Source organism: Phragmites australis, chromosome 8, assembly GCF_958298935.1.
Source record: "Phragmites australis chromosome 8, lpPhrAust1.1, whole genome shotgun sequence".
In the NCBI taxonomy this organism is placed as follows: domain Eukaryota; kingdom Viridiplantae; phylum Streptophyta; class Magnoliopsida; order Poales; family Poaceae; genus Phragmites; species Phragmites australis.
Window position 1 is genome coordinate 1643138 of NC_084928.1, and position 141362 is coordinate 1784499.

Below are 141362 nucleotides of genomic sequence, written 5' to 3' on the forward strand. Positions count from 1 at the left end.
TTGCAGCTAACACTTAATATAACTTAATGTGCTGTCCTTCAAGCATAACTTGTCACATTTGTTTACACAATCCATCCTTTGATGTAATAATTTTTTATTCAAATTGAATTAAAAAGATAATTTGGCATGAAATGATAAAAAAAAATATAAATGAAGCATTACAAAGGCTTAATATTAATATGAGAACCAAAATTTTGTGCATGTTGTATTATTTTTATTCAAATTGAATTAAAAAGAGAATATCACATGAAATGATAAAAATGCATATAAACGAAGCATTACAAAGGAACTCACTTTTTCACCAAATAACATAGGGATGAAATATTTTTATAAATTAGTATATCACATTATAACAATATTAGTGAATTTTTCTAGATTTTTAGAAATTATTTGAAGCATTAAATATTGCTAGAATTTATAAAAGTTGATTTATTTGGAGAATTTTAATTAAATATTGGCTCAGGCTTTTTGGACTAAACTAATTAAAATGGGTTGCTGGTGATCTCTAGTTTGATCATGAAAACATTTAGAATTTTTGGACTATTTTTGTATTTTCAAAAAACATCGTGAATTAAATAAAAAACATGCACTTTTATACCCTTTTGATTGCTAGCTTCTTCCGGGCGCCGGAGCATGCAGAGGCCGTATTCGGCAACTCAGTTGCCGAATACGGCACTGTTTACAGTGTTTTCGGCAACTGAGTTGCCGAATACGGTGAACAGTGCCGTATTCGGCAACTGAATTGCCGAAAATTATGGGGCCGGGCTGTTTTCGGATTCTGAGTTACCGAAAGTCAGTTTTTGGTGTTTGAGGTTCCGAATACGGATGCTAAATTTGTAAATACGTCAATATGTTATCTATTTTCGCAAATACGACGGTGTCTGTTGTCTAAAATCCCAAAATATCCACAAGAAACAAGGCAACACCAAGAACTAAAAAAGTTGGGCGTCCAACGAACCCAAGCCAAGAACAGTCTCCACACTCTCACTCTCCCTCTCACTCCTTGTTCAGCTCCATTCCCCCCTTTCTTCCTATAAAGCATCCGAACCCAAGAACCACCACCACTTCATTCACGCTCCCCCTCCCCCCCCCCCCCCCCAAACCTGGCCACAATGCAGCACCTCGGCGTCCTCTTCGTGGTTCTCCTCGTCGCGCCGCCGCTCGCCGTCGCGTGGCGCCCGTGGCCGAGAAGCAACGGGACGGGCGAGGACGTCGCGGGGCTCGGCGCCTCCAAGAAGTTCGAGGGCTCGTCGGAGTTCGTGAAGCTGGATTACCACATGGGCCCCGTCCTCGCCGCCGCCATCACCGTGCACCCCATCTGGTACGGCCCGTGGCCCGTCGCGCAGAAGCGCACCATCCGCGCCTTCCTCCGCTCCCTCTCGCCGTCACCCTCCGAGGAGAAGGCCATCCTGTCTCCGTCCGTGGCCGCGTGGTGGCGCACGGTGCGTCTGTACACCGACCAGACCTCGGCGAACGTGTCGGCTGTGGTGACGCTCGGGCAGGAGAAGGCCGACGCGCGCATGTCCCGCGGCGCGAGGCTGTCGCGGATGGACATCCAGTCCGTGGTCCGGGACGCAGTGACCGCGCGTACGCGGCCGCTCCCCGTGGACTCCGGCGGCGTGTACCTGGTGCTCACCTCTCCGGAGGTGCTGGTGGAGAACTTCTGCGGCACCGTGTGCGGCTTCCATTACTTCACCTTCCCGTCCGTGGTGGGGTACACGCTCCCCTACGCGTGGGTCGGCAACTCGGCGCGGCGGTGCCCGGAGGTGTGCGCGTACCCGTTCGCCATCCCGTCCTACGTGCCCGGGCGGAAGCCGGAGTCCCCGCCCAACGGCGACGTGGGCGTGGACGGCATGGTGAGCGTCATCGCGCACGAGCTCGCGGAGATGGCGTCGAACCCGCTCGCCAACGCTTGGTACGCCGGCGGGGACCCGTCGTTCCCGACGGAGATTGCGGACCTGTGCGAGGGGATCTACGGGACCGGCGGCGGCGGGGCGTACACCGGGCAGCTGCTGACCGACGGGCGGTCCGGCGCGTCGTACAACGTGAACGGCGCCGGCGGGCGCAAGTTCCTGGTGCAGTGGGTGTGGAACCCCATCGTCAGCTACTGCTCCGGCCCCAACGCGCTCGATCAGTAGCAGGCTAGCAGCGCCGCGCTCACTGCGCTGATAGTTATCCACCGTCTAGTAGTGTTCCTCCATGGATTGGATTTCCCGGGAAATCCATGAACGTTTTTTGTATAGAATTAATCGAGTGAAGGAAGGTGGCGAGCAGAGCAGGGGTTGTCGGATGAACTATGTTTGAGGAGACTTTGGATTTTGAGATTATTTTGCTCAAATTTTTTGGCCTGGGTTCGTTTGAATTTGGATTGATTTTTCTAGTGACCAGGGCCAAGACGGTCAGAGTATGTATGACCAATGTCCGAAAAGGCTATTGCTAATTTGATGTAGCTTTTTGCCCTCTATGCTCTGGAATGATTAGTAGGGGTTGATTAGTTGTCCGACTGACTCGCTGATGCAAATGTATGCTGTAGTGTGGACTAGATCCGTAGCGACTACTGTCACGGTCACAAAATTACTATCATACAAATAATTAATCATAATATTAACTTTTACATCTACCTATATGATCTTATATTTAGTTAACTAAATAAATTTTTTAACTTAATAGGATATAACCAACTAAATATTTTAGGTATACGGTTTACGCGGATAAAAAACTCGTATGAACAACTCATCGCACCCTTAATGTATTGCAGTACACTGAATACAGCCCAAACAATGATAACACTGCAGAGAAGGCTGTGTCAGTACATGCAAGCTTGTAGTGCTAACGATAGGCAATGTTCACTAATCGCGGGACCAATCGGCGCTGGGCACGAGACACGATCGCGCCGCTAGGGCAACAAAAATGTGACAAAAACTGATGCATATGATATTATAAAATCATCTATAACTATTGTAAAAACAATTAATATAGGAGTCTATAGCATAAGCTACCTATATATATATATAGGTAGATAGGCCATAAAAAATAAAATATTATTATTCTCTCTTCTATTATGTATTTTCTTTTCTGATTTTTTATATAAAGTACATCTCATCTTATTTACTATTCTAAATATAAACATTGTATTTTTTTTACCTTAACTGCTACTACTCCGTTTTTTACTTGTCACTAATTTTTTACTGTAGTAATTTTGACTTTACGTTTTTTCTAAAAAAATTATAAATAATTAAAACTTTTGTATCATTAGATTTATCGTGAAATATACTTTAAGTATTCGTAAATTTTTCATAGAAAAACCGTAAAATTAAAATTGCTACAGTGACAAAAGTTAGTAACAAGTAAACGAAAGTAGTACCATCTATAACGAATCTTACTCCTATGAATTTTCTACTATGACTACTACTATCTGTAGTGAATCTCACTCATATGATCACTTGGTCCAGATACAAGCAGCGCAATGCAATGATTCATCGGCAGAGTGATTTGTTGTGTAGTGCGTGTAGTAGGCTTTCAGCTAGGCGTCCTTCCTTCGCTGTGTTGTGCCGGGCATGCATTATTGGTCTTGAAATTCATAGCTGCCCGTGCCCGTGCTGGTCTTGATGCAGTGCCCACTACTCCACTGTTCACAGTACTGACAGAATCATGAAAAACTTGATCGCTTCTTCTTCCTCCTCCGTCCTTTTTCACTGTGCGCTTCACCGACGTTTTAATTGGGCCGTAATAGACGCAGGTACATGCATTGACGGAAACAAGATCAGGAGGGCTGATGATTATTGAGCCGTAAATCTCAGTCGTCAATGTAAAATAGCTCTGAAGCTAAGCACTCGGTTATGCTGTATGTGTCGATGTGAATACGTACTCTGAATCAGCCAAAATGTTGCATGCGACTTTGATTCTAGACAAAGAAGTTATTTCTTTTTTTATCTACTGTTAATACATATTTTGGATCATGCTGTTCCCTCCGTATCTCTGTCTCGGCAGCAAACTGATAGTTCTGTTTAGAGTTTTTCTCTCTAAATTGGTACATCTCTTCATACATTGCATTCATCCAATTTGGATCGTTAAGTTGCGGGCGAAGTTGCTTCTTCATGCATTCCAATTCTTATACATTATTGTGGGTGAAGTTGTTAAACTCTTACTGCATTGCATTCACTCAATTCGGATCGTTAACTGATTCTTCTGTATGGTTAGATTCAATAGAAGATATAAAAGAATAATATTCACAAAACAAAGTAATACGAGAACGAGTTTGAACACCATTACTAATATCACCAATATTTTGATCAACGGGGTGATCCTTGGCAATGGAATAGTGAATTTTTGGATGGTTAATCAGCTCTTGTAATGTAGTTGATGAAGTGTTAGCTTGTTGTCCTTGATCTTCCTGGTCTTTCACATCATGTGCTTGAACTTGATCAATTGTGATGGAAGTAGATGGAATAACCCGAACTGATATAAATGGATTATCTTCTTATTCACCTTCATCTTTTGGTTTGATGCCACATATTGACATATTCTGAGAAGAATAACCAAGTAAGAAACATTCATCATATTTTCTTTGAAATTTTGATAAATAAGTAACTTTTTTTGAATGTAGCATTTGTATCTAAATACAAAAAATATGCGATGTTTGGTTTTCTTCTAGTAAGGAGCTCATATAGAGTCTTCTTCAATAACAAGTAATAATACAATTTATTTGATGAGTGGTAGATGGTATTAATAGCTTCGGTCCAAAAATTATCTAAAATATTATATTCCGAAAGCATTGATCTTGCCATATCAATAGTCCAATTCTTTCTTTTAACTACTTTATTTTGCCCTGTAGTATATTTGGCCGAGAATCCATGTTTGATTCCTTTTTCTTCACAAAATCCTCAACCTTTATGTTCTTGAATTTGAAGTCATTGTCATTTATCACTTTCTTGACCTTTAACTTAAATTCATTTCTGGCCCTCTTGGCAAAACTTTTAAAAGTGTTAAATATAATAGACTTATCATGTGAAAAAATACCTAAGTATATCTAGAGAAATTATCAACAATAATAAGTCAATAGCTATTACTTTCAATATTTACATATGTGGTTGGGCCAAATATATTCATATGTAATAATTCCAATGGCCTTGAGGTTGTTATGAAGCTTTTGTATGGATATGAATTTCTAACTTGCATTTTGGCTTGATAAGCGCTACATTGCTTGTTCTTCTTAAATTTCATATCCTTCAACTCTACTACTAGATCATGCTTTAATAAATGATTTAGTTGATTCATTCCAACATGACTAAGACTTCTATGGCAAAGTCAATATTTTGATGACTTCATAAACAAACATGTACTTATACTTGTATCATTATAAGAGAAATCAACTAAATAAAGATTATCATATTTAAAATATTTAAAAACTACATTATTATCCTTTATGCTAGAAATGATCATATCAATTGGAGAGAACGTGCATGAAAGATCAAGATCACATAATTGAGCAATAAATAGTAAATTAAAATTTAGAGATTCAATCAGCAAGATATTTGAAATAGAAAAACTATTTGAGATAGCAATTTTACCTAAACCTTTTACCTTTCCTTTGCTATTATCTCCAAAAGTGATTTTGTCATACTCCGATCCATTATTCCTCATAGATGTGAACATCTTTTGATTTCTAGTCATGTATTGAATGTATCCACTATCTAGCATATAATATCTTTCATAGGATTTGTATTTCACATACAAAACAAAGTTAAGTTGTTTTAGTACCTAAACTTGATTGGATCCTTAGATGTTAGTTACTGAGGCTTTAGTCACCTAAATGATATTTTTTTTAGCAACAGTTATAGGAGTGCCAATAAATCTAGCTTTAACACTACCATTATAATATCTCTTAAGAACATAGCTTGAATCAAAAGGTGCATATGAATTATCCTTAATATTTTTGCAATCTTTTTTAACATGTCCGGTTTTATTGCATCTCATGCAATAACCACTACCCTTCACAAAAGTATTTTTTGATGGATGAATGCTTTCTTACCCTTCTTAAGAATATCCCTAAGGCCTTCTTTCTTGATGGAGAATCTTTGACTATCCAAGACTTGTCTAATTTTGGATTCTCCAACATAATGTCTTGGAAGATCAATGGTTAGTTTGTCAACCTTTTCTTTTAGCTTGTTATTCTCATTAATAATCAAGTTACCATTGCAAGATATAGCATTAGGCAAAGTAAGCAAATCATCATGCAAGATAGATGTATTTATAAAAGATGAAGTAGATATATCATCTAGGATATTGCAAGATATACTCATATTTGCATTGGTTTTGTTGGTTTCATCAGCAATAAGAGAGTCATGAACTTTCTTAAGCAACTTATGAGTTCCTTTTAAACCCTCGTAAGCCGTCTTTAGCTCCTCACAGGATTCTTAAAGAGAAGTTTGTTTTCTCTTCAATTCCTTAAACTTTCTTCTTTCTTTGCTCATGAAGTCATCAAAACCATTGATTAGCTCAATTAGATCGTCATATGAATATTCATCTTTATCACATAGTACATTTGAGTCACCTTTTGTCATGAGACAAAAATGTGTGTCGAAGAGTGAAGGTGCTTCCTTGATAGCTACACTAGCAAGACCCTTTTGAGATGGCTTCTCTTCATCGGAATCAAAGCTTGAGCTTGCATCTGAATCCCACTCAACATAGCATGTTTGGCCATCTTTCTTCTTATTGTAGTATATCTTGATACCTTCTTGCCATCACTCTCCTTCTTCTTGGTATATTTTTCTTTGTTGTTCTTGTAATTTGTGGCAAGATGTCCCTTTTCACTATATTCAAAAGATCTTCTTTCTTTGAAGGGATTTTCTTTGGAAGATTGTCCCTTTTTACTACATCCACTTTGATATCTTTTATTCTTCATGAATTTATTGAATCTTCTTACAAAGATAGTTATTTCTTCATCATCTTCATCATCATCGTCACTCTCTTCATGATCATTTTTGTCTCTTGATGCTTGAGCCTTGAATGCAACATTCTTTTTCTTGGTATCGGTAGCATCATCATGAAAATCTTCTTATGACTTCTTGAAAATATCATGAATAAGAATTTCACTCAAGATTTGCATTGGAGTTGTATCCTTCAAATTAGATCTCACAAGCAAAGTCACAATAGTATCATATTTATTAGGCAAAGCTCTAAGAAATTTATGAGAAAAATCAACATCGGATACATCCATACCAAGCCCCTTGAGCTCATTTATTATATTGTTCAAATGATTGAACATTTCGGTAATGCTTTCTTTTGGCAACATAGTAAATTTCTCAAGTTGACATTTGTAAACAAAGAGTTTTGCATTATTAACCATGGTTGTCCCATCATGAATTTCTTTTAGCCTTTTCCAAGTTTTATGAGCCATCTCAAGTTTGCAAATGCGATTAAATTCATTAAGATCTAAAGCACCATAAAAAATATTCATAGATTAAGCATTTGCAATCCCTATCTTCAACGATAAGATTAGTGGGATCAAGAATAGTAAAATCTTATCCACTGTATCCCATAGCTACCGCCTATAGCCTTAAGATAGACGATCATTCTAACCTTCCAATAGGTATAGTTTGACCTTTTAAAGAACGGTGACTTCTCCACATTGACATGAGCGTCACTAGCCATAATCCTATTCCGGGATGGTTAAATCCGCTATAAAAAGAAGTCATATGCCCTGATACAACTTCTAAGATCAAGGATACCAACTAGAGGAGGGTGAATAGACGGTTTTAAAATAATTGATAAACGATAAAATAAACTTACGAAAATAAACTAAATATCACTAAAGCAATATGAAACAACTAAAAGCTATGTCAAAGTTTGCAATCCTAAGATGACATGCAACAATTTATATTCTAGGAAGGTAAATTGCATGAGGTAATTTTCATGAAAGTAAATAGCTCAAGAGATGACACCCGAAGTTTATCCCGTGGTATCGATGATTTGCCGATCATCCTTAATCCACATTGAGGTGAGTTTAAGCTTCTAACCGCTTTTCTATCAAGTATCCAATTCCCACACCGAGAAAGGGCTCACACTGAGCAACTTGATCTTAAACTGGAATAGAACAATGAACTACTCAGTACCTCGATTTTACTAGAGTAGCACTTTATCGCTTCGGCAAGACGTGCTCAAAGCCTTTCACGATTGCCACCGTGGCTCCTTCACAAGCTTCTTTGAAGGGCTTAATGACGCATCCACCTCCAAGCCGTCTAGGAGGCAGCAACCTCCAAGAGTAATAAGTCGATGACGCTTGCTTAAAGGATCGCTAGTGTCTCAACGCTCAATCTCTTCAAAGTTACGCACTAGATGCTCTCTCACTCTCAAATATGAAACCACTAAGCCAAGAGAGGGAGAGAAGGAGGGCAAGTGCTCAAATGTATTGCAGTGAAGTGCTAGAGAGCCCCATTGAACCAGCCAAACATCTATTTATAGCCTCTCATGCAAAATGTGGTTGTTACCCATGATTTGATAGCTCTGCGCTTCTAGCTATCAGACCACAGTTCATTTGGCAGTTAGACCACCGACAGTACAATGGCTATAAAAGTGTAATGATGGCTCTATCATCAATCTTGCAGTCAGATCGCCACAAGTCACGGTCAGATCGTGAGCCTAGAACAGAACACCAAAACACTCTGTTTTCGGACAATCAGACCGGCCAAGCCCTGCGGTCAGACCGCTAGCAAGACCAAAGGATCCAAACCCCTTTGTTCCTTAGAGGTCAGATCGAGACGCCACCCGATCAGATCGAGACTTAAGAACTGGAAAACCTCGACCTTGTTTTATACAACAATCGGATCGGTCATGTCGGTGGTCAGACCGCCACTCTTAAAATTTAAGCTAAAATGTCTTGTCTATACAGCGGTGAGATCGGTCACTATTGGCGGTCAGACCACAACAACACAGAACTCCTAAAAGTATATTTCTTTGGTTCTTCTCAAACTAAATATCTCATACTATATGAAATACAAGTTTGAGCAATTGTGACACTTTTGATATCTCAAATAGACGCACATCAAACCTCTCTTAATAGTACGACACTTATCCTATCAATCCGGTCAATTTTTTTCTTATCACCTTTGATCGGTAAAATAAAATACCCTACATTTTATATCTTTGCCTTGAGCTAGTCATTTGTATATCTTTTAAATATGCTTCTTCTAGCTTCGCAATATCTTTGTGACTAACTTTTCATAACTCAAATAAACATGTTATTCCACAAATTTCATATTATCATTAATGACCAAAACACGAATTAGGAGCCTAGATGCTTCATGGAGGACTTAGCTGCATCTATATGTAGACCAATTCTTTCTTCCTTGTGGGTGGATTTGGAAATCCCCTCCATCTTCTTGCTTTCTCACTGGTTTTCTCTATCGGTTTTGGGGATCACCTCTGGAGTGGACCCGAGTGGAGTTCGGGCGTTAGCTTGGTGATTCGGAGCTGTAAGAGATTGGGTGGAGGAGCTCTTTTGTTGGTGCTCATCGGAGATGTGATTGCCGAGGCTCGCTCGCATGCGCCGACGTGGTGCAGTGAGACTCTGTATCTCCATCTTTCTCGTCGGCAGCAACGACAGCGAATAGGATTTCTGGGACAATGGCTTCTTTGTCGTGTCTTGCCTCAATTGATTTTGCTTTTCAGTGAATCTCTCTATGAGTATTTGCTTCTTTTTCTCTATTTTGGATAGCACCAATTCATGTACATATTTGCTCAATGATGAGTTGATACATTGAGATTGGGCATGTTTATGAGTACAATAGTCTAAACATGTGATCTCTCTAGTTGTTTGATACATCTAGTAGCCCTTGGAGATTTTAGTTGATGGTATTCTCTGGTATGTCTTTGTATGCTGAGATTCATCTAATGTGTTGAAACTCCAGTGGGTTATCTGTTGTATTTTGATATCGGGAAGATGTGATACTATAAGTTTAGAGATTGCTTACCATATTTGATTCTAGACAAAAAAAAGTTATTTCTTTTTTTTTATCTACTGTCAATACATATTTTAGGTCATATTGTTCTCTCTATATCTCTGTCTCGGCAGCAAACTGATAGTTCTGTTTAGAGTTTATGCTCTCTGAATTGGTACAACATTACTGTCTATGATATTGTTCGTTCTTGAGGGTTTTGTCTAGGTTTTAGTGACTAGTTGAGAACTTTATAAACTGTCCAATCAATAATATACTCAATAGAATAATTAAGGGGTAGAACTTTGATTGTCCTAGGCCAATTGTTATTCATATTCTGAAAGTAATTTTTTTTATATCTTCCTACCGTTCAATACTTTATTTTTACATGATAGACGGTGTTCTTTCTTTTGAACTGTTGGCACTGTATACTTTTGTTTATAGAATATTGGTATCATGCTCTTATTATCACATTATATACCACACTAGTATAGTATTGTATAGTATAGCGGCTCATGATAGTACTAGCAGATAGCACTCGATGCACTTGCATTGTAAGGCGTACACGATCGAGTCATCAATCTCCATCGTCCTGCCACACGTTTGGAGCTGCATCTACTCTTAGACACTAGCGCCTTGCAGTTGCAAGAGAGCGCATGAATGCCGGTCCTGCTCCTGCAACTTTTCTTTTGCAGTTTTCATCCTTCCTCTGCAGCTAGCCGCACGATGGGGGTGAGCCTATCTCTGGAGACGCTCCAATATTATTGCGCTCATTCAGCGCGTTGGTCCAGGGTTGGAGGACAAGCTATCGCTCAAGGGCATTAACCGGCGAGTTCACAACTGAACACTCGTACGAATTGAACGACCATCATCTGAGTTCGAATGAACGACTTCATTTGGCAAAGACCTGCGCTTGCATAACGGTTCAGCATCGATCACCTGCAACTGCAACAAGGCAGAGGAAGACTCGAACCCATTTCTCAGGCGGAGCACCACTGGAAATTAACCACGTTCGACTCGAGAGCATGAAGATGTGCACCACCATTCTGACCAACACGACGCCTCACGCAGGCGCAGGCGCAGGCGCAGCACATGAGAGATGCTTCACCACGACGCCTGCTGCCTTGGCTGTGGGCACCGCGCGCGGCACAAACGAGAGCACTTGGGACAGCAGCTCTGCGATTCCTTGCCATGTCACCGAGTCATCATCGTTTTCGTGGGCAGCGGCTCCCCGGTGGTCTGGCCAGACTGACCTTGTTTGGTGCAAGAGAAACCCTTGTCGAATGTATATTTGTATAATTGTGAATGTAGTATTTGTGAACGTGCCAGTATAAAGTATATCAAACATGGAAGGACGATGCAACGGAAATTGTAAACTTTATTCATTAACGTCGAATTCATAAAGTACATTTCTCTATTTACAAAATGCTACTCCACAACGCATACGCTATCTGACTATCTCATATGATCTGATGATTGCTTTGTCTTGGTTCCGGGGTTTCGTAAAGGGACTTCAATTAATTACGCCTGTCTTTGGGCAAGCTCTGATTAAACTACGCTGGTGGTCGTCATATCGAGATTGTCTCTAAGTTTGCAATTCTGTAGTTACACGCAACAAAGGCCAAGCTAAGTAAGCGTTAGATATGAAAGCAATAAAGACCGTGATAACAGTCTAGCATAAGCTTTTTAGACTGTTTATGCATACCGGGTCATCGGCCACTTATGGCCTCATAATCGTGTATGTATATATGAAGAGGTGGGCAAAGAGCACGGCACGACGCGTAGCTTCTATCGAAAACGGCAGCATGACCACAACCAGGAGTTCCGACGCCGCATGGCCACAACCAAGAGTTCTGACGCCGTTTTTGACTCACTAACTCCCTCTTCGGGGCCTCGGACGTATTCTCATCGGCCAACCGAAGGTAACGTGCCACGAAGGCGAAATCCACACAGGCGTAGCCATAAAGGCGAGGGTTATCACGGTTGGACCACGAAGGCTCCTACCACAACGGCACTATATTTTCTACAATAATCATCGGACAGCCACACAGGCGAATGCCACGAAGACGAAAGGGGATCACTTGTGACTGGCTCCTACCGCAATAGCACATTTTTTTTTCATAAACATCATCGGACAACTGCATAAAGCCACCAATGTGTATCAAGATTGACAGCAGCAGGGAGGGAAAAATATAATGCAATTCTTGACATTAAAGTGAAAGGGGCAGCACATATGGATTAAGAAGCTACCCACAGGTGCATCAAAACAGCTAGGCCTAATAGGGCAAGCAAGCTACAAGCCACAACAGTAACATCACAACATCTAGCTCAATACCAAAGTGATCACAACCATCGAGGGAAGTAGAGGCTCGGCTGACCATCGGCATCGTACTGTCAGCGACGGTGTGAGGGTGGAGAAGACCGACAAACTCGAGAGCAGCGGCGGTACAAGACTTGAGCAGAAGTGGCGATGTGATGGCGTAGTAGGGCTTCACCGAGGCTCCAAAAGATTCCTCCTTGGTGCCCCTCGGACCCCTCTGCTATATATAGGCCCGATTAGGGATAAAGATGAAGCAAAGAGATAGAGACCCAATACTTCATGAATCCAACAAAATCCAAAACAAATAAGCTTTATCGGGAGATATATGTGGGAATCCGTTGAGACCCCCATCCAGTTTGAGGGCGGATCAGGTCAGGCTTAGAGATAGAGAAGGGAGGTAGCGCTGATTGAATCGTGAGAGGGGATTAGCCATGGCGGCTCGGGTGGAGAAGACAGAGGGGAGCACGAGCGCAGGTTGGCTCGAGCTGGTAGGGAGGAAGAAAAAGAAATGGGTGGGCTGCCTGGGCCAACAAGAGAAGGGAGCTGGGCCAACTTGTCTCAACTGAGAGAAGAGAGAGAGGGGGAGCTGGGTCGGCTTGGCTCAGCCCAGAAGATGCCCCTTCGCCTTGTTTTCTTCTTCTTATTTTTCCTTCTCTTTTTTATACATACATATATATATATTAGCATACATATTCGTATGCGTGTTGCGAATCTCACGATAAAATACCATCGTACAGACCTGTTAGATTTAGTCCGCATCAAAAATTCATAATAGAGGACTACGATTTAAAAGGATGGGAGATTTCTCACTTACCAGGTTAGTCTTTTGGTTTGAGTTAGTTTAGAATTTTGGTGTGGCTCCGGTTAGACCTGTGCGTATAGTAGGTCTATTGAGACCTGCGCTGGAGTGTCGGCTCGTGAGTATAGCAAGCTAGGTTATGCTGCTGTAAATCCTAACAAGTGGTATCAGAGCCTAATGTCAGTAAATTTGAAATGTTTTCAGGGTCGCACAGTTGCGGGTGAGTTCAAAACATCTCTAGGGTCACACGGGTTGTATGTGACAGAGGACATTGTTGAGAACCGATATGTGATGATAGAGATTGTTAGATTTAGTCCTATAATTAAAATTAATGATGTGAGGATTACAGCTTAAAAAGTTAAGGATTTCAATCTATCATACTAAATGTCGGCTTATAGGTATACTGTTGGGCACACTAACATGACCAAGACGTCATGTCATCATCACAACATCGCGCACGATCTCGCCTCCAATCCCGTCGTTCCTGATCCTGGTCGCGGAGCTTTGCCATGCATCCTAATCTATACGGCACCGGTCGCGCCACCGGCGCAAGGCTTACATCGGGCAGGTGCTCAATGATAGGGCTTATTCTGGTGACGTATATACGACGCGAATGGCGTCAGGGGCGGCCGCAAGTTTATGGTGCAGTGGGCACTACTGAGCAGCATCATGGTTCTTGACTGAATGAGCATTTTCTCTCTCTCTCTCTCTACTATATGCTGATGAATGAATCAACTGATGACAGCCTCTGATGTCTCACGATTACACATGTTGTGGACTCGTGGCCAGACTTTCACTACGTGATAAAGGGCAAATCCCTAAAGCTGACAAGCCGATCCGGTCTTCATATTATGTGTGGCAATATGGCCCTCGTCCGTCCCTTTAAACTGCCCGTGTCTCCACTCCAAGTTTGCTGCAGCAACAAGCACCCACCCAACCATGATCTGCGATTGCAAGCAAAGCTTTCGACCACATGCGACGTCTGTTTTTTTTTTCCCAAGCATGCACGCATAGTTTGTTCCTTCTTGTGCGTATACGTACTGGAAAGTTCGGATTGGGAGGCATTCGGGTTCTAGTCGCTACATTAAAGGATCATGTCCGAACTTGGTAGCTGGGTGTCGGAACTGATGGAAGCGACGGCGGCGGGAGCCGACCGCGTCAACTTGGGGGCTCTCATGACCACGAGCAGATTAATGGTATTCAAGCTCCTGTGTAGCTTGTATTTTTTCTTTTCAGTTTTCACCCGAGACGAAGAAAACATGAACTGAAATCTATCAGACATTCGCATCCGATATGTTACTTTTGTTAGTGATAGGTACAAGATCGGCAGTTCGCATCCTCTGACATCAGAAAGCAATGTCACCGAAATGAACAGTACACAGCATTTTCTACTGCAACATTAATTTACTGTAGTAAATTTGATAGAAAGTTAATGTCACTATTACTGTTTACCGATGATATTGATTTAGAAATATCAGAGGATGCGAGTCGTGTTTCAATACTCGATCAACCGCAAGAATGCGGCATACGCCACGAACCAAATTCTAGGAGCACTACAGAATCGTAACCAAGAAAACATAACGACGTATTCCATTTGTTATCAAATCTATCTATTATATTACTCCCTCCGGCCAGTAATAGATGTCGCTGGGGGATTTGGGTGAAGTACAAAAATACATGTCGTTGAACCAAAAAGGTGGAGCAAATGCCTCCTATACCCCTAAGTAATACACTGCAGACTCAATGACAAGTATTTGACTGATTAGTACTAGCATGCAGGGTAGCTAGCAGTGTGCACGATTAGTACTAGTGCTACTTGCAATCCAAGCTATAGCCCAGGTGCCCGGCAGCGCCCAGTAACCCTCGTTGGGAAGACAGGAGCAGAATTCAGGATGTTCAACCATTTTGATAAAATCTTTCTCACCAAAATGCATTGGTTTCCAAATTCTAAGCAACCATCTACTCTGAAAAACTGGACCCAAGAGTGGAGTATGAACAATCTGTTGGAGGCACTCTTGAACAATACTAACGCGACCACTTGGAACTCTAGCCGGAGCAGAGACTCAATCACCCAACAAGAGACTGTTTTGTGCTGCTCTGAACAACTTGCAACACACTTTGACATAAAAAAGAAAAACAGACTGAAAGACAACAGACTACTCCGTTGAACATCTGAAAGACAACTACTAACTGACCTGAAACATCTGCTGATCTGAAAGACAAAAAACAGGAGTAATTGCGCATGGTCGTTGCTCAGGATTATTCAGTTAAGAGACTAACAGACTGAAAGACAACAACTAACTGATCTGAAACATCTGATGGTCTGAACATCTGCTGATCAACTAAACAAGAAACCAAGATCTAATTTGCGCCATAGCCTCATGTATTCGCTCGATCTACTGAGCACAATTATTCGCCCATAGCCTCATGCATCAACAAGGCATCGCAGCTAATCTGCAAAGGAAGTCGCCCTTGTCTTTCTAGCATCCCTTTCTTTATTTATGTGCGGAATATCATATCCATTGCCACCTCCATCTTTCATTGCTTTCTTCATAACATGATGAAATATCAAGAAAATTATGTTCAACTGACGCGCCAAATATTCCTGGAAAGCCTGATTCATAACAAGATGAAGTATCAAAATGTCAGCTCATATTAAAATGGAAACATCATAGTGGTAAAAAAAAGTCGCACATTACCTTATCAACAGCAGCTACAAGTTCAGATGTTGTTTTTGCTGTTGCCTTGTACTGAATTGATTGAATAGAATTAAAGAAACCCAAATCTAAAATGTTAAAATCAGGCGAATTTGCAGGTTGACAGATCAGCTGAATATCAAACCCATCTTGCTTGGCAGCATCACAAAAATATTTGGTATTATGCGCAATATAGGGTCGAGCATTGTCTTGTTGTATATATATGGGCTTATTGGCATCTTCCCACAGCCATTTAGCATGAATCACAGGTAAGGTCTTTTCAATCAGAAAAGTTCGAGTGACCTCCTTCGTAATAGAGTCAATCGGCTTCATCTCAATGTCCCCATAGGACGATTGACACTTGATCTCTTAGCTGGTTCAAATGTCACGAGGGAAGCACCCAATTTTTCTATCAAATGTGTAATTTCCATCAGAGTGAACTCTTGGTCGAGCAAGAGCGGTCAAAATTATGATCTTAGGAATGAAGTTCTTGTTTTTACATGTCCGTATGGGCTCATCTTCTCCTGGAACCGTATAATATCTCTAAGTTTTTCTTGTAATATTAAACCATTTCTCATCAATAAAAACAAAATTGAATATCCCTTTAAACATTGGGTCATTGGGTATGCTCATTGGGTCAAGCATAGATGTACACCACTTCAGCCTATCCTTCTTGTTCTTCTCTGTCAAGTATGGATTTATGTTGTTTGAGACTCGTTTTATGATACCTTCCCATTTCATAGCTAGCAGCTTACCTTTACTCACATGTAAGTGGGCACACAAATCATCTAGCGTAGTTCGACTTGACAATGGAAGATAACAAATCCCAGATACATCCACTTCAATTCTCTTACGGCCAGACTTGCACTTCCCACTAGAAACATCAACCAAAATACCTTGATCAAGACAACTTTTACCTCGTTTCTAAATGCGTTGTACCATCCAAATATGTACTCCGAATGATGCAGAAACTTCTGCTGTCACATGGTGCTTCAGACTTCCATTGCTGGCTTTTGCTAGCAAAGATTCAAATATTCTTCTTCATATATCATTAAACACTTCATTCTTGTGTACATTCTCTTCAGCATACAAAGCACTTCTAGCATCTTCATTAGCATCTGGAGCCCCAAAACCATCATCAAAACCTATATAATCAGATTTAGAAATTGTTCTTTCATCAGTAAAGAAGATGAAGGAATCCAAAACTTGGTTTTGAGTAAGAAACTTGGTAAGGAATCACACTAGCACAACAAAATAAAGAAAAAAAAAGGTAAAGAATCACACCAGCACAAGTTTTCTTCCCAAACATTCACTGCATATCTTATCATTCATGATTTTGGGAATGCCTATTATCAATGACAGATTTTTGTTGTGCTGGTGTCATTCATGGTTTTGGGTTGGTACGAGCTCAAGATTGGTTGGATGTTTGCAGGTTTTCAAGAACAAGTTGTTAACAGGGGTTAAAGCGGAGATTAAGATGAAATTTTAGTGGACCACATTTGACTTTCTTGCGCTTTGAGGTAGGGTATTCTTTGCTACAGCCTACAGATTCCTAGATCAACCCAAAGTCCAAATTTTTTATATTTAAAACCATAACGAAAACTCAGAACTCCATTGTACAGGGATATTATGCCTTGGTCAATTTTTTGAATAGAAACCTCTCTTAGCTGTGAATGTGAATTAATCTGATACACTCTTTTGAGTAACTCAAATTCAATGGAATTCACAATTCAGATCATTTTTGGTGTGTAGAGGAAAGGGACCAAGGTATCACATGCTATCATGCATATGAAAATGCCAAAAAAACATTTCAATCAAGTTGTGTTTAAAATATATTGTTAAAACATGAGCTCATGTTGTGTTTAAACGAAATCCAAATGCAGGAATGAGATGCATATCCATGCTCTGCTACTCTCTTGACAGTGTTCCAAAATCTAGCCATTGTTTTAATCCTCTCTCTATATTTCATTTCTCTCTCTAGTTACCAGTTGCATTAAAACAAAGCAAGAAAAAGAATGGAAATGGAAAGAACACTTGGTTTTGAGTAAGAAACGGAAAAAACACTTGGTTTAACAGATTTACCAGCACAACTAAAGAAAATGAAGTTTAAAAGAAACTTGTTTTGAGTAAGAAACTTGGTAAGGAATCACACCAGCACAACAAAAATAAAGAAAAAAATGTAAGGAATCTCAAAGGGGAAGGAAAATGAGAAAGCTTACCTACCAGCAATTCAGCATTTACTTCTTCTAGCTCCACATTCAAATCAATCTCTCCTAGTGTTCTTTGACCTCTAGAACTTGGTGCCACATTCAAATCAATCTCTCCTAGTGTTCTTCGACCTCCGGAATTTGTGCCACGTTCAAATCAATCTCTCCTAGTGTTCTTCGACCTCCAGAACTTTGTGACATGCTTTCTCTACAAAAGGTTCAAAAATAGATGAAAAACAAAGAGAAAGGACTCATGTTGTAAATTCAAAACAAGAAGAAACTCAAGGTTGCTAGCATATGATTACAATTGCAGAAGAAACAAGAACTAATAATGATGAATCTATGGTTAAGTGTGGTACAATTGCAGAAGATAATTCAAGCAATAGGTTAACAAGACGGAGGAATGTGTCTAGATGAACAGTTTGTAGCATCCATTTTGCAGCACTGCTCTTGAGTGGGTGATGGACTTGGCTGCAATTGTTGAACTCCGATAAGGTTGGGCACTAGTTCAACACTGCTCTGCAAGTGGGTGAGGCATTGATGATCACTGATTTTTTTTCCTAGTCTTACGATCACACAGACTTTTATTTTAGCATAATGCAAAATCAAGGAGGCCAGCAGATTGATGTGCTACTAAAAGAGCCCAATCCTGACAAGCTGTATGAAGCTCACCACTATCAGAGATAAGACAAATGAACACGAAAGCACTAGTTCATGGAGAAGGCATTGATCCTCGGAGACAATCCTCTGAACACTTGGTGGGCGATGATGACAACAGTATCCGACACAAATAGAACAAGCTGATTGGTGAATGGGGTTGGCGACGGCATTGTTGGGCATGGCGGTGGTTGAGGATAGACTTAGTGCTAGCGCTTGCAGATAGCGATGGTGTGGGGGGGGGGGAGAGGACGGCCATGGTGGGAGGCGAAGGAGGATCTCAGGGAGGAGATCCTAGTCTTCTAGTGGGGTTGCCAGTGAGGTGGGACGGCGGCGGCAGCTGGTCATCACTCGATTGGGGACTGGATTGAGCAAGGGAGCAGGTGAGGAGATTGAGTACCTTCCTCGCTGGCGTCACTGGAGGAAGTTGAGGAGTCCCTTCTCCCTGATGCCCCTCAGCACGAGCTGCACCACTGCTACAACCATGGACGGCGACGATGCATTCGCCAACGGTAGAAGCGGCTGTTGGGGAACGACGGAGGCATGCAGAGCGAAGGAGTAGTGATTGTAGACCACGACAGCGCACGGTGGTGGTTGAATGGAGGCGGTGCATGAGAGAGATCGTTCTCGCATGGTGGCTGAGGTGGCAGCGGTGGTGCATCAGGCGGTGGTGGGTGGATGGAGGCAGCGGCGGTGGATTGTTGCGTGACGACCGTGAGACACGAGCGTGCGAGGCGCCATTGAGGACAGTAAAATGGGAGGGTAAAAGAGTCAAAAAAGATGTTACCTTACTCTAATCGAGTTCACAGAAACATATGTAAACTTGATCGGAGGGAGTATTATTTAAGTGTTAAAAGAAGCTACCAAGCTAATTCTTACGGTCACGAAATTGCCATATTAATGAAAAAATGGTCTAGATCACTTATTGCTGTGAACATCTAACAGTTTAGATTAAACTAAAAAATACATATTGAATATGATTAATAAATAGCTAAATTCAGAAACCAAAGAGTCCATATCAAATACGATTGGTAAATAAATAATTTTGGAATTAAAAATTATCAAAAAATTAGCAGTTCGATTATCATACGGTTTAGAAAGCAAAATATTTAAATAAAAAGTCCAAATAAAATAAATAAATAATAACTAAAATCGGGGTTAGAATAGAAAAAAAGATTCATATCAAATATAGTCTTAGAAAAAAATCTAATAATTATAAAATCAAATATCTAAATAAAGAGTCCATGTAAATACAATTAATCAATAACTAAAATTCATAATAAAAAATCAAAATGCTTACTAAGATAATAGATTAAGAAGCATCTTGTAGCTCAAGATCATCTCATTAAACAAGCATCACGCAAAACACAACACATATACAAGGCAAAAACTAAAAAAACTCATTTTTAATCAAAGGTTATTGTGAGAAAATATTTCAGTGAGGCTAGCCACGCTATTAGTATGTGTCACGTTGCTAGTTATATTATTATTTGAGTGTTAAAAGAAGTCATCATATTCACTCTTAAGATCATGAAATTACCGCGTGAATAAAAAAAAAGGAAATGATCTAGACCACTCATTATTATGAACATATAGCAGCCTAGATTAAACCAAGGAGTTCATATCAAATATGATTAATAAATAATTAAATTCTGAATTAAAAATTATAAAATTAGTAGTTTAATTTTTATACGGTTTGAGAAGCAAATAATCTAAATAAAGAGACTAAATAAAATAAAATAAATAGAAATTTAAATTGGGGTTAGGATAGAAAAAACAAGGATCCATATCAAATATAATCTTAGAAAAAAAATCAAATTATTATAAAATCAAATACCTAAATAAAGAGTCCATGTAAAATATAATTAATCAATAGTTAAAATTCATAATAAAAAATAAAAAAAATTAAAATTCTTGTTAAGATAATAGATTACGAAGCATCGTGTAGCTAAGGGTTGTCGCATCAAGTAGCACTAGGCAAGTCACAACACACATGCAAGGTAAATCTATTCTGATTTTGTTTGTGATACATATACTGATATACGATTTTGGAAGTTGATCAAAATATATACGAACTGAACCAATACATGTATATGATCCGTGTATAAGTGTGAGGAACCGTTCAAATAATATTCTAGTTAATCACCAAAATCGATCATTTACATAATCACGACTTCAACGATTAACCAGAATATCATTCCAGTAGTCCTGGTACGTGTTTTTTGTCCAATATTAAAACACACGCCTTTACAACATATAGCATCACAATACAAGTTAAGAAAGAGCAAGTAATTAAAATTATATTACAAGTTCTTAAGCATGCAACAAATTACTACAATTTATAGAAAAAAAGAGTTAGGAGGAGACTAGAACCTGCTCAACTACTAACCAGCAAAAGAAACTAAGAAGCAGAAGACTAAAAGCTATACAACAAAAGGAGGATGGAGCCACATACCCTTAGGCTCCACCCCAAAAGCACGACCTCCGAGAGTATGATGAACTACTCTTACCCGCGACCCTGATCGACAGGCACGAAGTAGCCAAACACCGACCCTTCCTCACCTGCAAAACCTGTAAAGCAGCTGAGTATGAATGTACTCTCAAGACTTAAATCATATAGAGCACATATATATAGCTCAACTCTAAGGATTATATATTAAGCTATTAGCAAGAAAAAGCTACATGGTTAGGTTAAACATAAGCGGTAAGCAACCTAGACACATAGATGTGAGCAACTAACTTAACCAATAACAATATAATTCTATCCGGCCATAACCAACTAAGCATAAATAACTGGAATGGGATGGGCTCGGCTGCTTCATCAGAACAAAAAGGGGTACGTGCGCTGCCTATTTTAAATAGCCAAGGGGTGGGAGGTTTAGTTAAGGTATGGGTTAGTAGAAAATGGTCCATTTGTAAGTTCTCCTTCTCTTTAGTATATAAAGAGAGGAGGATCCGGTTTGTAAAGGAGAAGGAGTTGTGAAAACTCATCTGTAACCAGTTCACAAACTCTGATAACAAAATACATAGGACGTAGAGCTGTTATCCTTAGGGTGGCCTGAACCTGGATAATCTTGTATTCATGAGTTCATCACAAACACACGCACACTGCAAGCGTTGTTTATGTGCCCATCAACCGTTACAACCCAAAATCATTGTTAGGAACTAACCCTCAACACCTGCAAACAAGGATATTTGTCACAATGAACACAATCAAATTATCCTTTTGTGCTACGCCCTAACAAAGTGCCAAGGGCTAGATAATCATGGATACACCATAGCACTACTCCATGTAGGATAAACATTCCACATGTAAATGCATCATAGGTACAAACTCTACTCCATAATTCAAGCAAATCGTCTATTAATGGCTGCAAGAATACATCAAAATTCTTTCGAGGAGCTTTTGGACCCAGGATAAGCAAGGTCATGAAAAGTTAGATTGATCCATGCATGCCCATGGTGGCAAGTTGTACGGGACAACAAACACTGGCCATATACTATAGGAGCTGCTCGTGTTGCCAAATAGGTTAAAGTCATTAGTGGCAAGACAAGTCTTAGATTTCTAGCATCTTGTGCGAACCATTCCTACCTTCTGTCAAAGTCTTTCCATGCCTCACCATCAGCAGGATGCCTCATTTCATTCTCAACAATCTACCGCTTAAACTTATGCGACCGAGTGCTCTACGCTACTTCTTTAGACATGAATAATCTTTGAAGTCTTGGCTTTAAAGGAAAATAACGTAGTACCTTCTGAGGAACTCGCTTTTTTCCTTTTGGATCTTTCCACCTTGACTCTTCATGTACTGGGAAATGTCATATTTGGCATACTCCTTCCAAAACAGTACCCAATTATTAATGCACACATGAATTGACTCATACCCAAGCCCTAATTCACGAAGAAGATTTTTGGCTTCATTATATGATCTGGGTAGTGCATTAGGATCCAGGAATGCTGAGGATAGCAACTGAAGAAGTGCATCAAAGGAAGAGTTGGTGATCCGGTAGTAGGACTTGAGATGAAGTAGCTTAATAAGAAAAGAGAATTTTGTAAACTTGGCACACCCAGCGTAAAGTTCATACTTTGCATCTTCTAAGATGTTTGAAAACCTTGGCTGACCCTTATCCTTATCTTCAAATGTGTACAAGTTTCGCAATAGTTCTGGAGTTCCATCATCATCGTCATCGACGTCATATTCATGTGTAGCAATGGCATCAAGAGAATCGTCATTCTTATCATCAGTCTCAATTTCATGTTCCCTACCTTCATTGCTTTCAACATTAAGTAGTTCTCCATGATGTATGCACCTAGTGTATATACTGCACATGCTATAAATATATATGTGATCTTCCACTTGAGCTAGATGTCTACATTTTTTGTTATTGCATTCTAAATATGGGCAAAGTATTTGAGCATTCACATTGAATCGTTCTCAAACAAAGCCCATGAAGGCTTTCACACCTTTGATATATGCAGGGAAAATAGCCTATCATTTATCTAGGACTTGCCCATCTGATAAGAGATAACAACTTAGAAAGACATTTACAATTTTTCAAACATATGGCAGAATAAATCTTGCCCCTCATATCATGTACCAATAGCTAAAAAGATGGTAGGATCTACAATTCCTCTTAATTTCTACAATTATTTTCTAAAATTATCCTACCCACTAAATTCTACAAATTCAAACCACTCTACTCTGGCATCTTTGCTCTCGGGTCTCAACCTAGAGTCTCTTAAATTTTACAGATTTTTTATTAGATCAATAGATTGAGACAATGAGTGATTGTCCAGATTCTAATTTAGCTTGAGGGTGCTTCAGAGATCATACCTTGTGCTTCCCAGCAATCCACATCATGTCGTCGTCTGTCGTTGCCCATTCACCACCTGGTCGCCTCTGCTCCTCGCTGGCTTGCCTTGTGGCCGGGCCACCAACGCAACGTCACCATGTCCATTTGCCACTTGCGTCGGCTGCTGGGTGTGGGGTCCCACTGCCTGCCAGAGTGGGGAGCCACTACCCGCGTGTGCTCTGGCCTCTAGTGCTCGGAGGATCCGCGCCTCGTTGCTGCCAACCCCCCCCCCCCCCTGCGTCACCAGACCACTGGAGTGGCAAGCGCCAGCCAGCTTGGTCTCCAGATGTGGCCTTGTGTGGGCACTGTGTGGCGCTCTGGCCTCCAGATGAGAAGTGGTGGAGGATTGGGGAACAAGAAATAGGGGAAATCAGGGTGATTTTGATTTTTTTGGGCTCAATAAATTATGACAAAACGGACTTCATCATTGAGGTGTACTATGCACCACCTAATAGTTTTTGTGACGATGACATGTAGTAACGTCATAAAAGAGTGGATATTCGATGATGAAAGAGTCATTTGTCATAGGCAAACCTGATGAAATTGCTCCCGTACATACTAACGACGAAATGTCGTGAATCGTTACCAAATAGACACCATTTTGTGACAGTTTTAGGTTTTGTTATGACCATTTTCGTTATAAATCCTTGAATTTTTTGTAGTGGCTAGCTAGCTGCTTTTTGGCGCCAACGTGGAAAAATTACAGGATGCGTTCTTGGTGATAAAAACACCAAGTATTTTCTACCATCATAAACTACTTGACGTCCCGGTCAAGACAACAAATTCTTTTGATTTTGGGCAACTTTTGGCCACGTTTTCTCTTGATTCCTTTCAAAGGGACGCTCTCGTCTCCCCTTTCACGCTCTGTGAGATCAAGTTGGCGCTCTGGTCAATGAAGGAGTACTCTCAAGTCCAGGCCCGAACGGTTTCGGTCTGGCATTCTTTAAAAAAAAAAATTGGGATCTTGTAAAAGATGATCTGCATCAACTCCTTGAAGATTTCTTCTGCTCCAAAGCTGATCTCAAGAGCATTCATAAATCCCTACCACCAACCATCCAATGTCACTGAACCTAATTCTCATTCGGATCCACCAACCATCCAAGGTTCACTGAACCGAATGCTCATTCGGATGCCCTGAAAGTCAAAGCCCTAGTCACAGAGGCCAATAGAAGGCTAGGCGAGGCAGTGATGAAGTGCCGTTGCGTCCACGATGCCCGCCACCCTTTGTCATCGACAACTCCTTCAGCGATAATGGATACTCATGTAGTAGAGATCAAATTCGCATGGCATTTAGAGCTTGTTTGATTCGTGGTCACAATTTATCACAACTTAGATAGATAAGTTTAATCAACTGTAGCTAGTATTTGGTTAGCTGTCACACGTTCAGACATGCCAAACTTTTTTACTAGTAAGGTCTATTTATCAGTGACTTATTTTTTTGTCAATTCTTGCTATAGTTATGATAAATATTTTGTCCACCTTACAAATTGTGGCATGCCACATGAAAGTGTCATGATCTTTAGACACCAACCAAACACACACTAGATGGTTCATAGTGTAGGAGTAGAAGGTGTCAGGAATTAACCACGGACGCATCCTTTACTTTGTTCGGCTCCTGACTTGCATCAAGGGAACGTAGTTGACGCAATCGAAGGTACTCATTTGGTCTCTTATTTGAATTCTCCAATCCTTTGCTCTTGTTCGATTTCGATTTTGCCAATTTGAATTCTCCAATTCCCTACTACTATGAATGATATGATACAGCCGGAAAATAAAAAGGTTGGAACGGCATTTTCTTCTATTTTCCCCAGATATGGCAGAGCCTTCATGGATCAACCTACATACGCACAGGCATGATGAACAAGCAAATCACATGTGTTAGTTGAATTGAACTAGGTTTGCCAGAAAGATTTGATAGGATTTTCAGGTATTAAGTTGTATGCTCATCTTTCACCATTCCTACAAATCATACTGCCCCGTTTTTTTCTTCTTTTTTTTTTTGAAACACCATGCTTCCAAACTCGCACAAAAACGTGGCGCTCATCTGGCAATCCGTCACTCTCTCCACCAGCCACATCAAACGCTAAGAAAAAATAAAAGGCGAAGAGAGCGACCTGAGGCTCAAACACCTTAAAGAAGACGACAATGCGGATAGCCTATCTTGCTTGCCACAACCATTTCTCACAGCCTCCAGTTTCAGAGGATAGAAAAACAGGGGCCTTAGAGATCACAAGACGGGCAAGCGTGGAGGGAGTTCATCTTAGCCGTACCGGGTGGCAGTGGCCGTCCATGCTCACATGAACCCAAGCGAGCAGCAAGAGCATGCAGGCCACATAAAAGGTGAAGAGAGATAGCGTCTTGCATCATGCTGTCACATGTCTCGGGTGAAGCTACATCCAAGCAACTAGAGAGCAGAGACATCCGTGCTGAAACATCAGCATTGGTATTCTGTTCACTTGCTTGTTCGAAATAGCGTAACATTCAGATTCAGATGCCGTTAGAACTTACAAAAGCCACAAATGAGGCAGTTCTGCAAATCAAGACATTAACAATGGCGGCAATGGTTCCCATCAGACTTGAATTGAATTCAAGACAAATCAGGAAAAGGGTAGAAAACACACAGGTAACGCTATGTTTACTGCAATGATAACAGGCACTAGAAACTATATAATGAAGAAAGAAAAGAAGAGTAAGGACTATGGGCACAGTGTGGCATAAACCCTTTAAGACGATCTCACAAAGAATGAAACATCATTGCAAGACCATCATCAGTTCATCACCAATTACCAAAACCAATACCGAATTTAATCAGGCTCACCTGATCACCTCCATGAATCGTCTGAGGGTGATCAAATAAAACCAACGTAAATGGAAATGGCATAGTTTATTACAGACCTAATATACCACTCACCCACCAATGCAAGCATCATGTCCCCCCATTATTCCAAGCTTTTGGGCACAAGACCTCGAGGTATGGTGTTCCTTGGCATCAATGATGACAAAAATTCAGACTGTAATTTAAAAGCTCTTGGCTGCGGCGATGACGCTCTCCACAGTGATGCCGTACTCCTTGTAGATCTTCCCAGCAGGAGCACTTGCACCGAATTTGTCGATGCCAATGGCCTTGCCATTGGATCCGATGTACTTTTGCCATCCAAGGGTAGACCCTGCTTCAATGCTGATTCTTGCGCTAACGGCCGCAGGGAGAACGCTCTCCTTGTATTCATCTGACTGCTCCTCAAAAAGTTCCCAGGAAACAAATGACACAACACGGACAGTCTTCCCCTCCTTCCTCAACTCATCGGCAGCCTTGGCAGCAATCTCCAGTTCAGAACCGGTACTCAGCACAATGAGGTCAGGCTTGTTGCCGGTTGAGTTGTCAGAGATGATATACCCACCCTTCTCAACACCCTCAATCGAGGTACCAGGCAGCTGGGGAAGCTTTTGCCTGGAGAGAGCAAGAATAGATGGCCTCTTCCTGTTGAGGACTGCAACTTTGTATGCCCCAGCAGTCTCATTGCCATCAGCAGGACGGAGCATCAATATATTGGGCATTGCACGGAAACTCACCAAGTGCTCAATGGGCTGATGGGTCGGGCCATCTTCTCCGAGACCAATAGAGTCATGGGTCATAACATAGATAACTCCGGCTTCAGACAAAGCTGAGATCCTCATGGCACCTCTCATGTAATCGGTGAAAACAAAGAAAGTAGCACAGTATGGAACGAACCCTGGGCTGTGCAGAGTAATGCCGTTGCAAATGCCACCCATTCCATGCTCCCTGACTCCAAACCGGACATTGCGCTCCTCAGGTGTATCCTTCTGGAAGTCGCCAAACATCTTAAGCAATGTCATGTTGGAGGACGCAAGATCAGCACTGCCTCCAAGAAGACCGGGCACAACTTTAGCAAGTGCGTTCAAGCACTGCTGGGAGAGGTTCCTGGTGGCATCTGCTGGGCTCTCTGGAGTGTATTTCTGAAAAAATCAAGCATCTACCATTAGAGTCGCATCATACACATATCAGCTCTAATATTGCAAGTAAATATGTACACTTACAGGAAGAGCATCAACCCAGCCGGCGGGCAACTCCCCTGTAATGATACTTTTCAAGGTTGCTGCATCCTCGGGGTACTTCTTCTCATACTCTGCAAACTTAGCATCCCAATCAGCCTCAAGCGCAGCACCTTGGGGCACATGACGGCTCCAGTGGCTGCAATAGTCCATGCAAAGAAACCATAATGTGAGTGCTATGCATTTTCATAATCTCATTCAGATAACTAGATCAAACAGTAGACAAACCTCTTGACATCCTCAGGAACAAAGAATGGCTCATGGGGCCATCCAAGGTTCTGCCTGGTTGCTTCGACCTCTTTGGTGCCCAATGCACTTCCGTGCACACTGTATGAGTTTGCCTTGTTGGGAGATCCAAAACCGATTGTGGTAGTCACCTAAACAGAGTACATCTTGGCTAAATATGATGAAACCTACAGCAAATACAACATTAAAATGTGCAGATACCAAAGAAACTAACCTTGATTAATGTAGGCTTGTCGGTTACTGCCTTTGCTTCCTTAATGGCTGCACGGATGTCATCATAGCCGTTGTTCCCATTCTTAACCCAGATCGTGTGCCATCCGAGAGCCTCAAAACGGGTGCTCACGTCCTCTGTGAATGCAATCTCTGTATCTCCATCAATGGAAATGTGGTTGTCATCGTAGAAAGCAATCAGCTTGCCAAGGCCCCAGTGTCCAGCCAGTGAACAAGCTTCATTGGCGATACCCTCCATTTGGCAACCATCTCCCAGAATACAATACCTATACAAAATTCATGAATCATGTTACCAAAATTGCACCACGCAATCTGAAAGGATAGTGGTGTATTCACAATTAAACTATTACGTGTAGTGATCGACGATCTCATTGTCGGCCTTGTTGAAGCGGGCGGCCAGGTGCTTCTCAGCGAGTGCCAACCCAACTGCATTGGCGATCCCCTGACCAAGAGGTCCTGCAGAACAACCGAATCGAAACCGAAACTTTCAGCTTCATATTACATCAGGGCAAGTTACAGTAAGTGTGAGCTCAAAAGAGGTGAACAGACCGGTGGTCACTTCAACTCCCGGAGTCTCAAAGTTCTCAGGGTGGCCCGGAGTGCTGCTTCCCCATTGCCTGAATTCCTTCAAGTCCTCCTCCTGCAGCAGCATACAGCCCATAGTTACAACAAGTTCAACCGCATAAGAGGTAATGTAAATGATCCATTAAACAACTAGCATCTCAGTCCAGGTTTTACACTAACACTTTGCTCAACAAAACATGAGTGATGAGTGTAATCTTCCTAGGAAGTATAAATTCAACTGACAGATCTCTGAGTCTCTGACAACTGGATGAAGGCAAAGGCTTTTCTAGGAAACAAACAAAGCCGCCAGCAAAAAATAGCAGTCAAGATCCAACCTTTCTACTGTTTTACCTAACAAGATCCAAACTTTACACACGAACCTACTCCCGATTTCGCTGCTCCAACTAACCGGCGGCGAATTCCACACGCAAGAAACAGATGCAAACACATCAAATAAGCGAGAAGTGAGGGGGCCGCCTTACCTTGACGCTGTCGTATCCGGCGAGGTGGAGCAGGGCGTACTGGAGCATGCACCCGTGGCCGGCGGAGAGGACGAAGCGGTCGCGGTTGAACCAGTAGGGGTTCTTGGGGTTGTAGCGCATGACCTCGTCGTAGAGGATGTGGCCCATGGGCGCGCACCCCATGGGGAGCCCCGGGTGGCCGCAGTTGGCCTTCTCGACGGCGTCGATGGCCAGGAACCGGATCGTGTTGACCGACTTCTCGAGCAGCTCGCCAGTGGCGGCCTTACCCTCGAGCGTCTCGACGGCGGCGGCGCGCACGATGCTCTGGCGGCGGCGCGATGAGGAGGTCGCCGCGGGCGCGCGGCGGGCCGGGAGCGGGGAGCGCAGGCCGTGGCCGGCGAGCGAGCTGAGGCGGCGGAACCCGAGGCGCTCCGCGGGGGCGGCCGCGCCAGCGCCGCCGGGCGCGGAGCCCGCGCGCGCGGCGATGGTGGCGTGCGCGGCGGCGACGGAGTGCGCGGCCATGGTGGTGGTGTGTGTGGGTGCGGGAAGAGGCGGAGATGGCGAGGAGGGGAAGCGGAGATGGGAGGGGTTATGTATAAACTCCGGTGTGCGTTTTGGTGTGGGGGACTCGACGGCGACAAGAAGGTAGCAGCAGCTGGGGCAGCTACGGAAGTTCTTTGTGGACATGGTCCATGGACCGTGATGAGTAGGAAGCACCAGTCTTAAGCCGTCATTGGCTGCTAAGGTTGGTAGTGTTTTATGGTACGTTTGGTTTGTGATTAATCTTGTTAAGGTTAAACTTAGTTAAGTTATGGAATTTTACAAACTGTTTGTTGACAGTCACAACTAGAATAAGCTATATTTTGTTAGTTTTCTGGTCCATACATCATACACTCAGTTTTTACATTAATTTTATCACACATGTGACTAAGAATTTATTAGTCACACTTGATTAAGATTAGACGTGGCACCATTAGCATGAACCAAACATGTCCTTAATCTTTAAATGCTAAATTGTTTTTTAGATAGCCTAAATGCTGAATTGTTAAGTGTGGTTAATCAATTCTTCGTAAAAAAAATTGTGCATGGTTATAAAACCAGAACCTTGGCCAGGTTCTTGCGAATATTGGAAACAAAAATGTAATGGAGCGACCGAGGGTATCATCTATAAATCAAGTCCCAATTTACGCGAGGATAATATAGCACCAAAACAAGCACAGTGATGAACATCAGCTAACTAATTTTAGCCAGAAAGATAAAACTAGGTTAAATAGACTGACAAAAGTGGAGATATACAGAAGTTCGTCTTCGAAATAATTAGATGCTCGTCATAGATGTCATAAGCTTACAAATCAATGCCTTTGCCTCTAGTGTCTCTTTTGCTCTCGGCATCAACTTCCGGTACTACTGTTCAAATAAGCATAATCTTGTTTTCATCATTTTGTTACATAATTCAAGAATGCCATGAAGTGCTGCTATTTACTTGGTCTCACAACGTTGACAGTTTTTTTTACATAGTTTATTGTTTTTTTAATTTCAAGAGCGAAAAAGAAATAAATCCAACTATTTGTGTAGTATTACCATAGAATACACAGATTATAGAAAACTTGTTTTTGGAATAAACTACTGAATCTTAACAGAATCAAGATCGTGTGGCTTTCGTCAGGTTTGCGTCCATGGACCGGGTGTAGAAGGAATATTTGTGGTGAGGTGGGTTGGTGGATGAGGGGACCGTCGGCGGCCGTTGATCAGCTCAGATGACAGATCCCGACCGTTGGAAGAGGGTAGGAAACGACTGGATATTATTAAAGATTTTTTCCGCACATTTTTGCTATTGGTCTGGTGAGCCTTTAGAAATTTGTAATGGGTCATATCTTTTCTGAAGGGCAATCCTAAACCTCACTGAGTGTTGGAACATTTGATCCTCCACTATATTTTCTTCTCTATTTCTTCTTCCCCACCTCTGACATAGATCTACAACAAGGATTTAGGTTCGAGGTTAGGGATTTTTGGCTCTGACGAGTTTCTCTCTAATCCTCAGACCGAGGGAGGTCGCAGCGACAGGACGACCTAGCGGTGGTTGCAGAAAAAACAAGGTAAGGCGGTGAGGTGCGTGGCGAGACACCACCAGTGGTAGGAGGTGGATGACCGTAGGTTAGACGATGCCAAGTTATGGGGCATTTCATCTCGATGGGTTAGAGTGGCAACAGAAGACAGTGGTGGGGAGCTATCGGAGATGAGTAAGGAGGGCGGGGCAAGGTCACGGAGGAGAAGCTTACTGGGGTTGAGGAAGAAGGTAGTGGCAATATAGGTGGGGCACGAGCTCATCGAGTGGCATGCCGACTTTGAAAGATGAAGAGCTACGAGCATGAAAAAAAAGATCCTGTTAGAAGGAGAAATAAACAGGTGGGTTATTAGATGTGATTCAACAGCTAAAAAAGTCGAGAAACACTTGGGTGCCCTATAGACGCTCCTTTCTGAAAAAATGGAAATGTTGGCTCTTTATGCATGTTAAGGTCATCGCCGTCACAATTGTTTTCTGTGTCATTCCGACGTTGATGGTGATGTGTTCCATGAAAAATGGCAGTCAAAAACATCTTTAGCAGCTGGTATTTTAAAACTTTTACTTTCTTTCATCCGATCGCATGATCCGCGAGAGGAAACGGTGGAACCTAGCCACACATGAATAATAACAAAACAGAACAGAAAATACATGGAATCTACCTGTAGGAAGGGATATCCTTTGCTGTTTTGTAACAGCATCTTCATGCACGCATGATTCTTCAGACTTTCACCAGAACCACTCATCTCGCCGTCGTCGCTGCCCTCCGCCGCGATGAGACCCCTCCCTGTTCGTCGTCTCCGGCACACCTGTTATCCATCGCCACCAAGTGTTGGTAATTTGGTATGCCAGCCGCGATATGTTGCTCATCAGAAAAACCCTGTTTCCTTTCTTTTTAATCTCGGTTTGACAAAACAAGGGGCAAACAAGATCTGCTCTATTTCCGCCGAGAACAGCAGTAGGATCGATCAATGCATTGTTATTATTATTTTTGGGGTTAAGATGCCATCAGCCACTATGCATGCATGCATGCATCAGCTCCCTGGCTGCTGCGGCAGTCAAGAGACCAAGAGCAGCACGCTTGTTGCTTCTCTGAAGCTTCGTTTGACTCTCGATGCAACCCAACCCAACCTTTCGAGGCCCCAAAGGAGAAGAGGTCTCGCCGTCGCCCACCGGCCGCTTTTCTTGCCTGGAAAGACCATTAGGCCAGCAGCGCTTAGATGCCGGAGGCCGGAGACGTGAGTGAACTGCAAGTAGCAACGGCGGCTTCCTTTGTTTCAGTTGGCGCTTTCTGTTCTGCTGACCTTGTTAACGTGATGACTGATGGATGGATGTGTTCAGATCACGTAGAATCGGGAGTGACGACTGGAAATGGTAAATAGGTGATTTATAAATCTCTTATAAAATTGATGATCTTCTCATATTCAATTACCAACGCACTTTACAAAAGAATCATAACAAAGAGCAAAACAAACAAGTAGCGAAAACTCTGAATCAAACTAGAAAATCCGGAGAGTTCGGAGAAATAAACGGAGAGTCCGGAGTTTCCGGAGAAATAAGCGGAGAGACCGGAGTTTCAGCAGAACAGCGATCGAAAAGTAAGTCTCATGGTTGAAATTGAACACTAAATTTCACAGTGAGAATTAAAATCCAGATTATAAATTGTGAGAATTATAAGCGGAGAGAGGGGAGAGATTCTAATAATATGGTGTTGTTTGTTTTATATTATACGATCTAGGTTCTAACAATCCAGATTATAAATTGTGAGAATTAAAATCTGGATTGTTAGAATCACAATAAAAAACAAAAATATCCTAATTCTCACAGAATTCGTTGCACGCCACTTGTCATGAACAGGCATCGGTGCCTTCCCTTGCTTTGCTCTAGCTAGCCAGAGTAGTTTGCTTGATACCGGGTGCAGCAACAACAATAGGCCTGACAGCGAAGGCACTCTTAGCGCATTGTTTGTTTCGCCAGTGGGTGAACGATCGGTCTTGCCCTTTGTGATGGCAATCCATATTCTCACCTAATCAGAGGGCGATGATAGTCCACCTAGCATGCCATTGTAGCCTGCATGATTAGCACCGAGGCCAAGAAATGGATCGCCCACTAAGAGAGCGATCCATGTGAGCCGCGCTCTGGTGGGCTCAGCAAATGGATCGTTCGCTGAGAGTGCGGGATTTAGAAAAATCTTCCTCTCAGAGGGCAATCCATTGTGTGAGTGATTTCTAGCTCATTGGGAGGGTGAGAAGCCTGGTTGCGATGATCAATGTGATTCATCTAATAAAAATATAGACATTATGAATGTCTCACAATTGGCTTAATATGATGGATCCAATGAAGTTTTCATAGCAGGACTACCATGCTATCCAAATGTAGAGTTTTTAAGGATAACATATGTCACGTTCAGACCCCGTAATCACGTAATTAAGCATAATCATGCATCATATTTAATTTTTGATTATCCTAGTTTGGACCACTAAAGTATCTCGTTTTGAGTTAATATGGTGAGAGCAAGAAATTCAGGAGAGAGAATGAAAATTACGTTAAAAATATCTTGTCTCTCTAGTAAATAGGACCCACATGGATGAGCCAACCACCCTATCTCTCAATGAGACAGCAGCCCCACCCACTCTCTCCCGTGCTCCCACTCCTCCCAACCGGCCAAGAGCAAGAAGCTCTCGCTCCCTCTCTAGTTCTCTCTCTTTCTCCTCGAATTCCTTCCTTAAGAAGCAAAGTACCCACACGATCACTAGCTCCTAAGCTTCCCATCCATCCAATTCATTTGCGCGTTCCCAAAATATTCGAGCCGTTCTTGACTCGTTTTGGTGTTCTTGGTTGAAGAACGAGGAGCACCAGCCTTCTTCCTCTTCCTCAAGCTTTTCCGCCATTTCCTCCTTCAACCGACGTTCACCAACCTCGGTAAAGAACCTTGGGTAAGTCCCCTAGGCATCAATGGTGAGAATGTGCATTTTGGTTGGATAGATTTTGATTTCGTAGCTTCGGTTGTGAAGTTGCAACGCGTCTTGAGTTCTTGAGCTTTGGAGTCGATTAGAGGATTTTGGATGAGTTTAAGTCGGGGAATGTGTGGTTGTGTTGGTAGATGAAGTCTAGAACCCATGAGTTAATGCAAAGCCCTTGTACCTTTGAATTGGTGAGACGTGCAATCGAATCGACCAAAGTTTCCCTGTGAAAAATGCTCTTTGTAGCAACCCGGATGTTCCGGGTTACCCTGAGAAATCCCCATTGAATCATTCTCAGGTCGTGAGGATTTAGGATCTAGAACCCTTTTGTATAGTGCATATGCAGACTTATGCGGGGTAGATTTAACATATGAGTTGAATCGACTGAGAAAAATCAATTTGGACTCATTTTGGCCAGAACCTGGAGGTTCCCTGTTAATCGAGATATTTTTAACCGAGCACCCTCGCTCGGAACCCTAGGTTAATTCGATTTAGAATTAGCCGATCACCCCCAATCGGGTCAAGACCCGGACATTCCAACCCAACCCAAAAGTTCCAAAATTGGCCCAAAACTTTCAAGCTATTTCAAAAATTGCTAACTGAGGACCCCTACTCGGAGGCCAGCCCAGAAGTTTCGGAACCCAGAGGTTCCGAATTCAACCTGAAACTTTCAGATTTTGTCATCAATTTCGAAGTTGTTGAGATCGTAGAATTTGTTATTCTTTCTCATGTCTTGCACTTTTAGCTTGTTGTTTTGTATCTTGTAGCATACATCTTGCATCATATTACATACGTTCTTCCTTAGAGAAAGAAGGATCGAAGCGTGACGCGGGTATTATCGAAGGTGGCATCAAACTCCCAGAGTTTTGCGAGTGCTGCGTAGGCAGTATCAGTCAGGCACCGGAGTAGCAAGGCAAGCATCTAAGCATACTTAACCAACTACTTTGGATCATATGTGTCTAATATGATAAATTATGCTTTATGTATATTATGAATGTTATTGAGTCGATGTAGGATTTGTATGAGTAGAACCTATATTGATGCATTATCTCTTCCTTGTATTGTTGATAATCTGTATTTTTATAGCCTTGATAATATTGTTGTTGTCTAACGTAAGAGTTGTTTGAAATGCTTAGAAATGCATAAATTTTTGGTAGAAGTTGAGCGGTGATTTAATCCCCGTTTGCAAGTTTAGGACTTACTTACTTGTTCACAAAGGAAATGACAATGATGTTGGGATGTTTGGGTGTGAGGATGAGGGGCGGTGCTAGAGGTAGGTCGGAAGAGGAATCCAAGTGTCATAGGTCACTTTCATCGGTTAAGTACCGTTCGTTGGTGCTGTTGCCTATAACTACATATTCAGATAATGGACAAATGAGTTGAGTACCATACGTCACGCTGAAGCTTGTCGTGCGGCCTTTCGATGAGTAAGAAAAAAGAATGAGGAGAAGTAAGGTGGTAGAGAGTCGAAGGTGTCCGGAACACGCTCGCGGTAGCCCCGTTGCCATAAGGGTATATGCAAGTGGGTAGTTCTGGGTATGAGAAAATATTGTCTCGGGGGCTAAGAGGATGGACCTAATTCGTGTGGGTAAAGTTGTACCCCTATAGGGTGTAAGATCAATTTAAATTGCCATACTCTCGGTCATGAGCATGCTTCTGTCCATTCGCATCGGTCGTAGAGTCACGAGTGTGGGATGAATGGTATGTTGGGATTTAGTAGGTGATGGCATTTGACTAATTATTATGTTCCAGTCACATACAGGTTCGTGTTAATGAATATAGGATAGAAAGATACATGTGGTTAACTTAGATGCTCACACATTGTGTCAAATGACTTTTGCATATGAATTTACTTAATCTTGTGACTGACTCTTTGCTAATTAATCAAATGCATTCTCCTTATAGTCGGGTTATTTATATGTGCCAATTATGAATTAAGTCATGCGAGTAACTTCGTACTCACGCTGCTCTTTCAAGTGCTACTAGTGAGGATGAGCTAGTGTTTGGCTACTTCACGTCCGCTGACATTGGTAGTGGGTATGAGTAGGTAACTATTTGGGTGGCGTTATTTTGGGGTGGAGCCTAAGGGCATATAGCTCCACTTATCTTTTATTGTTCATAGCTTTTGTCTTTCGCTGCATAGTTTCTTTTATTTTCTAGGAGTTGATCTATTTTATTATCCTCCTAGCTCTCTTTCGTTGCAAAATGTTGTAAATTGTTAACACTTAAGAACTTGCAATATAATGTTAATTACTTGCTCTTTATTAAGCTTTGTCGTGATGATATATGTTGGAAAGACGCGCGTTTTGATCTTAGACATAAAACACATGCCGAGACTAACAGAATGGTATTCTGGTTAATCATTGTAATTATGATTATGTAAATGATCGACCTAATGATTAATTATAATATTATTTAAACAGTTCTTCACAACATATTCATATCACGTCATTAAAATTTGATTCTATGTTTAACTTCAGAGACGACATACTCTCCCGCATCATCAAGAATGTATGACTACTTGTAGATAGAGTAGTACATTGCCACCAGGGCGGATCCACTTTATCAATATAGGATGCCCAATGCACCGATTAAATTTTTATTTTTCAGTGATCTATTACATGTAACAACCCATGTAACACTTTTAGTCTAACAAGTAGGATATGTAGATCTCTAACAGTTTAGTTTGAGACACCGATCATTTTTTTTTTTTTTGAGTTCACCATTGACTGCCACTATATACCACCAATCTTGTCTTATATAAATTTTGCTATATGGGGGTGGTAAATGAATTTTTTTATAAAAACACCATTCTCACTATTAGTGAGAGATAAATATTTCTCTCCCTTGGTGGGCGAGAAGTATCCGTGCACCTTATACGTTGCTGCCAGCCTGCCACATAATGGATCGCCCGTTCAGCGGACCTTCTATATTTCTCAACGCCTATTTTGATTATTTTTGAAAATAGCCGCATATTTCTATTAATTTTGAAAATAAAAAAGATATAAATAAAACAAATTCGTCCACCAACTCTCCTGGATCCGCAACCCGTTACCGGCCCACACGACTGCACGAGTCGCGTCGCAGGGGTTGGTGGCAGCGGCGCACACTCGCCTCTATTTCTTCCTCCTCCCTTCTCCCCGTCCACGCCACCAACCGCAACCAACCAAGCAGCCCCAGCCCCGACGCCCCACGCACTCCTACCAACCCCCCCCCCCCCCCCCCCAACCACGTCGGCATCGGCAATGGCGGGCGCGGCGGCCATGGCCTCGAAGGCGGCTGTGTCCCTGGACCCAGCCGCCCTCGGCCCTGCCTTCTCGCGCCACCCCCGGACGTCGGCGCGGCCATCCACCCGCCCCAGCGCGGCCGGCGTGGGGCTGCGGCTGCGGGGGCGCGGGCGAGGCGCGGCGGTGGTGGTCGCGGCGGCGGCGGCGGCCCCGGCGAAGGCGGGCGCGGAGGAGGTGGTGCTGCAGCCTATCCGGGAGATCTCCGGCACCGTGAAGCTGCCCGGCTCCAAATCGCTCTCCAACCGTATCCTCCTGCTCTCCGCCCTGGCCGAGGTGAGGCCGAGTAATTATCCCCCTCCTGTCGGGTGAATTGGAATTGGGTGTGGAGACGAGATTTTACGGGGGGGTTAGGTGGTGGCTCGACTCGCTGTTGAAATGTTGCTGAAATCCTAGGATATTTTGTGGATCCATGTAACGATAACATGGAGCTCGGTAGTTCGTTTAGTATTGTAGCTGATCCCTCCATCAGCTTGTATTCTGGTTAGGCAATGGATGTGGTAAAACAAGGTGTAGCCAGGGGATCTTGTATATCGGGCTACTAAATTTTGGATGTCATGCTCTATCTTGGTGTCTGGTCAGCTCTGTTGTGAAACTTGGGTCAAAGAAATCAACCCTGAAAGGTTTATGTTATGCTGTTACTACTATGATCGTAGTGAAGGTTCCGCTAAAATGTTACATTATTCAGGCTCATTTACATTGTTGTTAACAAACCTGATCGTAAAAGCCAACTTTTTAGGTGAAAAATCTTGACTTGTTTATAGTTGTGGTATTGCTGCTTCGCCAGCTTTGTAGGTCCTATGTGTAGGATGTTCGGTGTTTATTCAGTTTGCATTCGTTTGGGGAATTCTACTGAATCATGCATTCTTAGCTTTAATAAGGATAATAAATGGATGCATGTTTGCCTTTTACCTTTGGTCAGGGGACAACAGTTGTGGATAACCTATTGAACAGTGAGGATGTCCACTACATGCTCGAGGCCTTGAAAGCCCTCGGGCTCTCTGTGGAAGCAGACAAATCTGCCAAAAGAGCTGTAGTTGTTGGCTGTGGTGGCAAGTTCCCAGTTGAGAAGGACGCAAAAGAGGAAGTACAGCTCTTCTTGGGGAATGCTGGAACTGCAATGCGGCCATTGACAGCAGCTGTGACTGCTGCTGGTGGAAATGCAACGTATGTTTTTTTAATGATTTTGGAAGTAAGTAGGAAATCCATGGGTATGTCTAGTGAATTATGGTGTATCTTTTTTTGAACTTCAGTTATGTGCTTGATGGAGTACCAAGAATGAGGGAGAGACCCATTGGCGACTTGGTTGTCGGATTGAAACAGCTTGGTGCAGATGTTGATTGTTTCCTTGGCACTGAATGCCCACCTGTTCGTGTCAAGGGAATTGGAGGGCTACCTGGTGGCAAGGTTAGTTACTAAAACCCACATGCTATGTTCTTCTATAAATGGATGAACCTTTTTGTTAAGTTTTTGCATTTTTAGGAATCATAAAACAATGTTATTTAACTTTACACCACAAATTAACTTGAATAGTCACCCCTAACTAGCAAGCCATATTTCCGTTAAGCTCAATTAAGTAACTTGGGATGTGTTTAGCAACTTATTTTCCCGGTCTTTTGGGTTATTGCTTCCTTTCTGGTCTAACATTGTTTGGGATATTTTGAATTAGCTCTTTAAAATGTGTTATGTTCTACAGGTTAAGCTCTCTGGATCCATCAGCAGTCAGTACTTGAGCGCCTTGCTGATGGCTGCTCCTTTAGCTCTTGGGGATGTGGAGATTGAAATCATTGATAAACTAATCTCCATTCCTTATGTTGAAATGACATTGAGATTGATGGAGCGTTTTGGCGTGAAAGCAGAGCATTCTGATGACTGGGACAGATTCTACATCAAGGGAGGTCAAAAATACAAGTAAGATTCTATTTTCAGTTTGCCCAACCAATCATAGATGCATTGATCTTTGAATAGATAAACTGGAGACGGAAATCATTGCAGAAAAGCCTATTGAGTATTGACTCTATAAACTATTTTAATCTGCTGGAAATGACCAAACTATTGGAGTCCTCAAAGCAAACTGAACTAGCTAAGAAACGCCTAGGTGGTCAGCCCATCTAATTACGACACACCGCTCAGGTGTATTGACAGGTGCATAGACATGATAGCACAAGAAGTGGCATTTTTTTTAAGGAAAAGATACTTGATTGTTTTCTTTGTACCCCTTTTATGTTATGAACCTTCTCCTGTATGGCCTATTAGGATATTCATCCATGTTTTTACCCAACATACTTCTCCTAGTCTTATTCAAACTTCATGAGACGTTCGTTGGTGGTCTCTAAACTAAACCTGCTTTTGTTTTGGAATTAACAGGTCCCCAAAAAATGCCTACGTTGAAGGTGATGCCTCAAGTGCGAGCTATTTCTTGGCTGGTGCTGCAATCACTGGAGGGACTGTGACTGTTGAAGGTTGTGGCACCATCAGTTTGCAGGTAGAACTTTGCTATAATGCTAACCATTTATTTATTTTTTGTTAGGCATATGCCAATGTCAAACAGACATGCTTTAATGAGTGGATATCCACATAATCTAGCTGAATTTCCCAAACTAAACAGTTCTAAATGTTCTCCTAATGCTGTCATATTCCCTGACTAATATGCTCAATATCGTAGGGTGATGTGAAATTTGCTGAGGTACTCGAGATGATGGGAGCGAAGGTTACATGGACTGACACTAGTGTAACTGTTACCGGTCCACCACGTGAACCATCTGGGAGGAAACACCTAAAAGCTATTGATGTCAACATGAACAAAATGCCTGATGTCGCCATGACTCTTGCTGTGGTTGCCCTCTTTGCTGATGGCCCAACTGCTATCAGAGATGGTAAACCATTCTCAGCTCTACAATGCCTGTTCTACTCATAACAATGACTTAATAACTTCATAGAACTTAGGAGAGGATTAGACAAACAACCAGGATTTTTTTACAGAAAGAACTCAAGAAGTACATTTGGTTGGGATAGGTTTGTTCTGACTGCACTTACTGTAGCCTGGACTTGTCTTGCTATGAACTGTAGTGCTGTTGATAGTTTTTACTTCTTTTTTTCAAATGGCTTCGATTACACTGCTTATTCTCTTTTTTTCCCCTTTGGACAGTGGCTTCCTGGAGAGTAAAGGAGACCGAGAGGATGGTTGCGATTCGGACTGAGCTAACAAAGGTAAATACCATAGAAGTCTCCAGTTCTCTTGTCATAGTTTAGCCTCCTATGCTTTTCTGCGGGTGTTTCACCTTCATTTGTTGGCCTGCGTTTACGTTTTGCTAGCTGGGAGCATCAGTTGAGGAAGGGCCGGACTACTGCATCATCACACCACCGGAGAAGCTGAACGTGACGGCGATCGACACGTACGACGACCACAGGATGGCCATGGCCTTCTCCCTCGCCGCATGCGCCGACGTGCCCGTCACAATCCGAGACCCCGGGTGCACCCGCAAGACCTTCCCCGACTACTTCGATGTGCTGAGCACTTTCGTCAAGAACTGAGCGGAGTGCCTGAAGAGAGCTGAATTGAAGTGATCTCGTTACGAGCCTCTCCATGTGATGAGGAAAATCGACTTTTCTGTTTCCTTTTCTCTTTCACGAGATGAGTTTTGGGTCTGTGATATTATTTTGTAGCATGTCGTTATAGTAGATGTCTTGAGATGTATTATACACTTCAATTGATCGAAAATCCTCCACATATTTGGAATAAGAAATAAACCACTCAGGTGGTTCTGAAGCTTGCCTGTGCGTTCCTTGAAATGCTCAGTTTACCAAGCACTTGTTCATGTACCACGAACGACGCACTGATGCGGTAGCTGCGGCCAGAAACAAGCCGAGGCTTACAGCTGCACAGCCGGGTACCAGGTGACAGATGGCACTAAGACAGAACAACGCCCAGCTCAAGGTGGTTGTAAACTAATCAAGACAAACAGGAGGCAAAGATACAGACTAGGCAGAGTAAGAATTAAGGCAAGGAGATGGCCAACATCTCATAATTCAATGACAAATGATGTATAACATCTGCTGAAAAGAGACTACAGCCACAAATTGCCTTAGAACTTCTGACAAGACTCTGATAACTCTGTTGTGAAGAACCTACGGATTAGGGGAGAAAAGAGACTACATCCTGTTCACTTGTGTTTTTAATCCTCCGAACTGATAAGATGTGGGCTAGAATACTACGGGTCGCTGATCGTCACTTCGACCTCCACACCTGGTTCAATGGTGATCTGCTTGACAACATGTGGTGAACTAACAAGATCAATCACCCTCTTGTGCACCCGCATCTCAAAACGATCCCAGGTGTTGGTACCTGAAATAGAGTCGGATACTTAATGTTAGTAACAAAATGAGAAATAAGGAGGAACATAAGATGTATTACATCATTGTATAATTTGATGCACACTAATTTAAAGAATAACATTGCACGGGGTTAGAAAATATTGACATCCATTCAGGCACAAGGATAATAAAAACATCAAGATATTGCAAGTGATGAACTCATGAGTCATGACGGGCTGGGCTTCAGTTTTAAAAAGCTCGATTTTGAGACATCAAATGTATCAGCATAAACATATGGCATCATCATCCGCTCAGCCCATTCACAAAAGCAACAAAATCGTTCTGTGAAGATGACAAAACTCCTGTACATGTTAAAGCTTCCAGATACCAAATTCTTCCTGTAACTACATCCAAGTGCCATTCAATGTAACAAAATGGCAGACCAAAAAACCAAAATTTGAAGAGTTTGTACAAATTCAGAATGGAACATATTCAAGGCACACGAATAAAGGTGCACATTTTATGTTCAAGAAAAAAAGAGACTACCTATAGTACATCCCACAGAGTACATGGAAAAGAGACTACCTACTGAAAGGAAAATGTTTGAACAATAACTATAAAGCATTGGATGGGCCAACCATCAGTTTTAAAAAACTCGATTTTGTAATTCCTCAAAGACAGCAATAACTTGTATTGGCATCATTTGATCAGCCCATCATAAAAAAAATGTCCACAAAGACAGTTAACAAGGTCCTAAAAGGAAAACATGTGTTCCTAAAAATTCAAAATTGTAACTGAATTAAATCATGCCACTCCAAAGGGAAAATAGGGTTGAGTATATAAGACTGCCAAGGAGGAGCAACTAGCTCTCAATGGCACATCCAATAACTAAACATTTTCATCAATGGTAGAAAATCGCTACATAAGATGGATAACAACCAGCAATAATAACACGAATAGGAAAAACAAATTTTAAAACAGCACCAACATTAATCAACAAGCACTAATGTTTACTCGAACCATTCAACAACCAGAATGCCCTCCATACTACACTGCACTATGTTAGGCCAAACACCAGTTTTAAAAAGCTCGGTTTTTGAGACTTCATGATGTAACATCTCAGCATCATCTCCTTGGTAATATCACATGCTGGGCCTACCATTACTGTTTTCCCTAAAATAATAATAAAACAAATAATCAAAATAATAAATTCACGGCGATGATATGCTAAGCATCAGTTTTAAAAAGCTCGATTTTTTAGACATCAGAGAACCTAAAGATCTCAGTCCATGTAAATGTAAACATCACCTGCTCAGCACATCATCGCAATTAACAGCTCTAAACATCCAACAAACCTGACGATTTCGTGACACATATCAAGGATACGCGAGGCGGTGAGGGATATGAGAGGTCACCTTCGCCACAGGGAGACTTCCTGGTGGTTACGTTGAGCACCTTGGTAGGGATCCGCACGGGGCCCTTCAACCTCACCTGGGAGAATTTTTCGGACGACCCGTTTGTTATAAATCCCATGGAACTAGTGAAAAAGATAGGTTCAGAGGCCGAACATCACCCTAGCAATAATGCTGCGGCTTAGGTCAACTAATACAAATAAAATACAGTTCACTCAACGATTGCCTTTGATCCTGAACTCCATATGGGATCAAAGCGAAGCGAAAAATTGACCTTAAACGAAGCACTTCGTCTATTGGCTTGAATGGTGAAAGCGCCCACCAACCTAGAAAGGCAAAATGGGTCAAAATTCTTATCATTTGGTAGATCCAAGTCCATGGCCTATTTCGGGTTCACTCAAAATTATATTTATATCATTCTAAATTCTGATAGCATTAGAATGTATCTTTTTACTTGGGGGGGGGGGGGGGGGGGGATGTAGACCACAACCTGAACGCTCGGGAGACGGCAAATTCCAGAGCTTTCTCCTCCCTCCTCGCCGCGTTCCCAATTCCATTCACCAACCCAAAATAAAATCCGTCCCCGACCAACCTAGTCGGGAATTCATCCGGCGATCCCACCTTCCTTTCCGCTGCCTCCTTCGCCGCGCTCCGGGAGTTCCAGGTAAAGATCCCTGAGATGATTGTGCGGTTAATTTCTCGCTCGGGATCGTTGGGGGCGTGCTAACTGTCTCTGGAGCTTGTTGAGCCGTTCGGTTGGTTCATACTGGTCGGATTGGCGGTGCTGTTCGATGCTTTTAGTGGACGAATATGCGCTTAGATGGATTGCACTTTTGTTTGAAGAATCGATGGGTTGTGTCTTGTGCATGTAAAAAGGGGAATTGAAGCTTATATTTCATAGGGCCCAATTGTTTTCTTCACCGTACCAGTTTAGCGATGTTTAATTGTTTATGCGCAGCTACATTTGTTTGACGAGCTCAGAATTGAGTTCTCTTAACACATAATTTTGAGGAAGGAATGGAATGATTGGCGATTGTGAGAAACTTCATGTCTCGGATGGCTTGTATTGTGCTTGATTTGCTTACTGTATCTCATGTTGCGAGTTACTAACTATCAGCATAATTGTTGCAGCTTGCCGAGCCCACCTAATTGCTGGGGAATGGGTAGAGGGCAGAACGGAAGGGACGATTTATTCGGTGGCAGGGACCCATTTGCTGGGTTTGGTGGCTTTGGTCCCCAAAGGAGCTTGATTTCTGGCATCTTTGGAGGAACTGATGATCCATTCTTTACCCAGCCATTTGGGGGTCGGATGGGTGGTCCTGGCATGTTCGGACCTAGTCTTTTCCGGCCGATGGGAGGCCGGTTCGGGGACATGAGGAATGATGGATTCCTCGGGCAAGCTCCGCCGAGAAGTAGCAGCAGGAAGCCTGTAATCACCGAGCTTGATGAGGAGGAAGGAGAAAACACAGAGCGCGGTAACGAGCGGTCGAACCATGGTTCTTTAGTTCAGGAGCCGGAAGATGGGAGTGATGGTAGGAGCTTGGCTGAACCAATTTTCTTGTGCAGTTTCCTGCATCCCTATGGATCATAATTATAAGTCATATCTTTTGTTTTGTTTCGTTGTAGAGATGGAAGGGGGCCGAGTCCAGCTGCGGAGGGATTTCAATATGGCTAATGGAGGGCAGTCACAGGCTCGTACTTTTACATATCAGAGCTCTTCTGTGACGTATGGTGGTATTAATGGAGCTTACTACACCGCTTCAAAGACTTGGAGGGCTGGCAGTGATGGAGTATGCAAATTACCGATGAAACTATTAATGATGCCTAGCAAGTTACTGATGAAATGATTAACGATGCCTCATTTAGTGGTACTCACAAGTGAGAATAATTATGTTTCTTGCAGACTACTGTGGAAGAAATTAAGGAAGCAGATACAACCACTAAAGAGGCCACTCATAGAATCTCCCGAGGAATCCATGACAAGGTAGATAATCCTTGCTATTTTCTACTCACTTAATCAAAATCATAGAGTAGCCCGATGCACATCGAATTGTGTACCTAGCACAGGCTTGTATCATCCTATTGTTTTTTTTTTTGAAAGGAAGACATTAGGGGAAACCCCTACTGTGAAATTTTATTAGAGAGAAAAAATATATAAAAATATGAAAATACAAGAGACCAGCCAGGCAGAAGATGAAAGCCTAAAAGAGGGCCTAGAGAGGCAGCAGAAGCCAGGAAGAGGGGATTAGATGCTAGGAAAAAACTGCTTGGATCCAATCTAAGATCTCAAGTCTTTTGTCATCCTTTATTCTGTTTGCTTGAATATCATCCTATTGTTAATGGGTCCAAAAATTCAAAAACAGATAACATTTAAGATCTCTGTTCATCGAAAGCAAAGGAGACTTGAATTTGGCCGCAGTATATCTAATTTTTCCTTGTATTATTTCTTAGGGCCATTCCCTGACAAGGAAGCTGAATTCGGATGGGAAGGTTGACACCACACAGATACTGCACAATCTGAACGAAGGTTTGTTTGATATTTCTAGCTTTTCTTGCTGTGCTCGGGATGTATTATTGATTATTTTTAACTCAAGTACTCTATAGATGAACTAGCTGGATTTGAGGAATCATGGAAGGGGAATGCTGGTCATCACTTGCCTGTCTGGAATCAAAATGCTGGTGCACCTAATAATGATAATTCTGGTAAGAAGTGCTTTATATTCAGAAGAACTTATGCAAATGATATCTCAATTATTGACTTGGTCAACCAAGGGTGTTCTGAAGATACATAATTGTTTTTCTTATCATTGTTTCTTGTGAGAAAATTTCTTCTTGCCTAAGATTGCCTGTTGTCCATTATGCACTCACAGTTGATATATGCCATTATTTAAGCATTGTCCCAAGTGGAAAGCCCAGTAAATTGTGCACCACTTATACGGAGTAGTATGTCAATAGGCAATGGATATGCTGAAATATGAACTTGTATGAATACATAATCTCTTTAACAAAGCCTTTTACCAATACATAATCTGAGTCATTTTTTTTTTGGTACGCAAATGCTTACATAATATGGGGAAATGAACACTGCAAAGATAAACTTATTATGCCTTGAGCATCTTTTGCAAGAGTGACTGGACCATGTGCGGTTATTGCAGTTCTTGCAGTTTCTCTGCACTAAGTTCTGTAACTATCTGCCCCAAGAGGTCTAGTTCAGGTCCAGTTTTCTCCTTAGCTTGCTTCATTGGTGTGCTGAATTAAGCAACTGACCTAGTCAGATGAAGTGTCAAGTAGCCACGTACAGTTGAAGTGGCTGTAACGTATTCCTTAAAAATTGAAGTGACCAATGAAAGATTGTTATGCTCGTTATGCTTAAATGGAGCATAGAATATGGTGTTCATGCTTCTGTGGCAACAATGATGACCACTGAATATGCACTCCCATGAATGGTTTAATAGAATCAAATGTTTGCTTGCATACCTGAAAACAAGCAGGTCAGCCATGGTCATGCATACGTAAAAGTGACCAGCTTTCCTCAATTAGAGTGCACTCCCTTAAAGTTTTAGTTCCTGATTGACTCATTGTAGATGCTTAGTAGCAGTGACTGGCTGGTAGGTCTGTCTATAGCGAACAGAATTCCTGCATACATTTGCTGATAACTGAAATTACATCGTGCTTTTCCATTCTAATTCTTAATGAGTTAATACTGCTATGCGTAGTTCGCCAGGATGTTTTTTCCCCATTTTAGTGTTGAACCATCATGATCTCATTTTGCATCGTGTGCCTTTTCTAATACTCAGTTTTACACTTGCTGATGTACCACAGGTAACCGTGGCTCCAGTGGACGTGACCGGCGATCTGCATGGGGTTGGGTGCGTCCTGGAAGAGAGCAAGCCCGTGATGCAAGCCGCAATGAGAAGCCAAAATCACGAGTCATCCCAATCTCCTGAAGAGAGTATCTTATAGCATCCACGGAGTGAATAAGTAAACGGCTGGTTTGTGGACAGCAAGGTCGAGGTCCAAATTCGTTTGAAATGAGCTAGGTCCAAGTAATCGAGTCCTGAAGGCCTCGGTGTGCCCAGCGCTGGACGTTCTATTGTCTGAATGTATCGGAACTGTAGAGATCCCTATTCAGGGTATATGTAGTTGTGTAGTACATTGATCTCTGAAACAATTTGGCACCCATGTTTTGTATTGTATGTTGGCTCATCGAGTATATTACTATCTTACGGTAAAAGTACCGTATATATTGCAAACCTAATTCAATGCTCACTTCCTGCTGCTGTTCTTGTTTGGATCGCTGAAGGATGTCAAACTGTTAGTTGCCTGTCGATCTGCTGCTGTGTTTGAAAAAAGGGAAGTTCGGTTCTGCCTATGTCACTTTTTTAGAGGATGTTCACTATATATTAAAAAGAGAAAAAGCCCGTAACCATTCGTGAACCCGTAGACCCCGTGCATCGTGAACCGGTAGATCCCTAAACCTGGAGAGTATACTAAAGAAAAAAACAAGGATACATATGGACTATTCTCGTGACATGAAGCACTTTAGATGCGCCCAGGCAAAAACCCATATGGGTATCCTCCTCCTCGAGGATGATGCTCAAGACTCATCTGTCGATTTTTCTGTGCTCTCGAACATGCGTCTGTTCTTTCCTTTCTAAATCTCTCAAGAGACAAGCATTGTGATTTGTGAGTATACTTATTGCCTTTCTTATGAGGGGATGCACTTTGCCATTGAGGATCACCAGATAATAACTGAGGTAGAATGGATCTATGTCTCGGAGAGGAAGGCTAGCAGTCTCAATTTTCGCGCCAGCCTTCGCCAAACCCTTCTAGCAAAAAGGCATTCCGCGAGCAAATAGAAGCAAGTCTCTTGGGAGTGCTTGCATAAGAGGGAGAGGATGTTTTTTTGCACTATTAATAGTGGAAGTATCGTCGAAGGGGTGGAATATCTCAATTTGGTGGGAAATGGGTGCTCGGCTCATCTGTGAAGAAGAAGGCGGCGACATTGTGCAGTACGTGGCAGCGTGTGCTCGGTCCTAACACGGCACATGAATCACCAAAGGACTCGGCCAAGCAGCCGAGCACTCAGCGTAGCCCCCGGATTCCTCCCGCGACGCAGCCTTTGATTTGCAGGCGTGGCACGAAAAAATTTATCTAGAGTCATGTTGCACAACACCAGCCCTGCAGCATGTCCCAGATGGTGACCAGCTGTCCGCGTGCCAAGATCTCAAAGCTAGGAACGAAAATGGTTCGAAAACGATCGAAAAGGTCTAAACCACTCGTAGTTTCATATTTTCGTTCAGAAACAAAATCGATAATGATACTATCGAAAACAAATATGACGCTGATAATACGTTTCCCTACTCAAAAGCTAGCCAGCTGAGCGAGCGCGAGACACAGTAAACAAGCCTAGCCGCAGCGAACAAGCCCTGTTTGGAGCATGAGCCGAGTGAGCGCATCTATCCAGCGTCGCTTCCTCTCGTCTCTGTTTCCTCTCAGCGCCGCCGTCGGTGATGAGCCACCAATCTGAAGATCAACTGTGATGTGCCCTGAAGATCAATTGTGATGCAGAAACCACGTCTGGCTTGCTCGCGATTTGTTAGGATTGCCCCATGTCGGCGGCAGCCTTCGTGGCGGCGCTCCTCCTCCTCCCCCTCATCGCCGAAGTCGGGGACAGGGTCTGCGCGCGCCTCCCGCCGCCGCCACGGTCCTACGGATGGCCTCCTGCCCAGCGGCCGACGCCCTGTCCAAGATGAGGTTGTGTAGTTCTATTTGATGGCAAAATTGAGATGTCGTGCGACGGTTTGAAACGGTAGCTGCTCCTGCATATTACACCCACAAGCTCGCGCGCCGTGCTAGCTTCTACACCACCCAAGGTTCCGACAGGGCGACGAACTCGACGACGGAGAGCCTGTTTGGCGGGGTGCGGATGTTGTGCTGGCCATTCTTCGCTGAGAATGGAGTGCGTGCGTGGAGTGGGGCGTGGGGATGGAGGTCGGCGGCGACTTGCAGGATCAGGGTGGCTTAGGGATCGCTTCGGGCGAGGATGACGTAGCTCGGCTCGGCGTGAGGTTGAAGATGGAATTTTCGGCTCGTTGGATCGCTCGACATGCGGTTGGCTTCATCCGGTGCTTTGAGATCGATGATGCGCACGACACTAGAGATTTTTTTTCCCGCTCTTTTGATCCGGCAGCTGCTCCGCGCCCAAACCGGAGCTACCAAACGTGTCTACAGTCTCCAGACGTGAACTTACACGCAGCCATCGTCCGCGTTGCGCCGCTTGGCCGTCGCACGGCACCGGTCGCCAACTTCCCAAGCTATATTCTACCCGCGCCGCCGACCTACACGGCCACGCGGACCCGGAAACCCCGGCTCCCGCCACGTCCCTCTTGGCCCTGCGCCGCCCGCCGCTTCCACCCTCCCCTCCCCGTCCGCCCACGCGGCAACCCCCTCGATTGCCCCCCAGAAACCAGCCAAAACCCCGCAAAAACGCCCATCCCGACGAGCCCAGCAACCTCCCATCCACCCGCCAAGTTCCCAAACCATGTCGCCGCTCGCGCGCAGCCTCGTGCCGCACCTCCTCCGCCCGCGCCGCGCCCGCGCCCTCCACACGAGCCCGCCCAGCGACCTGGGCGTGCTGGCCTGCCGTCTCGCCTCCCGGGCCGTAGTGCGCTTCGCGGGCCCCGAGGCGGCGCGCTTCCTCCACTCGCTCCTCACCAACGACCTCCTCTCCGCCTTCTCCGCCGACGCCTCGTCCACCCCGCAGCGGTACGCGCCCACGCCCAACGCGCCCGCGCGGGGACCCGCGGCGCCCGCCTACGCCGCGCTGCTCACGCCGCAGGGCCGGTTCCTCTACGACCTCTTCCTCTACCGGCCCCCGCCGCGGTCGCAGATGCTCGACCGCACCGGCTCCGCGCCCGAGACCGGGGAGAGGCCTGAGGGGGAGACAGGGGAGGTGCTCGCGGATGTCGACGCGGTGGAGGTTGATGAGCTCATCGCTTGCTTCAAGAGGTGATTGGCAAAGTTAATGCTTAATATTCAGTTCCCTAATAATATAGTATTTCAGTCTATGATTTGTAGTCTGTTAGGAGAGGTCTGTGATCAAAGTCATCAAATTGCAACGGCGTGGAATACTAATTTAGGAATTTTGGAGCTAATAAACGCAAATGAAGTTTATTTAATCAAAGCGGTTGGCTTAGTGGTTCTTAGATGCTTGCTGGATTATTTAGTTTCATGTTGGACATTTTAGTGCCATAGATGGGAGTCTAACTGATGTCGGAATTTTAGTTGCTAAAGAGTTGGTGCATTCCAACTAGAACTTGCAGACATTATCGGCATTGTAGACACTATACAGAGTGAGATTTTAGTGTCAAGTTAGGAATCGTAGTTATGAGATGATCTTGTACGAAGCAGCTTCACTGGAACTAATTGTCGCTGTTAGTTTATTACGCTGAGTTCGAATTGGATTACATAGAATTTGCATGCTTGCTGTAGCTGGGGACACATCACATCGCACTTCTCTGCAGTGAGTCAGGAACCTATCCCTCTTATCCCTAAATGATCTTCTTTCCATTGATAAATGTGTGTGATCTGGCAACCTTTCCCTGTTTTCAGATATCGGTTGAGATTCAAGGTTGAAATAGATAATGTAAGTGATGATTTCGCATGTTGGCAACGGTTTGGACGTGATGTGGTGCATACTGAACCTTCTACTCAAGAACCTGAGGCTCAATCCATTGGATGGGGACAAGGTGTTGACCATGCTGGTGAGTCAGCTGCACAAGGGGATGATCATGGATGGCAGTGGCTCAAAGATCCTCGGTTAGACTACCTTGGTTACAGAGGAATTTTTCCAGGTGATACGATACGTAAGTCATTTTTTGTGATACTTCCTAATGCTTCTTTGCTATGATGTTCAATGTCTGACATGAAACACGATCCATTTGAACACTTGGCATGTTCCTTTATTCACAGCACCATTAGTTGAATCCGACAAAGAAGCAGATGAACGCCATTATCAGCTTTGGCGGATAGAAAATGGAGTTGCAGAAGGTTCAACTGAGATCCCAAAAGGTAAGATCCTTTTCTGGGCTGGGTTGTCATGACTATGCAATGTTGTCATAATTATTGTTTTACACTGATGTCAATAGGTATTTTATTTTCTGCTTCTGTAGAATTTTAGTACAGCTGCTGGAAAATGTTTAGTTTCTGTGCAGGATTTGCTGATGCCGTGTCTTTACAAAGTCAGCATATGTGTTTTCTTAATCACGCATCATCTAACAGTTTTCTTGTTTGCAGTCTGTACTTTGACTTAGGAGCTACTCCAAGCTCACTTATCATTGAATTCGGTTAATTTGATTCTAGAACTATCTTGATATGTAGAAAACCTGTCCTAAAAGAGGTGTTGACACCATTCATGATCTCTATCCGCTAAAACAAATTTGAAGCGATTGGATTTGATTAGAGGTGATAAAAGAGTACCATCGGATGGTGTTGGTTTATCCGGACGTTTATAGGAGCTGGCTTAGCGGTTTAGAGTCCATACAGCTTCCCAGTTTCCTTGTGGCACATGAAAAAGAGGCATTTGAAATATCTATAGAATATAAATGATTTTATACTTTTATTCTTTTCTTTTGAAAAACCTTTTGATTATATTATACATGTAACCAAGTAGGATTATCTGACATCATTTTGGCAATTGCCAACTATTGGGCAACATGTTTTTCCTCATCGATTGTCCCCTTCCTTTTTCTTGAAGCTGTCTTCTTTTGATTCAGGTGAAGCAATCCCACTCGAGTACAATCTTGCTGGCCTGGATGCCATTTCTTTTGAGAAGGGGTGCTACATTGGGCAGGAGCTTATTGCACGGACACACCATCGTGGTGTCATTCGGAAGCGCCTGATGCCAATGAAGTTTGTTGATGAAAATGGAGAAGGTATGAATTATCTTGTATTAAATAACAGTGTATCGATCGCCATTCTGTTATTGGATGCTAATTTTGCAGCTTCTGTTATCAGAACTTGAGCAGGCTGTCATTCCAGGTTCAGAAGTTGTCGACGAGGCTTCTGACAAGAAAATTGGTACTGTAAACACTGCTCTTGGCTCCCGTGGAATGGGCCTGTTGAGACTCGAAGAAGCACTGACACAAAACTCAAACATCCGCATTAGTAACAACAAGGATGTGAGAGTAAAAGCGATCAAACCAGAATGGTGGCCAGCTGAGTGGACATAGGTGCTTGAGCAGCAGAGTGTAGTTGCTTGATAGCAAAAGCCCTGCACTTGAGTCAAAACTCCCGGTGAAACTGTTGGGGGGTTGGTAGCAGAAATTCTGAAGGGTATCTGTCATCGGGAGTTGAAGAGCTGGCACCCGTAGCTAGCAGTTTCAGTTTAGTGTATCAAGGCAGAGCCTGTTTTCTTCTTCTCTGCCTGCCCTTGTAGTCGATCAGAAATAAGAGACCCAAACATGTACTGTATTCCAAAAAGTTTCTCCGTTGACAGCTTGCCAGCAATCAATCTGATCTTGTACTACATTTTCTTTTGAATATTCAGAACGGATACTTCAATCCCGCTGTATTTCAATAAGTTTCAACACTATTTTATTTAGGAAGTTGTATGGGTGATGAAAGTGAAATACCATTAGCCTCAACACGGTTTCAACACAGTCTCTACTCTATACTGTACTGGCTGGATCTCTCATCGTGTGGTCTGCGGTACTCGAGAGCTTTGGCACTGACCATGGACTGGACCACACTAGACAGCCCAGGCCTCTAGTGCCAGCCCATGGGTATAAATGAGCAGTGATCACAGGGCTGCACTGCAGCAAAAGGCGTCTGACATTGCCAATCGTCCAATGAATCTTGGCCATGGAGGAGTGGAGGTTCCTTCAGAAAAACAAAGCTCGTGCATGCCCCAGCCAAAGCGGCACTGGGTCTTCCTTCGGGAAAACAAAGCTCGGCATTGGGAGTAAGTCTTTGGCATGGCACAAATCCTGCTGAGGCGAGGCGCTGTATTTTCTCTATGGGCAGCATAGTATGGCAAAATGAATGGCAGAATGGTATGACTCATAGCTCTCGGTTGAGTTTCATCAATTGGGTGAGGACTGGTGCTACAGATGTTAGATAGGTGTTTGACATCAAGAAGCTCCAATTGTCATGGGATCCCGGAGGTGTCTTAGCATCGACTTGGGACAAACCGAATTTCAAGAAGAGAGGAATGTCATGACCCGGCCTCTCAGCTATGACATGTGGGGCCACCCCTCACGAGACGGATACAAAAAGGAAGTAGACAAGTGGCTCAAGGCAACGAAAAACATATGAGAAGAGACATCTTCTTCCTCGGCTCTTCTTCCCTGAGCTCTTCTCTGGATTCCCTGTCCCTGCTACCTCTCCCTCTCCCAACTCCCTGCTGCTCTTATACTCTTGTCTTCTCCAGTATACTCAGTTTGTATCTCAAGAGGTGTATCGGTCTGTTGACTGGGAGCTCTGAATTTGGAGAATGTGTGCTGATTCTGTGATTGGATCCACGAGGATCGTAACACCTTGGCTGCCGAGCTCACAAGGCAACGGGGCCCGATGCAGGTCAGCATCTCACGGCCTCGCCACGCTGGACTTAAAGTCATCCTTGGCTGAGGTGGCTCCACGTCAGCAAAAATGGGCCTGAGTCAGCTAAGCAAGTGAGCGGTGGGGGTGAAAACCGGACCAGACACAATTAGGGATGGTTTGCAACGAAATTGGTTACGGGAGGAAAACAGTGTTATCTGGATATGTATGTATAATTTTTTTTCTTTCCAAATTGAACATCTTGAATCAGAGTTGAATTCCGTCATTCGTATCAGATTCTAAATTGTATTTTGTGTATTCAATTTTTTTTTGCCAAATCAACCATCCAAATTTAAGTTGAACTCTGACACTAACGCCCATCTCAGATAACATCTCCAGGTAACCGGGAGGAAAGTCAAAACTCAAGTAATATTTAGTGTGGTTTCTGCAATTTTGCTAAAAAAAGAGAGAGAGAGAGAGAGAGAGAAGCTGGAGTAACAGAGGGACCATGTGCACACATGACACGAAAGTACTCGCCCTATGCATGCTTCACCGGGAACCATCACAGCCTGAAAAAAATTGTACTACTAGCAATCTACTTTATTGAGATCATTATCAAAGTTGCAAATCACTTCACCAGGGTAAAGCATTTGCAAGACAAGAAACTTGGTAGGAAACTTGTCACGGTATCACCAAGACTCCAGGAGCATGCATGTGGACAGTATTGGCAAAGCAGATAAAGTGGTTTAAGCTGAGCTTTCTCCTAAACAGTTGTCTGATCAGCATGCCCCAAAGGCATTGACATTCAAATCCAACAGTGCTCATACAGAAGACCAAACTGGCATCCAAACGTTCTAAGTACGCGTTCAAATTCAAACCGACACGTTCATGTTTGATTCTGCTCAACCCAACGGCTCACTTGGAGGAGACCAGTCTTGCTCCAGCTTTCAAGGAACCGTCACAGCGCCCAGTGCAATGCAGTGCAGTGCAGAGTCAATGCTGCTCTCTGCTCTAGTGCTCTGGACTCTGGAGCCGACAGCCCGAGACTCCACCGAGCAAGCAGACGCCGAGCTTTGTTTTTCTGAAGGAACACCCAATGCCGCTTGGCTGGGGCATGCAGACACTGACAAAAGGAGATTTTTTTTAATAATACCATTTTATTAGAAAATTACAAAAATAATGATCAATTTTAAAAAAATTGCATGAATAGGTAACTGTCAATACGCGGGAGTACTGACTGCGTCATTAGATAGTACTTTGATATATTTATGTTATTTTTATTATATAATTATCATGTCATATAGGATTTTTATGTTGTTACTATGTTATAAAGCATGCCTTTGTTACCTGTGTTCTCGTTCAATCCTAAAGCATAGCATCGTGCAATCGTATCCACTTTATACATTTTTAGAAATAGCCTTTTGCGATGTATATTTTTCAGACGTAGCCTTTTAAAAAGTAGCATTTGCAGACATAGCATTTTCAGATAAGCCTTTTTAGACGTAGTTTTTTCAAACATATGCTTTTTAGAAATAGACTTTTCAGATGTAACTTTTTCAGAAGTAGACTATTCGGACATAGCCTTGCCAGGAGTAGTCTTTTTTGACTCTGGTTATCAAGAAAAATCTCCATAGACTTAGTCCATGAACTAGCACTGATTTTCTGTATAAATAGTAGCCCATGAACCAACTTGTCCCAACAAACCAAAGTCTTCTCCTCTCACAAAAATAGTCACTGTCCTCTCTCGAAGAAGTCAATGTCGGATCTTTTGTCTATTGGGGTCGAAGTTCCGATGTGCTAGTATGGGGACCTGTGTAGGGTTCGGAAGTCCAACGACTTCTCGGACCTACAACATGAAGTTATTCATGTGCTCCAACTACGAGTACAACCCACCAGAGGGCAGCATCTGTTGTGGCTATCGCAGGTAGGTACTCATATATTGCTGAACTAAAACATAACTATCCGTCGTTTACCACTTGCGAATTTTTCCTTATTTCCTAGTCTCCGCCGCCACTATGCAATTTCATACAATGTATCGATAATGAGTAGAGTGAAGTAGAAGTGTTCCACCTATACGCATAACACTAGGTGGCATGGAGACGATTCCATAAAATAGAAGGCGACAAGAGGAGAGGGGCGACCTGCAAACACCTACAGGAGGAAGAGCAAAAGAGGATAGAAGAGTGGAACCGCCTCAAAGCGGAGGTGTGTGAGGCAGATAGGGAGCGGAAGCGCGAGAGGGCACATCTGGCTCATGAAGTTGGACATGAGGTGACGATGAAGAGAAAGTACCTACGCTGCACTCAATAGAGTGTCAGTAGTAATTGACTAGTTTCAATTATCTAAGACATGTTAGGTTCAGTATCGATACATATCTAGATTTCTTCAACATTGTACCATACATACTAATGTCATTGTTATTTTCTGTGTATGCTTTATTTAAATTCCCTAGGGCATGTTACTTTGTTATCGATACATTTCTATGATGGAGTGAAAATGTACCGAACATGCAACAACTCCTGTTACAGTCGTGTATGGTCTATGTTGGTTCCCACACTTCAACATTTTAATAATACAAGCGGTATTATTTAGTTTTGACATATGTACACTGACTTTATCTCTACATGTTCCTCATTAATTGATTATCCCTAAATTAATAAATAATGTTACTAAAAAATCAAAAAATATTGAAATAGCACCTATCGGTACTCGATTTGCCGACATGCCTGTCAGCATTCCAAGTTGCGACAGGCCGATCGGCTCTCCCCTTGGCCGATAGCCATATCGGTGTCCAATCGGGGACCTGTCGGTACACGAAGTGTAGACATACCTTTTCAGCACACGGAGTGTCAACATGCCTTTTCAGCACCACATGCTGACAAGACCCTAGACCCACTGCCACGTAGGGTGTCGGCACACGGAGTGCCGACAGTTAACTATTCTTGCAATTTTTTAATATAACAATTATTTTTGCAAATTTTCAATAAAATAATATTATTAAAAAAAAAGAGTAATTTGCACAAAACACTAGGTTTTGAGGCCATATTCTCACTTTACACTAAGTTTTACACTTTCTTTCACAATGTACCAAGTTTTAGCTTAAACTTTCTCACTTTACCCCCACCTTTTAACCTTCTCCAACTTTAGACCCACTCGTCAGTCTCACAAGTAATTTGGATGAGCCACCTAGACTGCCATATCAGCATCTGACATGGATTTGGCGGAAGAATAAGATCGTCGACACCATAACAAGTCAAATGATGCATTTAAATGAGTCTTACATTCCCTTACTACATGAACATGAAAATATTTCCACATGATCATGGTGTCTTAATCTCTCTTCCAAAAGCTTAACCAACTTTCACCTGTCAGTTATTTAAGCAAGTATCAATCCAACTAAGTATGGTTAAGTATATCATTCCGTCTCGAAAGGAAATCCAAAAGCTTTCACTCCAAAAGAAAACACAAAATTTTGTCGAAGGACAGTAGCATTACTCTTGTTGACCGAATAGGAGCCAAGATGCCCTGTTCCTCCCTGTACCATTGCTCCTTCCCTTTAGGGAAATTGCTCTCATACCATTATGAAGATTTGCATCTTGTCAAATATCACTGGTGTGTCTATAATATGTGGGGTCAGATCCCACATGTCATTAAGACAGTTTAGTGGTATTTTGGTAAAATAGGAGAGAGACAGTGGTATGGTGGAAATTTTCTCTTCCCCTTACTCTTTCCCTACCTCTTCCCCTCCCTGTTGCTTGAGTTGAAGTAGTGCTTATTGAAGCCATCCGCATGCTCGTGAGAAGATGGAAGGGGGCCATCCATGCCGCTGCTTAGAGGCATCCGATTACTTTCTCGTGTCCACACCGCTCTAGTTCTATGCGGTCGCGCCGGCGCCGCTTCGGTTATCTAAGGTCACAAGAAAAAGGAAGGGGGCGACAGGCAGGCAAAAAGAAGTGGGTTGGTTATTGGGATCGATAGCAGTGTGCAGTAGAAAACATTCCTGCCGATAGCCTTATTCTCCTGCTAAATCCATGTCAGGTGCACGTGTGACAATCTATGTGGCTCATCCAAAGTACTTGTAAGGCCATCTTCAACTATTTTTTCTTCATTTCGTTCCCTTCATGATTCTCCTCCTCATTCATATTCCCTTTGATCACATGTCTATGGAAGCTACATTTTGTTTCATCAAAATTTGACATGTTTGGTTAATTTTAACTTTTTTTTTGTTTGGCACCAAACCTTTTCATGCACTAAAATCTAGTTTTATTGAGGACGGTAATTGGGATAATTAGATCGTCATGATAACCAGACTTTGATCTTTACTTTGATTATTTTTTAGCTTATACCTAATACACATCTATTATCAATTATATATAGCCAGTCAACTAAAGAGTCACAATCCTAATCCAACTAACTATTAAACCAAATCTAGATTTATCTTCTAATTGATTCTATCTATAAACAAATCAACTCAAATAATAAAATACTAAATTTATCTCCTAATTTAAAAGGTAAACATATCTCTAGCTTGATCTCCAGCTCTTCTGCGCCTATATCAAGCTTTGACACAAGAACACAAGAAATTAAACCTCTAGTCAGTCTACGTAGTAGTACACTAGCCTGGCTTGCTTGGTGCTGTCTTGTTTATGCTGAGAGAGTCAAAGAGGGAGAGTGCAAAGACGAAACAGAGGTCAGAAATTCAGAACAGAAGCTTTGGGACGAGCACGCTCTTTGACTCTGTCTCTCTCCCCCACCACGCATTTCAAATGCCAAAGCTCATTGCATCATTGCAGCGAACGAAGCATGCGACTGAAACTATCTCATTTCGAGAGGAGAGAAAAAAAAAAGTGGCAGCTCCGGCAATGACCGTACGATGCAGTAGAGACCAGTTCATCTTGTCCTAATGGCCGGGCAGACGAGATCATGGCATAATGGCGCTGTGATTAAATGCGGGGCTGGTTGGTGATTGCGCCATTGATGAGTTGCTTTGGTTTCTTTTAGGGTTACTCTTGTTCTTGGCCCGCGTAAACAAACCCCACCGCTGCGTTTCCCGATGGACGAACAGATTTTGATGCCGCTGCTGCTTTCTGCTCGTGCTGATGGAACTGGGACGAAATTTGGCTTCTCTAACAAATCGATGGCATCTGGTTTCAAAAAACAAGTTGATGGCAACCATTTTGTTAAAAAAAGAACAATCCCTCTAGTGATCTGCATTGCCAATTCAAAAAATCTCATGTTCAAAAACAAGGCCTTACTGTTAGTTCAAGTTTGCATTTTCTGTAACTGTTTTGATTTTTTTACAATGATGGCAAAGAGGGTGGAACTGTACTGATATTATTTCTGGAATGGAGAAAAATATCCAGTCATGGACATGTCCTTGTGCTTTGTCAAATTAGCTTAGTTTTGGCACTCATTGAAATTTTTTTGGGACGGAGAGCAGTGACGCGCGCGCTTGCCATTCCCGTGCATCCTGGGCAGAAATGCATAGCAGCGGGGTCCTTTTTTGTTCAGAGACTCAAAATTTAAATTTTTTGTTCTGGTGTACAGTTCTGTTAAAATCAGAACCACTGTTGTTTGTTACTATTATCAGCATCAGCAGCAGTTTTCAGCTATTTTAAGGAGAGGGAGCATCAATGTTAGACCAAATAGATCTAGTAGCACTAAACAATAGTAGAGGGAGGTCGATGGTCTAACGAATGATATACAGGAGTCAAGACCACCCAGTCGTCAATCTTGCCATTCAAGATCTGATACATTCAATTTGAGATCCTTCTCGGAAATTTGTAAGAGAAAACAAACAAAATACGAGCACGTCAATGCAAGAACAGCCAGTACAAAGCTGACCGAACTGCACGTTACAAATGCTCTGAATTTGCTAAATTCATGTCATTCAGATCCGAATACACATCAGTAATTTAGCATGGCCTACTAAGTCATGAAATGCTGGGATTAATAGCATGTTAGATTGTTAGTGGCAACTGGATCACTACCCTGTCATCAGCTCACTACCATCATAGAAGGCATCAATGTCATACAGGCTCGCAAAATACATTTCAGACCAGCTGGGTTCACACCCTCAGTAGCAACTCAGTGGCTCAGCTGCTGAACCACAGCTTCCATTGTCGGCCGCTGGCTTGGCACCTCCCTTGTGCAATATGCAGCAACTGCGGCAAGCTTTGCTGCTTCTGTCCCCGAGAACACATTGTTGAGGTTTCGGTCGATAAGGCCTTCGACGTCGCTGATCAGTGCGCCTACCTTCAGCTGTGAGACATCTGTCCTGCCTGTGATGACTTGGAGAACCACGATCCCGAATGCAAAGACGTCGTTCTTATCAGTGAATCGGCCAGTAGTGGAGTACTCGGGGGCGAGATATCCCATTGCTGCGCTGGCCTTCAGGGTAGAGAAGACGACATCATCAGCAAGGAGCTTGTGCAGTCCCGGGACCGACAACCGCGGGGCAAAGTGGTGGTCAAGAAGGATCTTATCGGCCGATATGTTCTGGTGGACAACTGGTGGCTTACTGCTCTTCTTGCTATGGAGGTACTCAATTCCTGCAAATGTGAAACAGATTAAGGAGTTGAACGACACTGAAACTCTCATATATCAGTTTTAAGTCAGAAAAGATAATAACACTGTAAATACCTATTGCAATGCCTCTGATGATGGAAACTCTTGTAGGCCAATCAAGCACACTAGCACTGGAACCATCCGTGATATCCAGATACTGCGACAAGCACCCATTAACCATAAAGTCATAGACAAGGAAACACTCCCCTCTCCCCCTGGAGCAGCAAAAACCCCTCAGGCTAACGAGGTTCTCATGTCGAAGCAGGGAGAGCATCTTCAGACCATGCAAGAAATCTGACTCCTCTTGCTTGCAACTTGTTTTGTTGAGGCTCTTAACAGCAACAACAGACCCGTCCCGCAGGATTCCCTTGTATGTCGCAGCGAATCCGCTCTTGCCCAGCAAGTTAATGTCAGAGAAGTATTGCGTCGCACATTCGACCTCCTCTAGATTGAACCTAAAGCTATCACCAACTTCACAAGATGATCCAACACCCCCACCTGACAAAGGGTCCCACCCGTTTGAGTACTCAACACTAATCAGAGGAGAAGCACTCCTTCTGCAGACTTCCTTCTGCTGGTAATGGTCAGTGCTAAGCCTGCTATCAGAAACCTCCAGCGAGCTTCCAATCTTCTGCTTCTGCCGGCGGTACCATGAGAATGCAAATAACCCGCAAAATGCAGCACCAATCACCACTGCAACCACATCGACAACAAGAACTCCTGTAGACGCATTTGGAGACTTTGAGCAGTGAGATTCTGAGCAGTTGTCGGGATTCGCCGATTGGGGCACTTGCCGTGTCTTGACACTACCATCTGGGCCAAAAGGCTCAGGCTTGTTGGGTTTCAGGCCATCCTCTGAAGACGGGCAAAGAACTAGCAAACTGAAGCCAACTCCACAAAGCCCCTTGTTGTTTGCATACTGGAAACCACCATTCAGTCTCCTCAATCCTACCATCCAACACAAAATTGCATTGGTTAACAAGATGAACACTGCAAACTATTACTTTATAAAGGTTAAAGTATTAAAGAGAAATTCATTACCAACGGGGACACTCCCAGAAAGGGTATTATTGCGAATATCAAAGACCTGAAGCAACGGAACCTCCGCAATCTTTGAAGGGATTGAACCAAATAGGTTGTTGAAGCTTAAATCGAGCCGTGTCAGCTGTGTTAGCTCACCAAGAGTCGCCGGAATAGCTCCAGTCAGCTGATTGGACTGCATTGAAAGAACACTGAGTTTATTCAGGTTGCCTAGCTGAAGTGGTATGCTGCCTGTCAACTGGTTGTAACCCAGCTGCAACACTGCAAAAGAGAACAGCAAAGGGTAAGGAAATTACATTACCATATTTCTGTCTTCACACTGCAAATCATCAATTTTGATGCTCAAAAGGCTTTATCATCTGCTGGTGAGAATTTGCAAGGTATACATACATGACTATAATCTCAGATGTATGCAGAAATGATACAAGTGGTACTACTCTGGTTTAGACTCTTGGAAGTGAGAAACTACATGTGCAGGGGCATAATTAAACCTAGTGGCAGTCCTAATCAACACGTATTGATTGTTGGCTACTTGGATACAGATAGTACAAATTCCGCAAACCTACAAAACATGAATAGAAGAACGAGATGGGTGGGGAAACCCTAATTATTAGTGTTTTATCAACAAAGGTTGCACACAAACAGGTGAAAATCAAGTTAAATTAAAGAAATTCCTTCTGGCTCGCTGGAAAAAGTTTTGTACCACAGCGCAAGATCCAATCTGAAGTTGCTCCCAAATAAAGACCTCATAAACACAAAGAAACACACAGAGTAAATAATAATAATGATTCAAATACCCAGCGTTTCATCTCCAAGAAGCTCGACTCACATATGCAGGTGTAAGACAGAGATAAATAAAATAAGATAAACACGTGACTGTCACACAGCTCCAGTAGAAGATCCGGAATGGAAATAACAATACATAACGAGTTGTTAGGTACAGAAGTAAACAATCAACCCGTTTCAAAAATTAACCGTTGCACTGATTGTGGCCGCCAATGTCTACCAAGCGAGTCCAGTAGCCTAGGGGTTCGGCATTGATGGACCAACTGTTCTTCGCGCTCTCTCCTCACAAAAATCCAAATTTCTACAGTATCATAGGACTAAATGAACCAAACCTACCAAAAAAATTGACAGAAACTTGTAATGAAGCCCCCGCTACAAACCGACGAAAAATGGAGCCTTTTCGCCATAAAGGATGGAGCCTTTGTACCAAAACGAGGAAAGAACGGTCATGATTAGTACATTGATTCTTGAAACATTGAAAATGGAGAGCTTCACCCCAATTTGTGTATAAAAGGTGGAATTTCCGTGACACTTTGGTTTGAAAATCCTCAAAGGAAAGAAAGAAATCAAGCATGACTAAGCAAAAGAAGGGATGTCAAATATCTCCCATTTGAAGCTCTAATGAAAGAAACATTTTCTCCCCAATGTTCAAACCCAAAATATAGACGAGCTCCAAATACCAAGAGAAAGCCCATTTACCCAGCAAACGAACTAGCCAAGAGAAAAATGCAGTCTTGAACCCAAAAAAGCCAAGCAAGAAGTTGTCTTTTCTTGAACTTTTCAGCCAAGAACTATACAGCCAACCAAGGGGAACCACATAAAGCTAAAAAGTAAAAGCCTCACCTTGGAGGCTGGCCATGGCGGCAATCTCCGCGGGCACCTGCCCGGTGAGATGGTTTACATCCAGGTACAGGTCCGTGAGCTTGGACAGACTCCCAATCTCCCGCGGTATGGTCCCCTTGATGCCGTTGTAGTGGAGGTACAGACCCTGGAGCCGCCGGAGCCCGGCAACCGCCGGCGGCAAGCTGCCGGAGAGCCCCCGGCCCTGAAGCGAGATGGACGCGACGCGGCCAGTGGGGTCGCAGGTGAGGCCGACGAAGGAGCCGCCGCAAGGGTCGCCGGAGGGGTCCCAGGAGCCCAGGACCCGGCCGGCAGGGTCAAGTGCCCGCTTGAGCGCCATGAGCGCGCGTGCATCCTCCTCGTTGCGCGCTGAGGCGGAGAGCACCGAGAGGAGCAGGAGGGGGAGAGGGAGGAGGAAGCGGAAGCGCGTGGCGGCCATGGGAGCAGGAAGCTTGTAGCGCCGCAGTGGGAAGGGAGAAGAGAGTGAAGTGTAGAGCGAGTGGTGTGGCACTGACGTACTGTGCCTGTGGTCTGTACTCCTATGTTGCAAGTAGAGTAGGAGGCCAGACTCTAGCAGCAAAATCTAAAGGAAAAAAATACAAAAATCCCCTAAAAATTACTTGAATTTTGACTTACCTCTTCAGAGGTTGTTTTGTTATAAAAAAAAACCTTTCAAAAGTTTGGTTTTATTGAAAAACCCCAAAAATTTAAAAAAAACTAGAGATAATTTTAAGACCTTCTGTGAATTTTTTTCAAAAATAATATTATTTGCATCATATTTCATGGAGAGGAAGTTTGAAAAAAAAAGAAAAAACGTACAACTTATTTATTAACTCATGTTATTTTAACTTTGTCATGTCTATCATTATTTTTCATACACAAATCATTGTTTAAGTAAACTAATAAAAGTGATTTCACTAATTTTAGGGTGTTTATGGATTAGATATGAATTAATCTATTTGCAACACATTTACTCAAACCTGCACGTTACAATAACCATTTCAAGATTTTATGTATTTTTAGATGATATATGATCACGTAAGAAGACTAAAAAATTGGTTTCATAATTTTTGGATTAGTAAATAATTAACTATGTATTTAACTCGAATTAATAAATGAGCTGTACATTTTTCTTTTTTTTTTAAACTTACTTTCAATGAAATATGATGCAAAGGATATTATTTAAAAAAAATTCACAAAAGGTCTTAGAATTATCTCTAATTTTTAAGAATTTTTTGTGTTTTTTTAATTTTTGAATTTTTAGGTGTTTTTTTAATAAAATCAAATCTTTGGGGGTTTTTTTTCAACAAAATAACCTCTAAGGGGAAAGTCAAAATCTAAGTGACTTTTAGGGAGATTTTGCATTTTTCCCATCTCATCGCACGGTTGTACCGTGAGTCCTACAATATGTGCAATATTTTAAAATAATCATGTATTTTTTAAATATTAAAAAATAAAAATATATAAATAAAAAAATTGCGGAACCTCGGCCGTTTCTCGCCGTTGTGTACCGTGCAGGAGACGCGTGCATATTTGGCCCGGTCAGGCACACGTAATTTGCATCCTGGCCAACTAGGGGCTAAGGCAACTTCAGTCCTGTGATCAATTAGACCTTCTCGCCTTCTTGGTATGGCAACGCCAATTAGTTGTTCTTGGCTAGCGAACCAGACCCGTCAGCATTGGTGTGCCTGTATATATGTGGGCACACCGTATGCACACACAGCGAGAAAAAAAGATTCTATCTAGTAACATCCTCTAAAAATATCTAATCAAGATAATTCTTACCTTACCAAAAGGATTTCTTCGCCATAACATAATGCTTGGGGCTTAGAGGTGACAACGGAGGCCAATCAGAGGGCCAGGGGAATGTTCGCATCCCGCCAGATAATGACCGAAGATCCTTTAAACAACTCGAGACTAACCTTAACCACACCTTGTTTTACATCTGTGAAATTTGGTTTCTATAGCATGCAAACACCATTCTATATCCATAGACTATTTTTCCAAAGCGACCCTAACAATTGTTCTGTTAATTCTGTAGTCAAGGATAACAATACGAACAAAATGGTGTACACATGTATCTAATTTTACATTCTGATAACAAGGCTCACTTCCTCAATAGATTCAAAAAGAAAGAAGAGTAATGTGTGGTCAGTTGAGTACTCGACAATCAGCCATTGATGGCAATTGACATCATCATCCTCATAAAACATAGAACTGTTCATAGGCCAAGTATATCTGCTGTAAGCTGCATAAACATATGAGTTGCAGATACTACGAATGAACCCAAAAAAAAAAGGCACGGGCAGGATGAGAATCTACCTTATATTGGGTACAAGAAGGTGAGAGCTAATTTCATCAGTCGGCATGCGAACTAGATATCCTTGGCACCACCTATCGACTTTAGCTTCTGCACTTGCGGAGTCAATGCATGAGCATAGCAGCCCAAATTCCAGCAGCCTTTTACTCCAGCGGAAATGTTTGATGAAAAATAAAACGAGAAAACTTAAAGACAAATCAGGTTTTACCGAAATAAATTGAGGAGGATCATCAATGCTCGAAGATCCCAAAACAATTTCGCGCTTCATTTTCATTGTAAGCTTGTGCACCGTCCGCAACTGATCCATTGAAGTATGAAATGATAAATATAAATATGCATCACAGGAGTGGGAATTAATATTTGTAGTAAGTGGCATACTTCAGATCTAGTGGCTCCACCAATCATGAAGACAAAAATTCGGTTGCCTAGCCTCTTGAAGTCACCTGATGCGTGTCTCAAGACTGAAGAATCACTGCCAATCCAATTTATTATGATGAGAAAGCAGCTAAAGCGAAGGTGATTAAAGTAGTTGTACTTGGAAAATTCGCATGGCACAAGTGGTTCAAATAGAAAATTATCTTTTGTCACTACCTTGATTGAGAGTCATCGGAGTTTCGAGACTTAGCCCATGTTGGCGTCCGCCGTGATCTCATCGACATAGGCTGCGGATTTTGTGCTGGTCGTACCGTTGATGAAGGTTGCGTGGCACCTTTAGCAGTGGAACCTGGTTCGCTCGTAGATGGGTATTCATGTAGAGGTAATTCACCTTTGCTCAGTTTCTCAATCAGCTCCTGTTGACAAAGCAAGGAATTCCAACCATTATATTTAATTAAATAAACATGGCGTCACCAATACCCAACATCCATTATTTCACATCAGCCCCGCTAATTTAAAACTGATACTTCAACATGTAAGAAAATTTTCAAAGGAAAAAATTGCAAGAATAATGTAACAAAGTGCACGTGTCCCTGACCAAATCTGGATGTTTACAGTTTTAACTTGCTTTAGCTAGAACTGAATAGCAAATGTACTAATGTGTAAGAAACATGCAATAAGATGCAAAAGACAGATCTTAGCAATTATGAAGACAATTGAGCTGCTTGTCCCAAATGATTGTTCGTAAAACCAAAGTGTTATCCTTCTTCAACGAGGTTTTTGAAACTGTGCCGAACTGTGAAAGACTGAAAGAACAAGGCCTACCTTTGTTCATTTCAGTTTGTTACGAGACATACGATCAAAATAATGAGGACAAAATCAACATACTTAAGTTTAAACTTAGGAATTAGTTTTTTTTTTTTGTTTCACCAAAGGATAATCATATTATTACATGGAATAATTCTTGAATGTAAGCAGCTAAGGAGATATTAGTTGGAAACAAGGGAAGTTCAGTAGTAATAGTGCTATTACGTGCCTCAATAAGTGGGAAAAAACGTGATAACGCCCATGTTTCCTCCCCATCCTGCCGTTCTGTCCTGGCAGCATTTTTCTTCTGGTATAAAAATTACGAACATGTTAGTACAAGGGAGGATTCTAGGAGGTAACCAAAATCATGACTTCACCTTAAAAAAAGGGGAAAATGCAAAAAAAAAAAACCCAAAAGTCACTTGGATTTTGACTTCCCCAAAAGTTGTTTTGTTGAAAAAAGACCCCCAAAAGTTTGATTTTGTTGCAAAAAAACACCCAAAAATTCAAAAAAAATAAAAAAATCACAACAAAATTCTAAAGAAAACTAGAGACAATTATGAGACCTTCTGTGAAATTTATTTTCAAAAATAATATCCTTTGCATCATATTTTATGGAGAGTAAGTTTGAAAAAAAAGAAAAATGTGCAGCTCATTTATTAACTCATGTTATTTTAACTTTGTCATGTCTACCATTATTTTTTCTACACAAATAATTATTTAAGTAAACTAATAAAAGTGGTTTCACTAATTTTGGAGGTGTTATGGATTAGTTTTGAATTAATCTATCTGCAACACATTTACTCGATCATGCACGTTACAATAACTATTTCAAAATTTCATGTATTTTTAGAAGATAGAGGATCATGTAATAAGACTAAAAAAATTTGTTTCATGATTTTTGGATTAGTAAATAATTAACTATACATTTAACTCGAATTAATAAATGAGCTGCACGTTTTTCTTTTTTTTCAAACTTACTCTCCATGAAATATGATGCAAAGGATATTATTTTTGAAAACAAATTTCACAAAAGGTCTTATAATTGTCTCTAGCTTTTTTTAGAATTTTTTGTGATTTTTTTTTTGAATTTTTAGGGTGTTTTTGCAACAAAACCAAACCTTTAGGGGGGTTTTTGCAACAAAACAACTTTTGGGGAAGTTAAAATCCAAGTGACTTTTGGGGTTTTTTTTGCATTTTTTCCCTTAAAAAAAAGAATGACTTCACCTTTTGGGCATCAAATTTGAGAGAGAAAGCGCCAGCCCGTGATGTCTTTTTTGTATCTGAACCGCCCAGGTATCTTAAATTGTTTATTACACTCATATTATCATGTGGCAGTTTCGCTAGCTGCAAGTCAATAAATTAGCTCCCAGTGTCATATAGCTATGAATTAATTGCATAACATGAAATTCTATCAACAAAAAATTAGATCCAATGTTTACCATGTATTCCTGATACATTTATCTGAATGACAGAGTGAGCCTAGCTTACATGAAACCTTCCATATTGCAAATTGAATTTGACAGTCTATTCAAGCCCTATTATGGCCCAGCATAGGCTTATCTCAGCTGGGTTATTAGTTTTTTTCGCAGGTAGCATAATAAGCCGGCATATAAGGCAAGAAACATGTTAGGTCAACTTGGTTTATGAGCATTTGATCATAAGATGTAAAAGCCTCTCGAGCTTTAGCTTCCTTCGGAGGTAGATTAAACTTGATATAAGCCTATATCCCTAAGCTTGAAACTTGATACAATCATAGGCAATGGAAACTTGATGTGAAATACCTGCATCAACTTTTCCCCTTTGTCACCTTCAAACTTTTCTGGGTATACTATTGCATATATGATCAGCAACCGCAGTTTGTTTTCTGGACTCATATCCTAGGTAACAGAACAAACATGTCAATTAAAGAACAAAATCAAACCAATAGGGTCTTAGCAGCAAGCCTGTTTTTCGTTTCTCTCATTCTGAACAGACCTGCTTTGACCTGAGGATGCTGATCACCTCCTTTGCTCCGGCATCTCCAAAAACCAAGTCCTGCTCCAACTGACCAATGTCACGGAGCCCATACTCCCTGATAAACCTGTTAATTTTTCCAGCAATCTGAACAAGAGACCAATCAAAAGTATTAGAGTTTATCATTTTGAAATTAGAGATAAAATGTATCAAAGGATGTTGTTCAAAAGTAAGGCACTGAGCCATATGCTGTAAAAACAAAATATATGAATAATATTAAGTGAAAACAAGTGCCTTTGATTTGAAGTTTGAACAACAGCTTCTTCTTTTGAACCATATGCTAGGCTTAACTATGTGAGTAAAACATGAAAATTGCAATGAATTATAATGACATTTTCAACATGTTAACTAATACTGGAGGCTGCATTGTATTCCATTGATGGGATTTACTATGTGAGCTATGAACCATCTTTTTGTTCCCCTTTATAAATTATTATACAATACATCTTAACTATAATATAAGATTTCCTTCTTGCATTTGTATGATAGTTCTTATAAAATTAAACATAATAGCATAAAGTATGTAGGACAGATATTCTACGAAAGCAATCATCCACCTCTATATGGAGTGTCAATTTCTCAACTTGATCACTGTATTGTGGCAAAGCTTGAACAATTTTTTGCAGATCCCTTGTTGAGATTTCACCACCATCTCTAGTTGAAAATGGAAACGTCACAAGAATTTATTATGAAAGAATTTAGAAAGATAGTACATTTTGTGGTCTGACATGACCAGCAAATACTACACAAATCAGCAGCTGATATACCTTTATATCAATATACAAACTAAGGCTATTGTTTCATTCCAACTACAAGCATTTCACTACTACCTGTCTTACAGAGTTGTGATTCAGATCCGAATGAAATCAGTTGTTCAAAAAGAATGATATATGTTAGTAATATACATATTTTGAACTTTATTAGATAATAATGTCACAGATAAATATCCAGCACAAGGGTCTATTCAAAAGATGATATAGAATATGACAGCCTCAGGAGTCTAGAAGTGTAAATAAAATCAATAGTGAATGATAGAAAAGCATTCTTCTCAATACGGTATTGTGATACAGTGTATTAAAACATTTGCAATTGCATTTTCGAAATCCAGAAAGATGGTGCACCTTGAATGTAGTTGCGCTGCTTTATTCTTTGCAACAAAATTATTCATCTTTTCATATAACCTCTCACTAGCCTGCATTTTAATTAGTATTAGAAGTAATAGACCAAAATATACTTAATAATCGACACACCAATATAACACACACAACTCACATCAGCTATGTGAGCATGGCGAAGCTCAAGCCAGAGAGGATCATGATCCTCCAATAAAGACTCCTTCTTTTCAGGTTCTGAACCCATCTTGGATACCTTCCAACAGAAAGTAATTATAAGGAAAATGGAGAGAACATGTAGCTCATTAATAGCATGATATTACTGTTACCTCATATATGTATTTGTTGCCATCCATTTCGAGTAGATCATGGCACATTGCGTCATAGGTCCATTCGTGAATAACAGGTGCTATCTTTGCAGCCATATGAAATTGTTGTAAGCTGTACGGAATATATTGAAGCTTTTTGCCGTATATTTAAAATAAACAAATTATTAAACCCTTATTAGCATCCAGGTTATGCTTTAGCACCTGATCTATTGGTCTGTCGACAATGAGCAGTTCACATGTCTCCTTCTGGGGAAATTCAGGAATTGTTGATTTATATTTTGACACAATATCCCAAACAGCAGTAGCAAGCCATTTTGGAACTAGATCAAATTTAGTTGTTGTGGATGCATCTCCGCCTTTTGGAGCCCGATACCGCACACATGGAAATTCCTGCAAAGTATTCAAATCAGCTTTCGTGTTCAATAATAAAGGGAATAATAAGGTTATACTTCATTTGTAGCATACGGCAAGAAGAAGGCTAAACGTCTAGTTGGCTCCTTCCTAGTTAAGATAGAAGATAATCAGAACTGCTGGGCATCAATACTTAGTGTTGTAACTTATATTTGAAATATACTTAGGATTGACGAGTTCTCCATCTTCGTTCAGTTCGAAGTGCCGGACGATATGCCGTGGTGGTTTTCCGGGGTCTATGGCCCCAACTAGGATGATAAAAAGCCGGCATTTCTTGAGGAGTTGCATGCGATTCGCATTGCCTGCCAAGGGCTGTGGGCGGTGGCTGGAGATTTCAACTTCATCTACCGCTCTGAAGACAAAAACAATGCGAACGTCAACAGAGCGCTGATGGGACGCTTCCGCTGGCTCCTCGACGACGTGGAGCTCATGGAGATTGCTCTTCTTGGGCGTAAGTACACGTGGTCAAACGAGCAGCGCCAGCCCACACTGGTTCACCTTGACCGTGTGTTCTGTAATGCAAAATGGGAGCTCATCTTCCCAGACTACATCCTTCAGAGCTCGGCGTCAGCCCTCTCGGACCACTGTCCCCTCCTTCTGGGTCTCAATAACAACACTATGGGCAAGCGGCGCTTCCATTTTGAAATCTTCTGGCCGAATCTTACTGGCTTTCTTGAGATGTTACATCGCCTGGAGATCGCACAGGAGGCCCGTGCGCTCTCGGTTGACAAGGACTGGCTGAGGCGGGAGCTAAAGAGGCACTACCTTGGCCTGGTGTCTCTAGAGCGCACCATTGCCCGCCTCCGCTCGCGGCTATGCTGGTTGAAGGAGGGTGATGCCAACACCTCCCTCTTCCACCTGCATGCTCGGCATCGACAGCGCAAAAATTGTATCATTAAACTCCAAGTCGAAGGCCGCAATGTCACTACCCAGAGCGACCTGTAGCAGGCTGCACTGGACTTCTATTCTAGCCTGCTTGGTATGGCGGAGGACAGGCCATACACCCTAGACCTCCCTTCAGTCCTTCCGGCCTCCCATGACTTGGAGGTCCTTGACCTGTCCTTTACTGAGGAGGAGGTGTGGGCTGTTGTGCGACAGTTGCCGCCAGACAAAGCGTCGGGGCCGGATGGCTTCACCGGCCGCTTCTACTATTTTTGTTGGTCCATCATCAAGGGGGATGTCATGGCGGCCTTGCTTGCAATCCAGGGAGGCGACACCAGAAAGTTGGCGCTACTCAATTCGGCGCTCATTACCTTGATTCCAAAGACGGTTGATGCAATCCAAGTCAAGGATTATCGGCCGATAAGTCTCATCCACAGCTTCTCCAAGCTTGCAGCTAAGATACTGGTCATTCGCCTTGCTCCCTGGCTTCCTTCGCTGGTTGTGCCCAATCATAGTGTGTTCGTCAAGGGGCGTTGTATCCAGGACAACTTTGTCATGGTTCAGCAAACAGCTCGGTTATTGCACTCCCGTAAGCAGCCACGGGTCCTTCTCAAGCTTGATATCTCCAAGGCATTCGATTATGTGTCATGGTCTTTCTTATTGGAGGTCCTCCGACACTTGGGGTTCGGTAGTGCTTGGTGTAATATGCTTTGTGGGCTGCTTTCTACCTCGATGACAAGGGTGCTTGTGAATGGAGTGTCGGGGGACGAGATTCATCACCGTCGCGGTCTTCGGCAAGGGGACCCCTTGTCGCCAATGTTGTTCATCATCTTAAGGAGGTATTGAACGCTTTGGTCAACAAGGCGAGCGCTCTCGGCCTGCTGCAGCCTTTGGCGCCAGGGGGAATCACTCACCGGGTGTCGCTATACGCTAATGACGTGGTACTCTTCATCCATGCCTCTGCAGCTAATTTGGACATGTTCATGGGGCTGCTGCAGCACTTTAGGAATGCCTCCGTTCTGCACACAAACATTTAGAAATGCACAGCCATGCCTATCCAATGCCAGGAGGCCGATATTGAGGTGGTCCGTCAGTCCATGCCATGTGCAATCACCACCTTCCCCTGTAAGTATCTTGGGCTGCCACTGTCCATCCACAAACTCATCAAGGCGGACCTTAAATTCATCATTGATAGGGTCGCTGATCGCCTCCCTGGATGGAAGGCGTCCTTGATGCTGTCGGCTGGCCGTGCGGTCCTGGTGGAGGCGATGCTCACAACCACGCCCCTCTATCAGCTTATTGCTCTAGAGCTGCCGAAGTGGGTCATCAAGGCAATCGACAAATTGCGCCGAGCATTTCTATGGAAAGGGAGGAAAGATGTCCAGGGTGGCCATTGTCTTGTCGCCTGGCGTCGGGTGTGTCAACCACGGCATTTAGGAGGTCTCGGGACCCATGATCTAGAGACGCTCGGATGGTCCTTGCGCATGCGCTGGATCTGGTTACAGAAGACTGAGCCGGATAGGGCATGGGCTGGGCTCAATCTGCAGGTCGCCTGTCAGATCCCTAAAATTTATCCCCCTCTTTCTCTCCCTTTCTCTCTCTTCTCTCTCTCTCTCTCTCTCTTCCATCTGCCGTTCCTCCCCGTGACCCGCCTGCCCCGCCGCCTGCCGCGCCGCGCTGTCGCGTCGCCGACCGGCAGTCCTCGTGCCCCGTGCCGCCTCGCGCCCCACGCCATCGCCTCGCGCCCCGAGCTGCCTCGTCCCGCGCGCCCGCTCCATCGCCGGTCGCCGACCCCTATAAAAGGCGATGAACAGTGCCTCCTCCACCTCACCCCCACTCTCTCTCTCTCTCTCTCTCTCTCTCTCTCTCTCTCTCTCTCTCTCTCTCCCCGAGCGCTCCGCCGCCTCGCCACCTCACTCTGAGCGCCGCCGCCGGTGAGCCCCGCCCCGGCCCCCCTTCTCCCCTTCCCTCTCCCTCCTTCCCCCCCCCCCCCCGCGAGCGTACCTGGGTCCCTCCTACCGCCGTCCGCCGCCGCTCTGCTGTCGGTGCGCCGTCGCCGCTTCTCCGCGCCGGCCGAAGCCGTTCCTCGGTCCGTCTCCTCCCTCCGGCCGCCGCTCTACCGTCGGTGCGCCGTCGCCGCTTCTCCGCGCCGGCCGAAGCCGTTCCTCGGTCCGTCTCCTCCCTTCGGCCGCCGCCGCCCCCGGCCGGTGCTCTGCCGCCGCCCTCCGCCGTCGGCCCGCCGCCGCCGTGCCGGCGGGACGCTGCCGCCCGTCGCCCCTCCCTCTCTCTCGCCCGCTCGTGCTCTCCGCAGCCGAGCCGACCGGCCCCCTCCTCTCTCTGCTCTCTCTCTTTTATACCCCCTCTCTCTCCGCAGCTGACGAGTGGGCCCCACATTAGCCGAGCCGCCGAGCCCACCGACAGTTGAGCCAAACCGACTCCGCTGAGCCTGAGCCGAGCCCAAAACAGAGCCCCGAGACGAGTCCAATCCCGAGCCGACTCAGCAGAATATTCCTAGAATATTCTCCCCTTTTCTTTTTCTGAATTTCTCTCCCGGCAAAACTTCCGAAGCCCGTTTCTCCTCCGTCCTAACTCCGTTTTTATCAATTATTCCACCGATATTCATCTAAATTCGAGATCTACCCAATCATGTCAATTTCATAATTTTTGTAAATTGTTTGGTCATTGTTTTAATTGTTTGATTGATTGTGCCTATGTCGTTGTTGCGATTATTAGAGGAAGGAGCATTCGAGGAAGACCCCGAGGACCCGGAGTTTGAAGAAGGAGCAGACGATGACTTCAACGAAGGCAAGTCCTACAACCGTTGATCATGTTGATCCTATGTTTTTAAATACAACCCGTAGAGCCGCTGTTTCAAACAATAGGAGTATGCATGCTTAGATTAATAGTTGTGATTTTTAAGAAATGCTAGAATAGTTATGACCCAGCTTGTTTATCCCATGCCTTGTCATTGTTACCTTTATTCCGTTGAAACCCTAGAAGGATCCCCACATCAACTATAATGATTGTTTGGATGAATGCTTATTTACTAGTATGCTTAGGATTGCCTTGCTCAAAAGAAAGAACTAGATTATTTACATATGATAATCATGCTTTACAACGTGAAGTGATGTGTGCTTGGTGCGTGTGCGTGTAAAACTTGTGCTCTTGGAAAAACTTTAGAGTAGTGTTGACGAGGGTGAGTAAGGTGCCCCACGAAGGTGGGAACTATCTTGGAGCAAGGTTCGCTTTTGTGGTGTTCTTGCTGAGAGACTCTTGCCTCGATCATATAAGGACTGGTTCGCTGTGACATCTCACCTAGTATCCACTCGTACAACCACATGGCCTGTATGGGCAGGACTTGACCTAACCCCTCTGACTTAGTGCGGTACCCACCCGGAGGCTGATAGTGGCAATGGGGACTAGGAGAAGACTTGGGTAGTGTGTAACCCAAGGTCCGGCTGGTGATACTGATTGAGGCTATGTCAAAGCCTTGGGATTGCTAAGTGGTCCTTCCCATGAATCTTCTAAGGCCCCTGGTATCTTAGTGCCCCATGTGTGGATATTGTGGCTTCGTTGTGAGGTCGTTGCGTCTCGTTATGACAGCTTCACCAGTTGCTCAGGTGGGAGCCTGTGCATATCTTGTGGGTAAAGTGTACAACCTCTGCAGAGTGTTAAACATATCCGGATAGCCGTGTCCTCGGTCAAGGACATGCTATGGTTTGATCACAATGATTAGCTTTTCGACGTGAGTATCTCCTTGGTGTGTGAGTGGGCTGTGTGCCCGTGTTTTCGAAAGGAAGGATTTTGGCTTTGTGCCCTAAGCCCCCTGGACTGTGTGTCCGCTGGCAAAAGTCTTGTGGGAACTGGCGGGACGGATGTATCTCCCCCAGGGCCGTCAACCCCCATAAGCTCAACTAATGTATTCTCTTCGGAGGTGTTTTATTTAAAGTTAGTCTTTGCAAAATAAACCTTGCATAAAAAAAACTAGCTTTCCGCAAAACCTAAAAGACTCTACAGCCTTACCCTTGATCTACCTTTAAGCATCTAATTTTCCCCCTTGAGGTAGGACTTGCTGAGTACCTTATGTACTGACACTTGCTAATTGTGGATCCAGATGATCCAGAGGCTGACTTCGTCGAAAGAGAAGATGAAGATTAGAGAAGCCAGTTTCGTCTGCACTCAAGCTGCCTGTAGGGCTTGGGTCGCTTTTGTGTGTTTCCGCTGTGCTTTGAGGGTTTGTTAATTTTATGCCTACGGGCTTCTGTTGTAATGAACTCTGTGTTGTACTCTATTATCGTATTTATTCGATGTATGACTGTGATGTCTACTTCTGTTGGAGTTCGTGCGTACCAGCTATTGATCCAGGGACTGGTATGAGCTACACGAGGTGACCCAAAAGGAGGGGTCCGACATCGCCTCCAATGCTCAAGCGCTCTTCGCAATCTCAGTGATTTCTCTGGTGGGAGATGGCGAGTCCACTCTGTTTTGGAGCGATCGCTTGCTTCTTGGCAAGTCCGTGGCCGACGTCGCACCGACACTCTGTGCGCTAGTCCCAAAGCGCATTGCCAATCGGAGGACGGTCAGCTAAGGGCTCCGGGACCTTCAGTGGGTGAAGGATATCAAGGGCGCCCTATCTGTGCTGGCCTTGGTGGATTATCTTCAGCTCTCGGATGCACTTCAAAATTTGGAGCTGCACCGGTGGCCGATACTCACGTATGGACGCCTTCAGCGACAGGTCAGTTCTCTACCAAATCGGCATACTTGAGGTTCCTTACTGGCCGTGTTGATTTCGAACCGTGGCAGTGACTACGGAAAGCGTCGTCGCGGTGTAAGTTCTTCGTTTGGTTGTTGCTCCTCAATCAACGCTAGACAGTTGATCGCCTGGTGCGGCGCAGACTCCCGTACCCGAACCAGTGCCCCCTATGCGACCAAGAAGGCGAAATGGCCTAGCATTTGATCGTCTCTTGTGTGTTCGCCCGTGAGGCTTGGTGCAGTATCCTGCGGATGGTCGGCTTACAACACTTGATGTCGCGCAGCCAGGACTAGCTCGCCACATGGTGGCACGGCACAACGCAGAGCTTGGACAAGGAACGCCATTGCGGGTTCAACTCCCTCGTGATTCTAGTCGCTTGGTGTATTTGGAAGCACCACAATGCACGCGTCTTCGAGAACGTATCTCCGAGCATCATGTCCATCGTGCGCGACGTTAAGGACGAGGCCAACCTATGGTGCCTGGCGGGAGCTAAGGGACTGTGTGCTCTGTGGCCCTAGGAGTTTTTGTTTCTTCTTTGGTTGTTTCTCTTGTCGTGGCCGTTTGTAACCATGAAGATGTAAGGAGGGAGTGTGCAGTCTCTCTCCTCTCTTCTTTTCTTTTTCTTTTTCTTCTCCATCTGTTTCCCTTTCGGGTGTGTTGTACTCCATGCGTTATCCTTCTTAATACAACGACACGCAGTTCTCCTATGTGTTCAAGAAGAAAAAAAACTTATATTTGAAAATGGTTTAGTCTTCACAAGAGGAAGGTACAGCCTGCAAGACTAGGTTTCAAGAGATTGCCAAGACCATGTCTTCCACTTCAAACATCTGCTATTAATAAACTACATCAGGGTCTTAATCAAGTTTCACAAAGAGTATAAGTGTCATGTTTTTTCCCCGAAAGAACAGTATAAGTGACATGTTATTTGCGAAAACCACCTTCTATCGTGTGTTCATAAATTCACTACAGGTGAGGAGGTACTGGTTTGGCACTTCTGTTTAGTGATGGTCTAACACAAGTGATCCACCCAGTTGAATTCTAAAGCAAAAAATGACAAGCAAAAACATGCAGGTGCAATCAAGCTCTTTTTTAAATAAAAATGAACATATATCAAAATAACAGCATGCCACTAGCTATCATGTTCATCAGCAAAGATTCAAACGACAAGTAGGAAGACTAACTATGAACAATGATGTGCTGAAGTTTAATGCTTTTCTGATAATTTTATATGCTTTGCCTTTAATGAAAGTGCTACAGTAGCTTAATACTGTAGCATAGAATCTTGAAATTCTTCTATTAATTAGCAGTGGGCATGAATAGACCATAGCAAATGAATTTCAGTAGCATACCTTCAACGAAGCAAATGTGGTCGCAATGCGAGTAGCCATAGTGCTTATAGTATCGTTGAACTTTTGGGAATTATGTTCATTTGCACCATATAAGTCATTCAGCGCCGTATCGTGGTCAGTTACGAAGCCCTGCATATATGACACATAAAGTTATCAGTACATTAACATCAAATAAAAGAGACACAATAGCATGCAAATACAAGTCATCCAGCATGGAAGGCCTGATAGAACAAGGCTCACTGCCGGCTGGTGAGGATGAGCCGCGCGTCCTCCCCGTCCCCGCAGCCGGCGTCGGCCGCTCCCTCACCTTCGCTCACGCCTGCTTCCCCACCCCTCTCACCTCTCGCTCGGCCTTTCTGGCCTGGCGCCTCAAGTGCTGGATGGACAAAAGCTCAACGTTGGCGGCAGGAGACCCCCCCCCCCCGGTCAACCTCTTCCCGTCGCTCGCCTCCGGTGGCGTCATGCCATGTCGTTCCTCCACCCGTTCCTGCGTGGTGTGGAGTTTTGGAGGTTTGCGAGCAGCAACCTCCTCTCAATGATCCTGTGCGAGCCTCTCCTCCGCTGCCAGTGCATCCCCATCCTCCACAAGCCCCGGAACCTGGTTGGACGCTGGTCTCCGGTAGGCGTCGTCGCCGTCGATCGCGCGTCGTTCAGGTTCGCTCCCCGCCTTCCCCACCCAGGCGTAGTCTGGCTGCGGCGTTGGACGGCAGATGCCTCAATTGCTTGTCTACATCTCACCGCCGAGCTGACTGCCGCCTTCCCCCACGGTGCTTTCGGTGCCGTGGTTTCCGCCATCACGCCAAGTCCTGCAAGAGGCCTTGGGCCTCGGAATCGGGTTCTTCCGGATGGCGTCGCTGCACCAAGCCCCCGCCCCTCCACTCCGAGTCTGCCGACCAGGGGGCCTTTCGCGCTCTTGGCTCCTGCACCACGCCTTCAGGCTCCAGCGCCTTCGGGTCCACTCCTCCCGGCTCCCCGGTGGCGGCGCTTGCCCCCTCTCCGCCACCGCTTTGGATTGGCGACCATGGCATTCTGGGCGGTCCCGCCCCCGGCACCGAGGTTGCGGCAAGGGGTGTAGCTCCAACCTCGGATCGCCGTATCATTCCCTGGGAGGACTCGTTCTCTGTGGAGGAACATGGTCTTCGGTGGGCGCTCCTTGCCTACGCCGACCGGGCCAGAGTAGGTCTCTCTACGCTCCAGTTCTCAAGCCTTCTCTCGCGTGGTCTTTCTATTCCGCCTGAGGATTTCGATGTCAAGAAATTCTTCCCGGACAACTTCCTCATCACCTGCTCTTCTCTTGCATCCCGTGACTCCATTATGTCTGCCAGCGGTCGTCCTCTGGGCTCAGATGGTCGATGGTTTTTCCGGCCTTGGACTAGATTGGCTCACGCGTCCGGGAATGTGTTGCCTTTTCGCGTGGTTCTGGCTCTGCGCGGCCTCCCACCCCACTCATGGTCCGCGCGCACTGCCCAACAGCTGCTCGGCGGCCATTGCTGGGTTGAAAGGATCGACGGCGCTGGGAGCTTAGCGGCGCGGCACGACCTTGCGGACATGCACGTGGTCGCCTGGTGTGATCAGCCTCAGGGATTCCCCAGTGACGTTGTGTTGGAGGTGGCGGAGCCTATGCTGCAGTGCGTGGATAATCTTCCGCCACATCTCATGGAGGCCAGAACACTGCGGTACAATGTTTCCATCCGCGTCGTCTCCCTCGCGGAGTTCCGTGCCCCTTCTTCTTCGAGTGGTGACGATCTGCTGCCCACTGAGGATGGTGAAGGGGACTCCAACGGGGGATTCACCAGTGGCATGGGCCGAGACGGCTTGCCCCGTGGGCGTCGGTTCACACCGCTCCCTCTGCCTTCTCCGGCGTGGGGTGAAACCACGGTGGCAGCCGGTTGTCAACAAGGCACGGGCCGCCATCCCAGCTCCGTTACAAGTCAACCTCCGGCATGTCCCCCATCGTCCTCCGGCGGCCGTTCAAGTGGCGTTCGTTGGGCTGCCGGCGTCCTCCATGAATCCTCGGCGTCCGTGCGCATTCCGTTTGGTTCCTTCGGTGCTTTCGGCGGCTCTACTCCCAAGTCTCTGACTTTGCCGCTTGCAGTCGGGCACACTCACGTGTCGGCGTGGCTCAATTTTTCAACGCCTGCAGCCTGCGACCCCTCCATGTTGCTCCTTCCATCCCGTGAAGCTCCCGCTGCCCGAGGTTCAGACCCTATGTTCGAGGAGCAGGCCTCTCGGGGCTTGTCCGTGACCCCTGCTCCCGGACTCCAGACCGCGAAGGCCTCTTCCCAAGATGGTCCGCCTCCCAACGCGTGTCCCCTCATGTGCAAGCGACACTTCGGGCTGGTTTACTCATGATGCCGCAGGTTGTTGCCCACGTCTTCGGCAACCGCTACGTCAGCTCCCTAAGCGGCATTACCACACCTGGCTACTGATTCGTCCCCAACTTGCTCACCAGTTGCGGGCCGCGACAGCCCAGCTCATTCTTCGTCCGGGCCTTGCTTTGTTAGAAGCTTCAGGCCTCTTTCGGCAGGTCGGCGGCGCGCCGGCCTGCGTTGTCGGACAAGCAACAGTGGTCACTCTGCTCGTCGCAACTCTTTGGCTTCATCACAGGCTGTCGAAGTAAGCAAGGCTTCCATCATCCCGTCCGTCGCGGGACCTACGGTTCACTCCTTCTTGCGGGGCCTCACCAGGGAGATCCCAACCCCCCTAGCTGCTCCTCCTGCCAGGCGCGCTCGCGCCCCTGACGTAACTCTCAGGAGGAGCATTAGTCTCGCGTCTAAGCCGCGCCTCGCTGCAGTGCGGCCGTCTCAGCGGGGTCAATACCTGCTCATGCGCCGCCTGGGTTTAATCAAAGATGGCGACGACATCTCTCCGCAGCTCCACCAGAGCTACCTTCGTATCTTCGAGCAGCCTCTGACGGATAATCAAATTCAGACCATCAGGGATCTATTTCCTGCTCAATGCTCCCTCGCCGGTGCCACGGCACAGAGCCAGGCGTCTTCGGCTTGAAGGTGTCGCTGCTTCGTTGTTCCCGCTTATGGATAATATCAACATCTTGTCCTGGAACGTCCGTGGTCTCAACTGCCAAGCTCGTAGGAGCGTGGTTCGATCATTGTGCCGAGATCACAATGCCTCGGTTGTATGCCTGGTGGAAACCAAACTTGCTACTACATCCCCTCTCGTAGTTAATGAAATTTGCGGACCTATGGTTTCGGGCTACACCTTCTTGCCTGCTTGTAACACTCGGGGGGGCATTCTGATTGCCTGTCGTCAACCATGTTCTCTTACCGCGGTCCAGATTCAGAGCTTCTCGGTCACCGCTCGCATCTCCGGGGATGCCGGTGAATTTCATATTACAGCTGTCTATGGTCCTAACGAAGATAACCTTCGGGACTCCTTCCTTGCTGAACTCAGCAGGACCCTGTCGTGTTACCCTGGTCTTTCCTTGCTGATCGGAGACTTCAACATGATCTCCTCGGCCGCGGATAAAAATAACAACAACTTTGGCGTGCGGGCTATCTCTCGGTTTCGCCAATTGAAGGACTTGCACCTCGTCGGGAGACGCTTCACGTGGTCAAATGAAAGGGCCTCGCCCACTCTCGTCCGCCTGGATCGCGCCCTGGCATCCACGGATTGGGACCTGACCTACCCGGATTGCCTTCTGCAGGCGTTGGCTTCTGAATGTTCGGATCACTGCCCTTTGCTTCTCTCAACCTCCGTTTATTCTAAAAGCCGGCAACGCTTTCATTTCAAACCATTTTGGATCAAGATGCCGGGGTTCCTACAGGCGGTGGAGTCGGGATGGTCGCTTAAGCCGAATGAAGTTGTTTTACCGCCGCTTACTCGGTTGCACATACTGCTATCGCGTGCGGCTGGAGAGCTTACGCGTTGGAACAGCAAATGTATTGGCAACATTAAGGAGCAGCTTCTCCTTGCTTGGGAGGTGATTGCGCGGTTAGACTCCGCCATGGAATGTAGGCCGCTATCGCTGGCCGAGGCCGATCTCTGTAAGCATCTTAAGTTTATCTGCCTGAGCCTGTCATCCCTAGAACGCACCATTGCGAGGAGTCGGGCACGGATCGCCTGGCTGCGGGATGGGGATGCTGACTCCCGACTGTTTCATTCTTTTGCCAAATCCCGAGCTCGAAAGAAGCTCATAACCTCGTTGTCCTCTTCGACGGGTCAGGTTTCCTCTCATCCGGATATGGAGGAGTTGTTCACGCACTTCAACTCGGTCTTCGGGGAGTTTCCTAACAGGGAGGTCTCCAACGATCTCTCGCGGATCGGCCTTACTCCTCTGGACCTGGGCTCGCTAGACTCTCCTTTCTCTGCTGAAGAGATTGAAGGTGTGATCAAGTCCTTGCCTCTTAATAAGGCGCCTGGCCCTGACGGATTCAACATGGATTTCTACCGTGCCGCCTGGACAATCATCAGGTGTGACTTTCTTCAGGCAATCAACGCGTTCTGGTCTGGGGACCGCCGGGGGCTCCATCACCTAAATGGTGCTTTCATCACCCTATTGCTGAAGAAGGCCATCGCAACAGCTGCCTCTGACTTTCGCCCCATCAGCCTAATTCACAGCTTCGGCAAAATTGTTTCTAAAGCCATGGCCATTCGTCTTGCTCTGCAGTTGTCCTCGATGGTGTCGGCCAGTCAAAGCGCGTTCATCGGCGGCCGCTCCATCCACGATAGCTTCAAACTCGTTCATGCCACGACAAAGTTTCTTCACAGAATTAAACATCCGAAGATCCTTCTCAAGCTCGACATATCCAAAGCCTTCGATTCGGTGAACTGGGCTTTCCTTTTAGAGGTCTTACGAGCCTGGGGTTTTGGTCCGCGGTGGTGCGATTGGATTGCGGTGCTTTTTGGCTCCTCGACAACAAAGATCCTCCTAAACTCTATTCCAGATCCGACAATTGTTCATGCCAGGGGTCTTCGACAGGGGGATTCGCTTTCCCCTTTCCTCTTCGTCATGGTGATGGATACTCTGGATCGCCTGATTACTCTGGCAGGAAATGAAGGAATCATCCAGCCAACAGGACACGCCTCGATCGTTCACCGCTGCTCCTTATACGCTGATGATGCGGTTGTGTTCATGTCGCCGTCTCGGCAGGACATTCTAGCACATCTGGCCATCCTTGATTTCTTTGGCAAGGCTTCTAGCTTGCGTTGCAACTTAAGCAAAAGTGCAGCGGTGCCCATCTGCTGTTCCGCAGAGGAGACCAATCTCATCAGTGAATTGCTTCCATGCGGTTATTGTTCCTTCCCCATTCAATACCTTAGTGTCCCGATGTCTACTGGCCGCTTACGCCGTCGTGACCTGCAGCCTCTGGTCGATCGAGTCTCCGCTAAGTTGCCGACCTGGCAGGGCAAGCTAATCTCAAGGGCTGGCCGTGCCACTTTTGTTCGGTCGGTCCTCTCTTCTACTCTGCTGCACACTCTTCTGTCCATCAAGGTTCCTTCTTGGGTCATCAACGAAATCGACAGAATTCGCAAGGCCTTCTTCTGGGGCGGCCACAGTTCGTCTGCCTCGGGGCTTGCCTCCCTCTCCTGGAGACAAGTATGTCGGCCTCTGGAATTCGGGGGCCTTAGCTTCCAAGATCTTCGTTTATTTGGGATCGCTCTTCGCCTCAAATGGCTCTGGTACCAACGCTCGGTCCCTTCCAAAGCTTGGGCGGCGCTCCCATTACAGCATGAGAAGGAAGCTCTTGCGTTATTCCAAGCCTCTACCAGGTTCGAAGTTGGCTCCGGCGAATCAATTCTTTTTTGGTCCGACAGCTGGATCAATGGACATTCTATCTCTTCTCTAGCGCCCGCTCTGTCTCGCTGTGTCCCCGTTTCAATTGCAAACAGGCGGACCCTGAAGGAGGCGTTGTTCAATAGGCGGTGGGTGCGCGACATTTTCTACGACTGCGCTCTACTAGTTCCTGCATATTTGGCAGCACACCAATTCCATCGTCTTGACATCTGCCGCCGATCGCATTGTATGGAAATGGACGACGTCCGGGACCTTCACTACCAAATCTGCATATGCTGTCATGTTTCATGGATCAATCCGCCTCGAGGGAGCCACCTTGCTTTGGAAAACTTGGGCGCCGACCAAGGTCAAATTCTTTGCATGGCTCGAACTCCACAATCGGCTCTGGACGGCGGTGCGTAGAAAGCGCCTGGGCTTGCAGGCCGACGACTCCTGCGCCCATTGTCTGCAACTTCCAGAGTCCATCGATCACCTGCTTCTTCACTGCACCCTGGCTAGAGAGGTTTGGTGGCGGCTTATCGGGGTTCAGACACCGGTGGCTCAAGCCAACGTCTTCGCTTGGTGGTCAGAACTTCGGGAGCGCCTTGCAACGGACCTTCGAAGGGGCTTCGATTCACTTGTTCTCCTGATCTGTTGGCGGCTTTGGCTATCGCGAAATGCGATCATCTTCAGCAACCGTCGACTCTCGTTGCAAGCCTTAATCGTTGCAATCAAAGAAGATATCACAAACTGGTGTCAGGCCGATGCCAAACATCTTGCAGTCACCATAGCTTGGCTTAACGCTCAAGGATCCATCCTGTGACTCTCCCGGCAATGTGCGCTGTGTAAGCAATGTGGTTGAGGTTCTTAGTCCACATGGCTGAACTTTCAATCGGCTAAACTAGGCTAACTAATTCCTCTACCGGCCAGCGCGTTTCTCGCAACGGTTGTTGTAATCTTTCCAATGTATTTTTATTTCCTCTTCTTAATGCAATGATACGCATCTCTCATGCGTATTCGAGAAAAAAGTCATCCAGCATGTCTGGTGGAACTCATTTCCTATGCTTTCACTTTCAATAACATCATGAGTATTTCCACCACGCTAGGAAACTTTTAGTTTTTTCGAAGCTGTAGGAAACTTTTAGTTCGAAACTGAACCATTATAATTTCATTCATAGTGCAGGTGCAGAAGTTCCAAATTGCCTAATAAAACTAACGGCAACATTAGCTTCATGTCAGCCTTCACTTGGTCTGTAAGAGGAGGCAAAACTCATAGATTAGTCTCAGAATGCATGAAAATGATATGAACCTAAGGCTGAATACCTGCATGTCAATAGCAAAGAATTCCAAATTCATCTGCAATTAGCAGAATCACAGCATTAGAAGAACTTTTGCCAAAGCTCAAAGCAATGAAAGATACATTATGAAATAACTTACCTCTCTTAGTGCACCAATGCGAGGTATTACGCTGCTGTCATTCTTTATGTAGGATACCAGCTCTTTAGGAATTGGTGAACTAAAGAAGATGTATGCCCTAGCGTTTGAAGTGAAATCATCAATGTGTTAATCAAAATTTATTACGTCTCAAACTTTTGCAAATGATATTCCAGCTGTGAACTGAAATGACAATTCAGACATACTTCCTGTACAGTGGACATCTCCCAGACATGTCGGACAGAAGCATTATGACACTGTAGATTGCGAAACGTATGCATCAGATAAGAGGATTCAAGATGATACTATAACATGTGAAATTGGCTACATAAAGAAATAGATGGTGCAATGGAGGGCAGTTTTGACTCCATTGGTATTTACCATTTAAGAACCGGCAAAAGCTGATGTTATGCGAAACAGAAAATAAATTACTACTGTTTTAGATTGAGATGTTGTTGTTGTTAGATGGAGATGTATGTAAGCTACAAATTAAGTATCACCTAGGGAAAAGTTACTCTCACAAAGACAAATGAAAAGGTCAATGGCTATTGAAAATTACTTTTCTTTCAGTGGCTGCAGAAAGTAGATTGCATCCATTGAAGGCATCGGCTCCCTTCTCTTGAACAGATCTTCGACCACTGCAGGATACGACAATAAACGTCCTTAACTATCTTGCTTTAAGATAAGTCAAAGCGACCAGCTTTTCTCTGAAGTGTTATTGGCCGAAAAGGAGATCTTTGGAAAGATGCCCTCCAAGTAAATGTGGTTGTATGAACATGATAATCATCACAATGTATTTTCTGCTAAATATATCCAGGTTCCGGCAACTTACACGAAATTCCTGCATCGGTAATTTCTGCCATCTTGCAAGCATAAGCCATGATCTTTACCGTAAATTTGTCCATTATAAGGACCTGCAAATACGACAAATGAAAATCACATAATTATTTCCCTTCCCACTCCTGATGACCACCGCAACTAATTAATAGGGCTTAAACTGATGATGGTCCTTCCATCACAACAACATGCGCCGAGACCATCATACATTGTGGGGGGTAGGATCAGCATAGTAGCATACACAATTACACATTGCACAAAAAATTCGACAGCGATGTCCGATGTGAAGCAAATATAGCAAGGATTCTCTTGTCAACCAAATCATACATTCCACAATGCAGGCTCAAATGTATGCATTTGAGTACAATTTTTTTTTTAAAAAGAAGAAGAAGTACGAAACTAAACACACTAAGAATTAAGCAGAGTATGCATAACGCAAGCTGTACAAATTATCGAGGATACCTTCCATGAGCTTTTGGTCTCCTTATCCTTGTCCGGCTTCAGTAAGTCCTTCAGTATCCCTGCGGAAAACAAGAGAGAAACTGGCGGAGGTAAGCATCTGCTGAAGGATCATGCTAAGGCCACTAGAAGGACGAGGGTAAAATTGATTCAGAAGAGTGTATGCGTACGGTCGCGGCAGATGTTGCGGAAGACCTTGGGGTCATCCGCCGGGGCGCCGAAGTCCATCGACATCTCGCCTCCGCCGCCTCCGAATCGATCCGATCGACGACGAACTCCGCACCACCAGCACCGCCTCTTCCTCCTCCCCTTCTCGCTCTCCCACTACTCTATATCCTGATTTAGCCAGGCGGAAATGGCGACGGGCGCAGCGCAGTGGGTGCGTGCGTGCTCGCATGTCCGCGCAGGGTGGGGAAGCGAGGCGTGGGGCCCGCCGCGATTCCCGCGGGGAGAAGGGAGGAGAGGATAGGAGAGCGAGGCGACGCAAGAGGGGGTTGGCCATGGGCGCACGACGTTGGAGCGTGCCGCGGTCTCTGTCACTCTTGGCTGCCGCTTCGTTGCATGCACGTACGCCGGAGGACTGCATCTCCGGCCAGGGAGCGGTTCAAGGAAACATCAGCCCTTGGCGTTATCCCTGATACGTGGGGCTCACAGCATGTCAGCGATCAAAGGCTTACGTCCACGTATTATCAATCGTGTCGAGTCACGGTAATAGTCTGTTTGGCAGAGTTTATAGGACAGTTTCTTATTAAAATTAAAAAAAGTTTTTTAAACAACAGCTTTCAGCTTTTAACTTATTGAGTGAAATTTATGAGAATAATTTTCTGAAATTAACTAGAAGTTGGGGAGCTGAAAAAAACTTCACCTGATTCACTTTCCGCAGAGAATCACTTTTTCCATATAACTTATTTTAAAGAATCACTTTCAACTATAGAATCACTTCCTTCGTAGAATCACTCCCACAGAGAATTTAAATCAGAGAGAGATTTACCAAACATGTCTAACTTCTCATCGTTGATTTACTGTAACTATTTTAACCTTACTTTTTTTATAAAAAGTTTATAGATGCTTAAAACTTTCATATTATTAAATTAGTCTTAAAATATACTTTATTAGTATTTTATACTTTTAATTATTCATTCATAAACTTTTTGTTAAAAAACGCAAAATCAAAATTCTGAATATCTCCTTCCCTCCGGCATGGCTGCTGCTTCACTTGCAACGGGAATTATTGGCGGTTCCCAAAGGAAATACCTGCAAATTTCGTGAAAACTTCCTTTGTTTGAAGCTCTTTTGCCATGACCCATGAGATCGTCCATTTCAAACTGATGTTCTGCTAGCAGCAGCAGCAGCCAGGAGGAGGCACACGGCCACGCCTGCAACGTTTTGTTCTGATTCCAGCCCTGCATGCTGTGTGAGCATAGCAGGCAAAACTGCAACAGCAAGTAAATTATACCCCTGCTAGCAACAAGCATGCCAAATTACACGACCTTAACTCTTCACAAGTTTTCCAAACGTGATACTTAGTTTCAGTTTATGCAGCGAAAAATCAAAATACGAATACGCCCACCAACTTATACAAATCAACATAGCTTCTACAGCTGAAATGAACATGCCGTGTCATTAGGTTATACACAAATTCATCTGCAGTAGTTTTATGACCCTAAATAACTCCAGATGCGCAACCGAAAGTCTTTAGCACCCGTTATTCACCACTAACAATCTAATATAAACAGAAGCACCCCTAACCGTGTACCGTGGAGAACAGTGATTTACACATTGCCGCTTGATGCTTGCATCATGCCGTTCCGGACTTGCTCGCTGATATCCTTCACATGCCCTGGGCCGTGAGGTATAAACACCGTTGTGTTCTTCGAGCCATCCCCAAGCTCCTTGATGGTGTCGAAGTATTGCGTGACCATGATCAGATCCATGACTTCTTTCGCACTGGTGCCTGATACTGAGTGCGAGAAGTTCATGATGTTCTCTCTGAGGCCATCAGTTATTGCCTGCCGTTGTTTGGCAATGCCTACACCAGAGAGATATTTTGCCTCTGCTTCTGCTTCCGCTTTCTTCACCAAAAAAATCTTCTCTGCTTCTCCTTTGTAGACACTCGCAAGCTGAAGCCTTTGGGCTGTGAAAAGGAGTTGACCAGTAATGTGAGCACAATGTAAATGACAGAAAGTGGTACTTAGAGGCAGACTTTGCTACTACAAACATCAGATGGAAATTAAAAAGAAGCAAAAGATAGCATAAAATCACCAGAACTATACAAGAGCATAGTAGAAACAGTACTAGCAAGTTTTAACTTCAATAAATCACTGCAGAATTCAGTAAACATTTTCCGAGCTGTATAACCTGGATGCAGTACTCTACATGTATTCAAAACAGCATAATACCTGCATTTATGTCGTTCATTGCTCTACGCACAGCAGCGTCAGGGATGATATCAACCATGAGAATGTGCTCAATGCTGTAGCCATAATCTGCCATCACCTGGACAACAGCTAGAATTTATTGAATTGCCAGGAAAGATATAGAACAGCAGTATGCAGCCGAGCATACAAGGAGAGGTGGAATATAATATTACTCTCTCAAGAGATGGTTTAACCAGAACTAATTTAAATTGGAAATAATGCAGAGGTAACAATGTTTCGAGAATAAAGCTAGACATTACCAACCAAACATAGGGTATGCAACAGATAACAATTCATAAACCAGACAAGGTTCTGGTTTTATCAGAAACAAAATATCAATCACCATCTAAGGTAAGTAACTAAGCATGTCAGTTTTCTGAGAAAGAAACATTGCTAGAAAACAATATCAACAAAGTTCCTTCAAATAGTATTGTGAAACTATCCTTTTTTTTAGTAGGCACATTAAATCCATATCGAAAAAATAAAAAGGATTAGGGACAACAAAACAGCATGTTCAGGATGCACTGTAAGCATACACATAGGGGCAACGAAAGTGGTCACAAAACAGATTGCTGACTAAAAGTAGTCTTCGTACAATGACTGAAATCCATGAAATGATGCACCATCAATGTGAGTACATGTAAACAGGCAAAACAAAAAATAATGATCGGATGTAACACTGCAGTTATACATGTGCAGAACCAAGAATTCAGGTCAGGGCCCGTTTGGTAGAGCTCTCCAACCTCCTGATTCTGTGGTGCAAGTGATTATATGGTAGAAGTAGATTCTGTAGTGAAAGTGATTCTGTTTGTGAAATCGTTTGGTATGTTAGTGGTGGAAGTGATTCCTGAGAGAAGATTGTGTTGAAATTGAGGAGAATCAGCCGGGAATCGGTGGAAGCTAGATTTTTCGGCTCCCACCTCGTAATACAAAACGTGGGAGTGATTCTCTCTGATTCTGTCGCGGAATCGATTCTGCGGCAGGGCGTTTGGTAGCGCTCCCATCGATTCTGGGGCGGAATCAGCTCCCAGAGCTCTACCAAACGACCCCTCAATCCCAGACTCCTAGTAGAATCAGGATTATGGATTACCTTTTCAAGCTCCTCAAGTACAGATTTGGCCACATCATTCTTTTGCTCGAAAAGATCATCCAGATTTATTCTTGGAACTAGGGCTCGAACCACTAATTTTCAGGAAAAAAGGTGTCCACTTAGACTTTAGAGAAACAGTATTAAAAACAATAAAAAGCTCAGTATTAATGATTTACCATCAAAGACATAGGCCTGAATTTGCTGTTGGGGATTCTGCAACTCATAGAACGCATCATCAGCATTTTCCTTGACAACTCGATATTGGATTGTGCAGATCAGCTGGACAAAGACATTATCCTGCAGGGGAAAGGGTATCATCACTTGTTCCAGCAAGAAACAAGCAAGACGTAGCAGCAACAAATGTTTCACTTGGTTTGCAAGCACTATAGCTGGCCCATCACACGGTTGGCATATGTGTTAACAGTATCCTTATGGCCATGCTGCCAAATCAAGCAAGAATAGGTACACTCCACTGCAAACCCAATTGGACTACACAAACATCCTAGGCTCACTGCTCGGGTAATGCCGATCGACAATGTTCTTCCAATATCCCACACTAACCTACTGTCTACCACTACCTCACATTCTCACAAACCATGTAAAGGCAATTCCATCTCCCTTCGTTTCTGCAACCAAAACTAGCATCCCAATCCCAGCATGGTGCAATCTCGTATGGCCCCCAACAAACTCGTTAATTTACGAAACTAGCATCTGGAATAACTGATCGGAACCTGACGGTGGGGAAACAATTCTTCACCGAGCACAGGTGGATTGCAGGACTGAACCCCGAACCTGAATCAATCTATCGAACACAGACAAGCGAGATCGAACAGGTGGGTTGCAGGACTGAACCCCCAACCTGGATCAATCTATCGAGCACAAACAAGCGAGATATGGAAAGTAATCAACATAACGCGCGAGCGAGAGGGGAGGGCCAGGCAGACGAGGGAGGGAACAAACCTTGGTCTTGGTCTCGACGCGGACGTCGAGGGACTGGACGCGGGTGGTGAGCGTTCCCGCGACGCACTCGCCCGCGAAGGGGTTGAAGAAGTGCAGGCCCGGCTCGGCGAGGCGGATGAATCGGCCCCACTTCTCCACCACCGCCACGTTCGCCTGGTCGACGCACCCGCAAAAATAGAAGAACGCGCTCACCATCCTCCAAGGCGTGCGGCTCCGGCTCCGGCGGCGGCGGATTTGGCTCTGCCCTCGAACGTCGGCGGCGCGTGGAGCTGGGGATTCGATTCCGCTGCAGCACCGCTCTTTCTCGTCGCGTTTCCCCTCCCTCGATCTGACGTGGAGATGGGCTGCCGTCGACTTTGTGTTGTGCTGTAATATTATGCGCGATCTGACGTGGGTGGCCTGCTGGCCGTCGGATTGGGACTCGGAAAGGAAAGCGGTTCGTTTGTTTCGTGGCTAAGTTAAACGGTATAATATATTAGTCAAATTTCACTATAATTGCATGGATTAGAGTGGCCTAGGATTGCGACGACTATGAAACCGAATCTAACAAACACGAGTTATTTCTCGTACGGCCTCTTCTCCTACTTTTCTCTTATCTAATAAAAATCTTTAAAATTTAAATAATTTATCTATTTTTACTATTTATTCTTATCATCTAACATTACAGTCTCATTAAACGGATATGAAATTAATTTTATTAATAAAAATAAATTAATTAATTGAGAGGGATTAGCTAATAATATCCTCCTTCTTTTTAATCTCATCTTAAATCAAACTAAGACATTGCTCTTGATTCATTTAGCTACAATATCATAACGCATCTACATCTCCATACTTTAAGTTTATGTTTGATATTATCGTGTCCAATATTTATATTTTCGTTACAACATAAAGACATTAAACTAAATTTATTGTAATTGCATGGATTAGCGTGACCTAGGATCGCGACAACTATGAAACCGAATTGGATATGAATTTGTAATCTTGATTACTCGATTGGCAGGATGGGTGGTGTTTACACGTGAGTCTTATTTCTCGTCATCCACATCTAGTAGCACAGCACATCGTAATTGTTATACAAATCCAACGAGCATAAAACTATAAATTGATATACTTTTAAGTAAAGAAATAATAATCATAGGCTCTATTTTGACTTAATTAACCTCATAAGAAACAATTAAAATGGGATGTGTTCTAATAAACTCGACGAGTTCTCTAGTGTTTTAAATCCTGAATTTTTTATCGAATGAATCTCATTATGGTATAATTCTGTTATGTATTTTAATGGATTGTTTATACTCCTATTCAATTAGGCTGGTTTTGTATTGATTGCTTTTCTTTTCACTTGGAACCCAATTGTTTGGCCATGGCTTCCCTTGCTGACATCATAGAGACGGAGTGCATGTTGATATTTGACTGACCTTATCAAGGCCTGATCTCTCAATTCTTCAAGGAAATTGATGCAGTCTGCTCGTCGTAAAATCTGGCCTTGTTTTGAAAAAGCTTCTACTCATAGAGATCTTATATCGAGTTCACAGGAAAAAATAACTTTTGTTCCATACACTAGAAAGCAGTCTCTCTAGTGGTCCGACTGGCGGTGGTTCAATCAGCTCATAGAACCGAAGGAAGTTCTTGGAACCCAAGCCTTAGAGTACTTTGAGAGTCTGTCAATGACTCGGGCCTTTATTCCTTGTAGTATGATATCATTAGCTTTTCTTTATCTGATCATCAATCTGCGGATGAGCTATAGAAGGAAAACAGACTTCGATTCTCAGTTCTCACAATATTTCTGCAAAGTGTTGCTAGTGAAAGATTCTCAGTCAGCACTCGGAGCACAGCTGCTGTCGGATCCAGATTACATTCATTCCTGGTTCTCCGTAGCGACTATTGTGCACGTACCGTGAATCATCTTTTGCGCTGAACCATTGCTGCTGTTGCTCTTATGTCACCCTATCTTCTGGTTATTTTCATCCATCGAGGAAGAACAGAAGAAGAACGGGACTTGGTGAACGATGTGCTTGGCTGGGAACATTGGCAAGTGCCATGCCCCCTTCTCAGATCCCAGATGAGGTGGTTCAGCTTCGAAGCGCCAACCATCTACCGATTGCCGTGCTTAGAAACCTTGAAGCACCTCTGCATGTTGCAATGAAATAAGCCTTGCTAGCCAGGGCAGGAAAAAGGACGGAAGATGAAGTTGTTGCAATGGCATGGTTGCTCAAGTTGTGAAATGCATGCTCTGCGAGGTATGCTGTGGGGAGAAAACCGACCGACGGTGAGACTAACACAAGGGGACTTCAACGGTGGAGACATGAAGATGGCGAGACTAGCACAAGGGAGTTCAGTTGCGGTTTGTGAGGGTTTTTAGACTTTTTTTTATGAACTGGTAAGAGATATGTCTGTTATATTAAGGTCTTGTTTGTTTGTGTTTATGTTGATTTCTGCTTCTCATAAGTCGGAAGCTAAAACAAGTAACCTGTTTTTTCTAACTTGTTGGTTTCTGACTATGATTTCTAAGAAGCAAAAGTAGTCGTTACTATTATAGAAGTTAAAAAATCAGAAACATATTTTTAGAGAAATCGTAGCTCATAGAAACCCAAATAAACCGAGCCTAATAAGAAGAAGAGCTCGACGAGCTGAAAGCATGATTAATTAAAAAATCAAGAAAAAACTGTAAAATATAGTGGGCTAAGAATTTAACTAAATTAGAGAGTTTTAGACTCGTGGATATATCTTCTTGTACAGTAACAATAAATTGTTCGGAGCGTATTTTTTATCTATACTTTTATAAAATGTACGAGTTATGGTAGAAATATATTTAGGGCAAAGATTATCTTCATTCCTCCTTTTAAAAATACATTTAATATTATATTAATTATCTTTTATATCTAGACGTCTAATATTTATCTTTCATATATTCTAAAAATACATTCAATCTCTTGTTATTTATCTTCTATACCTAGATGTCTAATACTTACTTTTCATACATTAATATACCTAAATTGATTTCATATGCGTAAAACACGTGTGCAATTGCTAGTCATAAAAAAAATGTAGTGTCTAGAAAACATTTTCCCTTTCATTGACACGATTGCATTTGAATTTATGCTTGTACTGATGATATCACGCAGTTTAGGAGTACATATAGTACTTGTTTGTTTCCGCTCATTTTAGTGCCGAAAGAAATAAAAAAATACTAAATGGTAGTCAAAGGTAATCGGGCTCGGAAAGCACCCCATTTCATCAAGGTAGTTACTAAACCCTGCTATTTCCTGCCTCGAATGGCCATTCTTGCTAAGAACAGGTAATTCAGCGAGTCGACTTTAGAAAATTTAAAACCGGTTACGGCCATTCAGTACATGAAGAAATGAACTATTATGGAAGTTTACCAGGATATTTCCTACTACCGTTTGCCCACTAGCTATGAATTTTGTTTAAAGTAAAAAAAAGGAAATGTTTGTTTCATGTAATTGTGCCATCCGAGAACAAAATAGATCGCAGCACAAGGACAATACTGATGTAACCTGCTACCTGGTGATCATTTTGGTGCACTAAATTTTAATCCCAACAATCACATGACAAACAGAAGAGTGGTAGTAAAACCTTATCTAGTCCAAAATCTTTGCGGTTTTTTCGTCTATATTACAAAATGTGAAGGATGTCAAAGGGAGTGAGTAATAGATTCCATCAAAATACATAACAAAAGTGCTACTTCCATCGAGGGAAAAGGGTATTTGTTCAAAAAAAGAAAAAGAAAAAATTATGTAGATACTATTACAAAATAACTATATTGAAAAATATCATTGACTATAAGGATGACATATGTACTGAGATCACATGCCATAGAGATACCGATGTTATTTTTCAACTTAGTGATATTTGCAATTGTATTTTCCAAATTCACCAAAAAACAAAGTTTGGAAGAGGGTAGGCACAGAGTCGGTTGGATTGAGGGGAAAATATGGGCTAGGCCGCTGAAGGGTGCGTATAACATGGAGCTTCAAACTTTTGGCTCAATATCGTACAACCGTGTGAAAACAAGCAAAAAAAAATAGATTTCTTTCGATTACAAGGTCTTCCACACATGTGCACACACCACTATCCACGCACACCACATTCACGCACTCACGAGTGAACACATATCACATGTCTATAAATAAAACCGCAGAAGCACTCACGTATGTGTAAATCATAGACACTAAGATTTAAACCTTGATGTGTGTAATCGTACCCTCACTCCTCTACTACCACACTAAAACCATCCACAATGTGTGCCTCGAGTAGAGCTTGAAGAGGAGAGAGAGTATCCGGGCTACGCTCCAAACAGTGCAGCCTCCGATGAACATGCCAAAGAAATTAGGAGCGATGCAGCTTCGCGTGCTGATGCCCGCTGTAGCATCTAGGCCCCTAAGTAAGTGGTAAGTGTTTCGATGATTAATGACAATCGTATCATTGTGACTAATTTGTATGTTTTGAAATGAATCAAAATTCTTTAGTTCACAATGATTGAATGGGTTTTCTTGGTCCCTTATGAAATTCTATTGGTCGATCAAATGGCATTTGCGTCAAAATTAAGGATCTTCTAGTTCTAAGTGTCACAAGGTGATGAAAGACAATTAGAGTAGACATAAGTCTCTTTTTGTCTTTTGACCGTACTAAAAGGGGGTTAAGTGTTGTAGCTTGACCTAGTTGAGTCTAGATATAGTTGGATGCACACTTACAAAATTCTAGCACTAGGTAGCTCAAAGAAGCCCATGGGTGAGAAATTGAGAAGTTAGAACTCAAAGTGGATTGAATTGGACAAGTTTCAGAAAGTTTGTTCTCACTAGACTGTCCGGTGTGAGAAGGATTATACTCACCGGACTATTTGTCTTCTCTGTGAAGATTTTCAAATGAACTCACTGGATTGTCTGGTGATAGAAGGAATTTTGCACCAGAGTATTTAACAGAAGAGTCATTTTTCAAAGAAATTTGAAGTTACATGTACCGCATTGTCCGATGATCTGGAGGACGCATACATCGGACTATTTAATAGAATGACTGTTTTTCGGAGAAAATCAGAGTTGAACTGACCGGATTGTCCGGTGACTTAAAAGAGTTATCACCGGACTATTTAACAGAAGCTTGATATTTTCGGAGGAATTGGATTATAACTCATCAGACTTTCCAGTGATGCTATGTGGAAGAACACCGAAACATTTTGCAACAGCTATTGACAACAGTCAAATCAGCTTGTGGAAAAAGTAAGCGCACTGGATTGTCCGGTGTTAACAGAGGCGTGTGCACCGGATCATCCGGTGTTCACAGAAAAGTGAGTGGTTGGACAAGGGCTAGATTTGGACCTCTAGCCTATATATACTCCATCACTTAATTTCATTCGTCTCTCTTGCAACCCAGAAGCATTCATACACAGTGTGTATCATCTAGAGGTAAGGGAGAGCATTTGAGGTGATTTGCAAGTTCTTAATTGAAGATTAAGGACTACATTAGTGCTTCAAGAGTAGTGAGTGTGCATCTAGCTGTTGTTTAGGTTTGATATGGATCAAGTGAACCAGTTAGTTTGTTACTTTTGGTGGTTGGCAACTGCTAGCCGGTCGTGGAGATTGGAGATGTTCTCGGTGAGCTCTTGAAGATCTTGTGGGAGCTCCAGAAAGTTCGTGTACTTGGTTTGATGCCCGCCAATCTGGAGATGGAAAAGTGGCAATCACTAGTGAGTACTTGAGTCTTGGTGACTCAAGGGGGAGCGACATCCTTGTGTGGATGTTCCAACAAGGATTAGTGGAGAGTGCCAACTCTTCGATACCTCAGGAAAAACTCGGTGTCCCCTTTCCTTACTCTTGTTACATTCCGCATTTTACTTCTAATATTTCCTTCATGTAAGTTTTAATTTTGTGCTTTACTTATGTTCTATATGCTTGCATGTTTGTGCTTATCATTCTAGCTTGCTAGGTCGTCTAGTTGCTTTTATTCATTCTAGGTTAAGGTTGCTCTTTGTTCTAGAAATCGGTAGTTGGTTTAGTTTTTTATTAGTGCTCTATTTACCCCCTTTAGGGCTATTAGATCTTTCACCCGCTAATTAAAAAAATGCTTTGACGTGCAAGCCTGCTCCACTCCAACCATAAGGGCATCTCAAATGGTTAGAGCTAGCCCTAGCTCTTAGATGAGAGCATATTTACTTGCTCCTCTTGCAGGCCACACCTCAATATGTGAGGTATGAAAAATTGTGAACAACAGGACCCGCATAAAATTTTGAGAAATATGCTTTCTCATTTAAGAGTTAGCACTAGCTCTAACCATTAGAGATGCCCTAAGAGCACATTCAATTGACTCCTAAATCTTGCTCCCGATATTTTCATATAGAAAGCCTTTTTAAAAAATTCCTTCTCTATTTCTCTACGCGCTCCAACCGACTCTCTAAATCTCGCTTCATAAATTCTATTAAAAGAATTTAAAAGAATAATATTACATTAAACGATAAAAATACATATAAATAGACCATTACAAAGAAACTCACTTTTTTCACTATATAACCTAGGACTAGAAATAATTTTAGAAATTAATTCATTGCATAAGCAGAATATTAGTGAATTTTACTAGATTTTTGAGAATTTATTTGAGGTTCTAGTCATTTTTAGAATTTTAGTTTAAATTCTATATATGTTTTTGAGTGAATCCAATTAAAATGAGTTACATATAGATTGTGATATATATAAAAAGTACTAGGATTTTTAAGCAATAGAGAAATACTGTTTTAAATAGAGAAGATAAAAAGAGAATTTAGAGCTATCAAATACTGTTCACATAGGTCCACGTGTCATCGTCTGTTCGTTTGTCCCTTCGCGATAGCGATGTGGTGAGCGAACGAACGAAATAGCGAGCCACGTATCGATTCCGTTGGAGCTTTTTTTCGTCCGCTCGCCAAAGTTGGAGATAGCCAGCGGTATACGATCTGGTTGGAGTTGCTACAACACCGCCGCTTGCAGGCCACAGCTCCACTCGGTTCACGTTTTTTTCGTTTGATGGGGCCCACGAAGGGGGAAAGAATTTGCGCTACACGCTGAGTAAAAAGGAACCAAGCATCACAGCCAATAAAAAATTCAGGCATCGGCTACACTGTCACTGTGGAAGGCCTAAGAGGTGGTCGGTCACAAAAAATTGGAATTGCCAGGAGCGCACGCTGCAGGACGTCACCGCGACGCACCTACACGTACGCACAATTGCGCATGGTGTTGACCTGTTGGATGTCGAGTGGAAAACCGAACTCCGCTGCTCGGCAAAAGAGCCTTGCCCATCCTACCAGCTTTGGACGGCGGCACGAGCAGGTCAAGTCAGTCCACGGCAGATTCGAGAAATCGGTGCCGACCTGAAGGAAAAAAGGAAGAAGGCGGTTAGGCACACACCGAACGAGTCGAAGAGGACAGCGCCCGGGCGGCGCGGCGCCTCCCCCGGCTCCGCACAACACTTGAAGCGGACACGCGCCCGCGCCCAGGGCCTTCGTGGCAGCCCCCGCGCCCCTTCGCAACGGACAGCGATCCTCTGCAGGAGAGAAGGCAATGCAATTTACTGTAGCAGTTGAAACAGTAAAATGTAATATGTGAGTAGATGACCAATGATTTACAGTAGTACTGTAGATAAAATACTGCAGCGACAGTATTCCGTTATACTGTAGCGACGATTTCTACTGTTCATCAGTTACTGTAGCACCTGATCTGATCCGTTGATTTTTGATCTGATGGTTGAAAAGGGGCCTTAATGCATTTTACTGTGTCTCTCTGCAGTTCTGCAGAGGATCCAAATCGCTTCGCAACACCACCGCCTTCTCGCGCCCCCCGCACACCATTCCTGGTCTCCGCTCTGTGGCCCCTCCCGGTGCAAGAAATAATTACTTATGTCTAATACCTGATAGTCTATATAATCAATAAATTTTTATTTTTACTGTTTTAAAAATACGTAGTGGTTCTTATTTCGCTCGTACGTGATCAAGCCCTATTGCAACTATGAGATCTAATTGTTGAATTTCATGTCAAGCTAATACCTTATAGGAAGCATGATCTACCGCTCTATTCCTTTAATTCTTTGCTACATCATCTATTTATCATATGTGGCTGTCTAATGAAGACATTTTACAGCATGGAGCTGGTTAATCAATCAATCGCGATGCTTAAGCTACCTTAGTATACCTCATCCCATCAAAGCATGCAGAGTCCATAACTCAATTGGCCACGAACACAGCAGCATTTGTTCGCCTGCAGCTAGCCTGCCCGGCCACGTGGATTGTATGCATCAGCAGCGTGCCTAACTATAACAATATCTCTGTGCCGGCAACGTATCTTCGCCCATATCTGTATCTCCCCGGCCGTCTCTGTCCGCTCTCACATCTCCCACCACCGCCGCCGCCGCGCACGCGCACGCTCATCACGATCGATCGCATCTCGGACGCCCACTAAAACCAGCCCGCCATGCCGAGCGGCTCCACCCACGCGCTGGCTCTGGCGCCGACGACGACGCACCGGGGAGGGGAGCCAGAGCACCCGGCCCACTGCCTCCTGCTGGAGCGCATGGCGCCGCTACGCCTGGCGGGGGCCGCGGGCGCGACGACGACGTCGTCGGGCAGGCGGCTCACGCGGCTGCTGGTGAACGTGACGGTGGACCGGAGCCTGTGGCCCGTCCACCTCGTGCTGGGCGCCGACGCCACCGTGGCCGACCTCGTCCGTGCCGCCGTCGCCGCGTACGTGCGCGAGGGGCGCAGGCCGCCGCTCCCCGCCGGCGCCGGAGGCGACGCGGCGGACGGGTTCGAGCTGCATTTCTCCAAGTATTCACTCGAGAGTACGTGCACAAGTTTAGCTTGCACGAGCTTATTACTAGCCTTCATCTTTTCTCAAGTTTCATTCCATCACAAAGTTACTATTGCTTCTCCAAATATCATGCATGGTCATGGATTGACAAGAGAGATGATCTCGGCTTATGCTGAGTTATTAAACGTTTTTTATTTACGACTGATCGATCTTTGGTCAGGTTTGAGGCCCGAGGAGAAGGTGCTGGATCTGGGGTCTCGCAACTTCTTCCTCTGCGCGCGGAGATCTTCTGCTGCTGCCTGTTCATTTGATCGAGCACATGCGTCACCGTAGTAGATTAGTATGTATGGTTAAGTTAATCCGGTCAAGGCATCCTGATTTGCGTTTTAAAATTTAAGCTTGTAGAGAATGGACGGATGATATGTTTTCATGTGATTTCTCCTCTACTTCTAGCTTTTCATAGGAAGTGATAAGATTCTGCGCTGCACAGGCGATGCCGCCGCCATCATATAGGCCGGCCTCGCCGGCTCGGCTCGGGCCGCCGCGCCTGAGAAACTCTCCGCCGTGCCAACGTCGACACCCCTTGCACGCCACGACCATTTTTGCTCTCTGACGTTCATGACTCCTTCGCAATCTCGGCGGCGCGGGAGTTAACTGCACTCCCGAGGACGTCATGCCCGACCCAGGCGGGTATTCCAAGGAAGCCGATGACGGAAGTAAATTATTGAGACCGGTTTTCACGGAAAAACTTCATCTCTACCTGACATGTGTCATCTACTTTTCTCACATATATTTAATCAGACCGTTAGATACAGAACAAACAGCGTGGATCAGGATCTCACGAAGACCTTTTTGTAGAGGATCTTATATAATTTTCTTCCACCAATGACCACCCGAACACAGCTATTATGGGTGTGATTTTTTTTCCTTACGATGTGTTGCTCGTATACATCATATACTTAGGTTAAAAAAAGAGAAATTTTACAGTGGTCTAAAATTAATATGAGTCATTTATTTTTAGAGTCCAACGGTCCAGATTAATCAGGATACTATTCATTTCTCATCGGTAGTATATGTAGTATATGTGAATAGTATGATAGTATTAGAGTTATTTTAGGAAGAAAAATACGTGGTATGAAAGTAATTAACTGCAGTTATATGTCTCTAAATTGAGTAATATTTTATTGCCGTTTTAACATTTTAATCTGCATTCGGTATGAGAGTTCATTTGCTACCCATCGACTAGGGTTAGCGACCCGACGTTTGCGGCGTCGATCTTTCTATTAGTAAAAGCATGGTGGGTAATTTTAATAAAATTATTATAATTACCAAAATATCTAATTATATGGATCGTCGGATTAGATTTATACTACCTCATACCTCTAGGTAGTATGGACCACCGTAAAAGAGCTCTAAAAGAAAAGTAAGTTGACCGGAGTTATGTTTGTTGAAATAAAGAATATTTAGTTGGTTATATTTGTCTTAACAGTCTGAGCTGAGTTTCTGTTTAGTTGACTGAATTTGAGCTCGTATGAGCAGATGCAAAATTGATATTCTGATTGGTTGCTCGTATTAATATGATTTTGTGACACTAATAAGTGAGGTTTGTCTACATGAGCGGATGCAGCAATATGTATCCATCGAGTCATACTGCAAACGTATATTTGCATCCGCACGAGCTAAGATTCACTTATGCAGGCAACAATCACCCCCTATGGGTATGTTTGGTTTCGACCGATGAGCGCTGATGGTGGCACCTATTGGATAAAATAGTACTTTTAGATTTAATTTAATTTAATTCTTAATATTATATAACAAGAATAGATACAAATAATCAATATCACCTAGGTTTTGACTAGCTCCGACGAGTCTAGATTAGATTCGACTATCACTAGAATAGGGCTCGACTAGCTCGAACGAGCCTCGGCTAGATACTCGAGCAGGATTTCGAATATGTATTTAATACAGATTGTAATGTACGTAACCGATGGCGACGTGAGATAGAGATATCTCCGTGATGTTGAAGCAGTAGACGATGACGAATATGATGAAATAGTCGAAGTAGATTGCCATGATGTAGAGGAAGCATATCGTGAGCGCTTCCAAAAAACTTTATTTGTCCTCTCCTGGTGCAGGATCCCAAGAGCGATGGGTTTTGGAGACCAGTTCTCTCGTTCAGGTGCACGCCGGCGTGGTGGGATGGAGTAGACTACGTGTGACGGCACAATAGAGAGAAAATAACAAACCCTTAATTGTGTATATGCTTTGTCGCGACGTCTAACATATATATAGAAAGAATCAAGCGGTCGAGATGCACCATGATTGGACTCTGTTACACAACACAATCGGACTTTTAATCGACACGATTTCCATATATTTATCTATTTATCCACGCAGCAACATAATAACACTACAAAAGAAAGCCACACCTGGACCCTATTTCGGTGAATCATTCATGCACGTACCGTGCGCCCGCGCCCCCTCCCCGGCGAGCGAGTACGTGTGTGTGTTCTGCTAGTCCTCTTATCCATCTATGCTAAGTGTAGGAAGAAGAGAATACATTTTAAGTTGATCTTTCTTCACCTTCACTAATAAGGTGGGACTAAAAGATATACATCAACTTCTATATAGTTACGCATTTGAGATTTATTTAAAATTACACAAATATAATGGGCTAAATCCATGTATTCTAACAACACCTAATGTAACGGGTGCCTGTTCACCCATATCCAAGTGACGGCTGCGGAAATTTCAGTAGGTCGTATGAGCGTATGTCTTATCATGATCATTTATTTGTATTGAGATTCGTGTTAGATGATTAGATAAAAAAATCATAAAATATGTTAGATAATCAACGACTAGGTAAGTATTAAGTGAAAGGATGAACCATCAATATAGCACGTGTGTTCACACATTTGCGTGAAGTTGCTTTTTCCTCCAAGTAACCCGGATCTACCGTTTTCAACTTGAGCAGAAATATTGTAGCAACAAGAAAGCCTCAAATTCTCGGTGTCGTGTTTTCTTTTTAACCGGACCTATTTGTCTTTAGAATGAATATGATAGATCTGTTGATCCATCCTAATTCAACATAATAAACCAACTAGATAATATGAACCAAATTAAATGAGTAAGATGAATAGACTAAATATGTTATACGTCCATAAAAATATACGAAGTTGTATTTCCTAAACACATGCTCTAAGGTAAATCCGCCCCTGGACAATTGTGCCTCGGCCTTTGGATAATGAAAATTCTTTCCCAGCTCAAAAAAGAGAGAGAAAAACACGCATCTCACTGACTCGCTCGCCGGTCGCCTCCTCTCCTCGCGGTCCAGCTCACCGCGGCTGTTCGTTTCCAACTCTCCATTTCTCGAAACCAAAAAGTAAAAACCGCTCCCGACCACCTCGCCGGCGGCCGCAGGGGCGCCACGGTGTCCGGGTAGGGTTCCGGCGACACTTCCCCGAGAGAGAGAGAGAGAGAGAGAGAGAGAGAGAGAGAGAGAGAGCTGATTCGCCGGCCGGAGGGCCAGGTTGTCGGGGGAGAGATGGTGTTCGTGTGGCTCACCGCGTTCTTCCTCGTCGTCGCGCTCATCGTGCTCGTCATCTATCAGGTGAGAGCTTCCGCTCCCCCTGCATATCCTCTCACAAGCGCGCGCGCGCGGGCTCTCCGGGACCTCGACGCGATCTTGCCCCTGGCCTCTTCCCACGAAATTTAGGCGACTGTCGGAAGGAGAGGGTTGCGGATTTACATGCCATGTCAGTCGAATTTTCCTGTAGCTGGGGGGTTTAGGGCGACTCGATAATTTCAAATTTGTGTGCTTTGATGCGTCTATTTGGCTAGTGGAGAAGGGCCGAAGGTACTGGTTGCGATGCTGCGTTCTAGTGCCGGTGTTGGTTAGTGGTTGATGTGCGAGATCTGTGCTGAATCTCGAGATCTCCGATATATATTTTTCTGATTTTACGTCGTTTACGTTGTCGATTGTGACCTCTGATGGGAATTTACTCCAGGCTCACACTCAACAAGTTTTCTAGCCTTACAGTTGTCAATACCTTGATGGTCATTCATCCTTATTCCTTACTCATCGTTAGCTTTTGGATGGGTTTTCCTCATGTTTTAGCCGATAAACACACTCAGCCTGAAACTGTTCCTGATGATTTAGTTCTTCAATTTCTCTTTGCAGTTGATGTGCTTGGCAGATCTGGAGTTTGACTATATCAACCCGTTTGATTCATCCTCTCGAATAAATAAAGTGGTTATGCCAGAATTTGTATTACAAGCACTTTTGAGTGTGTTGTTCCTCTTATCCGGGCACTGGGCAATGTTCTTGCTTTCTGTCCCAATGGTGTACTATAATTATACACTGTAGGTGCCTCTTGTCTCGTATCTACCTTTTAAAACAGCTGATATGATCCTGTAGGCTTTAACAAACAGTTGATTCAACATTGCTGCTAAATTATCAATCTAACATGGACAGAGTACACATACAAGAGACAACTGAAACTTGGAAAATGTACTGTCCTGATTATGTCTCAATACCGAGAACCAAAAGAAAACGTGGAAATGGGTGCTATGGAATGATTTAACTATTTTTGTGCTGTTGGATCACAATTTTTAGATTGAAATAATCATATGTTAATGCTTGTGTCTTCTGCTTCTAACTCTATACTTTTACACATGACATACTGAAGACGGTTCCATGATTCAGGGTATATAGCAGTTTTTTTCTTTAATATTTTGCTAACCCAAATGCTACTCATATATGCTTGCTAATTAGCTTGAATTGCTACACAACTTTTTAGTCTCTTGTCAGCTCTGATAAGAGAACATGCACATTTCAATATGAGTGTTATACATAGGGCCATACTTTTATGTAGTTGATAAATTCTTCACTTCTGTGGGTGCTTTGTTTCATGTTACCCTGTTTTTTTTTATTTTATTTTATTAAACTTCTGTTGCTGTGCTTAGTAAGTGATCTTATGAACTGTCAAATATGTGCCTACCTAGTTTTAGTTGAACAGTCGAGTTGGTAATGCTAGCACTTCTATATATGTTATGTTTTGATAGGAATATCTAAAACATATTTAACTAACAACCTATAAACATCGCGCAATTGGGTGGAATCACAAACATCTGCAAAACCATCATGTTCTGTAGGCCTGCAGAAAGCACCAATTGTATCCTAACCAAAAGTAGAATTCATCATCTCAGAAGAAAATAATACCTCTTCTGCAGCCAACCTAAGGTCACTATCTGTACCCTTCTCAATTTTTGCTATCTATACTCATATATGCTATGTGACCTTGGAGGTACTAGAATGAAATTATGCAGCTAATTTATATTTTTTTCAACCAAATGACCATATGACTAATACCGGATATAGATAGCAATCAATATGGCACAGCTGTACAAATGCCGTTGTTAGCGAATATCAGAATTACAGTGGGAAATAGCTAACATGGAACTTTCTAGGAGTTATAATTTCGCTGGTTTTCCCAATAAAACTGTAGTCAAAACATTCCTTGTCTTTTTGGTTGTTTTCATGTTTAAGAAAGGAACAAGAGTGACAGACATGAGCTAAGGTTTCCAAAACTAATGCCATTAGATTTCTGTTGCCGGTGGTTGATGCTAAACCTTATCAGTTGGCAACATAGAACTGGGTGGATACCTTTCTGCTTTTGTCTGCTTTAGGTTATACCTTACCTTTGTGGACTTCTCAAGCTTTGATGATTCCTTTTTCATTCCCCCAGCCACAAAAAGATGGGAAAAAACAATAGCCACAAAAACAGGGTACCATGTCAGTTATTACAAACATTTGCTATAGTTTCTGTAATTTATCCTTGAAAGTTGCTGTTTATTTCAAAAGAACCTTTTCTGGTTGTTCAGACTGGTAACCATCCATTGTGTTATTGGGTATTAAACTACTTGAAACATGCAATGACCTAGCTTGTTTGCAGCACTGGTCGTGAATAAGTTTATATGTTTTTCTGGCTTTTACAGGTACCAACGGCGACAACATCTGGTAGATGTGACAGAAATATTTAATCAACTTGGTCGGGAAAAGAAGCGCCGTCTCTTTAAGATAATTAGTCTCATTGTTCTCCTATTCTTGTCCTTGTTCTGGTAAAAGAATAATGGATATCTTGATTATTTGTTAGTTACTGCAAGTCTGAAACTAGCAAATGGGAAAATAATTGAAACTTGTGTTTTTGTCTTCAGGATGATCTGGAGTGTATTATCGGAGGAGGACGAGTAGGCTGATGAAAAACCCTGCCGTAGCTCATTCTGGCCTTGCAATCATTAGTTAGGTAACACCACACAAGATTCCTCATGGCAGACTAAACATTATGTCATAATTCATATAACTGATTTTTGAATCTGCTGGTTTGATGTAGGTCATCTGGATCAGTGAGGCAGAAGGATAACATATGCCCCCAAAAGCAAGATTGGCATGTCGAGCTGTTTGTTGTTTCGATTTAGTGAAGTTCAGAAGCTCCTATGTTGTAGCGCGCACCATGTAAATCATGAGCCACTCCCGCTATTTGTTGAATTGAATTGTGCATCAGTTCTCACGGGGCAAAAGAAATGGTTCCACCGAATTATGCTGAGTTGTCTTGCACTGCGGGAAGCCTGCAATTATTTTTTGTTTTAACCCGAGTTGTTCGTTCAAATCTTTTGTTTTAACCCGAGTTCTTCTTTCAAATCTTTTGTTCTCATGATGTCATCTATAGTTGTCAGTTAGAAGTGCGTTTGCTGGTTCCGTTGCTGCCACTCGGGTTTCCAGTGCATTTGCTGGTTCAGTCTTCTAGATGCGGCTCATCACCCGTGTCCCTGGCACTGCTTTTGTGGTCGAGTCGAACTTATAAAACTTAGGTGTGACGGGGTGCCGTATGGACTGTATATGCAGGGAGGTAGATAGAGTAAAATTATATTTGTTGAAAAGAAAAGTGTTTAATTGTTTGTATATATTTAGTTGATTGAATCTGATGTTGTATGAGTGGATTTAAGAGTTGATATTATGATTAGTTGTTTGTACGAAGGTGATTTTGTGATAATGATAAATGAGTTTATTTGCATGAGCGGATTAAAAAACTTGCATTCGTCGGGTCAATTTACAGACGTATATTTGTATCCGAACTAAGCTAGAACAGTATATATAGGTAACTAAACATGTTTCTCCTCGAGATTATACGTAGCTGTCAAGTTAGCATTTATTTATACGGACAACTAATCACCCTGTACGGTGGCTAGAACAGTGTTGAGATGAAATTATATGATTGTACGGTGCCTATCCGTTGTTGCCCGCTGCCTGATGAGTTCCATTTGCATGTACACTAGCAAGAACCCAAAGAAGGAGAAAGCCGAACCTTGTCACAGAAGTTCAGACACAGGCAGACAGCATCCAAACTTGCCATAGAAGCATGGAGCTGGTTGGTAGACTGTACAAATTTGTTGTAGTTAAATTTAGCCAGTTTTGGATAAAGGGCCAAAGAACAGCTCGAATGTTGGATGTGATGATCAATTCCCATGTAATCACATTGCGGTGTTATGTACTCACTTTCTCAACAGCTGAAATGATCGAATTCAGCACAAACATCTCATGTAACAGTTTTTGTGAAGCTGTCGAAATTGCATATGCGGGAGTTTGGAAGAGAGCTATTACTCTAGAAAATTTTAAGATTTAATTCAAATTTGACTGATCGCTGTGAACTTGGGTGACATCCCCATGATCCAAACAGGCTATTACATTTGTTACATGCAAATTTTACCGGAAACGAAGTGACTCCTGAAATTCAGGAGCCAAAATGGGAAGCAGACCCAGTTGGAACGTAGGAACTTCTAGACTTCTTGTAACGTTACGGAAATTGAATTCCTTGGAATAAATTTATATACAATTCTCATGCTTAACTATATACTGTGATTCGAGTAGAGAAGTGATTTCAGTGCGGAAAAAAAAAGCCGTATAGCCAACCTATTAATATGAGTGACATCATAATCAAAATGTTAATATTTTCAGTGGTAAATCAACAATTTATTTGGTAATGCTCAAACGTTCTCTCTCTGGCCACGCCATCAAAATCAGTTTATTCTTCCGGGCCAGCATCCACGGTGACCGCGCGACGCACGAATCTCGACGCACGCCGCGCCTGCATCTTCTCCCTCCTCGTTATCCACTCGGTCACTCACACCCCCCTTCCCCCGACCACTTCGCCGCCCGCTCCAATGGCGCTGTCCCCGGCGGCGCCGGCCAACTCCTCCTGCTTCCACCCCCGCGCCGCCGCCAGCCCACCCTCCTCTCTCAGGTCGGACACCTCCTCCCCGTTCCTTATCCCTCAAACCCTAAACCCTACCCCGCTGACTGTTCTTTTTCTCTTGCAGCGTGGGCACCAGGGTTTTCGTCGGGCTCAGGGCGCAGACCAAGCTCGGTGAGCAATAGCTGATGAAACTTGTTAAATTTGTGCTGGTTTCATCTTCTGTGTTTGACTTTGGCTTTCGGGTTGAGGGCAGGTTCGTCGGAGTCGTCGTGCCCGAATGTCAGCGCTGGGTTCTACACCGCCGTCAACCGAAGGATCTCTCTGGGGTACGTACGGTCCGATCCATATGCATAGGCACGGGGTCCTTCGTTGCTTGGGGTGCGCGCGCGTTTTCTGGGTGAATTCATACCTTGGTAGGATGTGATACTATTACTATGCCATTGTTAAAGTTTGTTGCTCTCCATTTCGGGTTGTGGTTATGCTTGCTGCAGTGCATTATTGGCTGTAGAATTTGCATGGAAATACTTGTATCTATATTAGTACGCAAGCAATGCTTTGGATCACATTGAGTAGCCGTTGACATGGTAAACCTTTCAAGTCCCATGGCGATTGAGAATATTGAAAGGATCTTATGCTTGTTTACTGCTTAAGATGAAAGCTTACATCAGTTAGGGATCAAATAAATTCTTCATCATTTTTTCTGTTCTAACAAGATGTCATAATCATAGATTTGTTAGCATTTGAGATAGCCAAAGAAGCATAATGTTGCTGATGTGGTTTGTTGGACACATTTGACATTCGATTATACTGCAAATTTATCCTTGATAGGTTGTCGAACAAGAGGGCTACCAGAGCCCGCATTTCGATGATGCCTATTGGTACTCCACGAGTGCCTTACAGAACACCTGGTGAAGGAACTTGGCAATGGCTTGACATATGGAATGCTCTGGTAATACTTAATAACATTAATTATATGCTTCCTCGAGCTGATTTTCGATGTGCATGGATGACCAATTGAATTATCTATGTGCAGTATCGTGAACGGATTATCTTCATTGGGGACAATATAGATGAAGAATTCAGCAACCAAGTGTTGGCAAGCATGCTGTATCTTGATAGCATTGATAATACAAAGAAGATACTTCTATACATTAATGGACCAGGAGGAGATGTAAGAACCTTATAATACCATACTTCTACTTATTTTAGTTGTCTTTTTTATGTTAGGATTATCTTTTTTAGAAAAAAAAATTGGGCCATGATTCTGTGGCGTGCAAGCAACATTATCATCTAAGAAGTTGAAAATCAAAGTGTTTGTCCAAAATTTATCTCAAAAGCATAAAATTTGAATACCTGAGCTAACTCATGTTACAAATATTTTATCTTGATGCTTCAAATATTCAAAATAGGTGATCAAGAATCCATCAAAATCAGGTTACTCTGAGCTAACTCATGTTACATTCTAATCTGACTCGTCCCTGGTGTTGCAGCTTACGCCGTGTATGGCATTATATGATACCATGCTAAGCCTAAAAAGTCCTATTGGTACGCACTGCTTGGGTTTTGCATTCAACTTGGCAGGATTTATTCTTGCAGCTGGTGAAAAGGTATTACTAAATATTGACTTCCTTTTGGGGCCTATGTGGCTTGAGTATGCTCAAGCATAACACATATCTCTGTTCTGTTTTGTCAAGGGTTCCCGTACTGGCATGCCTCTATGCCGGATTTCACTTCAGTCACCTGCTGGAGCAGCTCGAGGCCAGGTTTGTAATCTTAACAGAAGCTGATCGGTTTAATATGTTGAAATGACTGCATCTTGCAGTCTATTGATTTATTATACCTTTCTCTGCAGGCTGATGATATAGAAAATGAAGCAAATGAGCTTATTCGTATCAAGAACTATCTTTATGGCAAGCTCGCAGGGCACACAGGTCATCCTGTCGAAAAGGCAAGAATATCGATTGCATGAACCTTTTTTTCTTCTCATTATCTCCTTTTAATTCAGTGTGCTAAAGCAAGTTTTTTTGTGTGTCCTGTACTCATTGGTGGTGCATAATGGTTTTCTTTGCTCTGGTTTGTTGTATTTCATTTTGAGGTCCAAAATCTGATGCAAAAACCATGTCGTATGCTACTGTACCATCTTTACAACATCCTATAGAGGATAATGTTTTTGTGTCTTTCAACCTATGATTAGATAAAGTTGTCTTTTGCAATTTTAGTCCTAAGCGCCCCTTTCATCTCAAGGGTTTACTTGTTTGCAGATTCATGAGGACCTAGCTAGGGTGAAGCGCTTCGATGCTGAAGGGGCTCTCGAATATGGGATTATTGACCGTATTATTAGGCCTTCCCGGATCAAGAAAGAGGGGTCCACTGGTGAAAGGAAGGATCGTCGAAATCTGGGACTTGGCTAATAGATGCTATGCTATTGTATCAAAGTTATGCATGTTGGACTGCACTATCCCAAACTTCAATTTACAGTCTCGGATTCTAGGAGTTACTTCTACATAAAAAGATAAGCAAGCAGACTAGCCTAAGTGAAATGTAGCAGTTCCATTTCATGATATGTATCGAGAAATGCAGCACGTGCTGTACTTTTGTGCGAGAATGTTCCTGTTTGAGAACAATGTACTGTCTGAAATTTTGCACAAAGTTGTCTGCAGTATCTAGTATGCTTTTGCTAACTGCCAGTATCATATTGCTGCATTTGTTAGTGAGCACAGAGCAAAGAAAAAGATCAAAGGGCACTAGATTCTAGGCGTCTCGTGCACCACATTTGTAATATCAGGTGCCCATGTTTTGGACTAGGAACTACAATCAGGAGTCCTCTTTTCTAGTCTGTATGGTTGTTTCGATACTTATATCAGGTGCCCATGTTCTGTACCAGGAGCATGTTTGCTATATCGTCATAACAGTTTGAAGGACCATTGGGAGAAGAAGGTAGCTTTCAATGGAGCAACACTGGTGGTGACAAGCTACCGTGCATCCTGTACATAAACGTGCAGAATGCTTCTTCAGAGAAAAAAACAAATGCTCTGAGAAGGATGCTGATTGGTTGGCGAAGAATGTTACTAGGAGGTCCAAATACGCCAACACGTTGCACTCAGGCCTCAGCCTGTTTGACATGGTTACACGGACGCCGCAGATACTGTTGACTAGAGAAATAAAAATGTGAAACAAGTTAAGAATTGACAGTCCAACGGGCATGGCTCTCCTGGCCGTTACCAGCCACCAACTTGCCAACAGTGCCAGCACACCGTCTCCCAGTTTCCAGCATCACCACATGAACTCTTTCCAGTGTATGACCGTACGCAGATTACCATTTTAGCCGAGCACCGACTGAATTCGTTGACCGAGCTCCAGCTCTTGTTTCCCCATAATTGGAGCTGGAACTATCCAGCTTCCGCTCCTGTTTGATCGAGCTCTAGCTCTCGTTTCAAATCGAAATCGAAATCAAAATCAGAATTGGATTTGGGTCATCCGGCTCCGGCTCTTGCAAAGAGCTGGGTTAACCCCGGCCCTTCAAACCCGGCTGAATAGCAGAAGCTGGAAATGTCCTCATCTGCTGTGCAACCGACCGTCAGAGACCAGGACCGGATAAGAGCACAGTTTGCTAGGGGATAATGACACCCAGGTAGGGCCTTTCTTCACACCAACTTCTAGAAAGCAACAAGGGACTTTAGCGAATAAATAAGGCATTGTTAGTACATAAAAAGAGGCCATTTGGAGGAGGGCCCTAGCTGTGGTCAACATCATCATTCATCAGAGTGGTTGAGAAGGAGGACCTGCAGGGCATGCATGCACACAGTCACAGGAGAGAGAGAGAGGGGAACATATGCAGACAGACACAAGCAAGAAAGAATCAGCCTTGAGCCACTCCTGCCTGCACTGGCTGCATGCACGCTCTCTCTCTCCCTCTCTTCTCCCTCTGCAGACTGCAGATGGCAGCCACCTAGTTCACTCTACTACACTTGCCCTTGCAGTGCAAAGTGATACTAGTAGCTCTCAAGATGTTACTACTGCCTCTCTCACTCACCTAGGATATCTCTTCTCTGCTACTCCCTCATACTTTCAGCTCTGGATTTCATTTCCACATCTTTGTCCTCAGTCAAAGAATGAGAATGAAGAGAACAATTACTGAGCGGTTAATGGTAACTATCGTATCCCTGTCAATTCAGACAGGAACGGACAACAAGCCAGTTCTCTATAGAACGAGAAGATGCCACAGAACAACGCAACACGGTGTGCAACCGTGCGCATGCAGAAAAGGAAGTTTTATTACAGCCAAAACCATGCGACTTACACTGACAAATGACAAGGACATGTGGTTCTCAAACACGTAATACTGTCACATGCATGTACGTATTCGTCCAAAAGAAAGCTGAACTGTTTCACTGAAATTTACGCAAAACTCCCCAGTTTCAAACCAGGGAGATCACACTTCTACTCACATACGACACTCATGACGTATGTATACGCTTCACAGGAGTACTGCTGCTAGTAGTACTGGCACTATGGTTCTTTGATTTTATTTTTTTGTGTGTGTGGTGGGGTGTGTGTTTGAGAACGTGAGATTGAGAGGGGGTGTCATCTGACACTTGATCTGTCAGGCCAGCACATTGTTGACCGGCCGATCGACCAACGTGGAAGCGGACGTACGCCGTATCTATCAGCTCTGAAATTTGAACACCACTTGTACGACGAACTACTCGATCCTACACTGAAAGAGAGCCCAAAAAATACAGTCTTGTCGGACATGTGCGGCCGGCCGGGTGGATGCAAACGCAGATGTCGCCGTCGCCACCACTCTCCTCGAGCTCCCAAGGGCGTGGCATGGCCGTAAGCCGGCAGTCCTCCGGCCAAAAAGACCCTCTGCAACCATATTTCAACCCTATTTCTTTTCTTTTATTTTCTTCTTAATTCTTCTTCGGGTTACTATTACTATTCCTTTTATTTTTTTATCTTTAATAATTTATCTTCGAAGGAATTTACGAAGCGAAATAGAGAATTCCAAGATAAAATAAATGATTTTAGAAATCTATTCGTAAAATAAACTATGAAAGAAAATCGTTAGAGCATTAAAAAAAAAATCTTTTTTTAAAAAAACAGAGCTCGTGAAAAAAAATCGTTAGACATAGCCTTAGTAAGCATGGCCAAACTGAAACCAAATCTCTATCCCCTCGACTCGCCGGTGAGTACGTATGATTGTCTGACGACCCAGACGGCCGGTACGACCGTCCATCGGCTGTCAGCGTGAGATGGATCTGTTATTATTTTCACATAATTAAGCTTCTATGCAAGAATCCACGAAGAGAAATTCGATTGGTTATCCAGGCATGACACGTCTATAAAACTGCATTGCATGGAGAGAACCGGTAGTGTGCATGGGACAAAAAGCGGCAAACACGGCCACACCACTGGCGCTAATCTAGCTAGCGTGGAGAATCGTGCGGGGTGGTCTATTCATCGTCCTTTTTGGTACCATGTTAGGGCCGGATCATGATCAAGAAGCAGCAAATTTTACAGTAACTTATCTGAAAGATTTTTTGAGATTTTATTTATGGTATTTATTTTGTGATTAGGTTGAAGAGGAGAGATAGAGAGTAAATACGTGTCATTACAGGAGAGAGGATCTTTTGTAGAACTGTATCTTATAGAATTTGCTTCTTTCGATTAAGTATGGAAGGAGAGTCGAGAGAAGAGGGTAGTAGAACGAGAGGTACTATGTGTGAAGGTGGTGACTAAGTTGCGGAACAAAGTCATGGCTTGTTATTTTGCCCTGAATAATCAGGCTTGTGCTGAAAGTCACGAAACAAAGGTGGGCAATATGGTTAATATGGTGACCTAATATTTCGTAGAACATCATGTCTACCGTCAATGCTTCCGTTACTGAAGTAATGACCACAGATATGATATTCTACCTTGAAGTGGAATGTCGGGTTGCCATATTCAGTGGATCCATCAGCAGTGATACATATAGAGGTGGAACTAGATGGAGAAGAAGATTGATCGGCGGTGAGAGGACACGGGTGGCACCGATAGCCACATAGGGTGGGAATCGGAGGGTGCGCTGAAGTATGCTTCTCGTTACTTGATCGGAGGGTACGTGAGAGTATCTTATGTCATTCGTATTATAGATGATAGAGATTATTATTTATTTGTTTGAAGTATTATGCTCACTATTTGATCGTCTCTAATTTATATCAAACATAGTTTATTGATTTTATTAAAAAGAATATTCAATCGTAAGTACATATCATTAGTATTTTTATAGACAAGTTGTTTAATGTTATTAAACTTGCATAGAGACTAGCACATGCTATTTCTCATTGTACATATCATTTATGCATTCATGTATTTCAATGAGACTATCCAAATATCATATGCATTAGTGAGAGAATAAATATGATTAAATGCATCGACACATAAAGATGATAAAATATTATTCTTCACTAATGCATCATATTGTCTCTCTTTATTTGTGAGGCGTTGCCTCATCTCTTCCTCGATGACTCTCTAAACATCTAACCCATTGTCTTGAAGAAAACACATAAATTTTTTCATCGGGAGAAATTAGTGCCGTCAATATGTGGAGTGCTATAAGTAATCATTTTTTTTAACTCCGGACGTGATAACTTTAGGCGGTTAAACCTATCAAAAGCATAAGATTCTGATACCAATTGTAGGGATCGGTGACATCATAAGAGGGGGGGGGGGGTGAATTAGGACTCTTAAAACTAATCGACTTCAAAAATTTCATAAGATAAACTTATATCAATTCTTTCTAAGTATGCTCTAGATTTATCTAGTGTGTCTACGCTACCGTTCAAAAGAGATTGTAAGTATGTAAATGTGGAAACGTAAATAAGATAGAGAGAACACAAACTCGACATAAAAGGGATTTTTATCTTGTGGTATAGATGACATAAATACCAACCATAGTACACGTTAGAGCTACACCAAATATATGTTTTTGGTCACCATGACTCTTCCGTCGCGACTCTTGAGTCAACAAACCACAAAGACAAGGTTGACACCAAGCCTCTCTTCTGGTCACTTGCCACCGTCTTCACTTCGAAGCTTAAGCCACGAGACAAGGGTCTTCACATCTCTGCATAAGGTTCTTGCCGTCGCTCCACACCAAGTCGAAGGATCAATAAACTTAAGCCATCAAGACCCAAGGTGTCGGCGCGTCACTAAGACTCTAATATACCGGCGTACTAGTGGGTACAAGTTAGAATCACTCCTTTGATCCACTCTTTAGGTAACAACACCTAGACATAACTCTCTCTAGGTCTATTAACACTAATTACTCTCTAATTATGAGCTTAATACATTAGACGATCACTTTAAGCATTTTAGTGGCTTGGATTTCTTCTCAAGTATATGTGAGCTTCTATAAACTTTAGCACCTTCAAATGACCGAGTGATTATGTATTTATAGTCTCAAATCCGCCAACTAGCCGTTGCCCACAACGGCTCACAGAAACTATGAACACCGAATAATCCTGCGTCAACTGAGATACAAACACTGAACCATCCGGTATGTACATTATCAGAAACTAGCCATTGAAGCTTCATTCAAAACCATATGCGAACACCATGCATTCTGTTGTGTTCTTCACTTCATCGCCAGACCATCTGGTGTGAGCTTGACCGAGCTACTGAAATCTTCTCTGCAAGAATTACTCTAGCGTGTTGAACGTCTAAGCGTCGAAACATCCGGTACGTTGACCTTTAATCTTCGATACTTAAAAACCTTCTATGTAATAAATACTCTAGTGTGTATATCTTGAATATCATCGGACCTTTTAGTAAGTATAATCTTCTCCGATCTTTTCTGATAGAAATACTCTGATATATACAAATGAACTAGCGCCGGACCTTCCAGTGTAGTAAATGTTCCCTAGAGTTCTCCAATTCATCTAATCTTTATCTCGACTGCTATGGCTCCTTCATATATTTTAATTATAAAATATATACTTAATAATATACTATTCATATTACCTACGTTATCATTAATCATTCAGATCACATTATATATTTTAGAGGGCCATGTTGGCTGCTCGCCTCGCCTCGCATCGCCCTCGCCTCGGATGCATGCATGCGCACGCATGTACGCCCCGCGCCACGGCAACACGAGTACACGACGCAACGCGTGCAGCGGCAGCGGCAGAGGCAGAGGCAGAGGCTAGCGTTCCCGTCTTTTGGCCGTCCCATCCCATCCCATCTCTCGTTCTCTCTCTCTAGCTAATGCGCGCCATGCCTTCCCAACTGTTGCTGCCTCGAAAAGGCGCCAGGTGCACGTGTGCCCTGACCACCACCTCCATTCTCTCTTCCTCTCTCTCTACTCCTCTCTCACATCGGTACATCACACATATCACACATCACACCTCTCTCTCTCCATCTCCAAAGTCTCATCTCTCTCTATAACTCAAGGTCTTGATTCAATTCTTCAGGTGGCCCATACCTTACCTCTGCAATTGCATCCATGTCGTCCATGCTTGTTAATTACACTGGATATAAGCATCAGCTGCTGCTGTCGCTACTGTTCCTTGCATCAGCCTCGAATTCCGCTCTCGCAAGGTCGCGTTGCTCCCGTTGCAGTAAAAGGCTGGGAAGCAAGTAACCTGCAGATCATGACATGCATGCATGCAGCCACCGGAATCATTTGCTCCTCTTTTACTGCATCCATCCACGCATGCAGATCGATGCTGCAATAAGCAGCATGCAGCCTCTGCAATTAACAAACTGTGTATGCAATCGCATGCATATAGTAGTAGTATATGTGAAGAAGGCAGGGCAGGGACAGGCAGGACAGGCAGGCAGGCACACTGTGACCTAGTCCGAACCATGCATGCATGGCACAGTGCCTTGTGCTTTCAAGGCAGCACGCAGGAACTGCGGCAGGAGAAGGAAATGCTCGGATGCAAGTACACACATGAGGCATGTACTGATCAGCAGCTGAGAAATCATCAGAGCATGCTTAATCAAATCGATTAACATCTAATCCATCATTAGTCCACTAGCCTCTCCTCCTGTAATACGTAGAATAATGACATTCTTTTCACTGTGATGGCATCTATCCCACCGTTTTCCGATAGTTTCCCGGACGGTAGCCAGGGCCCGGGAGCAGGCAACCGGTCCGTGATGTGATCATTCGTGTTCTTTTCGAAAATTTTCAAACAGAACTTTCAATATATATTTTGAAATTTAGATCGCAAATCAAATAAGAGAATGGATGATTTTCAATACGAGCATACAAGACAAGGTCTATTAGTAATAATTTACTAATTGATGAGTTCACTTGACATATTTCATAATTCTTTGGTACAGAAGTTGACAAAAAAAGGGAGATTTCTAACTAGCTAGCGAGCATTCACTACCGGCCGTATATATCCAGTGAACACTCACTAAAAAATGTTAAAATGTTTTCAAAAATAGTTGAAATAGATTTCAGAAATTGTTTAATAACTATATTAAAAAGTTGTTGAACTAGGTTTAAAAAATTATTGACAAATTTCTAAATTGTTGTTGAACTGAGTATAAAAAAATATTGCCATTTTATTTAAAAACTAGCAAGTGGTTCACGCTAATAGCGTGATTAGCCTCACTACAATATTTTATCGTGATAATCTTTGATTAATTGTATTTTACATAGATTTTTTATTTAGATATTTGATTTTTTTATAATAATTTGATTTTTCTAAGACATTATTTGATATGGATCCTTCTTTTTTTATTCTAACCCTAATTTCAATTATTATTTATTTTTATTTTATTTAGACTCTTTATTTATATATTTTGCTTTCCAAGTCATACGGAAATCGAATTGCTAATTTTCCATATCTTTTAATTCCGAATTTACCTAATTAGCAATCGTATTTGATATAGATTATTTGGTTAAATCTAAACCGTTAGATGTTCGTAATAATGAGTGGTTTAGATCATTTTTTTTCTTCAGATTAACGTGCTAATTTCGTAGCCTTGAGAGTACACGTGGCTGCTTCTTTTTCCCCTAAATATTAAGATAATAGATTGTTGAACCAGGTTTCAAACACTGTTCTCCGGTTTTTCCAAAAAGTTGAGGGAGCATGAAGTTCGCCGGATAAAGTTGCCAAAAAAGTAGCCAGTATGTCTCCTTACTGGCACCGGCATGTGGAACCATGGGTATATACCATCCTTAGACAAAAAGAAAACAACGGGCAAACTAATTCCTTCTTGCTAAAATCATATGAACCAGGCAACCAGCTAGATAATATTTTCACCTGAGATTAAATTCTCACACCCTGTTAATCAAGGGTTAAAATTACTACTACAGAACCGACTATATATGTTGGTCCATCACTGCTGGTATCTAATAGACCGATAATGATGAAGCATCACTGGTGCTTCAAAAGTCGTACGAGAAGAATAAGTCAACATGCCTTTATGAATTGACGGTGATAAAAGGCATCATTGCCGGCTGAAGGCTTAAGTCGGTAGTGATGCTTTACTGTCGGGTAAATATACCAACCGACAGCGATACATAAATTATCACTACCAGTTCTAGTGACGAACTATCACTGTCAGTTCGTGTTATTAACCAGTAATGATAATATGTGATAGTTTATCTTAATAAATTCATAACCTTTTCATACTAAGTTGGATGGCGAAAAAACTTTACATGGAAATTGTAGTTCTCGACGAGATATACAACTTTGTAGTTGGAAACTTTTTAATTTGAGGTCATTTAAATACCCAAAAAATCTTAACAATGTTTCAGCCGTGGTCGATGACAGCTCATCTTAAAAAAATCATAATTTTTTCATACGTAGTCGGATAGAGATAAACTTTATATGAACATTGTAGAACTCGACGAGATCTACAACTTTGTAGTTGATAACTTTTTCATTTCAGATCATTTAGATGTCCAAATAGCTGTTCAAAAATTTGATCAGAAGAAGTCAAAAGGATTGATTTTGCTATTGTACTCCAGAACGAATTAGAGGTGAGATGGTTAGAGGGGTCACACGTACGGAGCTTCTGAGGTGAGGGTGTGAGTTTGAGTCTTGAAACTCAGACGATAAAAAAGTCAGTGAACAATGACTAGTCGAGGGCGGGTGGTCGAGGGTAGGTGAGCAGTGATTGGTCAGTAACGATTTTTTTTTTTTGCTTTTTTGGTCCCAAAAACGTTCGCGACTATCACTTCCGGCTGAAGTCTTCTCCGAGCCTCGGGCCAACGAGACAATCACTGCTCATTGCCCTCTGCTGATTCCAAAACCGGCAATGAAGACCACTTTAGAGCCAGTAATGAAGATACTTTCTATAGTAGTGGTAGAAATTAAACCCACACATGGCTCAAAGAAAACTAAGCACCTGAGGTCAATTACTGTTGGGGAATGGTGCCACGTGTGTCCCTATTCGTTGACTTCAGCAACAATGGTCAAATTCTAAAAATCAAAATAGAGAGACTGATGTCAAGGTAGAGATAGTACCCTTTATGTTCCGCAGGAGTTAGACTCGATAAGGCACAGTAACCCAAGGAGCGAAGCTTGGAGGTGAAATCCAAAAGATCGAAGGGGTGCGACAAAGCCCGAAGGGAAAAGAGTGTAACAAAGCCCTGAGGCCGAAGGGGTGTGACAAAACCCAAAAGGCGATTGAAATAGTGTAGCGAAGCCCCGATGCCAAAGGGGTGTGACGAGAACCAAAGGACGAAGGATCCAGCATAAGTTTTGAGACCGAAGTGAGACGGAACGAGACCCTGTGATAACAGAGCGAAGTCTAGTTTGAGGAGAGATCCGCACGTTACCTGGAACCCAATGAGGGGTGACTCAAAGAAGATCGCTAGCAGTTCCGGTGAAGGATCCGGTGCGGGACCTAAGACACGTGTCCAGATTTATTTATTTAGGACATTGTATGTTGACAATGATCATAATACCCTTTGAGATACTTGAAATATTCCTCATCATGAGTAAAAATATTCCCGTAGATAAATGATAAGTATGTAATGACAATAGGAATAGTTGAAATATGCCTATAAATACTTTCATTCATCTATATAAAATGAAAATGAAGAGTTATTACATTAACAACTATTACACTATTTTCTAGGTTGCGAACAAGATCACAACAATTATGAACCTCCGATCCGGTTTCACAGTTGAGACAACATAAAATATAGCTGGTGTTGTAGTGTGCGTTGAAATGGTTGTGTGCTAGCTGCTTCTCCATAAGAGCCAAACCGGACGAGAACATAAGAGCCAAACCGGACGAGAACAGAGGCGCCGGCCGGCCGGCCGGAGCGAGGTCGTCTCGTTCGTTAGTGAAGTGGTTGCTCATGTGATACCAGGCAACACCCGTACGTCCATCCATCCACTGCACTGCCTTTGACGCATCTGCCTGCACGGTATGAATTGAACAACGCCAAGAGAACCACAACGAACTCGCCCATCATTCTCCATAAAATACGCATGCAGCAGGTTCCATTTGATTTTTGTCCAGATTAAAACTCTCGATCGATTGAGACAAAGAGAAAGACTGATAGAGACATATTAATCAATTAATTAATTTATAAAAGCTTCATTACTTCTGCTGGTACTACTACTAATCTCCTCTCCTAAAGATGCATGCATTGCTTAGAGGTAATAGTGAAAGAAAATTAACCACCGCTTAACAGTACCAAGCACTAAGAGAATTACTCTACTACAGCAGTAATTGACCATCCATCGATCCCCTTGCGACTTGCAAGGCAGATTCGTTACACCACGGAAACAGCACAAGAAGAGGGTAATTATAGCAGAGGCGAGGGAGATTAATAAACTCTTAGCTTCGATCGATTCAACCATGCTGCATGGCGATGGCCGCGCGCTTGCTTGCTTGTTTCCTTCCATGTCCATTGATCAGTACGGCGCCACGCGGCCGGCGCCGCTGCCGGGGCCGGCCCACCCGTACGCGTTGCCGGGGAGCTGGAGGCCGTTCATGAGGTTGTGGGGGAGCTGGTCAGCGAGAGATGGCTGCTGGTGAGGGTGTGCCGCCAATGGCAGTGGTGGAGGCGGGGAGGACTGCCCGCCCAGGCCCTGCGGCTGTGGATGGTGCGGCTCGTCGTCGTCGAGCGGGAGGCGCTCGTAGGCGGCGTTGCCGAAGCAGGCGGCCACTATGACGACGGGCCCGGAGGCAACGAGCGCGCCGGCGACCGTGCCGCCGACGATTTGGCCCTGGCCACCGGATAGGTAGACCGTGAGTCCGGTGGCGGACGGAGGGGCCGGCGGCGGGAGGAAGGAGCCACAGAGCGAGAGGATCTCGAAGCGGCCGGCGAGGTTGACGACGGCGCCGGGGCCCGCGCTGGGCTGCCGGATGGAGACGTTGGCGACGGCGCCGGCGCCGCTGAGCACGCAGACGCCGACCTGGCGCCTGCGCGCGAACCCCGCGACGCTGTCGACGACGTCGCAGCCCGCGGCGATCTCGAGGACTTGCGCGCGCAGCGCGCTCGCGCTGTCCCGCGTGATGATCACCGGCGGCTTGGGCTTGTTCTTGGACCCCGCCGGGCGACCCCTGGGCCGCCGCATCACCATCTGCGGCTGCTCCTCCCCCGCCGCCTGCCCCTGCCGTCCTCCCAGTCCCGCTCCGGCATGCTGCTCCGAGCCTCCGCCCTCGCCGCTGCCGTTGCTCCCCGCGCTGTTGATGGCGTTGCTGTCGTCAACGAACTCCTCCTTCGCCGGCAGGCCTCCTCCGCTCATCAGCTGCTGGTGCTGCTCCTGGAAATGCTGGAACGCCGGGTGCTGCCCCGGTAAGTGACCGAACGGGTGGAACAGCGCCGGCGGCGCGAAGTGGTGCCCGCCGCCTTGCGCTGCCGCCGCCACGGGATCCATCAGCCACAATTGCAACCTCTTCCAATCCCCACGAGTTCCTTGCCCGCCGCCGAGCAAGTATTCGACCGGTGGCGGTCAAAGGGGAGCGGGAGAGAGGGAGGGTGTGTGACTGTGTGGATTGGTCTCAGAGGGATGGTGGAGGGGGTGGGGGGGAGCTAAGACAAGCGCGTAGATTGGGGTTTCGAGACTGGGCTGCTGGTGGTGGCCACGTCTCGATCTCGCTGATATGTCTGATTGCGCTGTTGACCCTCTTCTCGGGGCTGCAAAAGCCACCTGCGCCGGCGTTAACCGGTCGTTAACTGTCCACCAAACTGTTCTTTGCTTGGCACGTTGATATGATGCGCCAAAGGGAGTGCAAACAGATAGGGGTTTCGGAATACCTAGACGTCTTTGGAGGGTAAAGATGCTGTAAGTTGACCTTGGACAGAGATGGACAGACGAGCCGAATTGGTAAAGATCGGTGGAGATAGACTGGGGTTTATAGATTGTGAAAGATAATTTATAGTTTATATATTTTAAGAAGTTGAATTGTAACAATCTGTATCGTGGATTGTAGAAGCTTGTGAAAGATGGATTGCTGAATTATAATAATGTTTTCACATCTAGCTGTTTATTTCAGTTTGCAGGTTGTAATCATAATATAACTTTTACAATTTAACTATTTGTTTTAGCTTGTAGATTATGATCAAAAATTAGTTTTTACAATCCTAAATAAACAGGGCCTTAGCTATCTTTGATGAAGTGGATTGTACAGTAAATTGACGTTGGAGATAGACGCGGGTGTCGAATCGGTGGAGATAGAGTAAGGTTTTGCAATTCTTAGATGTCTTTGATGAAGTGAATTGCGCTAGAAGTTGACCATGGAGATATATACGCATAGACAAATCGGTGGAGATCGGTAGGGATAGAGTCACGATTTTTCATGATATAAACGCTTGCTTCTATCTGGAAAGACATAGTTGGTGCGGAAAAGGCGTCGGTTTGCATTTCCGCTGATGTGGTAAGTATAATCTTGAAGATAGTACGTATTGATTTTCGGATCGTCTACATAGAGTAGCATTTACTTGAGAAATGACTCGTGCAGTTGTCACTCTATCCCCTAGCTATACTCGAAAGTTCATGTTGAGCATCGCTCGATAGAAGACGCATGATCTACATCGCATGTTGACCCTTAGGTGTCGTTGTTCATTGTTGTATTAATATGTTTCACATGTTTTAAATACAGGTTAATATTTGTTAACTAAATGTTCACAACGTGCAATCGACAGTTGTGCCATATAATAGCCTTCATGTAGCTGCCACATTGATATACAGTATCACTTGCACACAGCACAACACCTATATATATAAATAAATATCATGACATTTATCATCCTTTGTTTCCAGGATGCCATTGAAAGAAGAATATGTACGCATACGTCAAAATGATGGCATGGCTGTCAATAGAAGAAAATAGTGAAGTACGTCAATTGTTGGTTCTATATATTGTTCCATTTCAGCAGTTATTTTTAAAAGGACTATGCTTGTGTTGTTTTTTAAATGAAGATACTATAACATCACTGCATAGAGAGGAACACCTACAAGTGTATATATGCAATGCCAAATAGAGCATTGGAGGTATGGGTTTTCGAATGTTCAACTCTCTCTTAGAAAAGTAAACTACCTTAGCGAAGACTTTTCTTTGGGAAATAGATGTGGGTGGAATAGACTTTTCCGCTATTAGTTGTTCATTTCTATGCGAGCTAAGAAAAACTTTGTCGAAAAAAGGACACATGGCAAGTAAAATAAATCGGCACTTACGCATGATGATGGAGGAAAATCTTAAAGTTGAGTATCTATTTTAGGATCATTTCATACGAGTGTCATTCCTTTCAGACGCTAATACTATGATCTTGAACAACATCAAGTCTCGCTTGATAGAACATGTTTAATTTGCATGATATGTTGACCCTTATGCATGCGTTGTTCTTTTTTATGTGTGTTTTATATATCTAGTTTCACTTATTGTTCTTTGATGTAAACATTGTTATCTTTTTTTAGAATAACATGTAATGTGGAAATTGACATTAGAGATACTGGTCACGAATCTGTGGAGACATAGTCATAATGTTTATTATAGATGTTTATTTGATTATTTCTATCCAGAAAATACATGTGTAAAGGTGTCATCCGACGTTAATTGGTCATCAATAGCCTCCTAAATTTTTCTTTGCATAGCACATGGGCACCATAATACCAAAACATAGCGCTAAGAGAAATAATTTTTTTAATGCTTTGTTGTCTTTGAAGATGTAGACTACGTTGAATGTTGTCCGTGGAGATAGAAGCATGGGCTGAATCAGCGGTGATCAGCAAAGATCTATGCAAATAGTGATGCCATGCATGGTACCAACTATAAAACCTTGCTTCCAACGAGAAAAAAAACATATATGGCACAGAAAAGATAGTGATTAACACGCCTGCTGATGAAAGTAAAATCTTGTAAATACTCTACTATCGATTCATGGATCTTCTACCTAGAGTAGCATTTACTTGAGAAATGGCTCATGTGAATGTCACTACTTCCATACGCTATACTTCGAAGTTGCCACATGCTGATGAGCCTCCCTCACTATAAGATCCATGATCAACATCATTTGTTGACTCTTAGATATTGTTTGCTGTCACGATATGTTTCACTTGTCTCTGACAAGTAAGTATTTATTAACTATACATATTCATAACAAAATACTAGTTGTGACATATAACAACTCTCCTATATCAACCATATTGATCTACCGCGACACATGCACACTACACCACCAAAAGAGAGCAAATCACACAATCGTCACATTTCCTATTAATATCCTTTGTTTCTATAAGGAGATATGTGGGGAACATCATTAAAAATGACACACACATGTTAAAATGGTGGTATGACTTCTAATAGTAGAAAATAGTGAAATACATTGATTGTTGGTTCTCGGGTAAACTGTTCCAAATAAGCATTTATGTATGCTAGTGTCATTGTTGTCTATGAGAATACTCTAATACCGCTACATAGAGGAACATCTGACAAGTGTATATATATGCGATACTAAAAAGAGCATGAGAGAAAGAAGAATATTGAACTCTCTATAAACACTAAATTACCTTGGAGTAGACTTTTCTTTTGGAGATAGATGATTGGCTAAATAGCTAATATAACGTGCTGTTATTTGCTATAGAGTAGTTTGTTTCTAGGAATAATTTTTCACATGCCATTACAAATATGCTCAATCCCAAATTTTTCATCGCATGTGTCTATGACGTGTGGGTCTAGGATACACATGTGAGCCTAGGGTCCACATGTCGTAAACATATCAATGGCATATATGTAGTGACTATGGGATACTTTGGTCAGGAAAGGGGACATGCCACACACACACACACACACACACACACACACACACATATGCTTGCTGATGAAAATTGTGAGGTTGGCCATAGATTTTTGGATGATTTATTCATATATAATAGCATTCGGAAATGATTCAGATTTATGTTGGGCCCATATGTCATAGACACAGGAGATGTCATATATGCGATGACTATGGACACTACGTAAGAAACCATCAAAGGAGACAAGTTATTAGTGATGGCTGCTCAATACGCGTCACTAATGCACTATTAGTGATGGGTTAAATGACGACCCGTCACTAATGTGTGGCCCAGATTGGGACTCGACCAAGACCCGTCACTAATGAGGGATCATTAGTGACGGCGAGGGAATAACTCGTCACTAAAGATAGTAGTGACGCGTCACCTCGAAATTCATCACTAATGATATAGTCATTAGTGACGGATAGAGAGAGAATACTCATTAGTGACGGGTGACCTCAAAATCTATCACTAATGATGGAGTCATTAGTGACGGGTATAGAGGGCATACTCATTAGTGACGGGTGACCTCAAAGCTTGTCACTAATGATGGAGTCAGTAATGACAGATAGAGAGAGCACACTCATTAGTGACAGGTGACCTCAAAGCTCATCACTAATGATGGAGTCATTAGTGACTGGTAGAGAGAACATACTCATTAGTGACGAGCCATTAGGTAACCCGTCATTAGTGATGGATAGAGAGGGTACACTCATTAGTGAAAGGTGATAAAGACACATGTCACTAATGGCTGACTCATTAGTGATGGGCCTTTAGATGACCCGTCACTAATGACTAGTCGGATCCCAAGTCATTGCTGGTAGAGTAAAAAATTCATAACTTTTTTACACTAACTCAAATGGGGGAAAATTTTATATGAAAATTATAGCACTCGATGAGGTCTACAACTTTGTAGTTGATCACTTTTTTATTTGAAGCAATATAGATGTATAAATAAACATATAAAGACTACCAAAAGAACCACACACAAGGCCACAAACTAAAGTGCTGGATCTAGTGTAAAACTAGTAGAAATCATTAAAAAATACATACATAGGGTCACAAAGTTAAAAATTACAAATTCAAAGATTTTTATCGTGAGTTTAGTAACTTAGATTGATGAAATATCTGCGCAGCACTTTTCAGATGTAGCACTATGTCTCCAAAAATTCCAGACAAATCGGAGAAGGTCAATTTTCCATCAAAAATTTTAGAGGTCCTATCGAGGTCTTCCAAGCCTTGTTTAGGGGTCAAGAAAGGTACATTTTTCGGATGCACCTCATTTTCAGTTTCGAAAGTAGAGGTCAAATGTTAAAATCGGACTTCGTATGCAAAAGTTATGGTTGTTTTACTGAACATTGCACGGGTTGGACACAAACTTTCTCATACGAAGTCAGATGGAGACAAACTTTACATGAATATTGTAGAACTCAGCGATATTTACAACTTTGTAGTTGATAAAATTTTCATTTAAGTTAATTTAGCAAAATTATAATCCTCGATGAAGCTTGGCAAAATTAGTCATTAGTGACGGGTTATGGTTATGACGTGTTACTAATGACCTTTGGCAAAGAAGGTAAAAAGGATAAAATATCCGATTTCTATCACAACTACGTGATGGTAGATATGGTAAGGTGGCTACATGCATGAGGAGGAGGTCGCATGTTCGAGTCCCATGGAACGTAAACTTGAAAACAATATGAAAAAAAGTAGCTCGTGAGGCATTTAGGATGGTCTACGTTGGGATGGCTCGGGTGAAAAAAATATATATTTTTGACTTTTTTTGTCAAAAAATATGAAAAATATTCATGACCTATCATTAGTGACGTTTTAAGAGTGACGTGTACAGGAGCCGTCACTAATACCAGTTATCACCCGTCACTAATGATTTTTTTTCATGTAGTGAGAGTTGGTCAAGAAAGGGAATATGCCACGAAAAAAATAACATTCATTCGTGCATGTTGATGGAAGAAAATTGTGAGGTTGACTGTAGATTTTTGGATGATTTCTTCATATATAATAATCATTCAGAAATGATTCAGATGGATGTCATTCCTTCCGAACGCTAATACTCTGATGTCACAAACCTGCTGACCTCAGCCTCTTCATGGATACTGCTAACTGGGGAGCTGGGTAGACAAATCAAACATGCTAGGGGACTTCGGCAAGGCGACTCCCTTTCCTCAATGCTATTCAACATAGCTATTGATCCTCTTCAGTGAATCATCTCCTTGCCAGCCCGTCACGGCTTAATGAACCCTATCCTTCCAAGAGTAGTCCATCTTAGACGCTCCCTGTATGTCGATGATGTAGCAATTTTTGCAGCCCCCGATCCTGCCAAAGTAAGAGAGTAAGGTCTGGAAAATGCTCAGGTCTGATCACAAATCTCAACAAAACAGAAATCTACCCCATCCACTGCCATGACCTACACATGCAACAAATCATTCAGGAATTCCCAGGTAGGACTAGACAATTCCCAAGCAAGTATTAGGCCTTCCACTACATACCAGGAAGCTCAGGCAGAGTGGCGTCCAACCACTGCTTGATAAAATGGGTGGGGGGCGGGGGCGTAGATTACCTAGATGGAAAGGGAAGACGTTGAACCCTCCTGGAAGAGGAACTATAGTAAAAATGGTCCTATCCTCACAGCCGACCTACCACCTAACTGTGTTTCCACTCTAAAAATGGCTCACTAAGAAGATTGACAAAATACGTCGAAGTTTTCTATGGAAGGGTGATGAACCTAAAAACGTAAGTGGCAGCCGCTGCTTAGTAAACTAGAGCAAGGTATGCAGACCAAGGGAGTTACGGGAATCTTGGACTTAGCGAAGTTCGCAAGAGCTCTGAGACTAGGTGGATGTGGTACCAATATAGAGAGGAGGGTTGGCCATGGAAAGACATGCAACTCCCTTGTGATCAGAGGGATAAAGACCTCTTTTCAAGCTAGCATGGTGCTGACGATAGGGAATGGTACGAGGACCTCCTTTTGGCTTTCTAGCTGAGTACAGGGATATGCACCGAGAAACATTGCACCAAATCTTTATAAGAAATCAAAGAGAAAAAACATGATGGTAAGAAAGGGACTCTCATACCTCAATTGGATCAGGTGCTTACGTCAACTCACCATGCAAAAATAGCTAGAGCAGCTGGTTACCTTATGGGAGGACATCAACCAAGTTGTGCTCATTGAAGATCAGCCTGATCAAATTAGATGGAGATGAACAAATAAGGGGGAGTATACCACCAAAGTGCTTATCTGGTCCAATTTGTTGGTAGCAGCAAACATATCAATATGAAGCCAATATGTGTGGCAAAAACTGAACCAAAGTGCAAACTCTTCACCTGGCTCCTCGTCCAAAACAAGATCCTAACTGCTGACAATCTGGAAAGAAGGGGGTGACCAAATGATCAAACCTGCAAACTTTGTGCAACGTATGATGAAACGCCAACTCACCTTTGCAAGGACTGCACTTCTACAAAACTAGTTTGGAATGAACTTGCTCAATGGTATGGCACCGTAAAATCTGCCTGCTCTAAATGAATGCTCCATGATTAAGGGTCGGTGGAGGAAGTGCCGCATCAAAATCGATATAAGTCAGAGAAATTTTTTTGATGGAGCGGTGATTTATTTTGGTGGAATATCTGGAAAAAATGTAATAGAAGAATATTTCAAGGACAACACGTTCCTTTCTCTGGGTGGCTGGTTTGATTAAGAACGATATTGACCAAAGAAGACATGCCTATGTGACCCAGCCCTGATCTTTTTTTTTTCTAAGGTGTTGCCTCGTCCAAGATCAGTGGTTTTATTATCGTGCTCATCTCTATGTTTTTTCCTTTTGTTTTTTTTTTGTTTTGTCTTTTGTCGGCCTTCCTTCCGCGCCCTGTATTTAGGGCCGTTGAAACTTTGTTTTTTGTTACATTTTATTTCTTCTAATATATCAACGGCAGCGCTTGTGCGGTTCCTTAAAAAAAGGACAACAGAATGTACTATCTGATTATCATGCTCCGCCACATTAATAACCAACATATGAAGTATGAAAGGTCTTTTTCCTAGGGCGTGATGGGGAAGTTTTTGAATGTTTTAGTTGTTTGCATTGGTAGTAGAAGAGGGAGGGGACTAGCATAGGAGCCCTCTATCTATGCGTTACAAATGCTTTCTTTTCGTATGCACAATTTATCACGATATTTACTAGGAAAGGCCTATGCATACATATTTTCTAGCTTCGCCCTGTTATTTGGGGGAATGAAGCAAAAATCTTTTGATCACTGAAGTCGGATGGTTGAATCAGAAGGCCCTAGAGAGAGTTAGTTGGCCTAGAATTCAGAAGGAAGAATGGAGGTGCTTTGCTTTGAGAACCAACAAATTTGGATACAGTTCCTTGTGGTCTTCTAAAGTCGGGAGTTCGTACAGCCAAGTGCACCATGAACGTCGGTTAGCGCGGCGGATGGTACGGATCATCCAAGGAATAGCGCATGATCTGAATCAGCCTCTGCTGATCGATCTGCAGAACTCATGTACATATGCACGTGCATGCTTTGATATGCGCCGCAGATCAAATTAAACTTAAACAATCATTAGGAAACGAAATCTAGCTAGCATTGGACCACTTGGTTAACTATATAAATATCATATATGCATGCGACGCAGCAATAAAAGACCACACAGTAATCTGACAAACATTGAGGCATATTTTACTCCTCGTGCGTTCGTTCGACATCAAGATTCTTTTTCTCTAGCTAGATATGTTTTCCTCCTCGTGCCTTTCTTTTTCAGATACATATAAGCTCATATGCATATGGCTTCATCCACTGCAATTTCAACATGGGCTCTGCTAAACATTTCTCCCATGGAGCTGGAAGAGCCAGCTCAGGGTTGGAGTGCTACTAATGCGCCATTTTCCAGGACGAGACTAGCTCAATCCATCGTCAAGCAAGTACAAAAACCATTAATCTCATCTGGTCTCATGCATGCACGGCGCGACGGACCCAAAAATGGGCGAGCCAACACCCAGGCCTGCATGCAATAGTAGTACTCCTGCATGCCACTGCAGCGTACGTGCGTACGTACTTCAGTCTTAACGTGTTGGTGGTGGCCACCGGCCAGAGAACCGCCCGGTGCCGTATCGGCAGGCGGCCGGCCGCGGAGGCGGGCCGGCAGACCGCGCCGGCCCTACAATGAATGATGCATCGACCGAACAGTGAACTGAACAGCGGCCTCGGCGGCCCGGACCCCTACCACTGCATGGTCCAAGTACAGGCTCGATCGATCGATCCATCGATCACTGCAGTCTCAGACGCATGCGATCCCTGCCGTGTCCTTGTGATCCATCGATCTGTTGATCGAGACAGCAAATGTCGTTGTCGTCTCGCGTCGTCCCTCGAGTGATCGGTCTCGATCGGTAGATGCACGGGATTGATGATATGAGGAAGCAAGCTAGCTGGCGCCGCCTGCAGATGTTCTGCGAAAGATCGTGCGTGAGATGTAACTTCAGACGCTAAGCCTGCGCGCGTACGTGTTGGCTGCATATATATTTGTCTGGATGCATGCCCGCCGGCCTAGTCTAGTGTTGCCTGCAGGTAGACGATGGACCGATCGATTGCTGCACGATGCCGTTGGCTAACCATTAGGTAACCACGTCCCGGTCAATGCACAGAGCGATCGATCGAGATGCAGGCCGCGCCGGCGCGGCCATTTCGATCAGATGACGACGACCACCGCTGTTGCGTGGAGACAATGGCCATACCATCTTGACAGCGACACAGGTGGCTGCTGCCTGCCGGATATACAGGAGACCGTACCATAATACATGCGATGCACGACGCCGACACGCACGCCCATCCATCTGAACCGAATGAACAACCATCGTTCCACGGCCCAGGCCGTCCAGCGGCAACGATGATGCACCGCACATCGTTGAACGCGCGCGGCAGGGATGGGCATGTTATCGGTTTATTGATCCATGATTCCATGCTAATTCAATATAACCAACCAACTCTTCCATATAAGCTAGAAAATTTATCTAGCTAGCTAGTTAATTAAATTGAACTAGAGTGTACCAACGGATACTCACGGATGATCCATGTCCATCCCTAGCGCGCAGGCGCACGTACGTGCGAACGGCGGCGAGTCGTCCGGCTCCGTCTCGGCCGGTCGCGCGGGATGATCGATCGATGTCTGATGACGGGCGAATCCGCGTGCGGGCGGGCGAGGTTACGGCCGGAAGATGAGCGATCTGGGTCATGGGCGGACGAGCGACGTGACGTCTCCACCGCCGCCGCCGCCCGAGCGCCCCGGCCGGCCTCGTCAGGTTGGTCGGTGCTAGAAGAAACCCCGAGCGACGACGCCGCCGAACCCAGAGCGCTGTTTGGCCTGGACTCTGAACCTACCCAAGCCCCGGCGTCATCACGGGGTTGGGTTGGGTTTGGCGGGGCCTCGGCCGCGCGGCGGGACGTGCCGACAACGTCCGCGGGGCGGTGAGCCAGCTCAGGGTCGTGTCTTTTAGGTGGGTGCTGAGCCGATCGACCGGGCGACCGAATCTTTGACGCGATCGGGCAGGTAGGCTGAGGACTGTCCGGAGTACGTAGCGAGCTTGCTTTATCAGACTCGAGCTTAACAAAAGATCAAACCGAGTTCGAGTGAGCCTATAATGTTAGCTAAGCTTGGTGATGGGCCTGAGCTCAGCTCGAGTTAAGCTCAAGAAGGTTTAAGTTTAGCTCGTCTAAGCTCGGTAACAGAATAACCTTCTATAAAGCTCGAGTAGGTACTTGCCAATATGGTTGTTTGTTATGATATGATCACCTAGGTAGGTTTAAGGATGATTTTTCTTACTTCCGGTTTTTACAACATCTTCTTAAACATTAGAGATACATAAGAAAAAATAAAATTGTATAAACTTATAGGATGATAATCTCAAATAAAAATTATAATATTTATTAACTCGAGTCTTATCGAGCTCGAGCTTGTAAGGATCATGAGATTTGGTCTAGACTCGAGTTTAACTTGTTTTGAGATGGATCAAACTGAGAATCGCGTGCTGCTATATGCTGAATGTTAGCGAGAGGTTTGGTTGGTTTTGTAACCGAGCGGCGTGCTGTGTTTTACTGCGCTCTGCCCCTGGCACACGCAGGCCTCTCATGTCTCATCTCGACACGGATCTTTGCATTAATAATGATTAATACAGAGGATTATTGTTTTGTACAGTAATGTGTCTGTTGCTACAGTTCTCGACATTAATTAATCACTCTTTACTGTGGATTACTGTAGTGGCGGTGTTTGATTCTATTGTAACACGAATCTGTACTGCAGCAATGGTACTGTAGCAGTTGATCCAATCTATCCATCTCTAAATCAACGGTCGTAGGGTCCTCCTAATATATTCTACTGTAGCTTTCTTCAGTTGCACAACTACAGAGGATCCCGATCGGTCTCATCTCACCCTCCCAGTCTGGCTACGGGCGTGCACGGGAACAGGGCCATCACAATACGCAAGTTACCGAGTTGCATGGTTACGTGCTGACAAGTTTTGTATATACCGTCTCTACACAGACTACGAAGGATCGATCCAAGATAGTTGAATCTTGGAAAGACACAGGAAAGGTCAGGAGGTTGTACAGATGTCGACATCGATCGCGATCTTGACAGTTACAGGAGGTATGGCTTTAGCACCATGTTGAATCTCATGCACCGTTGCTTAGTTCCGGCAGAAGCTTTAACCGATGAAGGGAGGGCTGATGACCAACTCATACCACTTCGTTCGAACAAGACTTGTGACCAGTGACCACTTCGTTTCGCTTGTTCCTTTGACCCACCGCTCGCAAGTAGTCAGTCACAACCCCGTGTCCAGTGCCTCATCAGAATTGACACTGAAAACTTGATGCTCAACCAGCACAAGGTCACGGTACATTTTCAAGAGCTAAGGTCTAGCTTTAATTTTTACGATCTCATCGTATGCGACGCCCTACTATCATAAAAATGGTCATCAATGGCAGTTTAAAAATGTCATCGGTAACGGTTTTTAAACCGGTATTAATTACTCAGCCCTGCGTGACTATCAGAGCCGGTTTATTGATAATAAGTATCAATGTTGGCTCTTGAAAAAAAAATCGACACTGATATTGAGACTAGTACCGGTTTATAATAAGTAACCGGTACTGATACTCAATTATCAATGCTAGTTTTTGTTACAAACCGATACTGATAGTCTCTGTATCAGTGCTGATTTTTTATAATGAGCCAGCACTGATGACTCTCCCCCAATATAGAATCTAGCTATTGTGATAACAGCATAAAAAATATCACATAAGGCAAGATAAACATGCATTCAAATTTCACATGCACATATAATATCACACATATACATAATTCATTCGCATCTCATCTCATTCATGCATATGTAACCATGTTATTTCACATGTCATTGTCTAGAGATCATAACTAATACAAGTTTACAACAAAAGTTCATAATTAACAGAAGTATGCAATAAAAGAGTAAGAAACGATATCATTCAATTGTTCTTGTTGACCGAAGACCCTGAACAATGCTTTTTGCCTTGAGAAGAATCAGGTAACGAACTCCACGGGCTAATTGAAGGGACGGCTTGCGAACAACACTATTTGAAAACATGGTACCACCCAGACTTTAAAATGGCTTGGTCATTGATGAACCCGCAGAGTTGTTCCTAAATTACGTTGATTCTCTGCGGCATGAGGATACCTGTTTCCAGCTCGAGATCGTGTAATTACCATAATTGAAGAAATCAATCTATTTGAACACGAGTAGGAACTGAAAATTAATCATCAATATGTATACCACTTATCTCAGCTTTGGTAATTGTACTATAATTATTTTTGGTCCATCCATGCATGAAGTCACATACATAGTAGCCACATAAATTATTGCCCTATGTCTCAAGCCTACCAGGAAAGTCTGTTACGATTTTTCATCCCTTCTGGAATGGAAAATGATGTCCTTTTCTCTTGACATAGCTCACATATACCCAATACGTGTGTGATTATTGACCGTAACTAAACTTAGATTCAATCAATTTGAAGTGTACTAAAACGTTAATGAAATGATCAGTTTAGCTTTGTAGCAATTCTATGACGAGTTGGTATTCAGTTACTGGATTTTTTTCCCGTTAAGAACAACAGTACTGCTATAGTCAGTCTGGATGAAAAAGATGACCTAGTGAAATCTACATATATGTCACCATATGTAATTTGTCCTAAGTCCTAATGTCGTAATGCTCAAAAAGAGTAGTACAAATATGGAGGAAAATACGTGCTCACAGTTGTAAGGTAAAAGTATGTATTTCTTTAATTTGTATGTTTGAATAAATTCAAGTGCATAATCTTCGGTTGCCTGTGGCAGGGTGACAACCATTATCTGGTTTATTTTTATTGGGTCGAGAAATCCTACTTCAGTGATCCTTTTTGACGTATGTATGTATCTCCATTCTACATACACCACAAGTTAAGATATTCAATCTAATGGTTTAAGAATTTATACTGTGAATTATACATGTAAGACACTTACATAGTCTACAAACTTATGAGTTGAACACCGAGGGTATCTTGGTGGTAGAGTTGATATATTTCATCAAAATGAATCTAGACTTCACCGTTCCCGTGAAGAAAATCACAATGTCTGTATTGGAACGCGAACATCTCTCTACCAACCTTCGACTGTTCTAAGTACCAGCCATGGAATCTTCGCATTTGGATTGTTAGCTCCGACAGGGACTCAACCAGTGGTTCACCAAACTTAAATTGCCAATTAGTTTGCGCCTTTTCAACCTTGGACTCGTCATAAAGTACTTTTGTCGTTCCGACATCAATTAAAAAATTTCATTCTAATTCTTCCTGTCATTCTAGCGCTCTTTGTTTTTTTTACCTTCTCGATCGACACCTTCCTCAACTGTTTCTTACCCATGATGTGCGCGTAGTTAGATTTTAGCGGTGGGTCCACAGGTCTTGTCAAAGTCTGAAGAAACTTGGCGGTCGTTGCTGGATCGATAGCACTCTTCTTTGGCGCTTAGTACATTTGAAGTGTGCAGTGACATAAGAGCTCACTTTCTTTCTGGTTTCCTCATCAGTTAAATCATAAGTCATAGGAGATGCTGGCTTCATAGATGTTGACTGTCGCTTCTTAGCTACTGCTCATTGCTGTGACGAAGTCGATTTCTGAGATGATATTGACTTCTGAGCTTGTGCAGGTGCTACCGGCTTCTGTAGCGGGATAGGCGATGGTGGTGAAGGGGTTGAAGGTCTTTTGGGTGGTTGTGGAGGCGGTGGCAGAGGAGGTGGAGAGCTTTTGGATGGCTGTGAAGGCGACAACGGAGGAGGCGGAGATCCTCTGGGTGCATCCGATGACCCCGATCTAGACCCAGACTTGTTTGTGTCTTCGCCAAATAATATGCCGCGCTTGTGCCATAGGATGTAATAGCCTTTGTTTTTTGAGAGCCTCATTTCCCCCTTCTCTCTAGAGTAATCCATCTTGCTTTTATGGTACTTATATATTACATTGTCCACATGTACCCTAGAGTATCCCTGTGGTAGCAAATGACTGTTGAAGAGAGTCACTTCCACCCATTACTCAGCCAAACCCCTAGCCACCATGATGGGAACACCCAAGACTGTCAGGACAAGCTTGCATGGTGTGCTTTCTGTGATGTTGTTCACGGGATGATGGATTAAGGCTTCTCCCGAAAGCTTCGTGGACACGCAGTTGCTCTGGGGATCACCATGGCTCGGCACCAAAGCATCATCTGTGACGGCTAACAACTTCTACCTAGCTTGCTGCATAGCTGCTTCTATTTTAGCATCTGTTATTTATCTCTCCTCTGTAAGTTCTTCTTTTAGCATGGCCATCATTTGTGAAATATTTTCTTTTCTTTGTTTCTTATAAGTGTTGACATTTTGTTCGAATCCAACCTTCCAAGGCCTACCCTTGTCGTGTGTATGATCGGTGTGCTCCTTGTTTCCCAGTGCCAATGTTAGCTCGTCGTTCTCCCTGTCTGTCTGGAGAAAGCCCTGAGAACACTGGGCATGGACATCTCTAATCTTCTGCATGACTTTCAGTTCTCATTCGCTTTTGAAGTATAAGCTTCTATTAGTCGGAAGAGTCACCATATAACTAGTTTTTCACTCGTGGAATCCACTTAGTCGTCACAGGTATGACACCATCTTTAGTTACATCTTCTTCCATCTTCTCCCATCGGTCAAGTTTCCTAACATACCCGCACGAGCCGGTTCTACGGGGGGTATAAGTTCCTCTAGAAGCTGACCTTGTTTGCTTCACTTATCTTTTTTGCTTCCTACGAATCCTTGTACTCTACAAAATCATTCCAAAAATCTTTCACCGTTGGTAATCATTCATGTCCGGCGTTTGACCCTTCAAGTGATAATCTCTATACAGTTTACCCTTTAAATACTTAAAAATTATGTCCATTATGACTAGGGTCTGATGCTTAATTGTGGCCATGTTGCATCCTTCAGGGTACTCAAACTTTGCGACAATTTGCCCCACATGAAATCCTTGATGCTATCAGAAACCGCCTACTTATCACCTTGTTTGCCTCTCCAAGTTATGTAAGTGATTGCGATGTGGTCCCTTACGAGACACCCACATACTGTCTTGAATGGCCCGAGTATGTGTAGAGGTTTTATGGGCTCCCCGACTGAATCAACCTCCGTGATGACAAAACGTCCCTCAGACATCTTGTTGGGACCTCGGCCACGCCTCAGTCCTTCAGACGGTTGACCATCTGGCTCAGCATCAGTGGTTGAAGACGAGAGTGCATCATCAGTGATCGGACCCTGTGGACCATCAGCGTCAGGTTGATTCAGGTTGAGGTATGCACTTGGGCTTCACTCCTAAGCATCATCCGAGATTGGATCCTAGTCAGAGGAGGAGCCTTGTATCGGGGGCACGTCCATGGATGGTGATTTGATTTTGTACGTGTCATTCCTACATAAAAATTTCATCTATTTAAATTTGTTGCAACATCGACATTAGCATATATGACAACTAGCGGATACATCAAGAAATAGCAACTAGCAGAAAGGGTAATATGTCCAAATCTTCTATAACATGTTCATGCCACTTATTGTAGACGCTATCTGGCATATCTCATCCAACTTAAGACTATAAGTAAAGCATCTCCTGAAAGTTCATTTTAAAGCACTACTATCCCACGCATCAGCTACCAAAAAATGTAAAGTCAATGATCTATGTGAGGAACTATCTAAACAGTATTCCAATTAATCATCAGGACGATCATTTGCTTAATCACGACCACGATGATTAACCAGAATACCATCCTGGTAGTTCCAACACGTGTTTTGTGCCCAAATTAGAACACATGTCTTTCCAGCATATAACATCATAGTGAAGCTTAAGAAAGAGTGAATAATTAAATTATATTACGTGTTCTTAAGCAGTCCAACATTTACAACAGTTTACACAAAAGATTAGATCAATTACACAGCAAAAACAAACTATAGAAAACAAAACAAGAGTGGAGCCACATGCCCTTAGGCTCCACTCCAAAAGTTTCGCCACTCGAGAGTAGTTGCCTTCTCAGGCCCGCCACCAACATCAGCGGGCGTGAAGTAGCCAAAAGCGAGCTACTCCTCACCGAAAGTACCTGAAAGAGCAGCGTGAGTACAAAAGTACTCGTAAGACTTAATCCATATATGGTACATATAGATAACCCGACTCTAAGGACTATGCATTGAGCCATTAGCAAGAAAAAAGCCACACAATTTATGTAAATTCATATGTGTAAGCAACCTAGAGACATATGTATGAGCACCTATACTTAACCAAACAAACTTTTTCAAACCTGTAAACAATATGAACGTAACTGTAAATAGAATCAACTCCCACCATACCATATACAAATCACCATGCATATTCATGACTCTACGACTACTACAAATGGACAAAAGCATGCTCATAACCGAAAGAGCGGTATTTTAAAATATTTTAACACCCTGCAGAGGGTACAATTTTACCTATATGACTTGAGGACCATATGGCTTGCATGATCACATAGGTCCATACAAGGGGTACTCATGTCAACCTTTCCTAATAAGCCCCGACCGTTTGATCATGCGGTAATAAGTGCGAGGGTCATCTAGAACTACTCCCAGAGTAAACTGGATACCTCAACCGACCTCTCATGCCCAACACCATCGACTCACACGCCAAAAAGCCACAACTACAAAGTTAATTGGCTTACTGTTCCCATATACGACATGTAGTAAGTACAAAAAGTGCTAAAGCCAACTGCAACAATGATCAGTGCTTAAAAGATACAAGCGATCTACATCGTTCGGGTTCCTCTCCTGACCTACCCGGAGAACTCCACATCAGGGCAGGAGAAACACCCCTAACACCGCCCACATCTCTCCTCATCCTCACTACTCAACCAACTAAATAGCATCGTTCTATTTTGTGAACACTAATTAAACAGCCCTAAGCTCGCAAGCAATTATCAAATCATTGCTCGTCTTCTACCGATGACATATGTATTGCTAAGCATATTAAATCAATCTTATAACTTAGATAACAACATTGTTAACCAATGTACAAGGATATGGATAACCAATAACTTAAGGCAGAGATCATGCAACCAACATAGTACCCGAATAAGCCCGACACTTGATTTAATACATGCAAACATACATAAGGCGTGATTTATCAATTTTAGACTCCATTCAATTTGAACAAGATGGTGCAATATGATTAGATGATTGCCTTGCTACTCTGGGGTTTGCCTGATACTTCCTACACAACATTCGCAAAACTCTGGGAGGTTGGCGTCGCCTTCACTTGCTTGGATTGTCGGTTTGTGCCCCCAAGGACAAAGGTGGGCTGAGAGTTATTAATCTATCTCTACAGAACGAAGCCCTTCTAATAAAGCACTAGCACAAGTTCTACAACAAATTGTACATCCCTTGGGTTTGCTTGATTTGGAATACTCATTACAAGAATGGCAGAATCCCTCATGCGCCACCGGCTAAAGGCTTGTTCTGGTGGGGAGATATCTTGAGTTTCAATGACCACTTCAGAGGTATCGCGTCTGTAATTCTGGGGGATGGCTCTTAAGTGCTTCTATGGCATGATGTCTGAAAAAGATCAGCTTCCTCATCTTTTCACTTTCACGAAGGACAAGAATTCTTCCATTGCAAAGTTCCTACATCTTGACTCTCTAGACAGGAACTTCTACATCCCTCTTTTCCCGCAAGCCTTTGGCAAACTACAATGCCTCCAATAATGATTGTCGGGGATTCCAAGACAGTCCAATATGAATGATTCTTGGATGTACTATTGGGGTAACAGCTTTTATAGGTCCATCAGTTTTTATAAGCTTCCATACAAAGCAATATCGCCTCCGGCACCAATTCGAAATATTTGAACTTCAAGGTGTTCAAAGAAAATTAAAGTGTTCATGTGGCTTCTCTTCAAGGATAGGCTAAACACAAGGAACATCCTCAAGCGCAAACATAAGTGGATTGAAGGCAATGACTACAAGTACATGCTTTGCATCCTCCTGACGGAAGAGACGGTTTTTCATCTATTCTTTGAGTGCCCCTTCAGTGTTAACTGTTGGTCAGAGATTGGGTTTGATTTTTTTTTCTCTGTGGTGGAGCAAGTGGCTCATGGTTTCAAACAACCTTTTTTTCATGGAAATCTTTGCAATCGCGGTGTGGGAGATATGAAAAATGCAAAATGCTAAAGTTTTCCGCAACGAAGAGTCCAACGTTTCAGAAATAGAATACCAACTTCTGTGAATGTGCATTTGTAGATGCATAGAATGAAATTCTTTCTTCTCTCTTCTGTTTCATTATGGATTAACTCGTTTGTATAGGGTTGTTTTTTTCCTTCTTTTCCTTTGTGTCTTTTTCAATTTCTTTTGGGTCACACCCTCTAAATAAAGCTCCTCACTGTAGAGCTACGAGCAAATGCACACATGTTTCACACATGTGAAGTTAATACATAATATAGTAATGTATGGAAGATAAATATTAGACGTCTAGATATGAAAGAAAAATAATAAGAGATTAAATGTATTTTTAGAATGTATAAAAGGTAAATATTAAACATTTAGATATAGAGATAATTAATGTAAGATTAAATGTATTTTTAGAAAGAGGAACGAGGAGAATCTTTGTATGGTAACTATTTGATCAACTCCGATGGATGATGGAGATCATTCGTTTCTATCGTAACTTATATATTTTATAAGAGTATAGATATAGACACATGCGAGGACATCCATCCTGTGTTAAAAAAAACACATCCTCCCTGTGTTGGGCCCAAGGTTTCATTTACCGACCGGAGCTCGGTTACCGAGCTCCGGCGGTAACCGAAAATGCGCGATAACCGCGGTTACCGGTCAAAAATTTAAAAAAATTCGGAGAAAATTCATTCGGCAAATTTTAAATTTTTACGAAAAAATCATGTTTTTGCCCTCTCGGTAACCGAGCGGTTTGGGTCGGTTACCGAGCGGTTTGGGTCGGTTACTGAGCAATTTTCTCACATTTTTGATTCAGTCGGTTACCGAGCGGTTTGGGTCGGTAACCGCTCGGTTTTCTCGATTTATCGAGCGGTTTTATCGAATTTCAGCGCAGTTCAACAAAAAACCTAAAATAGGGTTCAATCTTGTAAAATCAATAACTAATTCATCCGAGCTTGAAATCAAGTGAAACAAAATTTGTTGGCTTCCTTGTAACATGATCTACATGATAAAAGTATTTATACTCATAAAAAAGTTCAAAATTTTCTGTGAGAAATTTTATTTGTTAAACCAAGGTAAATGCATAGTTTACTCTTTGCTAATCCAAAAATCATGAAACTAATTTTGTTAGTCTTCTTACATGATCCTATATCTTTTAAAAATATATGAACCCATGAATTAGTTATTGTAACATGCATGATTGTGTAAATGTGTTGCGACTAGATTAATTCATAACTGACCCATCACACCTTAAAAATTAGTGAAACCACTTTCATTAGCTTATTTATATTATGATTTACGTAGAAAAAATAATAGTAGACATGAAAAAATTAATTACAGTGATGTTTCTTAACATATTCACTTTATGCTTGTGAACTTTGTAAAAATCATAGAGAATTTAATAAAACTCTAAATAAAGTGAAATCAATTTTAAAGATTCTCTTAAAATACGTTTTATACAAGAAAAATATGTTTTTGCATGTTACACTTTTCCTTAATGTGAGTTAATAATTGAGCCGCGCGCTTCAATTTTTTTCATTTTTTTCAAACTTTCTCCCTATAGAATATGATGCAAACGACATTATTTTTGAAATTTTTTTTTACAGAAGTTCTTAGAATTATGTCTAGTTTTTTTAAAGATTTTTTTGAATTTTTTTAATTTTTTTATTTTTTCGAATTTTTTGAATTCAAATTTTGGTTACCGAGAGGTTTTTGAAACCGGACCGGACCGGGAAGGTCGGTAACCGCGATTTTTGAGCGGTTACCGATGGTTTTTTGAACTGGTTGGGCCTGACCCTGCCGTTCTCATGATGGGCCTGACAACGGGAAGGAGGCCTCGCTGCGGTGCTACTCACCTGGTGGACTGAACAAATGCATGCTACAGCTTTTGCCTGTTGCCTTGATCCAGCGAAGAGGTGCTCGATCCGGCGGAGACGAGCTTAATTTTGGCGACGATGGGTTCGATCCGGCGTCAGCCCGAGGGGGAAGTCGATTTGAGAGAGGTCGAGGTTGGAGCGAAGGGTGCGACAGCGGAGGCTCCAACTCCTTCCAGGATTAGAAAATAGATAGATAGATATAGATACATGCACCGCCGCTTAGTTCAAGAAACTTTTCGATTATTCTCTTCCCAATTCCCTTCCCTATTCCCATTACCTTTCATCTTTAATAGTTTCACTTCGAAGGGAATCGTGAAAA

At 43.3% G+C, this 141362-nt stretch overlaps 12 protein-coding genes, 1 long non-coding RNA gene and 3 other non-coding genes across 18 annotated transcripts; 7 read left to right on the plus strand and 9 right to left on the minus strand.

The window, feature by feature from the left end:
* Positions 1-1085: 1085 nt before the first annotated feature.
* Positions 1086-2290, plus strand: LOC133927842 (protein EXORDIUM-like 3). Its single transcript, XM_062374229.1, has one exon. It carries the CDS (start codon positions 1113-1115, stop codon positions 2136-2138), a length of 1026 nt encoding a protein of 341 aa, XP_062230213.1. The 5' UTR covers positions 1086-1112; the 3' UTR covers positions 2139-2290.
* Positions 2291-26175: 23885 nt separating this feature from the next.
* Positions 26176-29616, minus strand: LOC133926178 (transketolase, chloroplastic-like). The gene is made up of 7 exons (XM_062371970.1): positions 29060-29616; positions 28563-28653; positions 28364-28469; positions 27997-28279; positions 27765-27913; positions 27522-27675; positions 26176-27440 (listed from the first exon to the last, which is right to left on the minus strand). The coding sequence occupies exons 1-7, from the start codon at positions 29558-29560 to the stop codon at positions 26484-26486; spliced, it is 2241 nt and encodes a 746-aa protein (XP_062227954.1). The 5' UTR covers positions 29561-29616; the 3' UTR covers positions 26176-26483.
* A 7525-nt stretch (positions 29617-37141) lies between these two features.
* LOC133926179 (3-phosphoshikimate 1-carboxyvinyltransferase 2-like) lies at positions 37142-41116 on the plus strand. The gene is made up of 8 exons (XM_062371971.1): positions 37142-37623; positions 38270-38514; positions 38601-38754; positions 39044-39258; positions 39715-39832; positions 40013-40223; positions 40496-40557; positions 40663-41116. The coding sequence occupies exons 1-8, from the start codon at positions 37309-37311 to the stop codon at positions 40879-40881; spliced, it is 1539 nt and encodes a 512-aa protein (XP_062227955.1). The 5' UTR covers positions 37142-37308; the 3' UTR covers positions 40882-41116.
* A 487-nt stretch (positions 41117-41603) lies between these two features.
* On the minus strand, positions 41604-43635 carry LOC133926181 (uncharacterized). Its single transcript, XR_009911060.1, has 4 exons — positions 43564-43635; positions 43348-43399; positions 43077-43152; positions 41604-41692 (listed from the first exon to the last, which is right to left on the minus strand). It is a non-coding gene; the product is annotated as an uncharacterized LOC133926181 (long non-coding RNA).
* LOC133927859 (small nucleolar RNA SNORD36) lies at positions 41899-41974 on the minus strand. The gene has a single exon (XR_009911356.1). It is a non-coding gene; the product is annotated as a small nucleolar RNA SNORD36 (small nucleolar RNA).
* On the minus strand, positions 42297-42369 carry LOC133927860 (small nucleolar RNA SNORD36). The gene has a single exon (XR_009911357.1). It is a non-coding gene; the product is annotated as a small nucleolar RNA SNORD36 (small nucleolar RNA).
* LOC133927903 (small nucleolar RNA SNORD36) lies at positions 42890-42975 on the minus strand. The gene has a single exon (XR_009911394.1). It is a non-coding gene; the product is annotated as a small nucleolar RNA SNORD36 (small nucleolar RNA).
* On the plus strand, positions 43547-47353 carry LOC133926180 (uncharacterized). Its single transcript, XM_062371972.1, has 7 exons — positions 43547-43737; positions 44205-44605; positions 44700-44863; positions 44977-45057; positions 45525-45600; positions 45678-45776; positions 46896-47353. Exons 2-7 carry the CDS (start codon positions 44233-44235, stop codon positions 47018-47020), a joined length of 918 nt encoding a protein of 305 aa, XP_062227956.1. The 5' UTR covers positions 43547-43737; positions 44205-44232; the 3' UTR covers positions 47021-47353.
* A 1956-nt stretch (positions 47354-49309) lies between these two features.
* On the plus strand, positions 49310-52604 carry LOC133926182 (putative transferase At4g12130, mitochondrial). Of its 2 annotated transcripts, none has more exons than XM_062371974.1 (5): positions 49310-50084; positions 50688-50929; positions 51048-51146; positions 51851-52009; positions 52092-52604. In XM_062371974.1, exons 1-5 carry the CDS (start codon positions 49618-49620, stop codon positions 52304-52306), a joined length of 1182 nt encoding a protein of 393 aa, XP_062227958.1. In that variant the 5' UTR covers positions 49310-49617; the 3' UTR covers positions 52307-52604. The 2 variants fall into 2 exon arrangements, with proteins under 2 accessions (XP_062227958.1, XP_062227957.1); XM_062371973.1 differs by having other exon boundaries at positions 49314-50084; positions 50688-50941.
* Positions 52605-59327: 6723 nt separating this feature from the next.
* Positions 59328-63388, minus strand: LOC133926183 (LRR receptor kinase SERK2-like). The gene is made up of 4 exons (XM_062371975.1): positions 62850-63388; positions 61221-61481; positions 60255-61127; positions 59328-60163 (listed from the first exon to the last, which is right to left on the minus strand). The coding sequence occupies exons 1-4, from the start codon at positions 63283-63285 to the stop codon at positions 59700-59702; spliced, it is 2034 nt and encodes a 677-aa protein (XP_062227959.1). The 5' UTR covers positions 63286-63388; the 3' UTR covers positions 59328-59699.
* A 1392-nt stretch (positions 63389-64780) lies between these two features.
* LOC133926184 (probable protein transport Sec1b) lies at positions 64781-86244 on the minus strand. Its single transcript, XM_062371976.1, has 22 exons — positions 85835-86244; positions 85668-85726; positions 85201-85282; positions 84928-85006; positions 84575-84625; positions 84372-84468; positions 84258-84290; positions 77201-77329; positions 70007-70195; positions 69806-69889; positions 69637-69732; positions 69486-69556; positions 68922-69018; positions 68326-68451; positions 68133-68228; positions 67576-67695; positions 66578-66655; positions 65758-65957; positions 65545-65638; positions 65375-65464; positions 65169-65256; positions 64781-65094 (listed from the first exon to the last, which is right to left on the minus strand). The coding sequence occupies exons 1-21, from the start codon at positions 85896-85898 to the stop codon at positions 65221-65223; spliced, it is 1971 nt and encodes a 656-aa protein (XP_062227960.1). The 5' UTR covers positions 85899-86244; the 3' UTR covers positions 64781-65094; positions 65169-65220.
* A 901-nt stretch (positions 86245-87145) lies between these two features.
* LOC133926185 (hypersensitive-induced response protein 4-like) lies at positions 87146-90486 on the minus strand. Its single transcript, XM_062371977.1, has 5 exons — positions 90132-90486; positions 89348-89468; positions 89172-89263; positions 88064-88160; positions 87146-87798 (listed from the first exon to the last, which is right to left on the minus strand). Exons 1-5 carry the CDS (start codon positions 90324-90326, stop codon positions 87437-87439), a joined length of 867 nt encoding a protein of 288 aa, XP_062227961.1. The 5' UTR covers positions 90327-90486; the 3' UTR covers positions 87146-87436.
* Positions 90487-98435: 7949 nt separating this feature from the next.
* LOC133926186 (uncharacterized) lies at positions 98436-99369 on the plus strand. The gene is made up of 2 exons (XM_062371978.1): positions 98436-98954; positions 99144-99369. Exons 1-2 carry the CDS (start codon positions 98588-98590, stop codon positions 99254-99256), a joined length of 480 nt encoding a protein of 159 aa, XP_062227962.1. The 5' UTR covers positions 98436-98587; the 3' UTR covers positions 99257-99369.
* Positions 99370-102182: 2813 nt separating this feature from the next.
* On the plus strand, positions 102183-105604 carry LOC133926188 (protein cornichon homolog 1). Of its 2 annotated transcripts, none has more exons than XM_062371979.1 (5): positions 102183-102533; positions 103104-103285; positions 104921-105043; positions 105140-105223; positions 105316-105604. In XM_062371979.1, exons 1-4 carry the CDS (start codon positions 102468-102470, stop codon positions 105174-105176), a joined length of 408 nt encoding a protein of 135 aa, XP_062227963.1. In that variant the 5' UTR covers positions 102183-102467; the 3' UTR covers positions 105177-105223; positions 105316-105604. The 2 variants fall into 2 exon arrangements, 1 of the variants encoding a protein (XP_062227963.1); XR_009911062.1 differs by having other exon boundaries at positions 102187-102533; positions 105140-105228.
* A 1468-nt stretch (positions 105605-107072) lies between these two features.
* Positions 107073-109837, plus strand: LOC133926189 (ATP-dependent Clp protease proteolytic subunit-related protein 2, chloroplastic). The gene is made up of 9 exons (XM_062371980.1): positions 107073-107223; positions 107300-107346; positions 107429-107501; positions 108004-108124; positions 108209-108346; positions 108666-108782; positions 108870-108938; positions 109028-109123; positions 109437-109837. Exons 1-9 carry the CDS (start codon positions 107144-107146, stop codon positions 109584-109586), a joined length of 891 nt encoding a protein of 296 aa, XP_062227964.1. The 5' UTR covers positions 107073-107143; the 3' UTR covers positions 109587-109837.
* Positions 109838-119260: 9423 nt separating this feature from the next.
* On the minus strand, positions 119261-121146 carry LOC133927843 (AT-hook motif nuclear-localized protein 24-like). Its single transcript, XM_062374230.1, has one exon. It carries the CDS (start codon positions 121020-121022, stop codon positions 120054-120056), a length of 969 nt encoding a protein of 322 aa, XP_062230214.1. The 5' UTR covers positions 121023-121146; the 3' UTR covers positions 119261-120053.
* Positions 121147-141362: the final 20216 nt, after the last annotated feature.

Coding starts and splice junctions, on each gene's coding strand:
- LOC133926179 (XM_062371971.1), top strand. CDS start 37,309: ATGGCGGGCGCGGCGGCCATGGCCTCGAAGGCGGCTGTGTCCCTGGAC. Junction 38,755..39,043: donor GAGGGCTACCTGGTGGCAAG/GTTAGTTACTAA, acceptor TATGTTCTACAG/GTTAAGCTCTCTGGATCCAT. Junction 39,833..40,012: donor GTGGCACCATCAGTTTGCAG/GTAGAACTTTGC, acceptor TCAATATCGTAG/GGTGATGTGAAATTTGCTGA.
- LOC133926183 (XM_062371975.1), bottom strand. CDS start 63,285: ATGGCCGCCACGCGCTTCCGCTTCCTCCTCCCTCTCCCCCTCCTGCTC. Junction 61,128..61,220: donor TTCTGGGAGTGTCCCCGTTG/GTAATGAATTTC, acceptor GTTGGATGGTAG/GATTGAGGAGACTGAATGGT. Junction 60,164..60,254: donor CATCAGAGGCATTGCAATAG/GTATTTACAGTG, acceptor TCACATTTGCAG/GAATTGAGTACCTCCATAGC.
- LOC133927843 (XM_062374230.1), bottom strand. CDS start 121,022: ATGGATCCCGTGGCGGCGGCAGCGCAAGGCGGCGGGCACCACTTCGCG.
- LOC133926186 (XM_062371978.1), top strand. CDS start 98,588: ATGCCGAGCGGCTCCACCCACGCGCTGGCTCTGGCGCCGACGACGACG. Junction 98,955..99,143: donor CTCCAAGTATTCACTCGAGA/GTACGTGCACAA, acceptor ATCTTTGGTCAG/GTTTGAGGCCCGAGGAGAAG.
- LOC133926188 (XM_062371979.1), top strand. CDS start 102,468: ATGGTGTTCGTGTGGCTCACCGCGTTCTTCCTCGTCGTCGCGCTCATC. Junction 102,534..103,103: donor TCGTGCTCGTCATCTATCAG/GTGAGAGCTTCC, acceptor TTCTCTTTGCAG/TTGATGTGCTTGGCAGATCT. Junction 105,044..105,139: donor CTATTCTTGTCCTTGTTCTG/GTAAAAGAATAA, acceptor TTTTGTCTTCAG/GATGATCTGGAGTGTATTAT.
- LOC133926182 (XM_062371973.1), top strand. CDS start 49,618: ATGTCGCCGCTCGCGCGCAGCCTCGTGCCGCACCTCCTCCGCCCGCGC. Junction 51,147..51,850: donor TTCAACTGAGATCCCAAAAG/GTAAGATCCTTT, acceptor CTTTTGATTCAG/GTGAAGCAATCCCACTCGAG. Junction 52,010..52,091: donor TGTTGATGAAAATGGAGAAG/GTATGAATTATC, acceptor TTCTGTTATCAG/AACTTGAGCAGGCTGTCATT.
- LOC133926180 (XM_062371972.1), top strand. CDS start 44,233: ATGGGTAGAGGGCAGAACGGAAGGGACGATTTATTCGGTGGCAGGGAC. Junction 44,606..44,699: donor GCCGGAAGATGGGAGTGATG/GTAGGAGCTTGG, acceptor GTTTCGTTGTAG/AGATGGAAGGGGGCCGAGTC. Junction 44,864..44,976: donor GGAGGGCTGGCAGTGATGGA/GTATGCAAATTA, acceptor TGTTTCTTGCAG/ACTACTGTGGAAGAAATTAA.
- LOC133927842 (XM_062374229.1), top strand. CDS start 1,113: ATGCAGCACCTCGGCGTCCTCTTCGTGGTTCTCCTCGTCGCGCCGCCG.
- LOC133926184 (XM_062371976.1), bottom strand. CDS start 85,898: ATGTCGATGGACTTCGGCGCCCCGGCGGATGACCCCAAGGTCTTCCGC. Junction 65,958..66,577: donor GTTTTTTCCCACTTATTGAG/GCACGTAATAGC, acceptor CTTTGTCAACAG/GAGCTGATTGAGAAACTGAG. Junction 65,257..65,374: donor ATCCTCCTCAATTTATTTCG/GTAAAACCTGAT, acceptor CCGCAAGTGCAG/AAGCTAAAGTCGATAGGTGG.
- LOC133926185 (XM_062371977.1), bottom strand. CDS start 90,326: ATGGTGAGCGCGTTCTTCTATTTTTGCGGGTGCGTCGACCAGGCGAAC. Junction 89,264..89,347: donor TCAGGCCTATGTCTTTGATG/GTAAATCATTAA, acceptor CCTGAAAATTAG/TGGTTCGAGCCCTAGTTCCA. Junction 87,799..88,063: donor AATGAACGACATAAATGCAG/GTATTATGCTGT, acceptor TCCTTTTCACAG/CCCAAAGGCTTCAGCTTGCG.
- LOC133926178 (XM_062371970.1), bottom strand. CDS start 29,560: ATGGCCGCGCACTCCGTCGCCGCCGCGCACGCCACCATCGCCGCGCGC. Junction 27,676..27,764: donor GTTCCTGAGGATGTCAAGAG/GTTTGTCTACTG, acceptor GGACTATTGCAG/CCACTGGAGCCGTCATGTGC. Junction 27,441..27,521: donor GCTGGGTTGATGCTCTTCCT/GTAAGTGTACAT, acceptor TGATTTTTTCAG/AAATACACTCCAGAGAGCCC.
- LOC133926189 (XM_062371980.1), top strand. CDS start 107,144: ATGGCGCTGTCCCCGGCGGCGCCGGCCAACTCCTCCTGCTTCCACCCC. Junction 107,502..108,003: donor AACCGAAGGATCTCTCTGGG/GTACGTACGGTC, acceptor TATCCTTGATAG/GTTGTCGAACAAGAGGGCTA. Junction 108,939..109,027: donor CTGGAGCAGCTCGAGGCCAG/GTTTGTAATCTT, acceptor CTTTCTCTGCAG/GCTGATGATATAGAAAATGA.